This window comes from Aegilops tauschii, chromosome 3 (assembly GCF_002575655.3).
Source record: "Aegilops tauschii subsp. strangulata cultivar AL8/78 chromosome 3, Aet v6.0, whole genome shotgun sequence".
In the NCBI taxonomy this organism is placed as follows: domain Eukaryota; kingdom Viridiplantae; phylum Streptophyta; class Magnoliopsida; order Poales; family Poaceae; genus Aegilops; species Aegilops tauschii.
The window spans coordinates 288,040,353-288,184,531 of record NC_053037.3 but is presented as its reverse complement, the minus strand read 5'-3'; positions in this window follow the sequence as shown (position 1 = coordinate 288,184,531).

The following is a 144,179-nucleotide window of genomic DNA, read 5'->3' as shown; positions in this document are numbered from 1 at the left end:
CTCTCAACGATAATATCGTACTACTTATACACACAGGACACTTGTTTCACCATGCCAGAGTATTACATCAAAATCTCTCGAAGGATAGATTAGTTCGGCAGTTGCGTGCTGCTACTGAAGAATTTCAAAGTTGATTTGGACCAGCTCTCCTTGCCGAGAAAGTTCGATTTTGACATCATCCCCTACCGCAAGATATGATTTATATTTGAACCTTGACCATCCTTTAGCATCAATCATCATGCGACCATCCTTTGTACTTACGGTATATTGAGCAGGTTCATTCACACCAAGGCTGCACATGGTAAGAGAAACTTGGCCACGGTCGCCCGGATTGTTGAACGACTCCCTCATTGCTGTAGGAATTCTCTGTTTGCAAACAAGAAGACATACACAAACAGTTAGATCAACACAGTGAATCATGTCAAACAACATGGAAGAAAAAAGAATGAAGCAGTTGGGCGGCCAATGCTTACCAAGAAGGTGGACATGTCAGTTTTTGTAAGGACTTTGGTATATGAAGTGCGAACTATAGCCCAGTCTGTTGCCGGTGCAACTGCTGGTTCTGTTGCCGCTGCACAGGCCGGAGCAGATGCAAGTGCAAGTGTTGGTGCAGGTGCCGAAGCCGTTGCTGGTGCCCGTGTGACTGGTAGTGCCGCTGCTGCTGCCGGAGATGGTGCTCCTTGTAGAGCAGGTGCCGGTGTCGATGCCCGATCCTCCGGTAGATCAGCCTAATCCGCTGACGTGGTCGGTGCCCAATCCTTAGCTGGATCAGACTGAGTTGCTGCCGAAGTCAGTGCAAGAGCATCTGTCGGTGCTCGATCTGTTGCTGAAGGTGGTACCGATGTGTGAGACAACGGCGATCGTGTCTGGTCTGCTATGATCAGCTTTCTAACTTGACTAGGCTCCGTGACCATGATCCAGTCTTTTTCTTCATTTCTTTTAAATGCGAGAAGGACTAATTGTGGCGAGTTTGTTAAACCAAACTGCAGTTCATCATAGGGTTCAGCTTGTACTCAGACAACAGACCGATCAATTTCTTTCCAGTAATATAAGTGATGGACAGTGCCTTCGTTACTGACACGCCATAAGAAGTGAAACCTACAAAAGTATCCATCGTAGAGCAAACCAAACGGTTTATTATGTGATGAATGTCACATGGCAAAACTTGCATCGTAAAATTGCAGCAAAAGAAAGAAAACATGACATTAAATCAATAAGATTTAGACAGTAAATCAATAAGATTTACTTGATGTGACATGAGTGAATCCTTACAGGGAAATCACTATGTTGAAGTACTAAACAGAAGACTGGTCGTCCAACTACGCGTGGCATGTAGGGCCCCCGCCTACTCCCACAAGCAGGATAGTCCAAAGGTCGTGACAAATTGTATGGACCGAACATCCATGGGACTGGAAATCCTGGTGGGTGCGATAAACCCTGCAATGCATACATATATTGGAGTGTAACCATAATTAATAAACCGTCCTCACAAAAAAGATGATCTGGATACTTCAAAATATACAAACTAAATTGAGTGGAAATACATTAACATAGACCGTTCTCAGGACTCACCACACACCAAAAGCGGCAGTACTAAACAATACAGGGTTCACAAACACAAATCAAGTACTGAACAATAGTACTTACTACAGACAAGCAAAGTTGCACTAATTAAACTCTGCAGACTATTTCTTGCCACCGACCTACGGGATGAACCCCGCATAACTGACTAGGCCATGGACTTCGTGAGAGATGTCTACCAGCACCTTCACCATCTCCTCAACCTTGGAGAACCTAACAGAGTGGTCTTTCCACTCATAAACATGACGATGAAGACAGGCCGCATCAGATTTGTCGGGAAGCTTTACAAGAACCACACCCTTCGTAATCAAAGGCACAACTAGGAAATTGTTGTGGTCAAGTACAACCTCGAGAACACGCCTGACAACAATGCTACAGGAAAACACTAGTTCAGGACACGTGGCGACAAGGACACAACAGCTGGATAGTTTAGCAGTAGAACTCATCCTCAGGTCTTCCAGTTCACAGGGCATGACTTTGAGAACTTCATCTCCACCGCGGACCTGGTTCTAATTCAAACAGAAACCAAATATTTTATTACTACCTCCGTTCAGAAATATAAGATGATTTTCGATATTTTACTCCATATATGACTACATACACACAGAAATGAGTGAACAAAGACACCAGAACATGTCTTCAAAGGCATGAGAGCAGAGGGATTACTTGCAATATCCATAACACAAGTTACTGATGCAAATATACCCTCTTCAAAGGTAGCAGTGATGTTCATAAAGTAGTTGAAAGTAATCTATAAGAAATCAGTGTCAACCTCTCGCATATTTTGGTCAAAAGAGGAATTTAGAACCGCCATTTGGCACACAAAAATCACATGCAAGATCACCCAGAAAGTTGTACTACTAGTACTAGTACTGCTTGTTAGATGAAAAAACATGATCAAGATCGAGAAAAGATCGTCAAGAAGAGATATTACCTGGACTTGCTTAATGAGGGATCCCGGAGAGGGGGGCTTGGACAGGGTGATGGCTTTGAGCTTGTCTGCGGTAGTCTCGGCGGGGTGCTTGCACTTCTTCGTACCATGAGCCTTGACGGTTTTGGCTAGAGCCATAGACATCACTTCGGCTGGTGCTCCAACGTCCATCAAGAAACCGTCAAATAGAAATAAAAGAAAAGAAACCATAATCACAAACCCAAAAGAAGAACAGTGAGGGAGTTATAGGATCAGTCTCGGGGTTGCAAGACTGGGCCTTGGCCAGAATCAACACCATTGATGCGCTCACCTTTCCTTCTTTGGGAGAGAAGAACAATGGCAGAAGCAGGTCGGGGTTTTCTTGAAGAAATGAGGAACAAGATGAGGGAGAAGCGAGGGTTGGGTAGAGAGGAAGCTGAGAGAGAAGAGTGAAATGATGGTTACTTCGTCCGTCCAACTTACTGCTGGAAAGGAGGGGTTTTTGTGATTTGACGGCTCATTGGGCATTACTACGCCGCTTCAATCGGGGTAGTCTACCATGCAGTTGGGCACTCTACTACGGAGTAATTTAGTGCATGGCTGGTGGACCCCCATGCTGTCTATCCCTCACGTCAGCGAAAGTGAGTAGCAAGGTTCCCAACGACCGTCGAGGAGGATCCTCATGGTAGAGCGAGTCCACTGTTTTTCTGAAGAAAAAAAATGATTACAGCAAGCGTTTCCACTCTTATGACGGAGGAGTGTGAAACACGGTAGTCACTTGAACATACATAGTGCTCCTACTACTAGGCATGTGCAGTGGTTCATACGTCAGTACTACATAATCTTGTTGCTAGTGTGGTAAGATATGACGATAACAAATGATGTTGTGCGCATGTCAACTATGTGAACAATAATGTAACATTGTACCACTTTTTCGACTGTCCGGTCGAGAATGAACAGTGAGATCAATGTTAACAGAACTAGGTCTACAACGCACGGAGAGTATGGTGCTACAGTACTCCACGAAACATGAACCATATGAAGCACGACTCAGTGTTAGGCAGGGTGTATGAAGGGTGCACGGGATGGGAGCAAAAGTTCCCTTCTCGACCCACTTTTGGGTGTGTGGCAGAGTGCATGAAGGGTGCATGAGTCCACACTAGTAGGTTAACACAAATACACGAAGAGGGAACAACTATATTGAGATGAGAATGCAACCAAACACACCCACACGCTTTGTGCTACAGTGACTGATCTGCACCGTCTGAGTTTGGTCCAACGGTCATGTTGCACCGAGACATGGACATGCCCATGCAGAGGACACTTAAACACCACCGAAGTCCCTCTGCTTCTCGAGGCGCACGACGTTGGTGATGCAGGGTGCAACGGCCCGCAGAGCCCGCTCCTGGTCGACGGGAGCCAGCTCGTCAAAGAGGGCGTCCAATGGCACGAATGGATTCCGGTGACGGAGCCCTAAGAGGATTCGCCTGGCAACGACGACAGAAGCCCGCAACCCCTCCTTGTCCAGCTCCGCCCCCACCGTTGCGCGGAGATGACTCAGCTCCTCGGAGATAGGTCAGGAAGCCGCAGCTCGTTGAAGTCGACATGGTGGTCGAACGGGTTTAGCCCGACGGCCGGCATGGTCGCGCTAGCACGACGGTAGGCATCGCGCAGCCGCAACACGTGCGTGGCAACTTGGTCCACCAAGTGGCTGAGGCGATCCTGGACCTCGTCACGATCGGCCCGCTCGCGCTCTAGCCAGCTCCCCTGACAGCCTATCGTATCTCTCGCTTTCTGTAGCAATGCCGCCGACGCCTCGAGCATCTTTGTGGTGGACGCCTGCCACTTTTGAAGCTCCGTGAACTCCCGCACATAACGGAGGAGCATGGCACTCTCTCCTCCTTTAGCTCACGGAGCTCCACATCCTTGGCCCTGAGCTCCGCATCCTTGGCCTCGAGCTCCTGTGTCAGGCGCCTCACCTCAGACTCCGTGATCTGCTGCGCCACCATGGCACCAGGTAGAAGCAATGGGGAGAGGAAGCAAAGGGGGCGAAACGGCTGAAAGGCAATGCAATCTATGGGAAGGCGGAGGGAGCCATCCGAGGAGCGGGGAATATTTAGCTTTTCACCATGGGAAAACACTAGTCGACGACTTCTCACATCAGGGAGCAGTGGGTTTTACAGGCGGAGTCATCGTGACTAATTACTGCCGCGCCTGCTCCCGTCAATCAAAAAATTAAAAATCCTGCCGCACCTGCTCCCGTCAATCAAAAAATTAAAAATCCTGCCGCGCCTGCCGCACCCAAAGACTAGAGCAACGACGCGGTGGATATTTAAATTTACTGCCGACAAGGAGATAAAAGGGTGAAAAAACAAATGTGGAAGCGGCCTAGCTAATCGGTCGCACTAGCCCAACTAGCTAGCCACCGTGCTTCACTGATGTACTCGGCGGGAAAGGTGGTCTTTCGTGATTTGACGACTCATTTACTTGCTTCGGCGCCATGATCAAGGAGGACCCAGAAAACGCGTGGTAGGGCGTCCCACGTCTCGGCAAGGAACAATATATGCGTGCACCACCCGGGAGGACCCCGAAACCGTGCGGTAGGGTGTGCCACGTCTCCGCATGGAGGAAAAATGTGCGTGTAAAAATATACCATATCAGACGTACTATACCTATGGTTCGACCTCGGGACCCAGCCAGTCGGTCGAAAACACCCGACTAGCCACACAGGTTCATCATGCTAACGTGGCACGGAGGATAGGTGTCGTTAGCTCCGTATCGACCAGCCACAACGTCTCTTGTTCTAGGCGATTCTTATATTTTCCAAGCTTTTTTAGTTATAATAACACCACGGCAAGCTAGCGCCGCTCTTCGTGTGTGCCCGTGCGTCTAAAGGTTACACGATGGAGAGGAGAGAGATCGCAGACCTGGGACCCACCAGTAAGTGAGTCAATGGTCATGCACGTGTTGACGAGGCACTCCCTCTACTCTACTCAACATAATACTGTATAAAATCAAGTTATGGGACAAAGCCAACAACCATTGTTGTTTCAGGCTATCGACATATGCTTTGTAGTCCAGGTTGCCAGTTCGAATCTCGTCTTTCAGATTTGTTAGTTTTAGGTCCAAATTTGATGAATGACAAGTGGGACCCCCGTGTGTTGTTCCGATATTTCAGTGTAGGATGGTTTTTTCGAACAAACATTTTGCGCGGTTAGACAAGTAACGGCATGAGTTACACATATTTTGCAAGTTTACGAACAAAAATGACAGCGGCATAGAATATCACATCCACCCCGCAGCTTAGATGCAATGGTGATACGAGTTTTTACATCGTTGGAACTGAGATTCAATGGCTTGGGAGTAGTCTTTATAATTATGCGCAATTTCCAAACTCTGCAAGGTTTTTTTGCAAATAAAACATTCAAGCCTCGTGTGTGCCGCTGCATCTTGGATCCAAAGGCTTCCCGTTGCTCATATTAGGTGCTCCCCGTAGCTTAATTAGCCGATACGGTGATACGAGCATCTAGGTCATATGATCTGTGATCAGATGCCACGTGCGTAGTACTTGTACTTTCTGCGCAATTCCCAAACTCTCTCAGGCGTATATTCCAAAAACATTCGAACCTCCTACTGTGAGCCGTTAGATCTCCGTGAACTCGTATGACCATAGAATCTACAGTGTGGGGGCACCTCATATTCTCCCGTGCGAGAAAACCTCAGTTGCTCTCGCAGCTTGGACGCTACGGTGATACAAGCTTCGAGGTCGTTTGATCTGAGATCCAATGGCATCTGAGCAGTCTTTGTGCTTGTAAGAAGTGGCCGAACTCTTTGGGGGCTTTTCTGCAAAAAACCATTCGAACCACCGAGGAGTTGTTGGGTCACAAATCCAATGGCTCCGAAGAGCTTGTATCACCAAAGCATCTAAGGTGTGGTAGAACATGATATTCTTACATACAGGAGAATATGATGTCCTCCTTCATCTTAGATGCTACGGTGATACAAGCTTCGAGGTTGTTGGATATGGGATCCAAGGGCATCTGAGTAGTTTTTGTACAAATTGTGTGCAATTCTCAAACTCATCAAGGTTTCCTGTAAAAATATTAAGACATCCTGTGGGCTCCTATATCTCATATCTACAAGCTCCAAGGAACTCGTATCTGTATATAGCATCTAAGGTGTGGGGGCACATGATATTCTCCCAGGGAGGAGGGGGGTGCAGAACCAATCGGTGTTTGGGAGGGTGGGGACAAATATAATCTAAACAATCCTAAACACAGCTTCACAATTTTACCTAAGGTCGAGGGGTTAACCCCCAACAATCTACATAGCTCCGCCTAAACACAACATTTGCATGTGAAGGATCGTGGATGTCGCCTAGAGGGGGGGGGGGTGAATAGGCGCTTTAAAATAATTACGGTTTAGGCTTGAACAAATGTGGAATAAACCTAGCGGTTAATTTCACAAGCACAAAACCTACAACAACTAGGCTCACCTATGTGCACCAACAACTTATGCTAAGCAAGATAAACAACTAAGTGATAGCAAGATATATGACAAGAAACAATATGGCTATCACAAAGTAAAGTGCATAAGTAAAGGGCTCGGGTAAGAGATAACCGAGGCACGCGGAGACGACGATGTATCCCGAAGTTCACACCCTTGCGGATGCTAATCTCCGTTTGGAGTGGTGTGGAGGCACAATGCTCCCCAAGAAGCCACTAGGGCCACCGTAATCTCCTCACGCCCTCGCACAATGCAAGATGTCGTGATTCCACTAAGGGGCCCTTGAGGGCGGTCACCGAACCCGTACAAATGGCAACCCTTGGGGGCGGTCACCGAACCCGTACACTTTGGCAACCCTTGGGGGTGGTCACCAGTACCCGTCAAATTGCTCGGGGCGATCTCCACAACCTAATTGGAGACCCCGACGCTTGCCCGGAGCTTTGCACCACAATGATTGAGCTTCGAACACCACCAACCATCTAGGGCGCCCAAGCACCCAAGAGGAACAAGCTCAAGGGTACCAAGCACCCAAGAGTAATAAGCTTCTCAACTTGTAACTTCCACGTATCACCGTGGAGAACTCAAACCGATGCACCAAATGCAATGGCAAGGGCACACAGAGTGCCCAAGTCCTTCTCCCCCAAATCCCACCAAAGCAACTAATGCTAGGGAGGAAAATGAGAGGAAGAACAAGAAGGAGAACACCAAGAACTCCAAGATCTAGATCCAAGGGGTTCCCCTCACATAGAGGAGAAAGTGATTGGTGGAAATGAGGATCTAGATCTCCTCTCTCTTTTCCCTCAAAAACTAGCAAGAATCCATGGAGGGATTGAGAGTTAGCAAGCTCGAAGAAGGTCAACAATGGGGGAAGAACACGAGCTCAAAGGATAAGGTTGAATGGGAAGAAGACCCCCTTTTATAGGGGCTCCCGAATCCAACCGTTAAGTGCTCAGTCCGCGCACGAGCGGTACTACCGCTTAGGGGAGCGGTACTACCGCCCGGGCAGTAGAACATAGAGAGCGGAGCAAGACACAGGGCGAGGCAGAGCCATATGAGCGGTACTACCGCTGGAACCAGCGGTACTACCGTTGGCCGCAGCGGTACTGCCGCTTGGCCCAGCGGTACTACCGCTGGGACCGTGCACAGCGCCTACCACGAGCACAGGGAGAAGGAACAGGGAGGAGGGCCATTGAGCGGCACTAGGGGCGGTGGTAGCCGCAGTACTACCGCGCACGAGCGGTACTACCGCTCCTACTGCCGCTACTACTGCCGCTGAACCCGACACGAGAAAACCACGTCTCGAGTCGAGGCGGTACCAGCGCGGAACCGGAGCCGTACTACCGCTTATGGCCATGGGCGGTACTACCGCTGTGGGACAGTGGTACTACCACTTGTGGCGATACGCGGTACTGCCATTCCGGCCCAGCGGTACTACCGCTGGCGCCATCCTTATGCCACTTCCACGGGAACAAGTATACTCCAAGGAAAACAAGAACTGCCAAAACTTCCGCAAATGAGCTCCGAATTGAGCAAACTCAAGCTTGTTGGATACAAGACAACGAGTAGCATCAAAAGAGCGACAGAGAAGAACTCAAGCTTGTTGGTTATAGTAAGAAGAGGCAGGGGAGGTATGCCTAATGAATAGAGGAGTGAAACCTCCAACAGAGAAGAACCGGCATAACCTCCAACATCGAAAACATCATAGAAGATGCATGTGAACTCCGTTTTCGATGAACTCGAGCTTGTCATCAAGAAGACCAAAAGCTCTATGACTCACAAAGAAAACCAAACAAGAACCAAGAAAGATGATGCAAGGAAGCAATGGTTTGAGCTCTCTACGAATGATACAATCAAGCTACTCATCGAGAGCCCCCCTTGATAGTACGGCAATCAATCCTATAACCCGGTCTCCCAACTACCACCATGAGACCGGTAAAATAGAAAACCTATCAAGGGCAAACCTTTGTCTTGCACAAAGTCCACTTGAGCCAGATGTAGACGATATTGACTTCCTCAAGTTGGACCACCTTTCTTGATTGCGTTGGCTCAGTGAAGACTAGTAGGTTGCTCCCCCATACTCCACTATGGGTGAGCCACTCTTCGGCACATCTTCACAAATCCATTGTCACCACAATTGACGGCAAGATTCAAGCACTTGATGTCTTCGTGATGCATCACTTGAACTTGCACACCGCAACCTAACCCCACAAAGAACTCTCACGAAGACCATGGGTTAGTACACAAAGCGTAATTGACAATGCTTACCATACCATGGGATCGCTTGATCCCTCTCGGTACATCTTCTATGCTTTGTGTGTTGATCAAATTGATTCATTCTTTGACTTAGTCTTGATCAACCTCTCACAAGACCAATCTTAACGTAATTCCTTGAATAGCACCTTGGTCAACACAAACTCTTCTTGAAACCAACACATGTATTCCAAGAAAAGCCTATGGACAAAACCTTCAAATATAACTCAAGGCAAACATTAGTCCATAGAGATTGTCATCAATTACCAAAACCAAACATGGGGGCACCGCATGTTCTTTCAGCATGTACTGTAGCACTAGACTTAATATTCATGTTTCAGTTTCCTGTTCATTTTGAATATTGAATTGAGGACCATGCATGTCTTACATTTTACTCCCTTCGTTCCTAAATATTAGTCTTTCTAGAGATTTCAAATGGACTGCCACATACGGATGTATATAGATATATTTTAGAGTGTAGATTCACTCATTTTGCTCCGTATGTAGTCACTTGTTGAAATCTCTAAAAGACTAATATTTAGGAACAGAAGTAGTATTTTTGAATTCGTGTCATACATGCATGGTTTGGAAAATAGATGCACTATACTTATTGGATTGTTGTTGTGTTCGCGTGTGTGTGTGGTCATATGTTGGATACATAAAAAGTTTTCTCACCACCATACCCTTCATCTTTTAAATTTGAATTTGCAATGAAAAACTTACTAGGGATACCATGAAATGTGAAATCCACGTTGAGATCACTATATCACAAACTCACTCTAATTGAAGAACTCGTCATAAATCAATTACCACGTTGAGATTACTATTTGCAAGGAAAATACGGGCATTGTAATACACATAGATTCCTTCGGCAATTTAAAAGATTCATTTCGTATACTCGAATGGTAGGACCCAACGGTGTACCAGCCAGACCTTGGCTCGTGTTGATCCTAAAAAAACCGGGCTCGTGTTGATCCTCAAAAAAAAGGGCTCGTGTCCTTCTGGTGGCGTGCGTGGTACGCACATTAGCCAACCCCAACCAGTCGAGCCTCCGCGTTTCGAGTCGAAATATCTGACGGCCAGAATTCCACCCCTAGGAAATTCCCCTCATGTCCCTGGTCCATAGTGACTACCGATGAACAATGGAGGGATGCTTTAGTAACTAGACAACGTTACCTACCGTGCGGAGCACGGTTCAATTCCCTTGGCCGCCGCTACCCAAGGTCCCGTCAACCGCATTGCCTAGTACTAATAGGAGTACTACACCAGATGAGCAAAGAATTGAGCCCGTTTGTTCGTGCCTAGTACTTGACTTAATATATCAAGCAATGCATTGGTACAGAGGGATTATCCTTTTACTCTGCATATATAACTTGTCTGAAGTCTAACTAAGCAAAATGTTTGACCAAATCCTTTCCTAAGAAATACAACAGGAAAGATGTATCGCTTGAAAATTTATTGCTTGATGCAGGTTATGATATTGTTTTGAATCCTGGATTTTAAATTTTAGAAAATCCAAAAGTGACCAGAAATTCATGAAACTGAGCATGGTCACGTGACATGGCACAAATATTCCTACGTAATTTTTTCTTCAATTTGAGACAGGCTTCTTATGTGAAGTTGCACAAATGAAGAGTTAAGGTATTTTGGAACAAAGACGTGTCACGTTAAGGTGAATGCTTTCACTATTGAAACCGTGGGCGTTTACGTGCCGCCACGAGTCCCGCTTCTCATCGGCAGGTGCCGTCCGAGCAAGCGTGTGAGTCGATGGGAGGCGTGCAAGCAGACAGCTGCGTCGGCTGACAGGAGGCTTGCGAGCAGACCGCTGCTCAGGTTCACCGGGAGGCGAGCCCTTTGACCAGGCTCCGCCGCCCACCTTCGTCCCAACTGCTTCCACTTTTAATGTCGCCGGCTCCGCAGTTTAAAATCAACCCCGCACTACCCGGTATCGCTACAATCTTGTCTCTTCCTCTCCGATTCTCCTGTCGTCTACCTCCAACCAGCCTGACCTAACCATACGCCATGCCGCATCACGATGGTCTGCCCTTAGTCTTCCAGTTTCCCGAGGAAGACACCCAGCCGGAGTGTCAAGAACATAAGGCGCTTTGGGACGAGCTTGAACCGGCCTTGCGGGAAGACGCCGCGCCTGTCCCCGCTCCCGTTCCGGCTCCCGTCGCCCCGACTGCGCCAGCGCCCATCCCCGTTGCATTGATGGGCTGGGAGCCGCACATTGTCGCCGAGCTTGATGCCACGGGGTTCCACGAGGTCCCCGCCGACTTTCACGCGCACGTGCACCTGCCAGTGCATGCGCCTGCGCGTGCACTGACGTGCGCGCCGATGCCGGTGCCCATGCACACGAATGTCTCTGTCATGCCGTTGCCAGCGCCTGTCCTCGCGTGAGTGCCAGTGCCCCCCTCAGCGGCATGGATGGCCGCCGTCGACCGCTTCCTTGCACCAATGCCAGTCGCCTCCTCTGCCAGTTGACTCGCTCCTGGAGACCGAAGTCCAGAACATTGTGTCCTTCCTTGAAGCTAGGGCCAACGTCCAGGAGTACGCCAACAATAGCGCAAGACGCCGTCGTCGCCGTCGGTCAGTGGCCCGACGACACACAAAGCATGGCAGAGGAGCCACTTCCCACCACAAGACGCCCCCGCCGCCGCCGCGTAATCTAAATTTGCCATGAAAAACGTTCGGATTGCCATGCTTAAAATCCGAACGTTTATCATTTTCGTTTATTTTAGATCGATCGTCGTATGAATGTAAAGTCGGAGTCAGACTGAATGAAATCTATGGTTTGATCGATTGGATGTTCTGCTAGAGTTGTATCAAATTAAATATAAAACGTCATCAAGCCACATGTATTACATCTCATCCAACGGCCTAGACTGCTTCAATGTCGAGCGCTCAACACGTTTAGCATGCAGTTAATTTCATGCCAAACATAGTGCTAACCACATAATAACACGCAAATAATATCCGCATGCACTTAATATACTTCCAAATTAACGTGCATTGCACGTACACATTGACTAGTACTACTAGTACGTGAAACTGGTGCCGTAACTTGTGAACGCGTCCACATATGGTCAACAGAAACATCACCCGCGAGTTCTTTGTGTTTGCCCATGCGTCTAAACGCAGAAGGGGAGGAGAGAGAAAGAGCACACATGGAACCCACCAGTAAGTGAAGGCGAATAGTACTACGTGCTAACAAGCCGGTCCCACTAATGTACTAAAAATAATATTACATGTTATCCATTAAATAGGATGTGGTAATATAAAAACATTATATGAACAAAGGGGGTACACCAAATATTGTTGTTCTACGTATGTTGCCTATTGACGTGCGTCTTGAAGGCCCTGGTCGCATGTTCGATCCTCGTCCTTTATTTTTTAATTTGTATATGGGTCCAAATTTGTTTCATGACAGGTGGGCCCCTTGGTGTGTAGTTTGTAGCACTTTAATTTGTGGGTCGAAATTTGTTCCATTCCAGGTGGACTATCGGTTTGTAGTTTTGTAGCTTACTTGTAATAATTAAAGAGAACAACAGAGTTTTTTGCAATAATACCATGGTGCGACATTGAAGGCGAGAAAGGACGTGCGAGAGAGCGATGACCGAGCCAGAGGGAAATCAATCGGGGGAGGTGCGGGGGTTGCAACGGTGTTCGGAGTAGTTGTGGGCCGAATGCTATGAAAATATAATCTAAACCCACCGGAATAAATGCCTACACAAATTAATCCAAGGTTGGAGTCCCCCTCGCAATGTAAATAGCTCCGGCTTTGCGAGGGATAGAGAGGTAGCTTCAATGTGTGGAAGATATGGCGTGAGAAAGCGAGGTCAATCGAGAGACACATAGATAGAGAGACAAAGTGAGTGTGGTCCGACATTCATTGAAAAGATATATATGCTCTTGAGAGATATTGTTGGATTGAGCTTTTGGGAAGGGTGAGGGCTGTAAGATAGAGCTTGAGAGATGATCCAGCCACATACATGTAGATATATTTTGTGTGTTGGAGGAAGCAAGGTCAATTGATTACATATATAAAGGGAGAGAGATTGAGCAAGTGTGGGTCGTCGAGCGATCGAAAGAGTGAGATGGGTTGGAGAGTGTGACCTACATAGACAATGTGCATGAGAGAGTATACAATATGAATATGTCGATTTGGGCTCAAACATGGAGATATATTGTTTGTGTCCGAGAAAGAGCGAGGTCAATCGAGACATACAAAGAGAGAGAGAGAGAGAGGGAGAGAACGAGAGCGAGAGAGAGAGAGAGAGAGAGAGAGAGAGAGAGAGAGAGAGATTGAGCGAGCGTAGCCCGCCATGAGGTCGAAAGAGTGGGGGCGGCTTGGATGGACTGACCTAGATAGACAATCTGCGTGAGAGAGTATAGAGTGTGTCGATCGAGGCCCGAACAGGGAGATATATCATTTGTGTGTGTGTGAAAGAAAACGAGGTTAATCGAGACTCGGATAAAGAGAGCGAGATTGAGCGAGTGTGGCCCGCTATGCGAAAGAACGAGTGAGACAGTCTCGAGGTAGTGACCTAGATAGACAACGTGCGTGCGTGCGCACGAGAGGTTGGGGGCTAGATAGGCAATGCATGTATCTAGCGAGAGAGGGTGGGAGGGAAAGAGAGAGAGAGAGGGAGAGCTCGGCATGGGGTGCAACGGCGGGTGTGGGAGGGAAAGAGAGAGAGAGGGAGAGCTCGGCATGGGGTGCAACGGCGGGTGTGTGAGGTAAATACGTTTGGTAACAGAGTGGAAAAAAGGGGGTTGTGTAGTTGAGAGAGTTAGAGATCGAAACATGGAGAGAAAGAATGAGCGTGTGTTGGAAACTGATAGCTTCCTAAGGTGGTTAGGAGAGGAAGATTGACCGATACAGGAAGTATGTAGCGTGTGTGCCAAGGGGGGGGGGGTGGGTGGGGCTAAAAACAACTTTTGAATGTAGATAGTACGAGACTTAATATCGATGTTTCAATTCCGTGTACATTGTAAGATTTGAACTGAGGACCATGCATATGGGTAATTACTTCGAATTCGTGCCATATTAGGTTTGGAAAAGTTGACGTTGACTCTATTGTTGTGCTATTTTGTAGGTCATATGTTTGAATCCATCCAAAGTTTTCTCACTACCATGGTGTTCATCATATACATATGAATTTGTATTAAAAAAGTAGCATGGATACCGTGAAATGCGAAATCCACGTTAGAATTGGAGACTGCTATGTGACACACACTCTAATTCAAATAACTAATTATGTGACACACACTCTAATCCACGTTAGCGTGGAAAACGTGGATACCGTTTCAATTTTTTTCCAAATAACTCCTCATTAATTAATTTATAGTATCTCGTTTCGAATGACTAATTATTTGCAAGGAAAACACGTCCATGGTAATACATACAGATTTGTTTGCAAATGAAAGAAGATTCGTTTGCATTCTCAAATGTAGGCGCACCAGGCAGACCAGGGCCGTGCCATGGTGGTCGCATGTGTCGTACGGACGCTTAGCACCCAGCCACCCACCCCCTCCCTCCCTCCCCCTCCCCCCCAAAAGAACAACGTCAAAATAAGTTCGCGCTTCCACGTTTCGGATTGAAATATCTGGTGGCCCCATTCCCAGCCCTGCAAAATCTCCCTTCTCCACCGTCCCCTTTCGCGCCCAGATTGCTCAAATCCCTAATTCGCTGCCAACCCAAGCAAAGTTCGAATCGCCCCTCGTCTCGTCTCTTTCCCCACCTCTGTGCCGGATGACGATGACGAAGACGACGGTCGCGCTTCACCACCGCATCGGAGCTACCTCATCTACGCCCTCGTCCACCGCACCGGGTGGTCCACCGACAACGTCGGTCGCCGCAACCGACGTGCCTCACAGACACCGACTTCCACCGCATCAGGTGCGCTTCACCGACGCCGTCTCCCACCTCACCGGGGCTACTTCACCGAGCACATCGTCGCACCTCCGCCCCCGAGGCCGTTGGGGCTTCACCAACGGTCTCGTCCACCGCATCGTAGCGCTCTGCTGCCACTCTAGATCTGCATCCGTGCGCGGCCAGCCAACGCCAGCGCATCACCCTCAACGGCTCTGAAGTGACCCGCACTCTAGCTAGGCGAGCATGCCCAAACGCCGGCCCGAACTAGGTATCCGCACATCACTCCCTTGTGCACTGTTCTGACGATGTTTGGATATCCTTTCACTGCTCTCTTAGCTTACACGCCTATGCAACTCTGACTTTAACTCTTGTTTCTTATGGAGATATCATCTGAAACAAGCAAAACCATTTTTTAGCGAAGCATGACGGCGCTACAGGATCTGGTACACATCCTGCACACCCGTACAACCTTGTAAGTATCCATCCTCTGGTACAACAGCAAGGTTGATTCCTCTTATTTGATCAACCATTCGCCGTGTCAAAAATGCAGAGGGGGATGCAAGGAGCACAAGGCCTGCACATCCAAGCAAGTCGTAACATGGACTTGTACATGGAACATCCCAAGCGCAAGCAGAGCTACACTGAGCCTGTACAACGAGCTAGCGTAAGTCCCTGCATTCCATTTAATTCATACTGGCCTGCGTGTATGATTTGTGTGCAGTGGCGGATCGACGAATTCAAGTTACCAGGGGCGAACATTTAACTTAAAAAAATATGAAGGCACTTGCACTCCGGAAATCAACATAACTTGAGAAATGTGAAGCTACATGCACTTTGAAAACCAACTAATGATCCAAAGTAGTTCAGATTATAAAACACTAAATGATGCAAGCACCAAAAAACACAAAATGCAACATGGTGTACAAGGACTACTAACATGGTCTGTACCTGCTTGAATTATTCGTTCTCTGGCTGAAAATATCAAAGTGTAATTGCACCTATAACCAGTGCGCAAACTGCATATCAATATATCTATCATGCACAAGTATGCCAATAGTTTCAAACAACATATTAGAAAAGTATTTATGCTACGTTGTCATGATACGGGGACTTCCTGGTAGATGGCCTCGACGATTCCTGAAGCCATGAAAATGTACTATAATTTGCTTGTCATCAATGCGTGCAAATCTCTATGTCTCTCTCAACATAGCAGATCATCATTAGACACTAAATCCTTCAATGGGAGCTTGCGAAATGCTTGCATTAGATCCCTCATTAGACACTATATGTTCATCACCAGGAGCATGTAAAATGTTTGCATCAAATCCTTCATCAGCAGTCTATTCATTAGACACTTCAGGCTCAAGAACAACGTGAGCTTGTATGTTTGCACCGGAAACTTGATTAGATACATCAGATTCAGTCAGTTCAGTATTGATTGGGTGAGTTATAAAATAAGCAGAAATTGGTTTCATTTTCTCATAGATTCCCTACATACAAGCAGTTTCACAACACCGTTAGGTTTAACTATTGGCCAGAAATTGAACAGTTGAATTAGATATAATCAGGGATGTGATGTACCTGCTCGTTGCGCATGTTGCTCTTGCAAGCTGCGACTGTCCGTTTGCGCAAGCTCAATGCCATGCCCGTGCTGCCGCCGCTACCTCCAACGCAGGCTACACCCAGGGCTGGATCTTCATCTTCTTGTCCTTCCATTCGCTTGAAACCCGACGACCGCCCTCCAACGAGGGCGCGAGGAAGTGCTGTGTTGGTCTGTCCAGCGACGGCTAGGTTAGGAGAGAACCAGACTGGAGGCTGGAGGGAACAAATTGGGATTTTTCCTGCTGTCGATCGATATGGGAGGCGCTCGTTTGGGCCGCGAGCCTGCTATAGGGCCTGCCTTGCACTTACGTTATTGGCCCATCCAAATTGAAACGTTTTTCTTCATTTTTTACATTGCCTGCTCGTGCGTTGGGACGAACATAACTAGCCTGGGCCAACCTAGACGACTCAAACTAGGTGCACACTTTCCAGCCACCCGAGGCGGCCGCCCATACCAGCCCCTATGGTGGCGTCACCCCTTTTTGCGTGTATGATTGGGGTAGTGAAAAATATTCCAGTGGCGCTTTTGATTTACCCACAGAATGGTTGAATTGCTTGTTTCTATGAACTGAGTTCGCCAATAATGTGAAGGATGCCAGTCTTTCATCCTATTGTAGATTGCTTAGATCTCGATATGCCAAATGTAATCGCATGAAATATACAGTAAAAGCCAGTGTGATGTGTGTGGCTACAACTAGTCTGACTACATGTCCTCATATAACATATCAAGGACGCACCATCTTACGAGATTAACCATTCGACCTACCAATGTAGCGTGGAAAGAAAGAAGTATTGGGACTGCGTATCCAAGCAAGTGATGCCATGGAATCCTTCGTACAAAGAGCTAGCGTAAGTTCAGTTACATGCTTCTCGGAATTTTAGTTAGCCACTTATTGCAAAATTGTTCAATTTCGTTGCTTGGCATAATTTAGTTTGCTACTGATTACATAATGCCATAGCCTGTTAATCCTATTATAGACTGAGCCTATCTATGTGTTTCATACTTACTGTTAAGAATTACATGTTTGCCTGAACTTAAATAGCTACTTAAGCACGTAGATAGCTGGTCATATGTACTTCTAGGGTGCAACAGAATTCACGTGTAATTTACGTTCTGATACCCTGTTTGTTTAAATGGTTTGATGTTATCACTTGTAGCACTAGTAATGTTTGCATGTTCATAGATAGACAACTGTCAGGTTTATATGAGGGACACCGTCTTTTTAACTTAAATCTGTTTTGGAATCATTTTGCTTACATCAAAGAAATTTACAGATGTCTGTGTTGCTGGTAAACGGTACCGACTTGTTACTTTAATACGTTGCCAAGAACTTGTTAGTTTTACTAGTTCATGTGTAATTAAATACATTGCCAGAATTGGTTAGTTTTACTAGTTTATTGTTAGTTTCTTATGGCTCTTGCAAAACTTTATTTATTGATTGCTAACATTCAAGTTTGCAGGATCCAACTGAAACTCCGTTGGCACAACAGGTATGTTTTCAGAAACTTCCTTGTTTACCTGGTTTGCTGCTGTAACTTGTTGCTGTAATCATCTTACCAACTTCAAGTTTTCAGGATCCAATTGGAAGTCCAATTGCACAGCAGGTACATTTTCAAAAATATATTTGTATAACAGGTTTGCTGCTTTAACTTGTTGCTCTAATCAAGTTACTGACTACTCAACTTTTCAGGATCCAAGAGAAACTCCAATGCCACAACAGGTTCCTTTTGCAAAACTTGTTTGTTTAACTGCTTTGCTGCTGCAACCGGTTGCTCTAATCACGTTACTGGCTACTCAACTTTTTAGGATCCAAGAGAAACTCCAATGCCACAACAGGTAACTTTTGCAAAACTTGTTTGTTTAACTGCTTTGCTGCTGCAACAACCAGTTACAATGATGTTAATAACTACTTTTCAGCATCCAATTTAAACTCCTTATTTACTTGGTTGTTTAACTAGTTTGCTGTTATAACTCCTAGTTTAGATGTTTTGCTAACTTCAACTTTTTGGAATCCAATCGGAACTTTAATGGCAAAACAAGTTAGCCCAAGATCAAAGAGCGAGGTCCCCATGGACGTTGTATCATCCCACAGCAGTGGCACCGGCCCAATCGTGCATCATGAATTGCCAACTGCTCATGCTCTAGAGGCTAAACTAGTGGTAGAAAGAGATTCTGCTTCTGCACTTAGAGATGAAGTTGACATGTTGAGGAAGTAAACAGCACAATCACAAGCAGTACTCAAGACAACCATAAAATATTTGGTGGATTTCAAAACGAAGCAAGCTGAGACTGACCGCATTGTTAAGGTCCTGAAGGAAAAAAGGAAATTAAATTCCCACTTGGTAAATCGTAGGTGAAATGTTCTTTCCATCGTTGAATAACCTTTGTGTTGTTTGTTCATGTAATCGATCAAACCATTTGTTTTAGAGATCATGTAATAATTGTTTTTTGTTTTTTGGTTTGTAATTTTATTTGAGCACAAGTCTGTATTAATTGATAAGACTCGGAGACATTTCATTTTGATTGTTGTGCCAGACCTACAAATATGCCAATCGGGCTGAATGTGCATTCAGCAATAATAGTAGTATAGATGGACCATAAGTGGCACGCATCGGAAAGGGCCAAGATGTTGTACTAGCTTCGCTAAAAAAAGGATGCTCTTCTAGCAAAAAAAGTACAGCGGCTTGGCTTATGTATGTTAGTTGATATTATTGATCCATATACTCTATAAGTGTTTATATGTCTGTTAGTTTTGTACATTATTGGTTGATTGACTCGGTATTTGAATCTTGATACATCGCTTGTCTACATATCTAAATGGGAGTACACATTATGCTGCGTGTGACATTTGAGTTGGACATAAAGTGTTCCAAATATTCGAATTCACCTTAAACTGGATTCTAGCTTCTGAATTCGAGTATCGGCATTTGTAGATCATATTCATATATGACAGCGGAATACATCTTTGTCGTGCTTTTGAAGATATATAAAAACACATAGAATGATTTATAAAGATTTGTATAGGAATACAGAATGGATTCAATTTAGTTGCCAGGGTAAACGTGGATGCTTATTGTCCCAAAATTCGAAAGAAGCGGCAAAATGTCCACTCCCACATTGGCTGCCCGAAGCCAAGTGTTTGGGAGATGGAAATTACTGTCTACCCCTTACACGGAAAATCCATCGGCCTGATTTTTCACTGTTCTCAATAGGGGTAGGTTAGTAACTTCAATTAGACGTGACACGACCGCCTCTGAGCCCATTCCGACACGGTGGGTGCCAAACATGGGCGGCAAAACACATTTGATTCAAGCTCATCTGAAAGACCTATGTTTCTCCCTCCATTTCCCCATTCATACACGGTGGGTGGCAAAACAAACTCAACTCGGCCGAAATCGATGTAGTCAAATATTTTCAATAGGGGCAGGTTTGTAACTTCACTCAGACATGACACAACCGCCCTACCTGTCAGCCCCGTTCATACACCGTGGGCGCCAACCATGGGCGCCAAAAAACCCTTTCCTCACCCGAAATCACTCTGGGCAAATATTTGCGAGATGCGAGATTACCGTCCTATCCCCAACCGACGAGACGTCCAAATTTTAAACGGGGGCTAAGTTCGTAACTTCCCCATATTTCAGACAGGAGCGTCCCAAAAACATGGTTCCCCGTACCTCTCCCTCCATTTTCCCATTCATACACCATCCGCGCTAGAACACCATCCCCACACCAGCCTCCTCCGTCCGCCACCCCATCCATCGCCGCCGTCCTCCACCCCATCCATCGCCGCCATCCTCCACCCCATCCATCGCCACCGTCCTCCACCATGCCGGAGTGCCTACCAAGACCGCGACGTCCACTGCTAGAGATGGACGTTTCTCATCCACGGCGACGGACCAAGAGCCTTGCATCGCGTCCTCTCGCTTCATCGATGCCATCGTCCTCTTTGCCGGGGCCGCTCACACGACCTTCTCTTCCACCGCAAAGGGACTTATCCCCCAATGCACCCGTCTACCGTCGCAGATCTGCTTCAACGCCACCGACAGCCATCGCACCCCCGATGCCTACACGGCGCCGCAAGAGAGGTGGTACTTCATATATCCACAACTTTTTGATCTCAACCAAAAAATAGATCATAACTTGGTTAATGTACTTTCTTTTCAGCTCTTAGAATTTATTTCTTAGTTCGAAGCAAACAATGGATGCTAAATAGCATTTCCCCGGTTTGCAGCTTTAAATCTGCCATGGCACAGTCATAATAGGGTTTAATTGATCATGCTTAGGGTTTAATTGATCATGTTGGTTCCGTGGTGGTTTCTCTAATTGAAATCGGAGGGGAAACCCTCTTTTGCTAAAAAAATGCTTAGGGTTTCCCCCTTTTATGATCACTATACGATCAGCATACGTGCTTCGTGGCTTAATAGCACTGCTCCACCCATCAAGCTAATCAAGCTTAGTTGTTCAAATACGAATCTGATATTATTAAAACAGAGTCGTTTAATTGTTCAGCTAAATGTTCCTAATTTAGTTTCGAAAATGCATGTTCGCCGCTCGGGTGTGTATCTCTACAGGGTGCCCATGGTGGGCCGCGGCCCATCCTGGGATTTTGGGTCGGCCCAGGCCCCGATTCCCCTTCTATTTTGCCGCGCGCTTCCAATATCTACTCGCCCCCAGCCGCCTGCCTCGCCGGCGACTTGCCGTCCCCGGACGCCATGACTCTAGGAGGAGACGTCGGACTAACAGGAGGTCAGGAGCCGCTCGCCCAATAGCGTCACCGCTGCCCGGGCGCGCCATCGTGCCTACCTTCCCAGTCCGTTCAGGGCTCAGGCGTGTAGCACCCACTAAGCCAACCCGATTTATCCTGAGATACGTCCTCAACACTCAACAACCACTACTCATCACCGATTTTCTAATTGATTCATTACTCATTAGGCAGGACTGTCATTAGGGTTTGTTGTGTGCTGAGTGCTACCTACACTTAATGGTTAAGATGTATTTCAGTAATCTTTAGTACCTGTAAAGTTCACAGGGTTTCAAAATTCCGGCCCTAGGAACAGACACTAGTCATTTTGGATTGTTGGTCATAGTGACATTGACCCAGATTACTACTGCAGGCCAGGTTTGTTGACAATTTTACTTGTCTTTCTTACTCATTTGATATGATATCCAATTATTCATGTCGATTAGTTGCAAACAATAAGTGCTAGACAAACTTCTTGATTCAGATTTTGGACGGTCTCTTACTGCAGTTACAATTCTGCATACCTGTCATAGTAAGCTCACAAGTAAATGATTGATTCACTACATCTATGCTTGCCTTGTCATATTTGTTGTCAATATTCTTTTAGGGTGGACCACCCTATTTCAAAATACTGGAACCGTAGACATGAGTGAATAGTATTTCTCTGTGTGATCTCTTCCATCATGTGTTGGCAACGAGCACTGCATTGTATAGAAAGAAAGTGTCATTTCCAGCTTTTACATAGACTACGATCTTTTACATGGAATACAATCTGCCTACTTGCTTTGTGTCGCACTACCAGCACTCCACCCTTGAAGCTAAACATTATGCCACTGATAATTCCTTAGTTTATTTGTTCAAATACGAATTTGATATGATTCTAATGTTCCTACTTCAGTTTTGAAATGTGTGTCTGCCTGCTATAGAGACATAAGAGGTTTGTATTTCTATGTGTGGTCTGGTCAGCATAGTTGGGGTGTGGGGTGAACTTTGCATATGCAGGGGTTTATAGGGAGACACTCTTCGAGTTGAATCCGTAATGCATTCCATAGATAATCTAACTACTTTTTATGTTTTCATGAATCTCAGATTCTGAACAACTTCATAATGATTATGAGCTTGCGCGCATGAAAAGAATAAAGCAGAACAATGCCATGGCTGTCAAACTTGGCATTAAGGGACTGAAATCAAGTCTGGATGCAATGCAATCCAAATGCTCTCCACCTACAGATTCATGCTCAGAATATGATCCTAACAGTGATTTTGAGCTAGAGGGAGACCTAAGTCAATGTAGCTCCCTAGTGGAGGATTCAGAGGCAGATGCCCTATCTTATTCACCCATCAAGGTGCTTGCTCTAACTTTCCAAGGTTATATTGGTCGCACATATATTGCAACTGATGCTTTGCATTGTTTCTACTTTGTTTCACTACCATTAGCTTAGTTTACTCATCGTGTATGTGAATACGCCCTGCCTATCTATTTTTAGTACATATTCCATCTATCATCATACCATATTTATCCATTGAAATGTTGTTCTTGTGTATCAGACGTTCAAAAGGAAGAGGGCGATTGCTGATCACGGAGGAGCACGAGCAAAGTATTTGGAAAAGGTAGTGACACCTGATAAATCAAATAGCCCATTAGGTGTAGTAGCAATATCACCTGACCCACAAAACACCCCAACTCTAGCCCTACTACAATGGTCATTTCTAATGCCCCAACTCAGCAGACCCCAACTGCAGCAAACAGTATGATGATGCCAGTTGACATAGCACCCGCTCTACGATGCAAAACCCCCATTCCAGCAAAGAGTACACCAAATCCAGTTGCCAAATCCCTTTTCGAACCAGAGAGAGCCCCAATTGCAGCAAATAGGACCCTGTTCTATTTCTTCCCAGTTTAGAAGATGAAGCTTATATTGTTGTTAGGAACTTTGTGCGCATCTTTCCTTCATGGAAAGATTATACCGCAAACACAGAACAATTTCCAGTCTTCCTCCGGAACTTACGCGTAAGTAATGTACTAATGTTATTCATGGTAATTACTGCATATGTTTCTGCTGACAGAAGACACAGGATTTCATTCTTTTAAATAGGCGAGGACCAAACTGGATTGTCAATACGAGCAAGGGTTGGTTGCGCTTTTCAAGCACTCGTTGATGAAGTATCGTTCCTACCCGAGGCAAGCGCACTTCGATGGCAAGCCTCTAAACAAAATTTATGTAAAGTCTCTGGTGCTACATTTATCAGAAAGTGACTGGAATAATCTTATTACACATTGGTCTCGTCTGCAGTGTAAGGTACTGTCGATGATATCACATCACAACTTGAACTACATTTATGCATTTTCCTTAATGTCTCACTTGTACGAAAACTGTTAGCAGAAGAACATTTATTCTCAAGGGACCACAGAATCTCGCAACTATACTTACTTTCATAGCTGTTTGATTATGTAGCATCACTGCACATGTTAGCCTCATTATCGTCCATTTGTGGACATTATAAGATCCGTATGGACTCTTACATAAATTTAGAATCAACCCAATGCTTTTGAAGAGGTTTAGCTCTGCAGTCCTCTTGTAAGGACTGAACGTCGTCTATCACTGTACTTACATTAACAGCTACTCCCTCCGTCCCATAATATAAGAACGTTTTGTATAGTACAATGCCAGTGAAGGGATTGGTTCATTGTGTACCATTCTGCATCTTATCTCCCTCGCCCACCATTTACGAAAAAATAACAGATCTATATTTAATCTTACCAAAAAGTTGAATACACATACAATGCCAGTGCAGAAGTGTAGCCCATTGCTCTTGTCAGTACATTTTGTCCTGTAACGCTTGTACTTCCAGGGATTGGTAGTTGATTATGTAGCATCAATCTGCATCTTATCTTCATGATCCTCTATCCCTTCCAGTATTATCATATCTATAATTACTGTCTACAAAATGTAGAGTACACGCAATGCTTATGAAGAAGATTCTGTGCTGAAATTCTTGAGTTATCCTTCCCTTGACATGGAGAAGGGCATTATAAAGCCGATGTTAACTGTTATGTAAGTCAGTCCTTCTAAAGCCTTTATCCTCAACTGCTGTTTAATTTTCTCATACTCCCTATCGTTTACTGTTGTTTAGTTTTGCTGTTTATATCAAAATGCATGTTCGCAACAACCGTAAGTTCCAAGTTTTACTTGTAAAACCAAATTACTTATTCATACCATGCACATTACTCAATACTCCCTATATGTATGCTTGTTTTGTGGATCTATAATCCAGTGTGTGGTGAAGCAGCCCACGTTTGCACCTTGTCATCTCCTGTTTTATCTTACTGATGTGGGTGATGATATGAACGACATGCCATGCACATTAACCAAAATAGATAAAATGATTGTCTTTGCCCTTCATCTATGCTTGTTATGTTGACATGGTAATCCAGTAGTGTGGTGAAGCTCCCAGCATTATGAACAATGCAAAATTATGCTATTGATATTTTGAACTTACTCTTTATTTTGTAATTTGAAATTGGATGGAATTGACAACACAATTATCATCTTTGTTTATACACGTGCAAAACCTGTCATCTCTCTGCTTGTTTCAGGGTGATATGCCTGGTGGCATGCATAAGTCTGCTGAAGGCTGTGAGACAAACCCAACATATATTGCAGCAAAGAAGGCAAAACATCTTGAAGATAGCGAGACAACCCCAAAGTCTTGTCTTGATGCAGTGTTCAAGTTACTTGAGACTAGCAGTCAGACAAGCTCACAGAATTCGTTGTCTGAATCAGTTCGACTTCTTCAGTCCCAAGTTCTAGCAGAAAGGCATTCTGCAACTCAACTTCGACTTGAAGTCCTATCTCTAAGAAAGATTGCGGAGAACACCAATGAGAACCTCATTGCTAAACAACTACACCTGGAAGTTATGACCGACATGCTAGGCCGGTCTCACAGCCTTGCTCAGCAGTACCCGCGCAAGGCTAACCTTTCTTGAACTGTCTTGGAAGTGGTCTTAGTTCAGTATTATTTTGTTACGCTGCAATGGTGCCCGGTTTTTGTAATCTGCTTCTTCGTTGCGCTTTATGATCACTGGTGGCGAACTTCGATGCCCAGTGGATGTAATATACCATAAATCCTTTATTGTATAGTGTAGGTTTATTCTAAGTTACTATGCCGTAATTTCTTTATTGTATAGAGTAGGTTTGTCCATAATTCATACTAGTTACTGCCATCTTTCGCTATCTGAAAAAAAATCTCATGTAGTCGACCGGGTCGAAACATTCTCCTCTAACGGGCCTGGTTTTTAGCGGGCCACAATTGGGCCGGCCTGCATCTTTCTTGGGCCCGAATGGCCATTGGGGCCTTCACACTTTGCGCCAGGCCCACAACTTACTCCGGCCTATATTCGACCCAAATTTTAGTTGGGCCTTTTGTGGACCTGGCGCATAGTTTGGCCCATGTAGCGTTGGGCCATTAACAGGCTGAATATTCTGGTGGCCTGTTACGGCCCAGAAGAAACCATGGGCCTTTAGAAGGCCGAAATTCATGTTGGGCCTCAATTTTCACTAATCGTCGACGAGCCTTCAGTGGGCTGAAAGGTAGACCGGGCTTTTTTTGGCCCAGTTATATGACGAGTTGTTACCAGGACGAAACATATCTCGGGCCTCCCACTGATATCATGGGCCTTTAAGAGGCCGAAAGCTTAGTACAGGCATCAACGGGCCGAATTATACGACACACCTTTAACAGGCCAAAGTCACGTTGGGCTGAACTGTTGCCACCTTTATCACGGGCCGTTAGTGGGCCGGATGTAGCGTCGTACCATATATGGCCCATGGGCAGCACAGGCCATTCCCAGGCCGAAAGACACACCGGACTGAAATGGGTCCATGTCTACATCGGGCCTCTAACAGGCCGAAATTCACTGGGTCGTAATTGGGCCCAAATATTCAGAAAACAATTAACGGGCCAGATCTGGCTTCGGGCCGTAGATGGGCCTTATTAAACAGGCCGTTATTGGGCTGGCCCACTAGTACCTGAGTAAGTACTACGGGCCTTTGACTGGGCCGATCTTTTTAACCTATATGGGCCTTTGTTGGGCCCTGCCACGTGTCGACGTATCATAGGCACCTCCTGTCCAATGAATGGATGACATCTGTCCCATCGGTGAGCCAACACGTGTTTCCTTCGGCCAATGCCAATTTTACACGTGGAAAATCCTCATTGGTCTGGGCTGTTAACGGGTTATCGGATCCAAAACCAGACCCGATAGCTTAACGGCGACCCATTACGGTGGATGCCACGTGTCGGTCACCCTTGACGAAAGCACTTCTATGACGCGCGATTTATCATCATGGCAGTGGACACTTCCGTGATGATAATTTTGGTAATGTCATGGAACACTTCTACGACAGCACATGTATGACTATCTTGATTCTGTCATAAAATCGTCATGGATGTACATGCATGACGGAAAACGTGTCCTACTGTGACAAACACGTATCATCACGGAAGTGTCTTTTTTTGTAGTGCAAGCCCCTGTTTAATGGCGTGGCTATGTCTCACTCGACTGACATTTAAGAGAGAAAAATGAAAATCTGAAAAGAAAGTTTTGCACGGATCTTGATGTAACATTCGACGAACCTATATAGCATCGACTGAAACTTATAGCAAGACTGATGAATATAAGGACGATGATAGTGGATAGTAATTTTCTTACATATTTAGGAAGATAATTAAAAAATCCACATGGAGCAACGCCCGAAATACACAATGGCAAAAGAAGAAGGAAGACACAAACAACGATCTGGCTTACTGATCTCTACTATCTCGATGCGCTGTGGGCTGCTGATACGTCCATTTTGCATCATGCTTTTATATTGATATTTAATGCATTATAGGCTGTTATTACACATTATATCACCATACTTATGCCTATTCTCTCTTATTTTATAAGGTTTGCATGAAGAGGGAGAATGCCGGCAGCTGGAAGTCTGGACTGGAAAAGGAGCAAATATTAGAGACCTATTCTGCACAACTCCAAAAGTCCTGAAACTTCAGGGAGCATGTTTTTGGAATATATAAAAAATATTGGGCGAAGAAAGTACCAGAGGGGGGCCACCAGAATATTAATTACACCCATTGCTCAAGTACGATCATAGTGCCCCCTAGTTGGTGCTTTTATAAGAGAAGATGGAGACTCAAATTCAAAAATAAAAATTGCATAAAGTAAAAGAAAGGCCCTTCGCGGAGGGAAGTAGGGATTTGTAGAGGTGCCAAAGCTCAAAGCGAAAATTGAGAGATAAAAACATTTTGAGAGGCATACTTTTCCCAACAACGAAAACGACTTAGAGTTCCCAACACTTTCCATGCTAGATATATCATAGGCGGTTCCCAAACATAAATTAAAGTTTATTCCTTATTCAACCATACTTTCACTTTCCATGGCTAGCCGTATCCATGGTTGCCTTCCATACCAACACTTTCCAAGGAATTTATTATTTGACAACATAAAGTGAATTTATTTTCATTTCGGGACTGGGCATCCCTAATACCTTTGCCTTACTCTTGTGCAATGACAAGTGAATAAACACTCACCGTGAGAATAACACATCTAGCATGGAAAATATTAGCCACCCCTCACCGCCTTGCGAGCGGTACGAGCACACAAAAGAGAAATTTATTTTGAATACTAGAGATGGCACACACAAATTTCCTTAGGACGGCAAGAGAATATCGCATATAGGTTGGTATAGCGGACTCATGTGGCAAAACTGGTTTAAAGGATTTTGGATGCACAAGTAGTGATCATATTTAGTGCAAAATGAAGGCTAGCAAAAGATTGAGAAGCGACCAACCAAGAAACGAATAATCTCATAAGCGGGCATTAAGCATAATTAACACCGAATAATGCACCACAAGTAGGATATAATTTCATTGCATAATTATTGAGTTTCGTGCTTGCATAGGGAATCACAAACCTTAACACCAATATTCTTACTAAAGCATAATTACTCATCAAGATGACTCACATATCACATCATCATATCTCAAAACTATTACTAAGAATCAAGTTTATTTTGTCCAATGATCTTCATGAAAGTTTTTATTATATCCTTCTTGGATATCTGTCACTTTGGAACTAATTTTCATGTGTTGCTTTTGACCAGCTCATACAAATATAAGTGAAGATCATGAGCATAATTATTGTTTCTCTCAAATTAAGTTAAGTGAAGCAAGAGATAATTTCTTGAAAATTTTACTAACTCTCAAACAAATATAAGTGAAGTAAGAGAGCATTTCTTCAAAAATACTAAGGCACACCATGCTCAAAAAGATATAAGTGAAGCACTAGAGCAAATCCATGGCTCATAAAAAAATTAAGTAAATCATAGAGAGAAATTCTAACAAGTCATGACATAATTTTGGCTCTCTCAAATAGGTGTGTACAGCAAGGAATCAAGACTAAAAACACAAAACAAAACAATCAAAGACTCATATCATACAAGATGCTCCAAGCAAAACACATAGTATGTGACGAATTAAAATATAGCTTCGAGTAAAATACTGATGGTTGTTAGAAGAAAGAGGGGATGCCACTCGGGGCATCCCAAAGCTTAGTTGCTTGCTCTCTTTTGGATAATAGCTTGCGATGGTGGGGCATCCCCAAGCTTAGGCTCTTCTTACTCCTTATTCCTTCATCCATTGTAAGATAACCCAAAACTTGAAAACTTCAATCACACAAAACTCCAACAAAGCCTTCGTGAGATCCGTTAGTATAAGAAAGCAAATCACTACTATAAGTACTGTAGAAAACCAATTCATATTTTGTTGTTGCATTATATCTACTGTATTCCAACTTTTCTATGGCAAAAACTCATCAAAGAAAACCATAGAATCATCAAAACAAGCACACAACGCAAAGAAAACAGACTCTGTCAAAAACAGAACAGTCTGTAGCAATCTGGAAATTTCTAATACTTCTGAAACTCCAAAAATCTTGCGAAATTAGGAAGACCTGAGAAATTTGTGTATTAATCTTCTACAAAAAGAATTGGCATTTTATCACGCTCTGGTTAAAAATTATAATTGCTTTCGTGAGCGCAAAAGTTTCTATTTTTCAGCAAGATCAAACAACTATCACCCAAGAAGATCCTAAAGGCTTTACTTGGCACAAACACTAATTAAAACACAAAAACACAATCATAACAGTAGCATAATTTTTCAAACACTCAAGAACAGAAAGCAAAAAGCAAAAATAAATTTTATTCATCGGGTTGCCTCCCAACAAGCGCTATAGTTTTACGCCCTTAGCTAGGCATAAAGCAAGGATCTAAGTTTTGTCATCTTTGTTCAACTCTTCAATCATACACTTAGAATTCTTCAAAGATTTAGCATGAAGATTTTCAATGACAATACTCCTAGGAACAAAATTAAAGAATTCATTTTTACCAAAGGGGTCTCTTATAACTTCAACAAAATCCGGGCGGATACTAATCATCTTAAGATCCTCTTTACTGTTATGACTAGAAGTTGCACCTTTGTTCTTAGTAACTTGAGTAGTCTTACCAATCTTTACGGGAGTTTTTTCAATAGCCTTAGCAGAAGCAAAAGCCGTGCTCAAATTACTAAAGATTTCTTCCAGTTTATCAATCCGAGCCGGACTTTCTCCAATTCTTTCATGAATTACGGTTCCCTTTTCTTTTAACAACTTAAAAACTTCTCCCGCTTTTGACCCAATTTTGGTAGCAAAATTGTGCATCTTTTTTATCTAAGTTTTCAATATGCTCTTCAGTAAGCAGTTTCTTTGCAATAGCATCTAATCTTTCCATAACATGCTCAAGTCAAAGTTGTTTCATTAATCATAAGAGGTGGCAAGCCCACTAAATTTCCCATAGCGTTAAAAGCATCAAGAGAGGGTCACATCAAAAAAATTCCACCGGTAACCATGTCAAGGACGAATCTATACCAAGTGGTGATGCCCACATAAAAACAACAAAGAAGAACAACGGTAGATTGCTTACGGATAGATCTATTATGAGCATTGCAAATTCTATACCAATCATCTTTTAAATTTTCTCCTCCCCTTTGTTTAAAGTTTAGAACCTCGTTCTCAGGAGTGCACGTAGTAGAGGAAGAACTATCCATGATGATAATAATGGCAAACAAGATTGCACACAAAAACAGATCCGACAAAAAAACGGCAAACGTAAAAGAGGGCGAATAAAAATGGCAAATTTTTGTGAAGTGGGGGAGAGGAAAACGTGAGGCAAATGGCAAATAGTGTAAATTGCGAGGAGATGAGTTTTGTGATTAGGAACCTGGTATATGTTGAAGATCCTCCTTGAAATGACGCCAGAAATTCCTTTTGATGCGGCTTGAAGCTACGTCGGTATTTCCCCAAAGAGGAAGGGATGATGCAACACAACGAGGGTAGGTATTTTCCTTAGTGATGAGACCAAGGTTATTGAACCAGTAGGAGAACCAAGCAATAACACGTAAACGGCGCCTACACACAAATAATAAATACTCGCAACCCGGCATATTAAAGGGGTTGTTAATCCCTTTCGGGTAACGGCGCCAGAAATTGGTAAAACGGATGTGAATAAATTGTAGTAGATTGATAGATCGAACGCCAAATAAAATAAATAAGAATAAATTGCATCAAAGTATTTTTGTATTTTTGGTTTAATAAATCTGAAAATAAAAGCAAAGGAAAATAGACCGCAAAGGCAAATAATATGAGAAAGAGACCCGGGGGCCGTAGGTTTCACTAGTGGCTTCTCTCGAGAAAAATAGCAAACGGTGGGTAAACAAATTACTGTTGGGCAATTGATAGAACTTCAAATAATCATGACGATATCCACACAATGATCATTACATAGGCGTCACGTCCAAGATTAGTAGACCGACTCCTGCCTGCATCTACTACTATTACTCCACACATCGACCGCTATCCAGCATGCATCTAGTGTATTAAATTCATGGGGAAACAGAGTAATGCAATAAGAATGATGACATGATGTAGACAAGATCTATTTATGTAGAAATAGACCCCATCGTTTTATCCTTAGTAGAAACGATACATACGTGTCGGTTCCCCTTCTGTCACTGGGATCAAGCACCGTAAGATCGAACGCACTACAGAGCACCTCTTCCCATTGCAAGATAAATAGATCAAGTTGGCCAAACAAAACCCAAATATCGGAAAATAAATACGAGGCTATAAGCAATCATGCATATAAGAGATCAAAGAAACTCAAATAACTTTCATGGATATAGAAAGATAGATCTGATCATAACTCAAAGTTCATCCGATCCAACAAACACAGCGTAAAAAGAGTTACATCATATGGATCTCCAAGAGACCATTGTATTGAGAATCAAACGAGAGAGAGAGAGAGAGGAAGCCATCTAGCTACTAACTATGGACCCGAAGGTCTACAAAGAACTACTCACGCATCATCCGGGAGGCGCCAATGGAAGTGGTGAACCCTTCCGTGATGGTGTCTAGATTGGATCTGGTGGTTCTGGACTGCGGCGGCTGGAATTGATTTTCGTCGACTGCCCTAGGGTTTCTGGAATATTAAGGTATTTATAGAGCAAATAGGCAGTTCAGGGGCACTCGAGGTGGGCACAACCGACCTGGGCGTGCCTGGGCCCCCAGGCGCGCCCTGGTAGGTTGTGCTCCCCTTGGAGCACCCCCAAGGTGCTTCTTCGGCCCACTGGATGTCTTCTGGTCCAAAAAAAATCTCCAAAAATTTTCGCTGCATTTGGACTTTGTTTGGTATTGATTTCCTGGGATGTTAAAAACATGCAAAAGACAGCAACTGGCACTTGGCACTTTATCAATAGGTTAGTACCAAAACTGATACAAAATGACAATAAAATGATTATAAAACATCCAAGATTGATAATATAACACCATGGAACAATCAAAAATTATAGATACGTTGGAGACGTATTAGCCTCCGGTGCCCATCTTTGGCTATATCGTGTGTTTTTACCTGGAAAAATAAGAAGGAAGCTTTCGGGACGAAGCGCCGCCGTCTCAAGGCGGAACCTGGGCAGAACCAATCTAGGGCTCTGGCAGAGTTGTTTTGCCGAGGAAACATCCATCCGAGAGGGGGAAATCATCGCCATTGTCATCACCAACGATCCTCTCATCGAGAGGAGGTCAATCTCCATCAACATCTTCACCAGCACCATCTCCTCTCAAACCATAGCTCATCTCTTGTATTCGATCTTGGTCCCAAAACCTCAGATTGGTACCTGTGGGTTGCTAGTAGTGTTGATTACTCCTTGTAGTTGACGCTAGTTGGTTTATCCGGTGGAAGATTGTAATTTCAGATCATTAATGATAATTAATAATCCTCTAATCTTGACTATGAATATGCTTTGTGATTAGTTACGTTTGTTCCTGAGGACATGGGAGAAGTTTTGTTATAAGTAATCATGTGAATTTGGTATTCATTTGATATTTTGATGAGATGTATGTTGTCTCTCCTCTAGTGGTGTTATGTGAACGTCGACTACATGACACTTCACCATTATTTGGGCCTAGGGTAAGGCATTGGGAAGTAATAAGTAGATGATGGGTTGCTAGAGTGACAGAAGCTTAAACCCTAGTTTATGCGTTGCTTCGTAAGGGGCTGATTTGGATCCATATGTTTCATGCTATGGTTAGGTTTACCTTAATTCTTCTTTCGTAGTTGCGGATGCTTGCGAGAGGGGTTACTCGTAAGTGGGAGGCTTGTCCAAGGAAGGGGAGCACTCAAGCACCGGTCCACCCACATATCAAATTATCAAAGTAATTAACGCGAATCATATGAGCATGATGAAAACTAACTTGACAGTAATTCCCATGTGTCCTCGGGAGCGCTTTGCTTTATATAAGAGTCCGTCCAGGCTTGTCCTTCGCTACAAAAAGGATTGGGCCACCTTGCTGCTCCTTGTTTACTTTTATTACTTGTTACCCATTACGATTTATCTTATCACAAAACTATCTGTTACCGATAATTTCAGTGCTTGCAGAGAATACCTTGCTGAAAACCACTTGTCATTTCCTTCTGCTCCTCGTTGGGTTCGACACTCTTACTTATCGAAAGGACTACTATAGATCCCCTATACTTGTGGGTCATCAGCCACGAAGACTAGTTCTCGCGGCGAGCGGCGATGATCTCTTTCATGTCCTCAACATGCTACTTGGCAGCATCCACGGATTCCTCCACCAGCCTTTTGCGCTCGATGCGGAGCATGGCATTCTTGTCCATAAGTTTCTTGAGGATGATGCCCATTCTCTTCAACAAGGTAGTGGTCTCCTCGTGCTCGTTCGCCCTTCCGGCGATCTTTGCCCTCAGCAGGTCGCGCTCGGTGCGGAGCTTCGCCTTGTCCTCCCCTAATCCCTGGATAACGCCGGTAGCATTTTCAAACAAGGCATTCATCTCGTCCTTCAGCTTCATCGAGCCGGAGATCTGACCCATCAGGCCACTGAGCATAGCGTGCATGCGCCTGTGAGAGTCCTCGCCTTCCCGCGAGACATTTTCCCAGGCCGCCACAGGGCGGGAGGACATCTCCGCTGCATTCGCGGCGCGATGGGACATCTCTGCTGCTTCCGCGGCGCGGCCGGACCAGTCTACTACATCGATGGCGCGGCGGGACCTCTGGGCTGCTTCGGCGGCGTGGCAAGACCTCTGTGCTACTACGACGGCGCGACAGGACATGTCGGCTGCTTTTGCGGCGAGGCGGGACATCTCTCGTACTTCCGCTTCCATGCTCGCCTATCCTTGGTAGTAATCTCTCGACCCAGAACTCATGCGGGCCATGGCAGATGCAAGGGAACAACGATGAAAGACTTGTTTGTTTGTGGATGAGGAGTTGAGGAGGAATGTGCAATCATCTTGGAGTAGGTAGTATTTATAACCAAGTAGTAATATGCTCCTAAGTGGGAAATCGTTTAGGATTTGATTAGTGTGAATAGGTTTGCAATTAAATATAGCGTGGTAGTAATTTGGAATGTGATGGGACGCCAGCTCAAAATTTATAGACGGTTCTAATTTCTAAGTGCGGCACTATTCTCGGATGGCGTAACGTGGGCAAGCGTTCACGGCCGCGTACATGGCGTTTGCACCATAGGGTGCACCGCAATAGGCGATGTCAGCACACGTCTTGTTCCATCAACCGTGCGCGCTCGTTATTACCATCACTCTCTCTTCTTTTAGTTAGAATGTGTGCCCGTCTAGCGCACACATGTTGATCTGTCTAACTGTTTCTGTTCGTTGTGGCTAATCGCAAACAGTTCACCCGTGTGAAGTGTATGTTGTCAATCGCATACACTTTGATCTAGCTGACCATTTCTGTCGTGTTGCCTAATCGCAATCAGTTCATTCGTGCGAAGTATATGCCGTCAACCGCATACACCGTGATCTGGCTGACCGTTTCTGTTGTGTTGCCTAATCACAAACAGTTAATCCGAGTGAACTGTATGCCGTATATCGCACACACCTTCATCTGGCTGCCCGTTTCTGTTCTTCTGCCTCATCGCAAATAGTTCATTGAACTAAACCGCATGCCCCGCATCGCACACACAACTAAAATCTGAACCGTGTTTAATGTATCTGCCATCGCAAAAGTTTTGCATATTTTTTGACGGTTTTTTTACATCATCGTTTGCGATTAATGCATCGCACATAGTTTCGTCGAAGGGTCTCTGATTGTAGTGTCACGTTAGCAACATCCCGCAGTAGTGCTTGGAGCATTGGCAGGGGAGGTGGAGCGTGCCCAGCCCCCTTGTCGGCTAGTGTGCCTCCCTCCTTGGCCCATGAGGCCCACCAATGTAGGTATAACCTACCGGTGGCCTCCCGGAACCCCTTCCGGCACTCCGATAATTATCCGGTGCACTCCAAAACTCTTTCGGAACCAAAATACCTTCATGCTATATATTAATCTTTACCTTCGGACCATTCCAGAGCTACCCGTCATGTCTATGATCTTATCCAGGGCTCCGATCAACATTCGATCACCAACATACATAACTCATATAGTATTATATCGTCAAACGGACATTAAGCATGCGGACCCTACAGGTTCGAGAATGATGTAGACATGACCGAGACGCTCTCCGGGAATAACCAATAGCAGGACCTGGATGCCCATATTGGTTCGTACATATTCTACGAAGATCTTTATCGGTCGAACCTTTATGACAACATACGCAGTTCTCTTTGTCAGTCGGTATGTTACTTGCCCGAGATTCGATCGTCGGTATCTCCATACCTAGTTCAATCTCGTTACCAGTAAGTCTCTTTAATCATTTTGTAATAAATCATCTTGTAACTAACTCCTTAGTCACTTTGGTTGCAAGCTTCTTACGATGCTATATTACAGAGAGGGCCCAGAGATACCTCTCCGTCATCCGGAGTGACCAATCCCAATCTCGATCCACGCCAACTCAACGGACACCTTTGGAGATACCTATAGAGCACCTTTATGATCACCCAGTTACGAAGTGACGTTTGATAGCACACAAGGTATTCCTCCGGTATCTAGGAGTTGCATGATCCAACGGTCTCCCACTTGCACTAAAGTCAATAATGTATATTACATAGTAATGAATCTAACATCCATGGAGTCTTGGTGCTGATCATGTTTTGCCCGCCGAAGAGGTTTAGTCAACGGGTCTGCCAGATTCAGATCGGTATGTATTTTACAAATTTCTATGTCTCCATCCTTGACCTTTTCAGAGTTGAAGCATCACCTTGATGTGTTTGGTTCTCTTGTGAAACCTAGACTCCTTGGCTAAGGAAATTTCTCCAGTGTTGTCACAAAAGTTTGTCATTGGACTCAATGCACTGGGTATTACACCCACATCGGATATGAACTCCTTCATCCAGACTCCTTCATGTGCTGCTTCGGAAGAAGCTATGTACTCCGCTTGACATGTAGATCCCGCCACGACGCTCTGCTAAGAACTGCACCAACTGACAGCTCCACCATTCAATATAAATATGTATATGGTTTGCGACTTAGAGTCATCCGAATTTGTGTCGAAGCTAGCATTGACGTAACCCTTTACGACATATCCTTGGTCCTTTTCAGGTACTTCAGGATATTGTCGACCGCTATCCGGTGATCCACTCCTGGATTACGTTGGTACCTCACTGCCAAACTTATGGCAAGGCACACATCAGGTCTGGTGCACATCATTGCATACATTATAGAACCTATGGCTGAGGCATAGGGAATGACTTTCATCCTCTCTCTATCTTCTGCCGTGGTCGGACTTTGAGTCTGACTCAATTTCACACCTTGCAACATAGGCAAGAACCCTTTCATTGATTGATCCATTTTGAACTTCTTCCGAACTTTGTCAAGGTATTTGCTTTGTGAAATTCCTATTAAGCGTCTCGATATATCCCTATAGATCTTGATGCCCAATATGTAGGCAGCTTCACCGAGGTCTTTCATTGAAAAATTCTTATTCAAATATCCTTTTATGCTATCCAAAAATTCTATATCACTTCCAGTCAGCAATATGTCATCACATATAATATAAGAAATGCTACAGAGCTAGCACTCACTTTCTTGTAAATACAGGCTTCACCGTAAGTCTGTATAAAACCAAATGCTTTGATCACCTCATCAAAGCATATATTCTAATTCCGAGATGCTTGCACCAATCCATAGATGGATCGCTGGAGCTTGCACCCTTTGTTAGCACCTTTAAGATTTACAAAACCTTTAAGAAACCCGTTAAGGAATGCAGTTTTGACGTCCATTTGCCAGATTTCATAATCATAAAATGCGGCAATTGCTAACATGATTCTGACAGACTTGAGCATCGCTACATGTGAGATAGTCTCATCGTAGTCAACTCCTTGAACTTGTCGAAAACCTTTTGCGACAAGTCAAGCTTTGTAGACAATAATATTACCATCAACGTCCGTCTTCCTCTTGAATATCCATTTATTCTCAATGGCTTGCCGATCATCGGGCAAGTCCACCAAAGTCCACACTTTGTTCACGTCATGGATCCTATCTCAGATTTCATAGCCTCAAGCCATTTGTCAGAATCTCGGCCCATCATAGCTTCTTCATACTTCGCATGTTCGCCATTGTCTAAGAACATGACTTCCAGGACAGGATTACCATACCACTCTAGTGTGATATGTGTTCTAGTCGACCTACAAGGTTCAGTAGTAACTTGATCTGAAATTTCATGATCATCATCATTAGCTTCTTCTCTAGTTGGTGTAGGCATAACGGGAATGGTTTTCTCTGATGCGCTATTTTCCAATTGGAGAGAAGGTACAATTACCTCATCAAGTTCTACATTCCTCCCACTCACTTCTTTCGAGAGAAACTCCTTCTCTAGAAATGACCTATTCTTAGCAACAAAGATCTTGCCTTCGGATCTGTAGTAGAAGGTATACCCAATAGTTTTTTAGGGTATCCTATGAAGACACACTTCTCCGCCTTGTGTTCGAACTTATCAGGCTGAAGCCTTTTGACATAAGCGTCGCATCCCCAAACTTTAAGAAACGACATCTTAGGTTTCTTGCCAAACCATAGTTCATACGGTGTCGTCTCAACGGATTTATATGGTGCTCTATTTAACGTGAATGCGGCTGTCTCTAATGCATAACCCCAAAATGATAGCGGCAAATCGGTAAGAGACATCATAGAATGCACCATATCTAATAAAGTACGGTTACGACGTTCGGACATACCATTACGATGTGGTGTTCTAGGTGGCGTGAGTTGTGAAACAATTCCACATTGTCTTAAATGAAGTCCAAACTCGTAATTCAAATATTCACCTCCACCATCAGATCATAGAAACTTTATTTTCTTGTTAAGATGATTCTCCACTTCACTATGAAATTCTTTGAACTTTTCAAATGTTTCAGACTTGTGTTTAATCAACTAGATATACCCATACCTACTCAAATCATCTGTGAAGGTTAGAAAATAACGATACCCGCCGCGTGCTTCAACACTCATTGGACCGCATACATCGGTATGTATTATTTCCAATAAGTCATTAGCTCGCTCCATTTTTCCGGAGAATTGACTATAACAATATCACTCGTTTATTCCATCTTGCTTGCAAAGCTGAACTTGAAGTGCAGGATTGACAGGACATGGCACAAACTAAATTTTGTGCAGGTCGATCTTCATCATGGACACCGCATGCATCTTCTAATTCCACACATCCTGCTACACCACTTCCCGATTCAGCCGCCGACTCCAACCGTGATATAAGAAAATACGCACCACCATCGCCATCTTGCAAGAGCACACCTTTTGGTCCCACATAGAGCTCTTCTTCGTGCATGGCATCAACATGGCAAACACATGATATTATATGTCGTTGTTGCAAGGGTGGTGGTCACTATGCGAGAGAATGTCCATCCAAGCTAGTGACTATGATGAGGAGATTTTGGCCCTTATTGCCAATGAAGATCAGGGTGGAGATGACTCTAAACAAGACATGCAATACATGGCTACTGAAGACGCTGACAGGTTGAAATTTTAGTTGCTCAACGTGGTCTGAGTGTGCAGATAACACAGTCTGAGCAAAATCAGAGGCACAATTTGTTCCATACAAAGGGAGTTGTGAAGGAACATTCTATTTGCATCGTCATTGTTGGAGGGAGCTACAACAACTTGGCTAGCATGGTGATGGTGGAGAAGTTGTCTCTCGCCACTAGACCACATCCTCATCCTTACTACATACAAATAGTTTAACTACAGCGGCAAGGTTAAGGTAACACATACTGTTCGTATGCATTTTAGTATCGCTACATATGCTGATTATGTTGATTGTGATGTACTACCCATGAAAGTATGGTCCCTATTACTTGGTAGACCATGAAAATTCGATAAAAAATATGTCCACCATGGTAGGAAAAATCAGTATACTCTTGTTCATAAGGATAAACATATTACTTTACTTACTATGTTTCCTGAACACATTTTGAAAGATGATATTAATAGAGCTAGTAATGCAAACGAGGAGCAACACAAGAGTGAAAATCATATTGTAGTTGTCGGTACAAGAAACCCTGGTGTATGTTGCTCGGACTGTACACATGCTCAAGGGCAAGGTTACAGTATCCAAGACAAGCCGAAGGAACAAGATATCACTAAGGGAAAAATCTCCCTTGCCGGGCACGCGAGCCTGGTCAGGTCGAGGAGGCTCCAAGGACAAGTCACAAGACCTCCCCGGCAAGGGTTGCCGGGACGCTGGTGTCCTTCTTCCCCGCCATGGCTCCACTGCTCCACCTCACATCAACGCAAGTCACTTATCGATGCGGTGTCGAGCCCCCAAGTGATTAAGTGGCTGTCATTTGGCACGTGGCAGCCATATCAGAGGAAGATCACGCCTAAATGGCACCCGTCCATGGGCGTGTCACACAGGCAGACAAGAAGGTGGTTGAATGGCGTGGCAAGGCTTGCCGGGGTGCATCCACGACGTGACACTAAGCGGTGCATTTAATGCGCCTTGTCCTCTCTGCAGAGTTAGGTATGATAGCACAGTGGCTATCTAATCACTGGATAATGACTGTTTTGCCATTGTGGTAGCCCCTTGACCTATAAAAGGAGGGCCGAGGCAACCTTAGAAATGATTCAGACCCTTGTACACTCATACGCGCGTAGCTGCTCTTTCCGAGGCCACCTTGCCGGGCTTGAGCGTCGCGTGTTCGTTACGGTCCTCCATACACTCCACCAAAGCAGGAGTAGGGTTTTACGGCTCGCGGCGGCCCGAACCTAGGTAAAAACCACCCGTGTCACTGCTGCCGTGCTACTCTAAGGTCTCCGCTCTTTGTGCAACGCACCCTTCCCCCTTGCCAAACCACAAGGGGCCGATGGCCCCATAGGTGATCGTGTCCAACCGCGACATCTTTGTGGCGCCAGGTAGGGGCCGGGGGGAGTGTCGGTGTCAAAACCGGCGGATCTCGGGTAGGGGGTCCCGAACTGTGCGTCTAGGATCGATGGTAACAGGAGACGGGGGACACAATGTTTACCTAGGTTCGGGCCCTCTCTATGGAGGTAATACCCTACTTCCTGCTTGATTGATCTTGATGAATATGAGTGTTACAAGAGTTGATCTACCACGAGATCGTAATGGCTAAACCCTAGAAGTCTAGCCTATGAGTATATGGTAATGAATCTGTCCTATCCGGACTATGCTCTCCGGTTTATATAGACACCGGAGAGATCTAGGGTTACATGAGGTCGGTTACATAGGAGGGAATCTTCATAATAGGTCGCCTAGCTTGCCTTCCACGCAAAGTAGAGTCCAATCCGGGCACGGGTATTGTCTTCGGCCTTCGTATCTTCATAGCCCATCAGTCCGGCCCATGGATAACAGTCCGGATGCCCGAGGACCCCCTAGTCCAGGACTCCCTCATTAGCCCCTGAACTTGGCTTCAATGACGAGGAGTCCGGCGCGCAGATTGTCTTCGGCATTGCAAGGCGGGTTCCCCTTCTTCCGAACTCCAAGATAGTCTTCGGATGTAGTAAATATATCCGGACCTGTGTATGTAATTGCAGAAAATATAATACTTCACGGGTCCAATCTGCTGACAACTGTTTATGACACTGTATCACGCCTGCCCGGTTATTATTTCCAATCATTGGCTAGCCCGTCGCCCCACGTCTCGGGGAGCGGTTTTATTGGCACGTCTTGTCAAAGCAGAGATCGTGCCCCCTTATTCACGGGATTTTCAATAATGTAGGTATGGGTAACCCAACAGTCCCCTGGGCACAACTCTTTGAGGATAGGTAAGTTTCAAGACCCAGGAGGGGACGTTCAATATTCAGGGCCTTTATATAGGGACCCAGACTTATCTTTCTCTTCTGCGCTTGCTTCTCTCTCAACCCCAGCCTCCTCGAGTTCCAACCCCCGAGTTCCAATCACCACCAGCTCCAATCATGCCCGGGTCCAGCCGTTCAGGCTGGTGGGTGGCCTCTTCCGTCACGGAGGAGGATATTACGAAGCTCCGGGTAGCGAGGTACCTGACCCCAGAAATCCTTCATCGGCTTCCCACTGAGGGGCAGATTATTCCCACCCCCAAGTCCAGCGAGAGGGTAGTATTTGTGTCTCACTTCCTCCATGGGTTAGGGTTCGTGCTTAACCCCTTCGTCCGGGGGATCATGTTCTACTATGGGCTAGATTTTCACGATCTGGCCCCGGACTCTTTTCTTCTTATCTCGGCATTCATCGTCATGTGTGAGGCCTTCCTCCGGACTCCTCCGCACTTTGGTTTGTGGCTCAAGACCTTTGATGTGAGACCGCGGGTGATGGAGGAGGAGCAGGTGGAGTGTGGCAGCGTTGTAATAAGCAAGCTCGCCAGCGCGGCTTGGTTTGAAGGATCCTTCGCCGAGTCTTCCGAATTATGGCAGCGGGGGTGGTTTTATGTCAACGAGCCGCGGAGCTCCAAGTGGGTGGCTACGCCTGTGTTCCGACCCGGCCCTCCAACTCAGCTTGCTTCATGGATCAACAAGGGATCGAACAGGGGATCCGTTAATGAGGTGCAGACTCTGCAAGGCCGCATCCGAAGCCTTACCGAGAAGGGCATCGATCTTGTGAACGTTGTTCAAGTAATGCTGGTCCGCCGGATCCTGCCGTGTCAACGGCGGCCTCTCCGTATGTGGGAGTTCAATCCAGAAGGGCGGCAGACTCTTCAGCACTTCTTCGGCGCTACGCGTGAAGGAATGTGGAAATTATATTTCGGGGAGCGAGAGCAATGGCCGGACACCACCGAAGATGTCGGCCTCGACTGCAATCATCTGGACACTCCGGTAAGTATTCAATCATCGTACACCTTTCATCCAAGCATCCATTGACAAGACACTGAGCAACTCGTCCTTATACAGGTCTGGATAAACAAAGCGATGCTAATCTGGTGTTCGACACCCCTTCCCGAAGACCCTGCGTCCGCCCTACTGACGCGGATGTTGACTCCGACACCGTACTTAGTGTCTGCAGAGGGGGGTGAGAGCAGGGAGCCCAGAGGCGATGCCCATCATGAGGGTGATTTAGGCTCTGTGTTTGGGGAAACCGAAACCCTTTTGCCCAGGGGCAAAGGTGTGGAGGGAGCACTTCATGGCAAGAAGAGGGCTGCTTCCGGAGGTCAAGAGGGGAAACCCTCCAAGAAAGGGAAGTTGCCATCGTCGGGCGGCTTGGGCCGGGCGAGCGATGCCGTCGTAGAGCTTGATGATGAGGACGAACCTCCGGCTAGACCGTAAGTGAAGCAGGGCACTTTAACCGTACCTCATTCTTTTCCTTATTACTGAAATAATCCTCCGACATGCGTGCATCCTCACAGGTTAACACCGGGTGTTTCTCAATCCTCCTCCTCCTCGGGAGACCTTCTTCCAGAGATGATGGAGAGTGACATGCCCTCTCCGGCCTCTTCGCCCAACAGGGCGGATAATCTCGAGGTGTCGTCCCAGAGGGCTCCGCCCAACCAGCAGGTAGCGCAGGAATGAGGAAGGAGGTACCTGAAGGTGGTGCCTCTGTCACTCAGGGTTCGGGGATCAAGAATGATGGCCCCGAACTGTCCGGTTTACAGCGAGAGACAATGCTGGAGGCGGGTAAGCGAATTCCTTCAAAGGGATGTCGTGCTCCGGCAGCGGTGTCCGAAGACCCAGGAATGCCGGAGACGCTGACGGACATGCTGCGACGAGCGTCCGTTTCAGAGGAGCACCATGCCTTAATGAGTACGGTGGTCGAAAAGGTTTTATCCGCGAAGAACGGGTTGAACGAGGTCTTTACGAGCCTTCTAAGGGGTTTTGAGGTTTGTGACGTAATGTTGTCAATTGGATAATATTGACATAATGCACCTATTGTGTATGCAGTAGCCCCTGAGACTCGGATCGCCTTCCAAAGGAGGCGATCAGAGGATCAAAAAGATATTTTCAGGTGCTAACCTAGGTTTAATTTGGAATGTAGGCTGTCTCCCCTCCCGCCACTGCCCGAAATTCGGAGGTGGCCGAACTGCAGTGAAAGCTGGATGTTGCGGAGGATGACATTGCTTTGATCAACAGGCGTCTTGATGACTCGCAAGGTATATATTTCGAGTATTTCTTACACCAATGTGCTTGTAATTTAAGCCTGACTCTGAAAAGAGTTTGGTATGAAATGTGCATGAATGCTGATGGTGCTGCCACCGTGGAAGTCCTTCGGGCGGAGCTAGCCCAGGCCAAGGAGCAGGCCCGGTTTAGTAATGCGGCTGCCGAAAAGGCATCGGCTGAATTGAAGGTCGAACAAGCCGCGCGGCGTCAAGACAAGGAGACGATGTCCACCATGGCGCGCGAGTTAGAAAATGCGGCTAGCCGCTATAAACTTCTTGAGAAGGAAAATGAAGCCAAAACAGCTGAACTTGACAAGGCCTTACGAGAGGCGAGAGAAAGCGTGGTCTGAATCCAGAGCAGCCCGTGAGGAGATCCGGCAAGCTGGGGAGATTGTGGCTGGCAAGCCCTTTTTGCTACAGGCTAGGTTCGGCAATCCGAACTATGCTCAGCTTAACCAAGTATGGAGTGCTCTGGACAATTTTTTAGATTTGTCGAAGAGTCGATGCGGCGCAGTTTTATCAGGCGCAAGAGGGGTATGCAATGGAGAAGCTTTTTTGGTCACAATTTGCCGCGTCGAAGCGCCCTCTGTTGCTTAATGAACAGATGTCCCAGTGGGCCGAGCTGCATAGGATATCCGGCGCGGCCATGAAAGACTTCATGGTCCGGTTGTGGCCGACTGAACCTGTTCCGAGTAGTTACTTCGGCCTGGTGCAGCGGCTTGCTGTCGCGTGCCGCATATCGACGCTGTGAAGCGGTCGGCGTGCATTGAAGGTGCACGGATGGCCTTCGCCCGTGTCAAGACGTTCTGGGGGAAGATGAAGCCCACCGACGTTGCGACGAAGAGTCCACCCAAAGGTAAGGACCATTCGGAACCGGAGCGTTATTTTGAAGACGTTCTGGAGGCCGCCCGCTTGATAGAGGGTCAGTGCTCGAAAAACATAATATTCGAGTGATGTGTACAAGGGTTGTAACAGACAACTTTATAGTTCATCTAGTTTTATGTTTTGCTCGAGAGCTTGTATTCCTCCTGTGCGGTCGTTTTAATATAAATTGAAAGTTTTCCAGTCGTCGGCTTCAGCCCCCTCGTAGGAAATATGGGGGTGTTCGAAAAGGCATTAAATCACTCTTTATCCAACGTCTTGGTCCAGGAAGGAGGTGATAATGCGGCGAACCAGGCAATCGGACTATAGGGCGTTAACACTTTCACTTAGCCATAGGAGTTTTATGGTGGGGCTACGACATAGCCCCTGGTATGTATGCGGCGTATCTTAATATTATGCCTTACATAATTTGATCTGAAAAAGATCCTTCGTATAACACGGAGAATTGCTAGGGATTATAATAAGTCGTCAAGTGGTTGACCAGCTCTCGCCGCATCATGACAGTCAGTTTTCGACTTTCTCTACTAAGGCGCTCATCCGGTCAAAGCCAGGGCACAATCGCAGTAGTTCTCCCTTTACTACCCTAGCTGATAGAGCGGAACGTAGGGTAGCAAGCACAGGAGCCGGGCAACCCAACTATTGACCAAAGACAATGATTTGGAGCCGATGCATATAAGGCCAAACTTGCGACGCCGAAGTGCGCTATAGAGTTGTTCGGACTTTTACTGGCGACTCATTTGTTCCCGTACCGAGCCCCTGGCAAGTTATGCCGAGGTGCGTCTTGTAACACAGCCGATGCGGCCGTACTCATTGTATGAAGAGTATTTAAGATTAGCTCGGAGAAAGTTTACTGGGAGTGGAGCAATATGCCAGTGATAAATTCATATATATATAAAAAGAAGAACCACAACCCGGCTATTTGACATGCTCGGGGTCGGGAACGGAGGAAAAGGGCATAGTACAGGCTCAAAATAACGAGTGCGGTCTACAAAAAGCTGTTTTGGACCTCCTGTCGCATGTCTGCGCCGCCCGTCCTCTGGGAGGGGAGTTCTTAACGAAAGTAACCCCTGAGGTGAGTGCACGGGTCCGAACTCCGATAGAGTCCGACTAGGTGCTGTCCTGATGGTCACCTGTTTTTAAGAGATAATAAAGAAAATATGTAAAACAGATAAAAAACGTTACGAGAATGTTTGCAGGGTTGCCCGTATTGTGCTTCCACCAGTGCCCATGGTATCTTGAGCGCATAGTGATGTATGCGTGGTGTGAATCTTGCCAGTATAGCGGGTGGGTGGCGGAAGCCGAACTGCTACTTCCGTTCCAGGAGTGGTCGAACTTCGGAGGGAAACTGTTTCTGGCCCGTGGTGTTCGGCTGGCGAGCCGCTCCGTCGTCTTTATCGCCTGGTGGCCTCCTCCCATTGTGTTCGGCGTTAAGCTTGCCTGCCTGCTTAAAGACCCAACAGTTTCTATTGGTGTGATTAGCTGGCTTATCAGGGTGGCCGTGAATTTGACAAGCTCGGTCCAATATCCTGTCGAGGGTGGATGGTCCATCCTGGTTTGCCTTAAATGGCTTCTTCCGTTGACCGGTTTTCAGATTGTGAAATCCGGTGTTGACCGATGTGTCGCGTGATCTTTCATTATTGCTACGACTGTTGTGTTCTTTCAATCGTGGCTTCCCGTTGCCGTCTCGGATTTCGGAAGTGCCCGGGTCGCTGGCGTTGTTGCTTTTACGAGCGAGCCAGTTGTCTTCTCCCGCACAAAAGCGAGTCATTAGAGCGGTAAGGGTTGTCATGGATTTAGGTCCTTCCTAGCCGAGGTGACGTGCTAGCCATTCATCCCGGACGCTGTACTTGAAGGCCGCAAGGGCTTCCGCGTCCGGACAATCGACAATATGGTTCTTTTTGACTAAGAACCTAGTCCATAGTTCCCTGGCTGACTCGCCGAGCTGTTGGACAATATGACTTAAGTCATCGGCATCTGGTGGCCGGATATGTGTTCCTTGGAAGTTGTCACGAAAGGCATCTTCCAGATCTTCCCAGCTGCCAATAGGATTTTCTGGCAAACTGTTTAGCCAGTACCGTGCTGGCCCCTTAAGCTTGAGAGGCAGGTATTTAATGGCATGAAGGTCATCTCCGCGAGCCAAGTGGATATGGAGGAGGAAGTCCTCAATCCATACTGCGGGATCTGTTGTTCCATCATATGATTCGATGTTGATGGGCTTAAACCCGTCTGGGAATTCATGCTCCATTACCTCGTTGGTGAAGCAAAGAGGGTGTGCGGCTCCTCTATGTTGGGCCACACTGTGAAGCACCTCCGGCGGACTCCGCTTACGGTTTTCGGACCGAGCGTGCTCGGATTTGTTGTGTCCTGTTCTGCCCTCCGGGTCTTGTTGGATGTCGCGAGTGTTCCCCTGAGCTTCTTTATTCTTGCTTGGACAGCTGGATGGGTTGGTATGGTGCTCTGCTAGGGCTGCTGCTTTGCCCGGACCGAACTGTGGTCGGCCTATTGGCTTATTTGATGGTGGTGCGGGCTCCAAAGCCTTGCCATCGTGTTGAGGGAGCCGCCTACTGTTGTGGTGGCTTTTGTCTGGGCCGCTAAGGCCGTATTCTTCGGCGACCAGGACCTCGGTCCATCTATCGTTGAGCAAATCTTGGCTCACTTGGAGCTGCAGTTGCTTCCTCCTTAGGCTCCTTGCGGTGGCTATGAGCCGGCATTTAAAGCGCTCCTGTTCTAGAGGTTCCTCAGGCGCGATGAATTCCTCATTGCTGAGGCTCTCTTCTTCCTCGGAGAGTGGAAGATAGTTATTATCCTCCGAGTCCCCGTATGCGGCCTGTTCATCAGGGCTATCCTGCCCGCTTTCCTTGTCCTCCTATTTGGATCCTATCTCGACAGGGTCTTCATTGTCCGGAGTATTATAACCTCCGGTGCTAGTATTGTTTTCTCTTGAGTGACGTGACTGAGAGTGGCGCCGGGGGTGCCGGTGTTCGGACTGTGTACTAGGAGGTTTATCCTCGATTGGATCCTCCTTGTCATCATCAAGATCGTCGTTGGGTGTGTCTACCATACACACGTCATACCAGGAAGTGGTCGCCTGATACGTCCATTTGCATCATGCTTTTATATCGATATTTATTGCATTATGGGCTGTTATTACACGTTATGTCACAATACTTATGCCTATTCTCTCTCATTTTACAAGGTTTACATAAGGAAGGAGAATGCCGGCAGCTGGAATTCTGGGCTGGAAAAGGAGCAAATATTGGAGACCTATTCTGCACAACTCCAAAAGTCATGAAACTCCACGAAAGTTATTTTTGGAAATAATAAAAAATACTAAGCGGAAGAAATACGTCAGGGGGGCCACCACCTATCCACGAGGGTGGGGGCGCGCCCTACCCCCCAGGGCGCCCCCCTGCATCGTGGGCCCCCTGTTGGTCCTCCGGTGGCCTTCTTCTGCTATATGAAGTCTTTCGTCCAGGAAAAAATCATAAGCAACCTTTCGGGACGAGACTCCGCCGCCACGAGGCGGAACCTTGGCGGAACCAATCTAGGGCTCCGGCAGAGCTGTTCTGCCGGGGACACTTCCCTCCAGGAGGGGGAAATCATCGCCATCGTCATCACCGACGCTCCTCTCATCGGGAGAGGGCAATCTCCATCAACATCTTCACCAGCACCATCTTCTCTCAAAACCCTAGTTCATCTCTTGTATCCAATTCTTGTCTCCAAGTGCGGGATTGGTACCTGTAGGTTGCTAGTAGTGTTGATTACTCCTTGTAGTTGATGCTAGTTGGTTTATTTGGTGGAAGATCATATGTTCAGATCCTTTATGCATATTAATACCCCTCTGATTATGATCATGAATATGCTTTGTGAGTAGTTACGTTTGTTCCTGAGGACATGGGAGAAGTCTTGCTATTAGTAGTCATGTGAATTTGGTATTCGTTCGATATTTTGATGAGATGTATGTTGTCTATCCTCTAGTGGTGTTACGTGAACGCCGACTACATAACACTTCACCATTATTTGGGCCTAGAGGAAGGCATTGGGAAGTAATAAGTAGATGATGGGTTGCTAGAGTGACAGAAGCTTAAACCCTAGTTTATGCGTTGCTTCGTAAGGGGCTGATTTGGATCCATATGTTTCATGCTGTTTCATGCTATGGTTAGGTTTACCTTAATACTTTTGTTGTAGTTGCGGATGCTTGCAATAGAGGTTAATCATAAGTGGGATGCTTTTCCAAGTAAGGGCAGCACCCAAGCACCGGTCCACCCACATATCAAATTATCAAAGTACCGAACGCGAATCATATGAACGTGATGAAAACTAGCTTGACGATAATTCCCATGTGTCCTCGGGAGCGCTTTTCTCTCTAAAAGAGTTTGTCCAGGCTTGTCCTTTGCTACAAAAAGGATTGGGCCACCTTGCTGCACTTTATTTACTTTTGTTACTTGTTGCTCGTTACAAATTATCTTATCACAAAACCATTTGTTACCTATTATTTCAGTGCTTGCAGAGAATACCTTGCTGAAAAACCGCTTATCATTTCCTTCTGCTCCTCGTTGGGTTTGACACTCTTACTTATCGAAAGAACTACGATAGATCCCCTATACTTGTGGGTCATCAAGACTCTTTTCTGGCACCGTTGCCGGGGAGTGAAGCGCCTTTGGTAGGTGGAATTTGGTAAGGAAAAATTTATATAGTGTGCTGAAATTTACTGTCACTTGTTACTATGGAAAGTAATCTTCTGAGGGGCTTGTTCGGGGTATCTTCACCCCGACCAGTAGAGCAAAGAGTTTCTCCTCAACCTACTGAAAATGAAAATGAAAATGAAAATATTCACTTTGAGATTCCTTCGGGTATGTTAGAAAAACTGCTAGCTAATCCTTTTGCAGGAGATGGAACAAAGCATCCTGATGAGCACCTAATATATGTGGATGAAGTTTGTGGATTATTTAAGCTTGCAGGTATACCTGGCGATGTTATTAAGAGGAAGGTCTTCCCTTTATCTTTGAAGGGAGATGCATCGACATGGTATAGGCTATGTGATGATACGGGATCATGGAACTACAAACGATTGAAATTGGAATTTCATCAGAAATTTTATCCTATGCATCTTGTTCATCGTGATCGCAATTATATATATAATTTTTGGCCTCGCGAAGGAGAAAGCATCGCTCAAGCTTGGGGGAGGCTTAAATCAATGTTATATTCATGCCCCAATCATGAGCTCTCAAGAGAAATAATTATTCAAAGTTTTTATGCTCGGCTTTCTGATAATAATCGCACCATGGTCGATACTTCTTGTGCTGGCTCTTTTATGATGAAGACTGTTGAATTCAAACGGGATTTATTGGATAGAATTAAACGCAACTCTGAAGATTGGGATCTCGACGAAGGTAAGGAGTCAGGTATGACACCTAAGTTTGATTGTGTTAAATCTTTTATGGACACCGATGTTTTCCGTAAGTTTAGCACTAAATATGGACTTGACTCTGAGATAGTAGCCTCTTTCTGTGAATCTTTTGCTACTTATGTTGATCTCCCCAAGGAGAAGTGGTTTAAATATCATCCTCCCATAGAAGTAAAAGTATCTGCACCTACTAAAGTTGAAGAAAAGACTGTCACTTATAATGATCCTATTGTTCCTACTTCTTATGTTGAGAAACCACCTTTCCCAGTTAGGATAAAGGATCATGCTAAAGCTTCAACTGTGGTTCATAAAAGCAATATTAGAACTTATACACCTCCTGAGCAAATTAAAGTTGAACCTAATATTGCTATTGTTAAAGATCTCTTGTTTGATAATATCGATGGGCATGTTATTTATTTCTGTGAGGAAACTGCTAGAATTGCTAAACCCTGTGCTAAAGATAAACATAGACCTGTGGTAGGCATGTCTGTTATTTCTGTTAATAGGAGATCATTGTTATCATGGCTTATGTGATATGGGTGCTAGTGCTAGTGCCATACCTATTGACTTATACAAAGAAATTAAGCATGATATTGCACCTGCTGATTTAGAAGATATTGATGTCTCAATTAAGTTTGCCAATAGAGATACTATTTCACCAATTGGAATTGTTAGAGATGTTGAAGTCTTGTGTGGGAAAACTAAATATCCTGCTGATTTTCTTGTTCTTGGTTCCCCACAAGATAGCTTTTGTCCCACTATATTTGGTAGACCCTTCTTGAACATCGTTAATGCTAGGATAGACTGCGAAAAGGATGTTGTTACTATTGGTCTAGGTGATATGTCTCATGAGTTTAATTTCTCTAAATTTCGTAGACAACACCGTGAAGAGGAATTATCTAGTAAGGATGAAATAATTGGTCTTGCTTCTATTGCCGTACCTCCTAGCGATCCTTTAGAACAATATTTGCTAGACCATGAAAATGATATGTTTATGAATGAAAGAAGGGAAATAGATGAAGTATTCTTTAAACAGGAACCCATCCTGAAACACAGTTTGCCTGTTGAAATCCTAGGGGATCCTCCTCCACCCAAGGGTGATCCCGTGTTTGAGCTTAAACCATTGCCTGATACTCTTAAATATGCTTATCTTGATGAAAAGAAGATATATCCTAGTCGTCCCGTCCATTCACATTACGGCAGTTCCACTAATCCTAACCCTCCTCCCAAATCCATGGCGTCCCAAATCTCCACGATCGGCGGTGAGTACAAGGTTAGAACCATCACCGGTGATGAGTTCGACGTCATCTACACCCGTTCTTCCACGACGGTGAAAGGATGCCTTTCTCGCTTCAGACGCATGTTCAAAGACTCAGATGATGAGTGGGTCGCTGGGCTAGATGTTGAGTACACCACAGTCCTGGGATGAGAGAAGGATCTAAAGGACGAAGAGAGGAAGAAGCCCACCGTGATCCAGGTTTGCGTGCATGACTTATGCTTGGTCTACCACATATGCCATGCCGACGTTGAGTGCCAAGATTTGAAGGACTTCCTTGAGAGCAACCTAGTCAAATTCGTTACTGTAGACTTTGGTAACGACAAAGAAGTCCTGCGTCGGATAGGCCTCGTTGTAGGCAACACCTTCGACCTCCAGAAGAATCGGCTGGTGTCCTCTCGTCAGCCTTCAATGCTGACCTTGGCAGGAGCCATGGTTCATTCTTCGTACGGTGAACTAGAGAAACCTCCATACACGCTTCATCGTCATGCATGGCAGCGAAATGTACTAGATATAGACCACATCCACTACGCTGCAATGGATGGCTACCTTTGCTTCAATATCTACAAGGGTTGGATGAAGAGCAACAGCCAAGTGCGCGGTTCAAGCAAAGAAGTATCGGCCAAGAGGAAGAGGGACAAGGACGAAGTCGAGGACGTGGACGAGGACTCCGAGTAAGGTGGCGGTGTCGTTGCTCATGGTGGTTCTAATGCAGTGTCTACCGGAATAGTTGCAAAGTTTAATTTCAGGTGTGCTTAATTTAATTTGAGGGGTGTGTTGTGCTGAGCCCCCAGCAGAACTATGTTATGTTTCTTCTCGTTACTTTAACTCTTCAGTACGTACATACTAGTATTTCTTACATTTCATCTTTTAGTTGGTATAGTACTACCACTCGTTTCTTCACATTATATACGTACAATATATATGGCCAACATCATATAGCCAGCAGTTTAGTTGTCAAAGAATTTCAGGGTGCTTAGTTTTGTCAAAGAATTCCAGGATGCTTAGAGGGTGCTTGGATCCAAGGGACTTATTTTAGTCTGACTAAAAATAGTCTCTTTAAGAGGCTAAAGTTCCAAGCACCCCTGACTAAAGAGGGGCTAAAACTAATCTTGAGACTAATTTTTTTAGTCAGGGGTACCCCTACTAAAATGTGGATTAGTCCTCTCTCTACTCATTTAACTCCTCTCCTTTAACACAGGCGAGTTCTGGATTGGAGGGTTTGGAGGATAATAAATGCTCATTAACTTGATTTTAGTCTTTTTAGTATTTGGATCCAAGCATGTGTGAGGCTAGCATGTTTTAGTCCCACTACTTTTAGTCATGGGACTAAAATGTATCCAAGCACCCCCTTAGTTTTATTTGAGGGGTGGGTTTTGCTGGACACCATTATTGTGACTAGCCTTTTTAATAGCACTATATGCATAATTTGGCGACGAGCGCTCTCTATATGTACCACCTTTTTTTTTATTTCAAGTTTTGCTCCATGGCGCAATCCATCGATACTACTGTTGTACAAAAGTATACATTTTTTAAAAGGCTAGAGGGCGGGGCAGTCTAGCTTGGTCGGTTTCACGAGAGGCGAGGGCCTTTGTGATTTGACGGCTCATTACTGCTGGAAGGCGGGGCCTTGTGATTTGACTGCTCGTATAAATGCGCCGACGACCTGATCGAGGAGGAGCAAAGAACCGTGTGGTATACTCAAGTTTTCCACTGGAGTAGTACTGCGACGGAGGAGCATGAAACACGGCAGCCCAGTGCCACATGGCGATAAAAAATGATCTAATTTGCTAGTCATCTCATTGTTACCATTGTTCTATTCATTCCCTCAAAAAAAACCATTGTTCTATTCATGCCTCGCAGAGAACGTGACACGTGTGGCGGAACACCCGAAGCAAAAGATGAAACACAGGAGCAAAAGAAGAAGGAAGATTATCACCCCAAATGATCTAATTCGCCGCGGAGTCGTAACTGCTTCTTCATCGCGTCCACGACCTCCATCTCCTTGTGCGTCTCCTCCGCCATCTTCTTCATTCTGTCCATGACGCGGGATTTCTCGACGCGAGCCTTCATCATTTGTTCCACGGCCGCATTACGTACCTTGACAGCAGCCGGGTGCTCGATGCGGAGCTTCGCCAACTCCTCCTTATGTTCCATGACGAGGGCCTGCAGCATCTTCATCGAGGAACTACTATTCTCATGCAGCTTCTTCCAGCCGGCGTTCTTCTCCTTCAACAGGTCGATCTCGTGGCAGAGCTTCGCCTTGTCCTCCTGAAGTCGCAGAATTTCGCCGGTCGCCTTCTTCTCCAAGGCAATGCTCTTCTCCAGCAGCATCACCAAGCCGGCGGTCAACTCCCCCTGCTGATTGAGCTCAGCGGGCATGTCGTCGAGGCTCTCCTTCAGCAACTCCATCAAGCCTTGGATGAACTCCTTCTGCTTATTGAGCTGATCGGGCATGCCGTCGAGGGATAACGACTCCAGCTCCGCCGGCTCGGCATGTTCGCCTCCGCGGCTAGGGCGCTCCTGGGAGCCATCGCCTGCCCGTGAGAGATCTTTCGAGGTCTCTGCGTGGCGGCGAGCCCTCTTTTTTTTCCGCAGCCTTGGTTGCCGCTCCCTTGTTACGAGTAGTTCTTGACCTAGAGCTCTGCTCACCGGCCATAGCAACGACGGACGAAGAAGAAGCACTTATGAGGAGGAAAGGTAGAGTAATTTTCTGTTAGGTAGTTCCCCTTTTTATAACCTAAGTACTAGCACTAGTACTAATACCTGCATAGTGGGAACACGTTCAGGTTTGGTACGTACTAGTAGGTGTGAGTAGGCTTTCAAATGTGATGGGAACAAGGTAAAAGATTAATTGATGGTTTTGGTTTCGAGGCCCGAAACGGCTCCCGATGAGTTTAGCGGAACATAAATTTCAAGTACTACACTGCTCAAATGCGTAAATATTATGTTACTGTCAAAAATTGGCACAAAATATGAAGGGGACCAATGGAAGTACTACTAGCAACCCACGATTTAACTACTCGCATGCGCGCAGTGGAGTAATAATGTCTTTCTTCCGCCCTCACGTCCACTCAATTTGCATGCGCTGTATTAATTGACCATCAATGAAGTGAACGACTTTACACGTGTCAAGTTATCACATGGGGTGGATCTTGGTACAAAATTGCGTCCGCTCGTATACCCACGTGTGCGTGCGAGGGAATGAGTGCGTGCGTGGCGTGCGTGCACATCTTCGCTTCGTGCATGTACCGCCAGTATGGCTCAGGGAGGACGAGTACATTCTTCTGGAACCAGCAACACGTCACTGTGATCAATCCACGCAAGGAGGTCGCGACAACGCCTCCACATGTGCCATGTGGCTTCATGAACTGTAAGAGAGACACTGCGTAGCGTGCCATTGGTATTCTAATTTACGTGTTTTGCACATACTCGAAGTACTAGTAAGGTAGACGTGCATTGCACGCATCAGATTTTGCAACCAAATTATGAATAAATACCACACTATAGCATGTAAGCTCTGAGTCATATATGCCTGATGTAGCCCTTCGTTTAATTCTTATAGTTCATCTCATTCAAAATCAATTAGTTTTTATAAAAAAGCTAAGAACGCGGGAATAGGAAAAACATGGGATTATAGTGGAATGTCGTCTTGAATCCTACAGGATTGTATGAGTGTTTGATTGTGCATAGAAAAAACGCAGAATTCTTTCAAAGAGGTTTGAGTGGATGGGATGTTTCCTATGAAATCTAGTGCAAATGAATCATATGGAAAAATTCCTATGGTTTACAATCCTACGAATCAAACAACCAAGATAGGAAAAATTCCTAATGATTAGAATGCTCCAAAATTCCTTTGAGAATCCTTTGAATCAAAGAAGCCCTTAATCTATTTTATGATTCATGGAATTGTGCATTGTAAAGCATAAAGTAAAAACAAATAATGGCAATTCAACTAGAAAAAAAGTTTGGGCAGTTGTGATACGGAAGATTCTAGAACAAAAGAGAACCACTATTGTTTTGAGGTTTGTGCATTATGCTTAAGTTCAACCATGGAGTCTGCTAGATTGTACATGTGGCAAAATCCGGTGGGGGCTAGAAGATGGTGCAAGGGGCCGAGTGGAGGGAGACTATGAAGGAATGCACAAGTGCGAGATCGATATTTAGAGAGAGGGGGCGAACACGTGCGCTGTTGCGCGCAGTGGCAGAGCCATGAAAAATAAATGAGCTAGGGGGCCAATCATTGCTAATCCTTTACGAGGAGGGTCAATTCATGAACTTAAACCATTTTTAGCAGCAATTGTCTAATGATCACATCCATATTAGCCTCGATATATAGTGATGTTAGGGGGGAGGGGGCAGGGCCCTTACTGCCCCTGTCTTCGCCATTGTGCACGCGTCTGAGAGATGAAGCGGAAGGCATGGATGATGAGAGGGGGGCGTTGGATATATAATTAATGTGGGTGTATTAGCTATATATGTTAATCCTATATAGATAGGTATAGATTGATCGACGTGGACGTGGGAAAGAGGGTGAGACCTCACTAGATATATCGATTGATCGGTTTGTGTGGAAAACTATGAAAGACCTAGCTATATACACACATACATAGAGGAACATCGATCGTTGCGCATGCACGCGTGGGAGATAAAGAATGCCCGATATGATGGAGAGGAGGATGTGTGTGGGTGTGTTCCTTCATGGGAGACCGACCTGAAGAAAAAGATTGCATGCGTGCGATGGATAATGCCGACTGGTAGTGTGTGTGCATGCATGCACGAGAGAAAGTTAGTGGTACAATTATAAAGAGAAGACTACTGTGTGGGTATAAAAGAATAGGTGAGGTCATAATCAATGTAAAGTTGTATTCAAATATTTGAATAAGAGATCCTGATGTTTGAAACCCATGCATGCATGAATATAACGGAGATCTGCGCGGTGTGGTTTGGAAACGAGCATGTTGTAATGTATACACATTGAACAAGGTCGGACTGATTTGAATTTGAGATACCGATGGCAGACATCATTTGGCCACGTCGCATCCGTGCATGGACACACTATTCTAATTAGAGATGATGGGCGGCTTTCGCATCACATATCTATATCTATACCCCTATATATATTATATTTTATATTTTTTATATTGTGTGCGGGTAACTTTAACTTTGAAAGATGGTCGTTGGATGAGGCGAATCCGATGGTCCAAAGATGGCAAATTTGAGCACTACTGGCCGTTGGATATCATCTAGATTCCACCAGATTTCGCCACATGTATAATTTAGAAGACTCCATGGTTGAACTTAAGCATAATGCACAAACATCAAAACACAAGCACTTCTTATTTGTTCTAGAATCTTCCGTATCAGGATTGCCCAAATGTTTTTCTACATGATTTGCCATTATTTGTTTTTACTTTATGTCTTACGACGCACAATTCCATGAATCTTAAAATAGATTAGCTTTCTTATAAAAACTAGATGATTTTGAATGAAATGAACTATAAGAATTAAACGAACATCTACATCATACATATATGACTCAAATCTTGCATGCTATAATGCGGTATTTATTCATAATTTGGTTGCCAAATCTCATGCGTGCAATGCACGTGTACCTTACTCTAGTCTAAATGGTGTTTGTGTGTGTGTTGTGCGTGTTGAGGTGCAAATTGTCTTTTTTGCGTACACGTTAAGCTTGTTCTTCCGAAATTTCAAGCCGCACCTTGTTATGTCGAAACTTCAAGCTAGCGTCTCTGTCTATCGTGCTGCGAAACTCCTGCCTCTTTATCCCGCGCCTTGTTAGCCCGAAATATTTAAGATATATCTTTGTCTCGTTGTGCTCCGACAACTCCCTCCATCTCAACCCGCGCTTTGCTATTCCGAAATTACAACGCGCGCGAAAACTCCCACCTCCTGTGAAATCCCGACACGCGAAATGCCCGTGGTACCCCTGAACCGAAAGAACCGCCTCAAATCGGTGGGGGTACTTTCGTAACTTACCCCACATTTCGGACAAGCGCGTCTCTAAGCCATGGTTCCCCACTGCCGTCCCATCCGCCCACCCATTCGTACACCGAGGCCGTGAAAACACGCGACGAAACCCCACACCTTGCTCCGTCCGCCACCCAGACGGAGCCTCTTCCCCGACGACGTCGTCCACAGCAACACCTCGACGTCCCTCATCCACCATACTGGATGAGGATCCGTCGTCGATCTCATCGTCCCGCCGGTTTGGCCACCCCATCCTCCACCTCCAAGGAGCTGCCCCGACGTTCCCCTCGTCTTTCTCGCCACCTCCATTCCCACACCGCCGTCTTCACCTGCACCATCGGAAGAGCATCATCATCACCGTTTCCTCGGATGAAGCTGTGGCCTAATCGCCGCCACCAAAGAGGTTGTACACTAATCGCCGCATTTTCTTCTTGATTCGATCTCACGGTGCTGCCGGCGCTCGGTCCCGAGCCGACACGGCGCGGCTCCATCCATGGCGGCGTCGCCGGCAAGTTCCTCCACGGCGTCGCTCCCTCGGCGGCGACGTCCACATCAGTAGGAGCTGCTGCTACTTTAGCTCTCGCTCGCACTGCTGCTCTGCTCTTGCTCTCGGTCCCCTGCCTGGTCTGCTCTTGCTATTGCTCTTGCTCGTGCTGCTGCTCTCGCTCTTGCTCTTGCTTGCGATGCTGCTCCAATTTAGCTACACTTCAGCCGACTGAATCGACTTTTGGGTCAGTCGATTTTTAGGGGGTGGGGGGGCTCGCCGGGGTGAAGGAAGAACCAGCCGCAGCAGGGAGGGGGGCTCGCCGGAGAGGTACCCCACTATCTATCTTAGGGTTCAGGATGGGGGCGGTGGTCGGTGGCGGTGGTAGGGCGTTGGCGGGGCGGTGGCGTGGGGATCGCCGAAGAAAAAGCTCGGCACGGGGGGGCCTAGAGGGATGGCGGGGTGGTGGCGTGGGGATCGCCGAAGAAAAAGCGGCGGACCGGCGGTTGGGAGTGTTTTTGGTGCTGGCGGGGCGGCGCACCGCCGGTGGTGGCTGGCGGCTCAGGGGGGTGGAGGTTGAAGATGAACCGCAGGCCCTTGATTTCGTATCCAACGGCTGCAAAATTGACTGACCAGAGATGAAAAAGTCAGTCGACCGACATGTAGCCTCACCTTGCTAGTGCGTTCAGTTTCGACAGCAAAATTTAGTTTCGACAGCAAAATTCAGTTTCGATAGTTAAGTTCAGTTTCGATAGTTAAGTTCAGTTTCGACAGTTAAATTCAGTTTCGACAGTTAAGTTCAGAGATGAGAGGCTGATGTATTTTACATCTAGCACTTTGTGGTTATGTATTTTACGTCATGTATTGGAGATGCTATTAGAATTCCACTCAGGTTAACGTTGTTCGTTGTCTCTCTTGTCCTACTTCAGCCTCAGCGTCGTACAACTCACCGGAGCTGCTCCAACGACGAAACCCTCCATCACAGCGGAGCAGTACCTCGGGCTCCATCTCCAGACGCCTAAGATCTTCTTCCCCTCCTCCGACAGCCAAGTCAGCCGGAGCATCCTCACCGGCCAACCCAATCACGCTGAGATCGACATGGCTTCGCCAAAGAGGTTGTACACTTGTTGCATCTCTTTTTTACTCTACATGTTATATATATTGTCCACTGAGCACTCGTAGTAACGGGAAATACGATTATTTTATCCTACTATATGACAAGCAGTGAGGTACCAGGCAACTTAGCTATCCGTGATGGACTCTCTTGAACGATATCATTATTTATCTCTGTGCCTTTGAGCTGTGCATTTGTCGATGGGCCTGGGAGTTGAGCTAGGATGGCAGTGGCCTGGGTCCAAAGTAATAGAAGTAGCACAAAAACATTTTTTTAGTTTAGGATTTTCCTTGCTCAAGCCTGCCTACTAGAATCGCCAGTGCTTGAAAGGAAAAGTGAATGAAAAACATCGGAATTGGAAAGTTTCCTATGGTACTACTTTTCATGAATTTGGTGCAAAGGAATGGAGCAAAGGAAAACCGTAGGATTTGTTCCTTTAGTGTCTCCTTGAAAGAAAAACCGTAGGAATTCTAATTTCCACTTCTCCTCCTTTTCATATTCCTATTCATCAAGCACAAGACTAAGAGATAGTAGCATAATAGCATTATAACAGTACATTTTCTTGTGGTTTGACTTAATCTCACCATGCTTTTTTGCATCCTGTGATCTTCCAATTGTTGTGAATCAAACACCCATATTGGCAGAAATCCTATGTTTTTAAATTCTCTGTTTTGCACGTGCATTCCTATCCTATTCCTGTCTATTTCCTATCCCTGCATTGCTAGAATCCTCAAATTCAAACAAGCCCTTACTCAATTACTTCTGTTACAGATATGTGTCAAAGAAAACCTTGTGTGGTTTGTCCTGCTCCTGCGGCGTTGTGTTCCACCCCAGCTCAGCTGCTCCAACGACGGAAGGGTTCACCATAGCAGGGATCCGCTCTCCAGACTGTCTTTCGCTGCCTCAGATCTTCTTCCCCGCCGCCGGCAGCCACGGCAACTGCATTACCATCATCAACTGAGCAGATGACCTTGAGGACTACACGGGTCCGCAAGAGAGGTCGCACTCTTCCGTGTCTGCTTACGTTATGCGTCGCTTAATATGATGACATGCTACATTATCATCGTGTTCACCTATTAGACTCCGAGTCAGGTCCAAACTAATGCTGAAACTTGAGTTTTTAAATGGTTGTGGGGTACATATTGGGGCAGCAATCAGTACTATCTGTCTACTATCTGGTTAATCTCCGGTGTCTACTATGAGTTTCATGTTGGGTGCAAACAAACATTAAAGGAGCCATTATCTGTATTTTTTAACTAAAGCTATTATCTGCGTGCTATCATTGGTTTTGGGTCTATCCATAGTTTGCTACCATCACTCTGGATTTGTGCATGCACTCCTTACATAATCTCACTATGTTTTATTCCTATGCATGCCAGTTTTTTTACACAATGGAACTGATCATGTAGAGCAAAAGAGACGAGCCTTGCGTGGCAATAAAATTTCATGCAGACGTCGTTCCATGGTGGGCGCAAAGGCAGCCCACCTCCACCCATTTCGGATCGTAATCAAGAGGAAGATAACTGTTCTGAGGGGGATTCAGAAGGAGAAGACCACTCCTATTTACCCCATGAGGTCTTCGCTCTAACTTGGCATGCTGATGTTGGTAATATCATGCATATGGTGCCTTGCATTGCTTATTGTATACATTAAAGATGTCATCTGCTTAGCTTAGACATACTTTGTGTCAATGCAATCTGTTTAGTTTCTTTATCGTATATGTGAATCATGCAATGCCATCTTGTCTAGCCAGGCATCATATATGTGAATTTTGCAATGCCACCCTGGTTAGCCAGTCATCTTATATGTGAATTATATCATGTCATCATTTTTTTATTACGTGTTAAATTTGTCAACAATTTTAGTACATTCAATTACTCTTCCTGTGCATCAGCCATTCGGCACGGTCATGGAAAAATCTGGAATGGAAACAAGGTCTTCAGATCAGACAATGCTATCTGACGAAGCGCATGTCTTGCTGGTTACCGATAGCTCCTCAGAGGAGGATTCAGAGACATATGACCAGTCATATCCCCCCCGAGGTGCATGCCCTAACTTGGCAGGGTTATGTTGCTCATATCGTGCGTATGGTATCTTGCATTGCTATGTCATTTGCTTAGTTTAGACATGCTTTGTGTGAATGCCACCTGTTTAGTGTCTAATTACCATATATGTGAATTATGCAATGCCATCTTGTTGCAAGACATTATATATGTGAATTATGCAATGTTATCTTGTTGCAAGGCATTATGTATGTGAATTATGCAATGCCATGCTGTTTAGGCAAGCGTCATATATGTGAATTATATCATACCGTCCTTTTTTTGTATTTCTCATTGCTTTTGTCGACAATGTTTGTATATTCAACTGCTCTTCCTGTGCATCAGCCATTTGAATTGGTGATGGAGAAATCTGGAGTGAAAACAAGGTTTTCAGAGCAGACAATGCTACCTGCTAAAGCAGATATCTTGCTGGTTACAGATAGCTCTTCAGAGGAGGATTCAGAGGCAGATGACCAGTCCTATTATCCCCCTGAGGTGTATGCTCAAACTTGGCAGGGTTATATTACTCATATAATGCATATGTTGTATTGCAATGCTTAGTTTTTACATCATATACACAATATTGAATGCCATCTCCTTAGTTGACACATCATATATGCGATTGCCCTCTGCTCAGTTCCTTAGTATATAAATCATATATTTGAATTATGTCATGCCATGATGTTTACATAGACAGCATGTATCTGAATTATGGCATGCCAACCCATTTTCTAAAGACATAATATGGTTATATCATCTCATCATGTTTATATAGTCATCATTTTAAATTATGACATTCTATCCGTGAATTATATCATGCCATCATGTTTCCATTGACGGCATGTTTGTGATTAATGCATGCCAACGACTTTAATAGACACATCGTATGGTTATATCATGTCATCCTGTTTACATAGTCATCATATTTTGAAGTATGTCATTCTATCCTGTTTAGTTAGCCATCATACATGTGAGATTGTGTCATGCTATCCTGTTTAATTAGCCATCATATATGTGAAATTATGTCCTGCTATTCTGTTTGCTTAGACAACATAAATGTGAATTATTTCATGCCCTGTTTTCTTCCCTACTATCCATTGCACCTGTCTATCTTACAATGTCTGTACATTCAATTACTTTTCTTGTTTATCAGCCATTTCAATTGGAGGGAGTGATGGCAGTATCTGTGGGAGTAAAAACACGGTCTTCAGAAAAGATCGTGCTACCTGTCGATGCAGATAGAACCACGGTTGTACTTGCCCAAGAACCAGCCCACCACACATAACCCACACTCATGCAGATTGTACCCCTACCCAGTTGGACAGAGAACCAGCTACACCCCTTCTAACCCCAACCCCAGCAGATAGACACCCAGTTCCCGTTGACACAGCACCGTCTCCACCACAGAGCACCCAAACACGAGCAGTTAGTAAGGCAACTGCAGTGCCCAAATCACGAGGACCACCACTCTGAACCCGAAGTCAACGCTTAAAGTAGAAGAAGAATTGTTCTCAGGTCAGGTTCCGTAGCTATGGTTCATACTACTTTGCTCTTGCATCACTGTATTTACTGATACCAACTAATTTAAAATTTGAAGGATGCAATTGAAACTCCAATGGCGCAACAGGTATGTTTTAAACCTGTTTCTTCAACGTGTTTGGCTGTTTGCTGTTGTAACTTGCTCTATGTTGATTTCAGTTTCAATTGAATAAACAGTTATGTCTCATGCCATGCACATTACAAGTGTTGTTATTGCTGTGTAGTTTCCCACACTTATATTCTGTCTATGCTGCTTTGTCTTAAATAGATATAATTCGAACTGTATCTATCTTGATTTGGCAACATAAACTAGAATGATATAGACCATACAGTGACCATACTACATAGATATATGTTTGTTTCATGTTGTTATCATGTCCACCTTACTACTGAACTGGTTTACCAAAATGAGTTTCATATACTACATTGTAAACCTGAGATGTGTTTGTTTGTTTCTCTTTTAGAATGCGGATAAAATATTGGAGAAGAGTACCCTGTTATGCAATGGTAAAGGAAGTAATGCAGATAAGGTTCAAGATAGTGAGACATCCCTGTTGGTCTCCAAGAAAGCTGATAAAAACTATATTGAAGACAATGAGACAACCCCAAAGTCCTGTCTTGATGTAGTGTTCGAGTTACTGGCTACCACTGCTGGCACCAGCTCTTCGAACTCGTTGCCTGAATCAGTTCGGCTTCTTGAGTCTCAACTTCAAGTTGAAAGACATCGATCAGATGTTATGCGACAGGAAGCCGAAGGACTGAGGAAGTCCCTGCAGAATTCAGATGCATACCTTCTGGTGCAACAGCAAGCGCTGGAGGACTTAAGCGCCAAACAAGAGAAAGTTAATAAGCTTGCTAAGCATCTTGCCAGCATTATGGGTACCCAGGATATTGTTTCTTGAGCTCTTCTGAAGTGGTTTCAGTTCTGGACTTGTTTTGCTGCGGCGTTTATATGCTGCTGTGTTCCCTATATTTGCACTGGTGGCGAACTTTGATGCCCAGTGGATGTAATATGTGTAATAGCCGTGATAGCCTAGTGTAAGTTGCTTGCTTATTTATTTCCTTGTTGTCTTGTTTATTTGTTTGCTTGTAGTTAGTGCAGTTCTTTTTCTGCGGTTTGCTAGTGGCTGCAATAACCTATTTTTTAAAACTAGGCCACAATAACCATGGGCTAATATTTACTGTAGTGACACTGGGCCTCCTACGGGCCGTAGAAACAGTGGGCCTTCTACGGGCCGTATAAACAGTGGGCCTTCTATGGGCCGTAGAAACAGTGGGCCTTCTTCGGGCCGTACAAACAATGGGCCTTCTACGGGCCATAGAAACAATGGGCCTTCTACGGGTCGTATCATCAATGGGCCTTATACAGGCCGTATGATCGATTGGCCAAACATGGGCCAAACAGACCGCATTCTGGCCGTAAACGGGCTAGAGTTGGAATCGTCCGTTCATGGGCCGACCATAAAGGGCCATCGTTAATAGGCCGTATTTGATGACGCTATGAAAACGGCCCAACGTATTAACGGACCAGAAACGGGCCGACTGTAACCATGGGCTGAATTTGGCCCACAAGCAGAAAATGACAGTAATGGGCCGTAAGTAAACGAATGCTGGAAAATAGCCCAAGAATAAATGGGCTCTGAGAAGGCCGAAATATAACATGGGCTGGAAACGGCCCAACGGAATAACGGGCCGTTAATGGGTATAAAGTGATACACTGTTCTTTACGGGCCAGTTTCACCACGGGCCATTAATGGGTGTAAAGTGATACACTGTTCATTACGGGACAGTTTCACCACGGGCCGTTAATAGGCCAAGAGTTACATAGGGCCTCATATGGGCCGAAAGACGTCATGGGCCATACATGGGCCAGAAGTGAAAACGGGCTAGAATTATATTGGATGGCCCGGATGACACTACTGGGCCTAATTCGAATAGGGCATAACGGGCCTTGGGTTAGCGGGCTGTAAATGGGCTACATGCGAACAGGCCGTTAACAGGCTTTCCATGGGCCGGCCCACCACCTTTTGACCAAGTCAAACGGGCCGGCCTTTCACAGGAATGGGCCCCTGTTGGGCCATGCCACGTGTCGACGTATCATAGGCGCCTTCTGTCCAATGAGTGGATGACAACTGTCCCAACGATGAGCCGACACGTGTTTCCTCCAGCCAATGATGATTTTACACGTGGAAAATCCCCATTGGTCGGTGCTGTTAACGGGTTATCGGATCCAAAACCCGACCCGATAGCTTAACGGCGTTCCGTTACAGTGGATGCCACGTGTCAGTCACCCTTGACGAAAGCACTTCTGTGACGCGCGATTTATCGTCATGGAAGTGGACACTTCCGTGATGATAATTTTGGTAATGTCATGGAACACTTCTACGACAGCACAGGTATGACTATCTTGATTCTGTCATAAATTTGTCATGGATGTACATGCATGACAGAAAACGTGACCTACTGTGACAAACACGTATCATCACGGAAGTGTCTTTTTTGTAGTGTGTCCACGAGGGCGGGGGGCGCGCCCTACCCCCTAGGGCGCGTCCCCTGCCTCGTGGGCCCCCTGTTGGTCCTCCGGTGGCCATCTTCTGCTATATGAAGACTTTCGTCCAGGAAAAAATCATAAGCAACCTTTCGGGACGAGACTCCGCCGCCACGAGGCGGAACCTTGGCGGAACCAATCTAGGGCTCCGGCAGAGCTGTTCTGCCGGGAACACTTCCCTCCGGGAGGGGGAAATCATCGCCATCGTCATCACCAACGCTCCTCTCATCGGGAGAGGGCAATCTCCATCAACATCTTCACCAGCACCATCTCCTCTCAAAACCCTAGTTCATCTCTTGTATCCAATTCTTGTCCCCAAGTCCGGGATTGGTACCTGTAGGTTGCCAGTAGTGTTGATTACTCCTTGTAGTTGATGCTAGTTGGTTTATTTGCTGGAAGATCATATGTTCAGATCCTTTATGCATATTAATACCCCTCTAATTATGAACATGAATATGCTTTATGAGTAGTTACGCTTGTTCCTGAGGACATGGGAGAAGTCTTGCTATTAGTAGTCATGTGAATTTGGTATTCGTTCGATATTTTGATGAGATGTATGTTGTCTATCCTCTAGTGGTGTTATGTGAACGGCGAGCCGCTCCGTCGTCTTTATCGCCTGGTGGCCTCCTCCCATTGTGTTCGGCGTTAAGCTTGCCTGCCTGCTTAAAGACCCAACAGTTTCTATTGGTGTGATTAGCTGGCTTATCAGGGTGGCCGTGAATTTGACAAGCTCGGTCCAATATCCTGTCGAGGGTGGATGGTCCATCCTGGTTTGCCTTAAATGGCTTCTTCCGTTGACCGGTTTTCAGATTGTGAAATCCGGTGTTGACCGATGTGTCGCGTGATCTTTCATTATTGCTACGACTGTTGTGTTCTTTCAATCGTGGCTTCCCGTTGCCGTCTCGGATTTCGGAAGTGCCCGGGTCGCTGGCGTTGTTGCTTTTACGAGCGAGCCAGTTGTCTTCTCCCGCACAAAAGCGAGTCATTAGAGCGGTAAGGGTTGTCATGGATTTAGGTCCTTCCTAGCCGAGGTGACGTGCTAGCCATTCATCCCGGACGCTGTACTTGAAGGCCGCAAGGGCTTCCGCGTCCGGACAATCGACAATATGGTTCTTTTTGACTAAGAACCTAGTCCATAGTTCCCTGGCTGACTCGCCGAGCTGTTGGACAATATGACTTAAGTCATCGGCATCTGGTGGCCGGATATGTGTTCCTTGGAAGTTGTCACGAAAGGCATCTTCCAGATCTTCCCAGCTGCCAATAGGATTTTCTGGCAAACTGTTTAGCCAGTACCGTGCTGGCCCCTTAAGCTTGAGAGGCAGGTATTTAATGGCATGAAGGTCATCTCCGCGAGCCAAGTGGATATGGAGGAGGAAGTCCTCAATCCATACTGCGGGATCTGTTGTTCCATCATATGATTCGATGTTGATGGGCTTAAACCCGTCTGGGAATTCATGCTCCATTACCTCGTTGGTGAAGCAAAGAGGGTGTGCGGCTCCTCTATGTTGGGCCACACTGTGAAGCACCTCCGGCGGACTCCGCTTACGGTTTTCGGACCGAGCGTGCTCGGATTTGTTGTGTCCTGTTCTGCCCTCCGGGTCTTGTTGGATGTCGCGAGTGTTCCCCTGAGCTTCTTTATTCTTGCTTGGACAGCTGGATGGGTTGGTATGGTGCTCTTCTAGGGCTGCTGCTTTGCCCGGACCGAACTGTGGTCGGCCTATTGGCTTATTTGATGGTGGTGCGGGCTCCAAAGCCTTGCCATCGTGTTGAGGGAGCCGCCTACTGTTGTGGTGGCTTTTGTCTGGGCCGCTAAGGCCGTATTCTTCGGCGACCAGGACCTCGGTCCATCTATCGTTGAGCAAATCTTGGCTCACTTGGAGCTGCAGTTGCTTCCTCCTTAGGCTCCTTGCGGTGGCTATGAGCCGGCATTTAAAGCGCTCCTGTTCTAGAGGTTCCTCAGGCGCGATGAATTCCTCATTGCTGAGGCTCTCTTCTTCCTCGGAGAGTGGAAGATAGTTATTATCCTCCGAGTCCCCGTATGCGGCCTGTTCATCAGGGCTATCCTGCCCGCTTTCCTTGTCCTCCTATTTGGATCCTATCTCGACAGGGTCTTCATTGTCCGGAGTATTATAACCTCCGGTGCTAGTATTGTTTTCTCTTGAGTGACGTGACTGAGAGTGGCGCCGGGGGTGCCGGTGTTCGGACTGTGTACTAGGAGGTTTATCCTCGATTGGATCCTCCTTGTCATCATCAAGATCGTCGTTGGGTGTGTCTACCATACACACGTCATACCAGGAAGTGGTCGCCTGATACGTCCATTTGCATCATGCTTTTATATCGATATTTATTGCATTATGGGCTGTTATTACACGTTATGTCACAATACTTATGCCTATTCTCTCTCATTTTACAAGGTTTACATAAGGAAGGAGAATGCCGGCAGCTGGAATTCTGGGCTGGAAAAGGAGCAAATATTGGAGACCTATTCTGCACAACTCCAAAAGTCATGAAACTCCACGAAAGTTATTTTTGGAAATAATAAAAAATACTGAGCGGAAGAAATACGTCAGGGGGGCCACCACCTATCCACGAGGGTGGGGGCGCGCCCTACCCCCCAGGGCGCCCCCTGCATCGTGGGCCCCCTGTTGGTCCTCCGGTGGCCTTCTTCTGCTATATGAAGTCTTTCGTCCAGGAAAAAATCATAAGCAACCTTTCGGGACGAGACTCCGCCGCCACGAGGCGGAACCTTGGCGGAACCAATCTAGGGCTCCGGTAGAGCTGTTCTGCCGGGGACACTTCCCTCCAGGAGGGGGAAATCATCGCCATCGTCATCACCGACGCTCCTCTCATCGGGAGAGGGCAATCTCCATCAACATCTTCACCAGCACCATCTTCTCTCAAAACCCTAGTTCATCTCTTGTATCCAATTCTTGTCTCCAAGTGCGGGATTGGTACCTGTAGGTTGCTAGTAGTGTTGATTACTCCTTGTAGTTGATGCTAGTTGGTTTATTTGGTGGAAGATCATATGTTCAGATCCTTTATGCATATTAATACCCCTCTGATTATGATCATGAATATGCTTTGTGAGTAGTTACGTTTGTTCCTGAGGACATGGGAGAAGTCTTGCTATTAGTAGTCATGTGAATTTGGTATTCGTTCGATATTTTGATGAGATGTATGTTGTCTATCCTCTAGTGGTGTTACGTGAACGCCGACTACATAACACTTCACCATTATTTGGGCCTAGAGGAAGGCATTGGGAAGTAATAAGTAGATGATGGGTTGCTAGAGTGACAGAAGCTTAAACCCTAGTTTATGCGTTGCTTCGTAAGGGGCTGATTTGGATCCATATGTTTCATGCTGTTTCATGCTATGGTTAGGTTTACCTTAATACTTTTGTTGTAGTTGCGGATGCTTGCAATAGAGGTTAATCATAAGTGGGATGCTTTTCCAAGTAAGGGCAGCACCCAAGCACCGGTCCACCCACATATCAAATTATCAAAGTACCGAACGCGAATCATATGAACGTGATGAAAACTAGCTTGACGATAATTCCCATGTGTCCTCGGGAGCGCTTTTCTCTCTAAAAGAGTTTGTCCAGGCTTGTCCTTTGCTACAAAAAGGATTGGGCCACCTTGCTGCACTTTATTTACTTTTGTTACTTGTTGCTCGTTACAAATTATCTTATCACAAAACCATTTGTTACCTATTATTTCAGTGCTTGCTGAAAAACCGCTTATCATTTCCTTCTGCTCCTCGTTGGGTTCGACACACTTACTTATCGAAAGGACTACGATAGAACCCCTATACTTGTGGGTCATCATCGCCCCACGTCTAGCGGATAGTAAGTTCTGGCTTTGCCCCACATCGTCGTCCAGACCGTTGATGTTTTCGGAGCAGGGGTCAGGCGTTATGGTTGGGTCTTCGACGGTGGCTATTAAGTGGGTGGCGGGTGGGAAGCAAAATTCTCCATCATCCACTGTAAGGTCGAACCGAACACAGTTCGGCGACGAGCCGTCTGCCAGGGATAGGCTTTTTAGAGAGTTTAGGAGGTCGTCCATGGGCGAGCGTTGGAAGATATCCGCGGCGCTGAACTTTAAGATCGATAGCTGATCGAGTTCTGTATCCGCGGGCTCACAGGGTTCGGAACTCGATACCGGAGACAAGTTCGGGGTTCCGCTGATGCAAGTATTGTACAAAGTGGGATCTGCATGCGGCTCCAACGTCGCTGAATCGGTAGCCCCTATGATGGGGTTGAGTTTCCCGTCTTCGGATGACTTGATCTGCTCCGGGTCTAAGGCCAGAGTTGTTACAGGAGTTATCTCCTGGTACGGCCCGATGACAGGTTTAAGCCATGTTCATCGGGGCGAAGGGGAGCGGTTGCCGTGGTCTCAAATCCGTCGAAGATCAAGTCTCTACGGATGTCCGCGACGTAGTTCAGGCTTCCGAATCTGACCTGATGGCCAGGGGCGTAACTATCGATCTGCTCTAGATGGCCAAGCGAGTTGGCCCGTAGTGCGAAGCCGTCGAATACGAAGATGTGTCCCGGGAGGAAGGTTTCTCCCTGGACCACATCATTACTGACGATCGAAGGGGCCATCGAGTCCTTTGTCGACGGCACAGTGGAACTCTCAATGAAAGCACCAATGTCGGTGTCAAAACCGGCGGATCTCGGGTAGGGGGTCCCGAACTGTGCGTCTAGGATCGATGGTAACAGGAGACGGGGGACACAATGTTTACCCAGGTTCGGGCCCTCTCTATGGAGGTAATACCCTACTTCCTGCTTGATTGATCTTGATGAATATGAGTGTTACAAGAGTTGATCTACCACGAGATCGTAATGGCTAAACCCTAGAAGTCTAGCCTATGAGTATATGGTAATGAATCTGTCCTATCCGGACTATGCTCTCCAGTTTATATAGACACTGGAGAGATCTAGGGTTACATGAGGTCGGTTACATAGGAGGGAATTTTCATAATAGGTCGCCTAGCTTGCCTTCCACGCCAAGTAGAGTCCAATCCGGACACGGGTATTGTCTTCGGCCTTCGTATCTTCACAGCCCATCAGTCCGGCCCATGGATAACAGGCCGGACGCCCGAGGACCCCTAGTCCAAGACTCCCTCAGGGAGCGCTTGTGCGAATCCGAGGTCATAATCAGCGCGTCAATCTTCATCATCATCTTCTACGTCAACCGCTTCACCCTCCATGGCACCCGAGAAAAAGTGCAGCACAACAGTTTGAGAAGAAAGCGACATCGCTCCTTCATCCATCCCACCCGGTTCCCGTCACCCATCTCCACCGCGGCTGCAACACCGGTGGAAGCAGTGGATGACGGTGGCACGGCGGCCCTAGACAGCTCAAACAGAATGACCACCATGCGACCCCCGTTCGCGAAAAAAGGCGAGGTGATAAGGTACATGGTTTCTTCCTCCACCACTTTCACTTGCCAACGATCGAGCCACACCGGGTTTTAGCATCGTCAACATCGATGAGCCCGCGTGAAACTCGGTCCAGCATTTGCCCTACTAAGGGAAATGCTGAGTAGAGCGTCGGTGCGAATCCGTTGGTTGACGCCCCAGCAAGTATACTCTGGCAAGGCCGTCTGCGTGAGCGTGACTCTCGTGCCAGCTGACGTAAGATCGTTAAAAGTGTAAGGAGAAGGGGAGAGAAATTGGTCTTACCTTGCACCATATTTTGTCGCCCACGAGAGATCTGTGATCCCTTCCGGCCCTTGCTGGGGATCTGAAAGTGACAAGCGAAGCGCCATCCTCCCAAGGCACGCGGACATGACGAACAACTGCAACCGGAGAAGGAGAGAAGTGTAGACGAAAGCTAAGTCAATGTATACATTAATTTTCTCTCCAGAGTTTGCATTTTCTTATCCCTTGGACAATCAATGTTTCTTCATATGGTTTAAGCCTTTCCGTGTAATGGCACCTTGCTGTGTTTGTCTACACCCTTGCTTTGCTTTGAGCCTGCTCACAAAGTGGGTGGCTGCATCAAAAACTCCTAAGGAAAAACCTGCCAGTACATGTCCTCGCCAGCTAAATGCTGAGGACCCGCTCCTCACAACAATCGCGGCAGCATGCAATTGGCGGGCAACCAAAATGCACGAAAGAGACAGCCATACGAACTTCTATAGATACGATGCGAGGGGGATAACATGCACTTGAAATTAATTAAACACCAGTTCAGTACGAGCAAAAGTAGTACGGGATCTAAACATAAGACATGCATAATGTTTTGTTACAGGGTAGCATGGCGACGCAAATGATTCAGGGCCATGCTTGACGGCCTTATGAAGCCCTGGGGACGGAGAGTACCTTGTCCGCGAAGGGGGCAGCCTTCTCCTCGGCAGCAGAAACATCCGCGCCTGCCGGCAGCCTCCTGAAGCAATCAGCGAGGTTGAGGTCTAGATGCCGGTAGGCGATGTTACTCAGGACCATGAAGAGGGCGTTATGGGCAACCTTCCGGGATTTGCTTGCGAAACGAGGAGCTCTTCCTTCCTCGTGTGACTTCAGCCCTTCAATGAACTCGTTGAAGAAGAGCCCTAGCTTGATGCTTGGGACCTCATACCTGCCAACTGGTACGTCTCCAACGTATCTATAATTTTTTATTGTTCCATGCTATTATATTATCTGTTTTGGATGTTTTACATGCATTAATATGCTATTTTATATTATTTTGGGACTAACCTATTAATCTAGAGCCCAGTGCCAGTTTCTGTTTTCCATTGTCTTTGAGTTTCGCAGAAAAGAATACCAAACGGAGTCCAAACGGAATAAAACCTTCACGATGATTTATCTTGGACCAGAAGACACCCCAGAGACTTGGAGATCAAGTGGGAGGAGTCACGAGGCGACCACAAGGGGGGAGGGCGCGCCCCCTGCCTTGTGGGACCCTAGTGACTCCCCTGACCTAATTCTTGGGTATATATATTCAAATATATTACCAAACCACCAGAAGTATCTACGAAAACACTTTTCCACCGCCGCAACCTTCTGTACCCATGAGATCACATCTAGGGGACTTTTCCGGCATCCTGCCAAAGGGGGATTCGATCACGGAGGGCTTCTACATCAACTCTATTGCCCTTCCAATGAAGTGTGAGTAGTTTACCACAGACCTACGGGTCCATAGCTAGTAGCTAGATGGCTTCTACTCTCTCTTTGATTCTCAATACCATGTTCTTAGAGATCTATCCGATGTAATCTTCTTTTGCGGTGTGCTTGTCAAGATCCTATGAATTGTGGATTTATGATCAGCTTATCTATGAATATTATTTGAATCCTCTATGAATTCTTTTATGCATGATTTGGTATCTTTGTAATTCTCTTCGAACTATCGGTTTGGTTTGGCCAACTAGATTTGTTTTTCTTGCAATGGGAGAAGTGCTTAGCTTTGGGTTCAATCTTGCGGTGTCCTTTCCCAGTGACAGTAGGGGCAGCAAGGCACGTATTGTATTGTTTCCATCGAGGATAAAAAGATGGGGTTTACATCATATTTCTTGAGTTTATTTATCCACATCATGTCATCTGACTTAATGCGTTACTCTGTTCTTCATGAACTTAATACTCTAGATGCAGACAGGAGTCGGTCGATGTGTGGAGTAGTAGTAGTAGATGCAGAATCGTTTCAGTCTACTTGACACGGACATGATGCCTATATTTCATAATCATTGCCTTAGATATCGTCATAACTTTGCGCTTTTCTATCAATTGCTCGACAGTAATTTGTTCACCCACCGTATTATTTGCTATCTTGAGAGAAGCCTCTAGTGAAACCTATGGCCCCCGTGTCTATTTTCCATCATAGAAGTTTCCGATCTACTATTTTGCAATCTTATACTTTCCGATCTATAAACCAAAAAAATTTACTGTATCGCTTTTTCATTTTCATCTATCTCTATCAGATCTCACTTTTGCAAGTAACCGTGAAAGGATTGACAACCCCTTTATCGCGTTGGGTGCAAGTTGTTTGATTGTTTGTGCAGGTATTGGTGAATTGTGCGTTGTCTCCTACTGGATTGATACCTGGGTTCTCTAACTGAGGGAAATACTTATTTCTACTTTGCTGCATCACCCTTTCCTCTTCAAGGAAAAAACCAACGCAAGCTCAAGAAGTAGCAGGAAGAATTTCTGGCGCTGTTGCCGGGGAGATCTATGCCAAGTCAAGACATACCAAGTACCCGTCATAAACTCTCATCTTTTGCATTACATTATTTGCCATTCGCCTCTCATTTTCCTCTCCCCCACTTCTAAAACGATTTTCGAAAAGATTTGCCTTTTCTTCGCCCCTCTTCTGTTCGTCTTCTTCGTTTGCGTTTTGTGTGCTCGTGTGTTGGATTGCTTGCTTTGTCATGATGGCTTGATGTCGCTTGAAGCTACGTCGGTATTTCCCCAAAGAGGAAGGGATGAGGCAGCACAACGGCGGTAGGTATTTCCCTCAGATACGAAACCAAGGTTATCGAACCAGTAGGAGAACCCTGCACACAGATAACAACACCTTGCAACCTGACGTGTTAAAGGGGTTGTCAATCCCTTTCGGGTAACGGCGCCAGAAACGGTGTGCAGACAAGAATAAGTTGTAATAATTTGATAGGTCGAATGCCAAATAAAATAAATAGAAATAAAATGCAGCAAGGTATTTTGTATTTTTGGTTTAATAGATATGAAAATAAATGCAAGGAAAAAGTAGATCACAAAGGCAAATATATGAGAAAGAAGACCCGGGGGCCGTAGGTTTCACTAGTGGCTTCTCTCGAGAAAATTAGCAAACGGTGGGTAAACAAATTACTGTTGGGCAATTGATAGAACTTCAAATAATAATGACGATATCCAGGCAATGACCATTATATAGGCATCACGTCCAAGATTAGTAGGCCGACTCCTGCCTGCATCTACTACTATTACTCCACACATCGACCGCTATCCAGCATGCATCTAGTGTATTAAGTTCATGGAGAAACGGAGTAATGCAATAAGAACGATGACATGATGTAGACAAGATCTATCTATGTAGAGATAGACCCCATCGTTTTATCCTTAGTAGCAACGATACATACGTGTCGTTTCCCTTTTTGTCACTGGGATCAAGCACCGTAAGATCGAACCCACTACAAAGCACCTCTTCCCATTGCAAGATAAATAGATCAAGTTGGCCAAACAAAACCCAACTATCAGAGAAGAACTACGAGGCTATAAGCAATCATGCATATAAGAGATCAAAGAAACTCAAATAACTTTCATGGATATAAAAAGATATAACTGATCATAAACGCGAAGTTCATCAGATCCCAACAAACACACCGCAAAAGAGTTACATCGTATGGATCTCCAAGAGACCATTGTATTGAGAATTCAGCGAGAGAGAGAGAAATCCATCTAGCTACTAACTACGGACCCGAAGATCTACAAATAACTACTCACGCATCATCGGAGAGGCACCAATGGAGGTGGTGAACCCCATCCGAGATGGTGTCTAGATTAGATCTGGTGGTTCTGGACTCTGCGGTGGCTGGATGAATATTTCGTCGATTCCCCTAGGGTTTTGGGAATATTGGGGTATTTATAGAGCAAAGAGGCGGTCCGGGGGCACCCAAGGTGGGCACCCAAAGTGATATTATTACATTCGTCCTTAAATCTTACCAAGCTTTTGTACACAATCACTAGGATTTTCGTCCCAAAACAATCCAGGATTTTATTTGTTAAAAAATTATTTTTATAAGTTAATAAGATGTGGGATATTGTTTTCTTACATATGTAAGTATCTCTTAAATATATGATGACAATAAAAATAATATATAATAACATATAAAATAATTTAAATATATATAATATAGTTAGAAGGGAAACATAAGTTGGACCTGGCGTTCCTATTCTTATATAGAAAAATAGAACAGACCTCTGCGTTTTCTTCAAAAAAATACATAAATTGGGCTGCCAAAAATAAAACCTCGGATGGGAGGTCCATAGGCCGGTCGATACATGACGGCCCTAAGAAAATACAAACAGGCCTATGGACCTCCCACCCGAGGTCGTGGGCTGCGCATGTTAAAAATGAAAGCCTAGACGGGGCAGCCCAAAACCACGTCCAACACTTGCCAAAACTTCGTCCCTCGTTTTCTCTGTGTTTCACACACTCGACATTGTGTGGGCATTTTGACTGTGCATCATATGAAGATGTGCTATGCATGAATGTTGATCAGCATGATGTTAACTGGCTGGTAGTTCCATTTTCGACCATGAATAAAACTTCCAACATGATGTTAACCCTGTTTGAAAAGGCCGTGTTAATATAAATGCTCTGCCTCTGAAAGTTGCAGTTTCTTATCTGAAACTGAACTTAAAGTTTCTTATCTGAAACTGAAACTTGCAGTTTCTTCTCTGAGAATCACATTGTCTGCACTTTTATACTCCTACGAAACTACATTTTTTAAGTGCTAAAAATAGATCTCTAGAATTCATAAAATATTTCATATGCTCAATACTGCAAATCTGAAATTCAAAAGACATTCATATCTGAAAGTACTCTCAAAATACACAACAGAAAACACAATTCACAACCTGCAAATACTGACAACCCTAAGCTCCTCCAGACAATTCACAACCTGCCCAACTATTGGGCTGGGGGGGGGGGGGCAGCCCCCTCCTATTCCTCGGCGGCAGACAGCCGCCCCGTGAGACGATGTGAACGGCGAGGGAGACGATGGCGGGGAAGCGTCGTCGGGCCAACTGCTTTTCTCCTCTTACAGTTGGGTTCAGTCGACGAAGACTCCACCAGCTCGCTCTGGCAGGACACCCTCACAAACGGCACCCTGTAGATGCTCGATCCTTCAATCTCTGGTGGATGCTCCATCTGGGATCGATACTCCCACCACCGCTCCCTCACGATCGGATTCGGTGAATCTGTTTGCTCCATGGCCTAGAGGAGCAGCTCTATGTACTCCAGCGCGACTCCCTCCGGGAGTATTGCCGCCTTTTCGATCTGTTGCAGATATTTGGCCATGGATGTCGCCGTCGCCGCTAGTTGATCCTTGTTGTCAAACCAAGACTGTATCTCCAACATCCTAGCTAGCTTCACAGGGTCGCCGTCTGCGATCCTCACGTATCGGTTGCACTCCTCCATCGATCTACTTCTCCACAGCACCTTCACTCGCCGGCGGTGGTTTTTGAATGGAAGAGGAGCAGCGCTGGTTTTGGATTAGAACGGGAGAGGAGCGACGCTGCTTTTGGACTGGAACAGGAGAGGAGGGGCGGTGGTTTTGAAATGGAAGAGGAGAGGAGCGGCGGAATAGGAGAGGAGCGGCGGTGGTTTAAGAGGAGAAGAGCGGAAGAGCGGCGCTGGTCTTGGAAGTATTTTTTTGTTGTTTTGCGTATTTTGGGTCAAAGTTTGACCACGTACTGTATTTGACAAGCAAAATGTGAATGCATGTCACCAAAAATTGTATCGTTTGGTTCGTATCTGAATGTACTTTCAAATTATATTATTTTTGCAACGTATAACATATATTTTATGTGCGAAAATCATGGTCAATTATGACCCAGAATAAAAGGGAGACTAGTTAATGTGGGGTCGCTTCTTAATTGAAGGGTAAATTGATTTTGATTTTGATCCAGTCACAGCGCACCGGCCCTCTCGTCCAATCCTAAATCGCTGCCGCACGCTCCTCTCCCTCTTCTCCATTGCAAAACCACGTCCTCTCCTCTCCATCATCTCCATTCCAAAACCACTGTCTCGCCTCTCCCTCTTCTGATCTTCTCCATTGCAAAACCACCTCCTCTCCTCTCCATCATCTCCATTCCAAAACCACCTTCTCGCCTCTCCCTCTTCTGATCTTCTCCATTGCAAAACCACCTCCTCTCCTCTCCATCATGTCCATTCCAAAACCACTGTCTCGCCTCTCCCTCTTCTCTATTGCAAGACCACCGTCTTTCCTACCATCTTCCAAAGCTAGCACCGGACCACTCAGAAGGACATCTATGGAGATGATGCAGCAGCGAATCAAGCAGATCGCCGGCGGCGACCAGGCAAAGTTAGCCAGGTTGAAGGAGATCCTTAGTTGGTTTGACAATGAGTGGGAGATTTCGAGGACGGTGCGGGCCATGTGGCAATGTATGCGAAAGAGCGAGACGGCGGCGATGAGGGCGGCGCTGTACATGTACTCCTCGGCGGCAGTCACACCGCAGTCCTCCGAGTTCATCGAGTATCTCCTCTGGGCGATGGAGCAGACAGATTCGCCCGAGGCGACAGTCAGGCGGAGTTGGTGGGCGTACAGGTCAAAGGTCGAGCACCCAGAGGATAACGAATCGATCGAGTATGGTGTGCCGTTCGTGAGGGTGCAGAGCCAGCCGGAGCCACAAGAGTATTCGTTCTCCCACCGCAAGAGGAGGCCGGATGGCGCGACGTCGCTTCCCCGCCGTTCTCCACGGTTCCCTCGACGCTCGCCTCGTTTCAACGGCGGCGGTAGGGTTTAAGGTAAGCTTCGCACTAACCTAATCTTCCACCTGCTCATGCTCACAATCAGTGTGACAACTAATGAAAATCATGCTTACAATCAGTCTCCGAGTACTACGCCAATCACCCTAAAATAGCTCTGGACCTTTGGGTCAAAGTTGTGACACAGTATAAAAATAAAGAAAAATAGATTGGTGCTTCTTTCAGAAAAGAGTACTCCCTAGAAAACTGCCAATATAAGCTACTAGTATTTGGTTAGATGATTTGCTACCAAGAAAGATCCGTCCACAGAGAGCGCCACACTTCCCACTGGTGGTGGTGGATGCCAATGCATGCATGCAGCATGGTTGGTGTCGGTAATTTTTACTTGGCACACCTTGCACTCTGCATATATGCCGGTTCCATACGCACATTTGTGCAGTTGCACCAAAATGCAGCTGAATAACCCTGTTTGCACAGATAATGAAAAAGCGTGATTACATTATAGTGGCACTAGTTGATGAAACACACAAAATAAATAGAAGAAAATATTGCGATAGTATCATAGTATGCCATGCTGCGAGGGCGAGATGGGCTCTGCGACGCCTCATACAGTACACCTCATATTGGACATCGTCCCAAGTGTCCCAGATACACCTTCTGCCAGTGATGAACATCAGTGTACAGCGGTAGTACAAGGAGGCACCTTGAGACATTCAAATCTCTATTTTTGTACATATCAACTAAAATTAAGCACCGCAGTTTGCAGAAACGCTTAAACATTAACAATGGGACTAGTTGATGAAACATACATTAACAAAGAGAAGCACTTTCTTTATCTACATTGGAAATGAAATGATAGAGATGACACTCGCTCTATTTTAACTGTATTATTACTTCATTTTATCAGTGACACTAGGGTCGAGCAGGTGGCAAACGAGGTGTACCGTGCGTCGCAAGGATGGAGGCCGGGGGTGCTTAGACTGGGATGCTGAAGCTGGCTCTTTCAATCACCAACATGGATGATTCAATTCATGGGACCTTTTGGTGCAGTTCACCTAAAATGAAGCAATATCCCGTGAGCTAGCAGCTTCTTCTTCAATTTTTTTAAGAAAAGGGCTCCAGCCCCGGTTCCATTTCCATCAGAAAATGAAACCCACCGAGCTTCTTCTTCATTAGTTGCAATAAAATTGAGCAACATCAAGGTTGGTTGTGAAGCTCCTGGAATGCTCAACTATAATTTGGATATCATTTGTGCAGTTCAACTAAGATCGAGCGTGAAATGTATATCTCTGTTTGCACAAAAAAGGTGGAAAGGAGGGTGACTAACAAGTGATGAAACATGCATCAAATGAAAAGAAGCATGTTCCTTGTCTGAATGGAAATCCTACAAGGACAGTAGCAATTTCTAAAGCACTGGCATTGCTAGATATTAGTGTTGGCATTAGGATTAACTATGACAACTTTAAATACGACATTACTTTGGGCACGGGAGAGTAGGCGGACCAGGACAGTTGCATTTCTAACGAAAAGAACCAACTTATCTTTATGGGAAATTTTAGCAGGACATGTAAAGAAGTGCCATTGATTCATATTACTAGAGGCATTACATTGAAAACAACATTGGTTTAACGTGTCCTTACTTTTAACAGTGCGACTGCTACATTTTACCAGTGGCATTATATAAGAGTGGCTCGGGGCAACAAACATCAGAACAGGATATCTGGGTTGGTCCCATTTTTGTTCGGTATAGCCACCTTATACTGTGTGAGGCTAGCAAATCTAGTGCCGGACTTACTCTGTTGACTTGTCCCCCAGTCCCCACTTTCTTTCGTTTTTCAACCAATAGATCGGGTTTATATTGAGTTTGTACTGCGTTTCCCTTTATTTCCATATTAGACCTAGAGACCAGTTGGATAGCCAGTCTCTGCTACTTTTCGCCCCCATTATTTCCTCTTTCGACCAAGTCCTATATTCAGGTAACAAATCCTCCCCCACCCCACCCCCTTTCTTCCTTGTTTGAACCAAGTAGTACTAGATTCGAGTGCATGAACTAGTTTTACCTCTTAAACGTAAAAAATTAGGTGGTTTTCGAACAGCCGATCGATCCTATCTACGAGGGGGCCCGAGAAATAGTAAAAGATACAAATGCAGCGACATCAGGAGCTCGGGAAGTAGAGCAAGGCCGGTTTCGAAGGAAGTTATACCTGATGGTCGCCGGGATGTCGCTAGGTGGGCGGCGGGAGGCCGGATCTACCCACACTACGGCAGTGAGGAAGAAGGGGTCAGAGGCCCTCCCTCGCCAGCGGTGCTTGGGAGAGAACGGCAAGGCAGGCTGATCGGGACGTGCCCAGCAGTGGGTAAGAGCCGTCGCCGAGGACGACCGCGTGAAGGTTGCACCTTCTCACCTTCCCCGGCGGAGAGGATCCGGCTGGATATGTGACCAGCGGTGAGCAGAGAGAGAGAGAGTGTGTGTGTGGCCACCGATGTCGTGTTTAGATCTGGAGAGGCCGAGACAGTGTGAAGAGAGCAACACTAGCAAGCAAGCGTGGAGGCTCCTGCCTATATAGTGGAGTAGTACTAGTTTTCTTTTGTCTACTGGAGCCGGCTTGACCTCGTCAATGACTGTCGAGAAGTCTTCATGCACGTGGCCCGGAGGCGCAGTTGTCGTCATTTTGATCTGAAGCGCCGGATTATAACATATAACACGAAAAAATGCCACATGACAAGAAATCATAACCTCACTGCCCAAAGGAGACAACATGAATCCCGAGGGACAAACTAGACGAGGAACAAAGCTCAAATTAAAGATAAACTCGTAGAAAAGGGGTCCGTCGATAGATGTCCTAATTAACATAGCCGGCTTGACCTAGATGGCAGCCGAGTAGTCACTATTCGTGCATGTGCCCCCAATGACTAGCCCAACTCAATTGTCACTGTTTAACCCTCGCAGTGATCCAAAGCACATGACACCTAATTTTGCGAGATGACAAGAAACCTTTTTTTAGATTTCTCACCACAACTACAGCCATGTACAACACAGCCTGCACGATTAGACGATAGCCAATCCAGGCGTGTCTGCTGGAGTTTGGTCACATGCATGGACAAACTGATCTTCCCTGTCTTGCAGGGATCGTCCAGGCACCAACGTACTACAACACTTCTCTAGTACTACCGCTCGTCTCCCTCTTCTATTAAGTCACCCGACTTGCGGGGCCGGGGAGTGTGCCTATGGTCGGTTCTCAATTGCCGTCCCACATGTGTGTGCAAACGCAATATGACGCGCGTTCCATTTGGAGAGCAGCGTGCCAGACCGAGCGACCGTCTGGGGTGCGACACGAACGCGATGTGTTTGCTGTATACTCCGTACATGTGTACCGCCGTTTTCTAGACGCTTTGCTCCATGGCGCGGGCGCAATCCATGGATACAAAATTAGTATACTGTATACTATTTAAAAGTCGAGGGTGGGGCTTTTCCTACGCAGTAGGCGGCGGGGCAGTTCCGCCTAGTCGGTTTGACAGAGACGCGAGAAGACGAGGGAGTAGGCTGCTGCAAACGTAGGGCCGTGTGATTTGACAGCGAGTTACTGCTGGACAGGTGGGGCCCCGTGATTTGACTTGCCATTATCATTTTAACTGCGGCACTACGACCGGCGTGAGTCTCCCGATTCCTGACCACCTCCATACAGGTGCCTCTCCCAATGCTCCACCATGTAGTAGAGGCTGGCTCTTGCATGAGAGCCCACTTCTCCACTTTTTCCTTGCCTCTCTTTCCTCCACATATGCAAAAATGCCATGTAAAGCGCACTATTGTACTTACTTTTACTTGCTCCTACAGGTGCTTAAGCTTGCCACATAGGCATAAAGTCTGATGTGGCAAGTTAATCAAGAAGAGAGAGACTAGTTTGGTGACCCAAGGAAGAAACATTGCTAAGCGCGTGTACCTAGGTGAAAAGACAATTTTGAGTCTATAGCTAGTTAAATGATGCAAACTTAGCAACACCATTTCATTGGAAGAGGCCACTCCTTGGCAAATGCAATAAATACTAGTACTCCCTGTGTCCCAGAATATAAGAACGTTTTTGGCACTACACTAGTGTCAAAAACATTCTTATATTGTGGGATGGAGGGAGTACGAAGATAGAGATAGAGAGGAGTAAAAAATACACTTATAGCGAACCTTATAGCCAACCTTGTTGTAGTATGAGTGACTAAGTGATGACTATGTATGACATGCCAACATCAGATAGCCTAACGCACCGTGTTAAATCTCCAAGGGCGGGACCGCGCAAGCGACGCGACGGTCGTGGTAGGCGCGACCATGATACGGGCTGCTAGCAGCCCTTGGATCTGAGATCAAACGGTCGCATGCTAAGTTGCTGAAAATTTGCAGAATAACCCTCCAGGATAGGATATTCACCCATAGGTCTAGAATCACGCCATGCAACCGTTCGATCTCAGATCCAAGGGCTCTCGGAAGCCCGTATCATGGGAGAATGGAAAGACACTACCCTGCCGTTCGCACGCTGGCAGTTCGCTCCTACTCGTCCCCGCACGTCCTTCAATACTACGGCGGTTCGCTCCTAGTCGTCCCGTCCATTCACATTACGGCAGTTCCACTAATCCTACCCCTCCTCCCAAATCCATGGCGTCCCAAATCTCCATGATCGGCGGTGAGTACAAGGTTAGAACCATCACCGGCGATGAGTTCGACGTCATCTACACCCGTTCTTCCGCGACGGTGAAAGGATGCCTTTCTCGCTTCAGACGCATGTCCGAAGACTCAGATGATGAGTGGGTCGCTGGGCTAGATGTTGAGTACACCACAGTCCTGGGACGAGAGAAGGATCTAAAGGACGAAGAGAGGAAGAAGCCCGCCGTGATCCAGGTTTGCGTGCATGACTTATGCTTGGTCTACCACATATGCCATGCCGACATTGAGTGCCAGGATTTTAAGGACTTCCTCGAGAGCAACCTAGTCAAATTCGTTACTATAGACTTTGGTAACGACAAAGAAGTCCTATGTCGGATAGGCCTCGTTGTAGGCAACACCTTCGACCTCTAGAAGAATCGGCTGGTGTCCTCTCGTCAGCCTTCAATGCTGACCCTGGCAGGAGCCATGGTTCATCCTTCGTACGGTAAACTGGAGAAACCTCCATACACATTTCATCGTCATGCATGGCAGCGAAATGTACTAGATATAGACCACATCCACTATGCTGCAATGGATGGCTACCTTTGCTTCAATATCTACAAGGGTTGGATGAAGAGCAACAGCCAAGTGTGCAGTTCAAGCAAAGAAGTATCGGCCAAGAGGAAGAGGGACAAGGACGAAGTCGAGGACGTGGACGAGGACTCCGAGTAAGGTGGCAGTGTCATTGCTCATGGTGGTTCTAATGCAGTGTCTACCAGAATAGTTGCAAAGTTTAATTTCAGGTGTGCTTAATTTAATTTGAGGGGTGTGTTGTGCTGAGCCCCCAGCAGAACTATGTTATGTTTCTTCTCGTTACTTTAACTCTTCAGTACGTACATACTAGTATTTCTTACATTTGATATTTTAGTTGGTATAGTACTACCACTCGTTTCTTCACATTATATACGTACAATATATATGGCCAACATCATATAGCCAGCAGTTTAGTTGTCAAAGAATTTCAGGGTGCTTAGTTTTGTCAAAGAATTCCAGGATGCTTAGAGGGTGCTTGGATCCAAGGGACTTATTTTAGTCTGACTAAAAATAGTCTCTTTAAGAGGCTAAAGTTCCAAGCACCCCTGACTAAAGAGGGCTAAAACTAATCTTGAGACTAAAAATTTTTAGTCAGGGGTACCCCTACTAAATTGTGGATTAGTCCTCTCTCTACTCATTTAACTCCTCTCCTTTAACACATGCGAGTTCTGGATTGGACGGTTTGGAGGATAATAAATGCTCATTAACTAGATTTTAGCCTTTTTAGTATTTGGATCCAAGCATGGGTGAGGCTAGCATGTTTTAGTCCCACTACTTTTAGTCATGGGACTAAAACGTATCCTAGCACCCCCTTAGTTTTATTTGAGGGGTGGGTTGTGCTGGACACCATTATTGTGACTAGCCTTTTTAATAGCACTATATGCATAATTTGGCGACGAGCGCTCTCTATATGTACCACCTTTTTTTTAATTTCAAGTTTTTCTCCATGGCGCAATCCATCGATACTACCGCTGTAGAAAAGTATACATTTTTCAAAAGGCTAGAGGGCGGGGCAGTCTAGCTTGGTCGGTTTCACGAGAGGCGAGGGCCTTTGTGATTTGACGGCTCATTACTGCTGGAAGGCGAGGCCTTGTGATTTGACTGCTCGTATAAATGCGCCGACGACCTGATCGAGGAGGAGCAAAGAACCGTGCGGTATACTCAAGTTTTCCACTGGAGTAGTACTGCGACGGAGGAGCACGAAACACGGCAGCCCAGTGCCATATGGCGATAAAAAATGATCTAATTTGCTAGTCATCTCATTGTTAGCATTGTTCTATTCATTCCCTCAAAAAAAAACCATTGTTCTATTCATGCCTCGCAGAGAACGTGACACGTGCGGCGAAAAACCCAAAGCAAAAGATGAAACACGGGAGCAAAAGAAGAAGGAAGATCATCACCCCAAATGATCTAATTCGCCGCGGAGTCGTAACTACTTCTTCATCGCCTCCACGACCTCCATCTCCTTGCACGTCTCCTCCGCCATCTTCTTCATTCTGTCCATGACGTGGGATTTCTCGACGCGAGCCTTCATCATCTGTTCCACGGCCGCATTACGTACCTTGATAGCAGCCGGGTGCTCGATGCGGAGCTTCGCCAACTCCTCCTTCTGTTCCATGACGAGGGCCTGCAGCATCTTCATCGAGGAACTACTATTCTCATGCAGCTTCTTCCAGCCGGCGTTCTTCTCCTTCAACAGGTCGATCTCGTGGCAGAGCTTCGCCTTGTCCTCCTGAAGTCGCAGGATTTCGCTGGTCGCCTTCTTCTCCGAGGCAATGCTCTTCTTCAGCAGCATCACCAAGCCGGCGGTCAACTCCCCCTGCTGATTGAGCTCAGCGGGCATGTCGTCGAGGCTCTCCTTCAGCAACTCCATCAAGCCTTGGATGAACTCCTTCTGCTTATTGAGCTGACTGGGCATGCCGTCAAGGGATAACGACTCCAGCTCCGCCGGCTCGGCATGTTCGCCTCCGCGGCTAGGGCGCTCCTGGGAGCCATCGCCTGCCCGTGAGAGATCTTTCGAGGTCTCTGCATGGCGGCAAGCCCTCTTTTTTTTTCCGCAGCCTTGGTTGCCGCTCCCTTGTTACGAGTAGTTCTTGACCTAGAGCTCTGCTCACCGGCCATGGCGACGACGGACGAAGAAGAAGCACTTATGAGGAGGAAAGGTAGAGTAATTTTCGGTTAGGTAGTTCCCCTTTTTATAACCTAAGTACTAGCACTAGTACTAATACCTGCATAGTGGGAACATGTTCAGGTTTGGTACGTACTAGTAGGTGTGAGCAGGCTTTCGAATGTGATGGGAACAAGGTAAAGATTAATTGATGGTTTTGGTTTCGAGGCCCGAAACGGCTCCCGATGAGTTTAGCGGAACATAAATTTCAAGTACTACACTGCTCAAATGTGTAAATATTATGTTACTGTCAAAAATTGGCACAAAATATGAAGGGGACCAATGGAAGTACTACTAGCAACGCACGATTTAACTACTCGCATGCGCGCAGTGGAGTAATAATGTCTTTCTTCCGCCCTCATGTCCACTCAATTTGCATGCGCTGTATTAATTGACCATCAATGAAGTGAACGACTTTACACACGTCAAATTATCACATGGGGTGGATCTTGGTACAAAATTGCGTTCGCCCGTGTACCCGTGTGTGCGTGCGAGGGAATGAGTGCGTGCGTGGCGTGCGTGCACATCTCCGCTTCGTGCATGTACCGCCAGTATGGCTCAGGGAGGACGAGTACATTCTTCTGGAACCAGCAACACATCACTGTGATCAATCCACGCAAGGAGGTCGCGACAACGCCTCCACATGTGCCACGTGGCATCATGAACTATAAGAGAGACACTGTGTAGCGTGCCATTGGTATTCAAATTTACGTGTTTTGCACATACTCAAAGTACTAGTAAGGTACACGTGCATTGCACGCATCAGATTTTGCAACCAAATTATGAATAAATACCACACTATAGCATGTAAGCTCTGAGTCATATATGCCTGATGTAGCCCTTCGTTTAATTCTTATAGTTCATCTCATTCAAAATCAATTAGTTTTTATAAAAAAGCTAAGAACGCGGGAATAGGAAAAACATGGGATTATAGTGGAATGTCGTCTTGAATCCTACAGGATTGTACGAGTGCTTGATTGTGCATAGAAAAAACGCAGAATTCTTTCAAAGAGGTTTGAGTGGATGGGATGTTTCCTATGAAATCTAGTGCAAATGAATCATATGGAAAAATTCCTATGGTTTACAATCCTACGAATCAAACAACCAAGATAGGAAAAATTCCTAATGATTAGAATCCTCCAAAATTCCTTTGAGAATCCTTTGAATCAAAGAAGCCCTTAATCTATTTTATGATTCATGGAATTGTGCGTTGTAAAGCATAAAGTAAAAACAAATAATGGCAATTCAACTAGAAAAAAAGTTTGGGCAGTTATGATACGGAAGATTCTAGAACAAAAGAGAACCATTGTTGTTTTGAGGTTTGTCCATTATGCTTAAGTTCAACCATGGAGTCTGCTAGATTGTACATGTGGCAAAATCCGGTGGGGGGCTAGAAGATGGTGCGAGGGGCCGAGTGGAGGGAGACTATGAAGGAATGCACAAGTGCGAGATCGATATTTAGAGAGAGGGGGCGAACATGTGCACTGTTGCGCGCAGTGGCGGAGCCATGAAAAATAAATGAGCTAGGGGGCCAAGCATTGCTAATCCTTTACGAGGAGGGTCAATTCATGAACTTAAACCATTTTTAGCAGCAATTGTCTAATGATCACATTCATATTAGCCTCGATATATAGTGATGTTAGGGGGGGAGGGGGCAGGGCCCTTACTGCCCCTGTCTTCGCCATTGTGCACGCGTTTGAGAGATGAAGCGGAAGGCATGGATGATGAGAGGGGGGAGTTGGATATATAATTAATGTGGGTGTATTAGCTATATATGTTAATCCTATATAGAGAGGTATAGATTGATCGATGTGGACGTGGGAAAGAGGGTGAGACCTCACTGGATATATCGATTGATCAGTTTGTGTGGAAAACTATGAAAGACCTAGCTATATACACACATACATAGAGGAACATCGATCGTTGCGCATGCACACGTGAGAGATAAAGAATGCCCGATATGATGGAGAGGGGGATGTGTGTGGGTGTGTGCCTTCATGGGAGACTGACCTGAAGAAAAAGATTGCATGCGTGCGATGGATAATGCCGACTGCTAGTGTGTGTGCATGCATGCACGAGAGAAAGTTAGTGGTACAATTATAAAGAGAAGACTACTGTGTGGGTATAAAAGAATAGGTGAGGTCATAATCAATGTAAAGTTGTATTCAAATATTTGAATAAGAGATCCTGATGTTTGAAACCCATGCATGCATGAATATAACGGAGATCTGCGCGGTGTGGTTTGGAAACGAGCATGTTGTAATGTATACACATTGAACAAGGTCGGACTGATTTGAATTTGAGATACCGATGGCAGACATCATTTGGCCACGTCGCATCCGTGCATGGACACACTATTCTAATTAGAGATGATGGGCGGCTTTCGCATCACATATCTATATCTATACCCCTATATATATTATATTTTATATTTTTTATATTGTGTGCGGGTAACTTTAACTTTGAAAGATGGTCGTTGGATGAGGCGAATCCGATGGTCCAAAGATGGCAAATTTGAGCACTACTGGCCGTTGGATATCATCTAGATTCCACCAGATTTTGCCACATGTATAATCTAGAAGACTCCATGGTTGAACTTAAGCATAATGCACAAACATCAAAACACAAGCAGTTCTTATTTGTTCTAGAATCTTCCGTATCAGAATTGCCCAAATGTTTTTCTACATGATTTGCCATTATTTGTTTTTACTTTATGTCTTACGACGCACAATTCCATGAATCTTAAAATAGATTAGCTTTCTTATAAAAACTAGATGATTTTGAATGAAATGAACTATAAGAATTAAACGAACATCTACATCATGCATATATGAATCAAAGCTTGCATGCTATAATGTGGTCTTTATTCATAATTTGGTTGCCAAATCTCATGCGTGCAATGCACGTGTACCTTACTCTAGTCTAAATGGTGTTTGTGTGTGTGTTGTGAGTGTTGGAAAGGAAAAGTGAATGAAAAACATTGGAATTGGAAAGTTTCCTATGGTACTACTTTTCATGAATTTGGTGCAAAGGAATGGAGCAAAGGAAAACTGTAGGATTTGTTCCTTTAGTGTCTCCTTGAAAGAAAAACCGTAGGAATTCTAATTTCCACTTCTCCTCCTTTTCATATTCCTATTCATCAAGCACAAGACTAAGAGATAGTAGCATAATAGCATTATAACCGTACATTTTCTTGTGGTTTGACTTAATCTCACCATGCTTTTTTGCATCCTGTGATCTTCCAATTGTTGTGAATCAAACACCCAGATTGGCAGAAATCCTATGTTTTTAAATTCTCTGTTTTGCACGTGCATTCCTATCCTATTCCTGTCTATTCCCTATCCCTGCATTGTTAGAATCCTCAAATTCAAACAAGCCCTTACTCAATTACTTCTGTTACAGATATGTGTCAAAGAAAACCTTGTGTGGTTTGTCCTGCTCCTGCGGCGCTGTGTTCCACCCCAGCTTAGCTGCTCCAACGACGGAAGGGTTCAGCACAGCAGGGATCCGCTCTCCAGACTGTCTTTTGCCGCCTCAGATCTTCTTCCCCGCCGCCGGCAGCCACGACAACTGTATTACCATCATCAACTGAGCAGATGACCTTGAGGACTACCCGGGTCCGCAAGAGAGGTCGCACTCTTCCGTGTCTGCTTACGTTATGCGTCGCTTAATATGATGACATGCTACATTATCGTCGTGTTCACCTATTAGACTCCGAGTCAGGTCCAAACTAATGATGAAACTTGAGTTTTTAAATGGTTGTGGGGTACATATTGGGGCAGCAATCAGTACTATCTGTCTACTATCTGGTTAATCTCCGGTGTCTACTATGAGTTTCATGTTGGGTGCAAACAAACATTAAAGGAGCCATTATCTGTATTTTTTAACTAAAGCTATTATCTGCCTGCTATCATTGGTTTTGGGTCTATCCACAGTTTGCTACCATCACTCTAGATTTGTGCATGCACTCCTTACATAATATCACTATGTTTTATTCCTATGCATGCCAATTATTATACACAATGGAACTGATCATGTAGAGCAAAAGAGACGAGCCTTGCATGGCAATCAAATTTCATGCAGACGTTGTTCCATGGTGGGCGCAAAGGCAGCCCCCCCTCCACCCATTTCGGATCGTAATCAAGAGGAAGATAACTGTTCTGATGGGGATTCAGAAGGAGAAGACCACTCCTATTTACCCCATGAGGTCTTCGCTCTAACTTGGCATGCTGATGTTGGTAATATCATGCATATGGTGCCTTGCATTGCTTACTGTATACATTAAAGATGTCATCTGCTTAGTTTAGACATGCTTTGTGTCAATGCCATATGTTTAGTTTCTTTATCGTATATGTGAATCATGCAATGCCATCTTGTCTAGCCAGGCATCATATATGTGAATTTTGCAATGCCACCCTGGTTAGCCAGTCATCTTATATGTGAATTATGTCATGCCATCATTTTTTTATTACGTGTTAAATTTGTCAACAATTTTAGTACATTCAATTACTCTTCCTGTGCATCAGCCATTCGGCATGGTCATGGAAAAATCTGGAGTGGAAAGAAGGTCTTCAAAGCAGACAATGCTATCTGACGAAGCGCATGTCTTGCTGGTTACCGATAGCTCCTCGGAGGAGGATTCAGAGACAGATGACCAGTCATATTCCACCCCCCCGAGGTGCATGCCCTAACTTGGCAGGGTTATGTTGCTCATATCGTGCGTATGGTATCTTGCATTGCTATGTCATTTGCTTAGTTTAGACATGCTTTGTGTGAATGCCACCTGTTTAGTGTCTAATTACCATATATATGAATTATGCAATGCCATCTTGTTGCAAGACATTATATATGTGAATTATGCAATGTTATCTTGTTGCAAGGCATTATGTATGTGAATTATGCAATGCCATGTTGTTTAGGCAAGCGTCATATATGTGAATTATATCATGTCGTCCTTTTTTTGTATTTCTCATTGCTTTTGTCAACAATGTTTGTATATTCAACTGCTCTTCCTGTGCATCAGCCATTTGAATTGGTGATGGAGAAATCTGGAGTGAAAACAAGGTCTTCAGAGCAGACAATGCTACCTGCTGAAGAAGATATCTTGCTGGTTACAGATAGCTCTTCAGAGGAGGATTCAGAGGCGGATGACCAGTCCTATTATCCCCCTGAGGTGTATGCTCAAACTTAGCAGTGTTATATTACTCATATAATGCATATGTTGTATTGCAATGCTTAGTTTTTACATCATATACACAGTATTGAATGCCATCTCCTTAGTTGACACATCATATATGCGATTGCCCTCTGCTCACTTCCTTAGTATATAAATCATATATTTGAATTATGTCATGCCATGATGTTTACATAGACAACATGTATCTGAATTATGGCATGCCAACCCATTTTCTAAAGACATAATATAGTTATATTATCTCATCCTGTTTACATAGTCATCATATTTTAAATTATGCCATTCTATCCGTGAATTATATCATGCCATCATGTTTCCAACGACGGCATGTTTGTGATTTATGGCATGCCAACCACTTTAATAGACACATCGTATGGTTATATCATGTCATCCTGTTTACATAGTCATCATATTTTGAAGTATGTCATTCTATCCAGTTTAGTTAGCCATCATACATGTGAGATTGTGTCATGCTATCCTGTTTAATTAGCCATCATATATGTGAAATTATGTCCTGCTATTCTGTTTGCTTAGACAACATAAATGTGAATTATTTCATTCCCTGTTTTCTTCCCTACTATCCATTGCACCTGTCTATCTTACAATGTCTGTACATTCAATTACTTTTCTTGTTTATCAGCCATTTCAATTGGAGGGAGTGATGGCAGTATCTGTGGGAGTAAAAACATGGTCTTCAGAAAAGATCGTGCTACCTGTCGATGCAGATAGAACCACGGTTGTACTTGCCCAAGAACCAGCCCCACCACACATAACCCACACTCATGCGGATTGTACCCCTACCCAGTTGGACAGAGAACCAGCTACACCCCTTCTAACCCCAACCCCAGCAGATACACCCAGTTCCCGTTGACACAGCACCATCTCCACCACAGAGCACCCAAACACGAGCAGTTAGTAAGGCAACTGCAGTGCCCAAATCACGAGGACCGCCACTCCGAACCCGAATTCAACGCTTAAAGCAGAAGAAGAATTGTTCTCAGGTCAGGTTCCGTAGCCATGGTTCATACCACTTTGCTCTTGCATCAATGTATTTACTGATACCAACTAATTTCAAATTTGAAGGATGCAATTGAAACTCCAATGGCGTAACAGGTATGTTTTAAACCTGTTTCTTCAATGTGTTTGGCTATTTGCTGTTGTAACTTGCTCTATGTTGATTTCAGTTTCAATTGAATAAACAGTTATGTTCTCATGCCATGCACATTACAAGTGTTGTTATTGCTGTGTAGTTTCCCACACTTATATTCTGTCTATGCTGCTTTGTCTTAAATAGATATAATTCGAACTGTATCTATCATGATTTGGCAACATAAACTAGAATGATATAGACCATACAGTGACCATACTACATAGATATATGTTTGTTTCATGCTGTTATCCTGTCCACCTTACTACTGAACTGGTTTACCAAAATGAGTTTCATCTACATTGTAAACCTGAGATGTGTTTGTTTGTTTCTCTTTTAGAATGCGGATAAAATATTGGAGAAGAGTACCCTGTTATGCAATGGTAAAGGAAGTAATGCAGATAAGGTTCAAGATAGTGAGACATCCCTGTTCGCCAACTGTCGTGGAATTGTCACGGCAGATGTCCTCGGGTTAGGACTTAGTCGTGGAGCCATCGCAATTGGGAAGCTTGAAGGGGTTAAGTGGGACAAGGAACACGAGGGTTTATACTGGTTCGGCCCCTTACGGTGAAGGTAAAAGCCTACGTCCAGTTGAGGTGGTATTAATCAGGGTTTCGATAACCAGGGAGCTAAACAGCTATGCCCGGCTCTCGATCAGATTGTTGTCGCCCCTAAACCGCTGCCGGGTCGTCCCTTTCTATAGGGAGGTTGGCACCCAGCGACCCTTAGAGTCCCGGCCGGCTCATAAGAGTGTCCGGCTCGGACTCTAAACAATACTTGCCTTACACTACAAGTCTACTATAACAATGATGATAACTATGGGCAATAAGCCATCGCCGGGTCTCAGCCCATCTCTGGCCCATTATCTTGAAACTTAGCTCCGGGCTTCTGGCAATGACCCTTAGTGTAACCCGGCCCTCCTGGCGGGTAACTCCCAGGTCTATATCCTCAACATTAGGCCCCAGATTGACTTGAGCCGGCTCGTGTCAATCTTCAACTCTGCCGACAGAAAAATCTCCGGCTTACCGTTCGTGTGAAGGCCATAACCCGGAGTGACGTCATTCTCCGGACTCCGGATAATCCGCCGTGACGTCATCCTCCATTAAGTCCATTTTTTACTCCGCCAGATCCGCAACGGATCTCTGCTTTTACTGTCTTTGCGAAAATCGAGGCACCGTGAGGGGGAGATAACCACGCCGTGGTCTCCTTGAATCTCGCGCCCACTTATGACTTACCTTATAAATAGGCCGGCCCGGCACTCTCTTCTCACACTCTCCTTCTTCTTCCTCGCGCTGTCGTTCCTCTGCCCGAGCTTCTGCCGCCGCCGCCGCCGTCGCGCCCCTGATCTTCATCGACCCGGCCGCTGCATCACCCTGACCCGGACCAGATAACGGCGGCGACCTTCGCTCTTCCTCAACTCCGGTGAGTCTTCTCTGCCTTGCTAGAACAGATCTGTGGTAGGGTTCCTCCCGTTCTTCGTGTTCGTCACCTTTGCCCCGAAACTCGGCAGTCCTCGTCACCACTGTAGTCGGTTGATCTTTATCCTTGCGTAAAACCACTGCGGTAGACGTTCGGAACTCATTTCATCTGCAAGAAATCCTCTTTTTACTGCACAAGAACTGTGTTCAACCTCAAGAACTTCTCCTGCCTCTGTTTTTTAGGTCTAGAAATTTTTCTCTGCTCCGACTATTTTGATCCAAAAAAAGTTACGGTAGTATGTGAAACCTGTTTACCACACTTAGTAAAAATGCAACCATTGAATCTCGGCGGCTTACATGTCCGGTTTAAAGAGAACCATGCTCTGTAAAATCCTCCGACTTAACTGCAGTAAGCCGTAGATGACCAACTTAACCTGAAAGCCCCGACAGCTTAGATAACCCACCATATCAATATATATCATTAGTCCCCTTTATAAGCCGTCACTGTAGTTTGAATGATAATCCCCGGCTTATAATTAACCCGGACACTTTTCTCTTCCTCATAGACCACCAACCGTCACCATGCCTCCCAAGGCTCCCATCACTTGCAACTGGATGAAATCCAACGTCACCGAAGAGACCCTGGACAACTTTGTTAAGTCCGGATATCTTCCCAAGAAGGAAGTGATGTCCTACCGTGCCCCTGACCCGTCCGAAGAAAGACCTCAGCCGAGGGACGGGGAGGTAGTGATCTTTGCAGACCATATGAGCCGAGGCTTCGCACCGCCCGGCTCAAAATTCTTCCGGGACGTGCTCAACTTCTTTGACCTTCGGCCTCAGGATATAGGACCCAATTCCATATCCAACATCTGCAACTTCCAAGTTTTTTGTGAAGTATATCTTGGAGAAGAGCCGAGTCTGCTGCTCTTCAGAGAGCTGTTTTATTTGAACCGCCAAACCGAGTGCGCAAACGGTCCAAGTCTAGAGTTAGGCGGCATCTCCATCCAACGGCGCAGGGACTGTCTATTTCCTTACGCAGAACCGCCAAGTCACCCCAAGGACTGGAACATGACTTGGTTCTACTGCCAAGACACGTCCCCGGCTGATGAGAGCCCGCTGCCCGGCTTTCGCCCAACGCGCCTGGAGCCGACTCATCCGCTATCCGACAAGCTGACTGCCGCAGAACGCCAGCCTCTGCTTCCAAAGATCAATAAGATCAAGGCCCTGCTAGGCAACGGTCTGAACGGAATAGACCTGGTCCGGGTCTGGATCTCATGGCGGGTGATCCCATTGAGCCGCCGCCCCGGCTTAATGTGTGAGTACACCGGGCGAAAGGATGACCCGCAGAGGCACAGTCGCAACGACCTTCCAGAAGACGTTGCCGAAGAAGAGACCAAGGCTCTATTAAACGAGAGCCTGGCAGACTGTGGAAAAACCGGGCTAGCCCCGTTCTGCAAGACCAATCCAGCCCCAGCGGTAAGCCGCTGACTTTAACCTTTCCATTTTTTTTACCTGTCATCTTACTAAGAACTCATTACTGTATTTCTCAGGCTGATGATAAATTCTGGCGGGTCAAGTATGACCATGAGGCGGCCAAGAAGGCTAGGAAGGCGAAGAAAGCCGCCAAGAGAGCCGCCCCTCGCAAAAAGGGAAACAGACCCACTGCTTCAGAGCTGCTGCAATTAAGCGATAGCTCCGAGTCAGAGGTAACCCTTAAACCTTTAAAATCTTGCCGTATTTATTGTTTGCTGCTGTCCACTTTACCATCATTTTGCTTATTGACAGGATGACACCGGCGCCAGTAACCCGGTGAATGAAGAGGTAACATTACTCCCCTCCGACTAGGAGCCTTTGCCACAGCTGAAAGTCCGAAGGGTAACCCGGAAAGTAAGCTTTTCTCATCCATTAGCTCATCAAGACCCTCAATTTCTTTTGAAGCAGCAGGTTCACGAAAGCCGGCGTCTCACCCGAGCCCGCAAGGACACCGACCTCTCCGCCGGGTTACCCGACGCGACAAGGAAACGTCGCACCGAGGTCTTTTCTCACTTGTACCCTTTTCATCCGTTGGCGGGTGTTATCCGTCAACCGCTTAATTCTTCTGACTCCAATTACCAGGAGACCTCCCCTTCTTCTGGTGACTCCATGCAGTCAAGTCTGTCGGCCTTCAAAACTGCACCCGGGTAATAACAATCACCTTACATTACCTGTCTGTATTTACTCTTTGTATGCCTAACACTTCTGTCTTTTCAGTGCCCAGGCAAAGCTCACCAAACGAGCAAAGAAGACCAGGTCAGCCGGAGTGCCGGACTTGCCTGAGCCGGAGACGACGGCTCAAGATCCGCCAGCCGCCTCCGAGGCCACCATTCCCATGGATACGGCGCCTGAAGCCCCTGCCCCGACCACCAAGACAACGACCGAAGCGTCAGCTAATCCGGAGGCCTCCGGCTCAACCCCACCGGCTAACGACCCGGACGTGGTAATTACCCGGACGGAGTATGTTGAGCCGGGGAGGCCGACCGCACTGGCCCAATGCTCCGCGAAGGGGGAGCTGCTGCGACCCCACCGGGCGAATCTGGATCTCTCGGGCTACCCCGATTTGAGCATTGGAGAGCTCGTTTCTGGCTACATTAGCCAGGTTCACAAGAGCTGGGACGCGGAGATCGCCATGGTCAATCAGATCCAACAAAAGTCTGAGGTAACCTTCTGATGTCTTCTTACTTTCCGCATAGTGATCCTTGTCATGCTAGCCCCCAAGTCTATAACTTATACTTGGCATATGTTGTAGACTTAGAGTCCTGCTTACTTAATTGAACCAGCAGTACGTAGATAGATACGTTCAATATGCATTAGCCCCCAAGTGCCAAGTGTCTTTGCTTGGAAAGTGCTTGGGACTTATATAATGACTGTTTAATAACCCGGAAATATATACAGGCTACTGGCAAGAAATTTGAGTCGGACCTTGCGGGTCTCAAGAGCCGGTTAAAAACTCAAGAGATGGAGACCCGGAAGGCGAATGCCAAGTTTGTCTCCAGCATCGCCGCTCAGGAGAAATTGAAGACTGAATTCGACGCTGAGCGGAAGGCCTGGGCTGAGGAGAAAGCCGCACTGGTGACCCGGGCAGAACAGACGGAGAAGGCCCTCACTGAGAAGACCGCTGAGCTCTCCGGTCTAAAGCACCAGGTTTCCCAAATGGTGGCTGCTATCTTCGGTAAGTCGCCTCACCGGCTTTCATCAAGTCTGCACATGTTACGATTCACCCTTGTCACCGGCTTACCCGACCTTTATTAAACAGGTCCCAGGAGTGCCAACCTCAACCAGAGCGTGGTCACCAAGCTAAAGGCCGTGTACACCCTGGTGGAACAACTCTACACCGGGTCACAGCGCGCCTTAGCTGTGGTGGCCCTATCCAATGAGGTGCCAACCCATCTGGCTGAAGTCCTGCGCCGGCTCGCAGTTTTGCCACAGCGAATCCAAGAGCTACGTCGAGCCTCCGCAAGATCCGGAGCAATTGCCGCGCTGAGCCGGGCCAAAGCCTTCCTGCCGGAGCTAGACCCGGCAGACATCGCCCTGGGTTACCCCAGCCTGAAGGAAGACGGCTCCACTTTCGACCAGAAGGATTTCGCGGCATGCGTGAAGGCTGTACGCCCGGTGGCCATCATCATCGGGAACGACACCGACTTAACCAAGTATCAGCCGGGGTACAACGCGGAGAATCAGAGGATTCCAACCCCTCGCTATGAAGCTCTTAGTCTGATTCCTCCGGCTCGCCAACACACCTACGCCCCCGAGATTGACCCGGCCGGGTTAATTGACGAAGAAGCTCCGTTCGAAGCTCTCAGCGGCATTAACTGGAAATCGTCGACCTTTGAAGCCTTGGGATCAGCCGGAGCAGAAGATGAGCCGGGGACTTCGACTTAGCAGGCGTCATAAACCGGCTAGTGGCTCACCAAACAATGCTCCACCCTTAAAACTTTGAAAGATTTTTGTAATAGAATAAGTGCAACAATTTATCTCTGCCGTACCATCGTGCACGTAATGAATGCTGAAATCCTTTGAAGTCATTCTTTTGATGCCCCTCCGGGTCATAATTATCCTTCGTGCTTCTCAACCTTTAAAAAAGTACCTTCAAGCATCTGCATAGAAAGGTAAATCACAAGTCTCAAGACGGCTTACCACCCTCCGGATTAAATGACCTGGGTAGCATGGCTGGTATCTTAACTCTAATGGACTTGTCTTGATGACATCCAGGATGTTCAATTAACAAGATAACTCCAAAATTAAGCCGGTCAAGTGAAACCCGGCCATGCACACGTTGTCATAATCAGAGTAGACTTTGCGATAAATCGGAACTTAGGGGCTTCCAGTTCGAATACGACCAGAGACCCGGCCCGAAAGGGGTTTAAGCCAAGATTCGGATACGATCATATAGCCCCCAATGGGTGTGGCGATGCCAATCAAGAGGGTACCGACAGCTATGTTCTCTTGGGTTCGAATACGACCCATGTTTGAACAGGAAGCCCCCAAGTGATTCTGAAAATTGTTTAACGACGCTGATTCGAATACGATCCACATCGGTTCTCAGAGGGGTTACACTATGATTCAAATATGACCAAAGGCAACCTCCCAATGAGCTCGGCACTTTGCCAATCAAATGGGTATCGACAGCTATGTTCTCTTTGGTTCGAATACGACCCATGTTTGAACAGGAAGCCCCCAAGTGATCTTACTGCTTACGGCTAGACTCAAATGCGATCATAAGCCGGATCCTCCTTTCAAATTAGTATGACACGTATATTTGGAGGAGAAAAAAGGACAGAGGTCCTGCTTTATTGCTTATCATAATATATATATGTCTGAGATAAATATGTACACCACAAGAGCCGGTAGCTCAAGTGTAATAAGGCCGAAGCTGAGCGATATTCCACGGCCGACGGGTCTCCTCCTCAGATTTACGCGAATCTTTACGCTCCCGAACATCAATGAGGTAGTATGACCCGTTGTGCAAGTTCTTACTGACCACAAAGGGCCCTTCCCAAGGTGGGGATAATTTGGGTGCATCTGTTTGATCCTGGATGAGCCGGAGCACAAGGTCGCCTTCCTGGAAGACCCGGGTTTTGACCCAGCGGCTATGATAACGGCGCAGGTCTTGTTGGTAAATCGCTGAACGGGCTGCTGCCACATCACGCTGTTCATCCAACAAGTCCAGAGCAACTTGGCGCGCCTGTTCATTGTCCGTCTCAACATAAGCCGCCACACGAGGTGAATCATGACGGATGTCGCTAGGGAGGACCGCTTCTGCCCCATAAACCATGAAGAAAGGTGTGAAGCCAGTAGACCTGTTAGGAGTAGTGTTGATGCTCCATAAGACGGAGGGCAACTCCTCAACCCAACAACCCGGCGTCCGTTGCAAAGGGACCAAAAGCCGGGGTTTGATGCCCTTCAGAATCTCCTGGTTAGCTCTCTCAGCTTGACCATTGGACTGGGGATGAGCCACTGAAGAAACATCAAGCCGGATATGCTCTCGTTGACAAAACTCCTCCATAGCGCCTTTGGACAGATTAGTGCCATTGTCTGTTATGATGCTGTGCGGAAAGCCGAAGCGGAAGATCACCTTTTTCATAAATTGAACCGCCGTGGCTGCATCACACTTGCTAACTGGCTCAGCTTCCACCCACTTCGTGAATTTGTCCACTGCCACCAAGAGGTGGGTCTTCTTATCCTTGGACCGTTTAAAAGGCCCGACCATATCAAGCCCCCAGACCGCAAAGGGCCAAGTGATCGGGATCATCCTCAATTCCTGAGCCGGCACATGAGCCCGTCGGGAGAACCTCTGACAACCATCACACTTACTGACCAAGTCCTTCGCATCAGCGTGAGCCGTCAACCAATAAAAACCATGACGGAATGCCTTGGCCACAAGGGATTTTGAGCCGGCATGATGGCCGCAATCCCCTTCATGGATCTCGCGCAAGATCTCTTGACCTTCCTCAGGGGAAATACAACGTTGAAATACCCCTGAAACACTGCGATGATGCAACTCGCCGTTGATAACAATCATTGACTTGGCAAGCCGGATTATTTGCCTGGCCAAAGTTTCATCCTCAGGCAACTCTCCCCGGGTTATATAAACCAAGTACGACATTGTCCAGTCTGGTATGACATGAAGAGCCGCCACCAGTCGTGCCTCCGGGTCAGGGATAGCCAAGTCCTCCTCTGTAGGCAACTTAACCGAAGGGTTATATAGGACATCCAGGAAAGTGTTAGGCGGCACCAGCTTTCGCTGAGAGCCGAGCCGGCTTAAAGCATCAGCCGCCTCATTCTTCCTGCGGTCAATGTGCTCCACTTGATATCCCTGAAAGTGCCCAGCAATGGCATCAACCTCGCGGCGATAAGCCGCCATGAGGGGATCCTTAGAATCCCAAGTGCCTGATACTTGTTGAACCACCAAATCTGAGTCCCCAAAGCACCGTACCCGGCTTAAGCTCATCTCCTTAGCCACCCGAAGACCGTGGAGTAAGGTCTCGTATTCAGCCGCATTGTTAGTGCAAGGAAACATCAATTGTAGCACATACTGGAACTTGTCACCCCTAGGGGAAGCCAATACAACACCAGCCCCCGAGCCCTCCAACTGCCTGGACCCATCAAAGTGAATAGTCCAATAGGTGTTATCCGGCTTCTGCTCAGGCACTTGCGACTCTGTCCAATCATTAATAAAATCCACCAAAGCCTGAGACTTAACAGCAGTGCGTGGCACATATTTGAGGCCATGAGGCCCAAGCTCAATAGCCCACTTAGCAATTCTCCCTGTAGCCTCTCGGTTCTGGATAATATCCCCAAGAGGGGCAGAACTGACCACAGTGATGGGATGACCCTGAAAATAATGCTTGAGTTTCCGGCTCGCCATGAACACACCATATACAAGCTTCTGCCAGTGCGGGTATCGCTGCTTGGACTCAATAAGCACCTCACTGACATAATAAACCGGCCGCTGAACCGGATGCTCCTTACCCGTCTCCTTACGCTCCACCACCATAGCCACACTGACGGCTCGTGTGTTTGCCGCCACATACAGTAGCAAGGGTTCCTTATCAACCGGAGCAGCAAGGACGGGGGGCTCTGCCAGTTGCTTTTTCAAATCCTCGAAGGCGGTATTAGCTGCATCATTCCAGACAAAGTTATCCGTTTTCTTCATCAACTGATATAAGGGCATAGCCTTCTCACCCAAGCAGCTTATGAACCGGCTTAAAGCAGCGATGCGACCTGCCAAACGCTGAACATCATTTATACATGCCGGCTTAGCTAGAGAAGTGATAGCTTTGATCTTCTCCGGGTTAGCTTCAATTCCTCTGTCAGAAACCAAGAAGCCCAATAGCTTGCCCGCAGGAACACCAAAAACACATTTGGCCGGGTTAAGCATCATCTTGTAGACCCGGAGATTATCGAAGGTTTCCCTTAAGTCATCTATCAGGGTTTCCTCCTTGATGGACTTAACCACAATATCGTCCACGTAAGCGTGAACATTGCGCCCGATCTGTTTATGGAGACAATTCTGTACACAACGCTGGTAAGTCGCCTGCGCACACTTGAGCCCAAAGGGCATAGAGACATAGCAGAAGGCTCCAAAGGGAGTGATGAACGCCGTCTTCTCCTGGTCCTTAACTGCCATCTTAATCTGATGATACCCGGAATAGGCATCCAAGAAACTTAAGCGTGCACAACCTGCCGTAGCATCAATGATCTGATCAATACGGGGGAGAGCAAAAGGATCAGCCGGACACGCCTTGTTCAAGTCCGTGTAGTCCACACACATCCGCCAGGTGCCGTGGGTTAGCCAACCACTCTGGGTGAAAAACCTCAACAATGAACCCGGCCGCCAAAAGCCGGGCCACTTCTTCACCAATAGCCTTCCGCCTCTCTTCGTTAAACCGTCGAAGGAACTGTCTGACCGGCTTAAAATTTTTGGATCAACATTGAGAGTGTGCTCAGCGAGTTCTCTAGGTACACCTGGCATGTCAGAAGGTTTCCATGCGAAGATGTCCCTATTCTCATGGATGAACTCGATGAGCGCGCCTTCCTATTTCGGGTCCAGATTTGCACTGATGCTGAACTGCTGAGACGAGTCACCTGGAACAAAATCAACAAGTTTAGTCTCATCAGCTGATTTAAACTTCATTGCTGGTTCATTCTCCGTGGTTGGCTTTTTCAGAGAGGTCATATCTGTTGGGTCAACATTGTCTTTATAAAATTTCAACTCTTCTGTGGCACAAACAGACTCTGCATAAGCCGCGTCACCTTCCTCACACTCCAGAGCCACTTTCCGGCTGCCGTGAACCGTAATGGTCCCGTTGTGACCCGGCATCTTGAGTTGTAAGTACACATAACACGGCCGTGCCATGAAGTTGGCGTAAGCCGGCCGTCCAAATATGGCGTGGTAAGGACTTCTTATCTTGACCACCTCAAAGGTCAACTTCTCCACCCTGTAGTTGTTCTCATCACCGAAGGCCACTTCCAGTTCGATCTTGCCGACTGGATAAGCCGATTTACCGGGTACCACACCATGGAAGATAGTATTTGACTGGCTGAGGTTCTTATCAACTAGCCCCATACGACGGAAAGTCTCATAATAGAGGATGTTGATGCTGCTGCCTCCATCCATGAGTACCTTTGTGAACTTATAGCCTCCCACTTGAGGAGCCACCACTAAGGCCAGGTGGCCCGGGTTATCCACCCGGGGAGGGTGATCCTCCCTACTCCACACTATGGGCTGCTCCGACCACCGTAAGTAGCGTGGAACCGCCGGCTCAACAGCATTAACAACCCTCTTGTGAAGCTTCTCGTCTCGTTTGCACAAACTAGTGGTGAACACGTGATACTGTCCACCGCTAAGCTGCTTTGGGTTGGTCTGATAGCCCCCCTGTTGCTGTTGATGACCCTGACCAGACTGTTGATTAAAGCCCCCTTGACCGTTCTGAGGACCGGAATTTGACCCGCCGCCCGGGCCATGAAAGCCGCCGGCGCCTGAGCCGCCACCCGGACCATTGTAGTTTTTAAAGGCCTTCATGATAGCACAATCCTTCCACAGATGAGTCGCCGGCTTCTCTCTAGAACCGTGTCTCGGACAAGGTTCATTCAATAGCTGTTCCAGAGAAGGTCCTGACCCGCCGCCTCGGGGAGGGGGCCTCCCCTTGCGTCGCTGGTTATTACCTTGAGAGTTGGTGTTGGCTACAAACTCTAGGCTGCCATCGGCCTTGCGCTTGCCTCCTCCTTGGTTCCCCGGGCTAAACTGAGGACCCTTGCCGTTGCCGTTCTTCTTTCCCTTCCCTGCCCTTTCATCATCTGAAGGGGGATCCTTGGTACCATCGGAATCGGCGTACTTGACAAGAGCTGCCATCAGTGTACCCATATCAGTACAGTCATGCTTAAGCCGCCCGAGTTTCATCTTTAGGGGCACAAAGCGACAGTTTTGTTCCAACATTAAGACTGCAGAGCCGGCATCCATCTTATCCGATGAATGTATGATCTCCTTGACCCGGCGAACCCAATGGGTCGTGGATTCACCCTCCTGCTGCTTACAGTTAGTCAGATCCACGATTGACATAGATTGCCTGCAGGTATCTTTGAAGTTTTGAATGAACCGGGCTTTCAGCTCAGCCCAAGACCCGATGGAGTTCGGTGGTAACCCTTTCAACCACGTGCGGGCAGTTCCATCTAACATCATGGTGAAATATTTGGCCATGGCCGCCTCGCTGACTTCCAGCAATTCCGTAGCCATCTCATAACTCTCGATCCAGGCTGCCGGCTGTAAGTCTGCTGTATAGTTAGGCACCTTCCTAGGTCCTTTGAAGTCCTTGGGTAGACGTTCATTACGGATAGCTGGCATCAAACACGGGACACCCCCGGTTCTAGTAGGGATACCCGCATCAACGGACATCGTCGGATAAGCTGGGGGGGTCTGGTAAGCCATCACTTGAGGCGCCTGCTCCGCCTCCTGGCGTGCTTGGTCTGCTACGCAGAAGGCTCCATTATGAGCCGGGCCATGACCAGGGGGCGGGTCATGGCGTCGGACATTACTTGAGCCGGTCGCCGAGACCATGTGCCGGCTGTAACTCGGGCTCTGCCCTGGACGAGGGGTTGAATGGATCCTATCCCGGCTGTAGGAGTACGCCTCTTGCTGCGCCAGCGCTGTCTGGAGGAGTTCTCTGACCCGGCGGGTCTCAATAGCCGTCGGAGAGTCGCCATCAACGGGCAGAGCCGCCAGCCGTGCCGCTGCGGCGACCATGTTCTCCAGCGGGTTATTATAATGGCCCGGGGGTATTGGCACATACTGAGGCGGGGCGGGGGCCCCCTGGGGAGGCCCCATCACTCGTGGTTGAATAAGGGGTCCAGATCCGGGTGCTACGACCCCCGGCGGGTGACTAGACCCTGCACCCGGTGTGTTGAAGAGGTTGCGCGGATCGTAAACCGGCAGGAGTCGAGATTGAGCCTTTTGATGCCTCCTTCTCATGACCTCATTGGCCGCGTTCTGATCCATCGTGAGTTGGAAGGACTGCGCCTGAATCAGCTGAGTCCGGGCATCGAGAGCCGCCCGCTCCACAGCCAGTCTGATCCCTTCCGCTGCAAGGTCCTCTTTAGCTTTTATCAGATCCAATTTTAGCTGTGCCACCGCCGCATCATGCTGAACTTGATCCGCCGGGTCGACCGTTGCGGTTAACAGGGCCGTCATCTTATCCGTGAGATCCATCAGCACCTGAGCCGGGGAAGGCACCGGGTTTTCCGATCCGGAAGCGGGGTTCTGAACAGGCTGCGCACCAGCCATAAAAACTCCAACCTGACTTGGCGGCTCAAAAAGGTCCGGAATACTGCTGCCATCGGAATAACTCATGAGCCTGCCATCTTGAAGTTGGTACAACGAGTTTGACTCATCAGCAGCCGACTCGCCGTCAGAGCCGGCGGCCGCCTCATCCCCAGACCCAGATGGATCAGAGGGCCCTCCGTGGATGCATCCCACAAAAGCGCGCTTTAAGGCAGGCCGGGCCCGGGCGGGTCATGCGCGCTGAGCCGTTTCGATGAGACCGGCGCGGAGATCCGGCTCGGGGCCCGGCTCTCCAATCTTGCCGATGAAGACATGAATTCCACCGAAGGGGACCCGGTACCCGTACTCCACTGAGCCGGCGTCGGGGCCCCAGTCCGCATCGTCGATGTAGAGCTTGCCGCGATGACTTTTGGTCATCCGGCCCACAGCGTATCCCTTGAGCCCTTCGAAGCTGCCCTTCAAGAACTCAAATCCACCGTGCGCCGGCCCCACGGTGGGCGCCAACTGTCGTGGAATTGTCACGGTAGATGTCCTCGGGTTAGGACTTAGTCGTGGAGCCATCGCAATTGGGAAGCTTGAAGGGGTTAAGTGGGACAAGGAACACGAGGTTTTATACTGGTTCGGCCCCTTACGGTGAAGGTAAAAGCCTACGTCCAGTTGAGGTGGTATTAATCAGGGTTTCGATAACCAGGGAGCTAAACAGCTATGCCCGGCTCTCGATCAGATTGTTGTCGCCCCTAAACCGCTGCCGGGTCGTCCCTTTCTATAGGGAGGTTGGCACCCAGCGGCCCTTAGAGTCCCGGCCGGCTCATAAGAGTGTCCGGCTCGGACTCTAAACAATACTTGCCTTACACTACAAGTTTACTATAACAATGATGATAACTATGGGCAATAAGCCATCGCCGGGTCTCAGCCCATCTCTGGCCCATTATCTTGAAACTTAGCTCCGGGCTTCTGGCAATGACCCTTAGTGTAACCCGGCCCTCCTGGCGGGTGACTCCCAGGTCTATATCCTCAACAGTCTCCAAGAATGCTGATAAAAACTATATTAAAGCCACTGAGACAACCCCAAAGTCCTGTCTTGATGTAGTGTTCGAGTTACTGGCTACCACTGCTGGCACAAGCTCTTCGAACTTGTTGCCTGAATCAGTTCGGCTTCTTGAGTCTCAACTTCAATTTGAAAGACATCGATCAGATGTTATGCGACAGGAAGCCGAAGGACTGAGGAAGTCCCTGCAGAATTCAGATGCATACTTTCTGGTGCAACAGCAAGCGCTGGAAGACTTAAGCGCCAAACAAGAGAAAGTTAATAAGCTTGCTAAGCATCTTGCCAGCATTATGGGTACCCAGGATATTGTTTCTTGAGCTCTTCTGAAGTGGTTTCAGTTCTGGACTTGTTTTGCTGCGACGTTTATATGCTGTTGTGTTCCCTATATTTGCAGTGGTGGCGAACTTTGATGCCCAGTGGATGTAATATGTGTAATAGCTGTGATATCCTAGTGTAAGTTGCTTGCTTATTTATTTCCTTGTTGTCTTGTTTATTTGTTTGCTTGTAGTCAGTGCAGTTCTTTTTCTGCGGCTTGCTAGTGGCTGCAATAACCTATTTTTTAAAACTAGGCCACAATAACCATGGGCTAATATTTACTGTAGTGACACTGGGCCTCCTACGGGCCGTAGAAACAGTGGGCCTTCTACGGGCCGTATAAACAGTGGGCCTTATACGGGCCGTAGAAACAGTGGGCCTTCTTCGGGCCGTAGAAACAACGGGCCTTCTACGGGCCGTAGAAACAATGGGCCTTCTACGGGCCATATCATCAATGGGCCTTATACGGGCCGTATGATCGATTGGCCAAACATGGGCCAAACAGACCGCATTCTGGCCGTAAACGGGCTAGAGTTGGAATCGTCCGTTCATGGGCCGACCATAACGGGCCATCATTAATAGGCCGTATTTGATGACGCTATGCAAACCGCCCAACGTATTAACGGACCACAAACGGGCCGACTGTAACCACGGGCTGAATTTGGCCGACAAGCAGAAAATGACAGTAACGGGCCGTAAGTAAACGAATGCTGGAAAATAGCCCAAGAATAAATGGGCTCTGAGAAGGCCGAAAGATAACATGGGCTGGAAAAGGCCCAACGGAATAACTGGCCGTTAATGGGTATAAAGTGATACACTGTTCTTTACGGGCCAGTTTCACCACGGGCCGTTAATGGGTGTAAAGTGATACACTGTTCATTACGGGCCAGTTTCACCACTGGCTGTTAATAGGCCAAGAATTACATAGGGCCTCATATGGGCCGAAAGACGTCATGGGCCATACATGGGCCAGAAGTGAAAACGGGCTGGAATCATATTGGATGGCCCAGATGACGCTACCGGGCCTAATTCGAATAGGGCATAACGGGCCTTGGGTTAGCGGGCTGTAAATGGGCTATATGCGAACAGGCCGTTAACAGGCTTTCCATGGGTCGGCCCGCCACCTTTTGACCAAGTCAAACGGGCTGGCCTTTTCACAGGAATGGCCCTCTGTTGGGCCATGCCACATGTCGACGTATCATAGGCGCCTTCTGTCCAATGAGTGGATGACAACTGTCCCAGCGATGAGCCCACACGTGTTTCCTCCAGCCAATGATGATTTTACACGTGGAAAATCCCCATTGGTCGGGGCTCTTAACGGGTTATCGGATCCAAAACCCGACCCGATAGCTTAACGGCGTTCCGTTACGGTGGATGCCACGTGTCGGTCACCCTTGACGAAAGCACCTATGTGACGCGCGATTTATCGTCATGGTAGTGGACACTTACGTGATGATAATTTTGGTAATGTCATGGAACACTTCTACGACAGCACAGGTATGACTATTGGTTCTGTCATAAATTTGTCATGGATGTACATGCATGACAGAAAACGTGACCTACTGTGACAAACACGTATCATCACGGAAGTGTCTTTTTTGTAGTGTGTCCACGAGGGTGGGGGGCGTGCCCTACCCCACAGGGCGCGCCCCCTGCCTCGTGGGCTACCTGTTGGTCCTCCGGTGGCCATCTTCTGCTATATGAAGACTTTCGTCCAGGAAAAAATCATAAGCAACCTTTCGGGACGAGACTCCGCCGCCACGAGGCGGAACCTTGGCGGAAGCAATCTAGGGCTCCGCCAGAGCTGTTCTGCCGGGAACACTTCCCTCCGGGAGGGGGAAATCATCGCCATCGTCATCACCAACGCTCCTCTCATCGGGAGAGGGCAATCTCCATCAACATCTTCACCAGCACCATCTCCTCTCAAAACCCTAGTTCATCTCTTGTATCCAATTCTTGTCTCCAAGTCCGAGATTGGTACCTGTAGGTTGCTAGTAGTGTTGATTACTCCTTGTAGTTGATGCTAGTTGGTTTATTTGGTGGAAGATCATATGTTCAGATCCTTTATGCATATTAATACCCCTCTGATTATGAACATGAATATGCTTTGTGAGTAGTTACGCTTGTTCCTGAGGACATGGGAGAAGTCTTGCTATTAGTAGTCATGTGAATTTGGTATTCGTTCGATATTTTGATGAGATGTATGTTTTCTATCCTCTAGTGGTGTTATGTGAACGTCGACTACATAACACTTCACCATTATTTGGGCCTAGAGGAAGGCATTGTGAAGTAATAAGTAGATGATGGGTTGCTAGAGTGACAGAAGCTTAAACCCTAGTTTATGCGTTGCTTCGTAAGGGGCTGATTTGGATCCATATGTTTCATGCTATGGTTAGGTTTACCTTAATACTTTTGTTGTAGTTGCGGATGCTTGCAATAGAGGTTAATCATAATTGGGATGCTTGTCCAAGTAAGGGCAGCACCCAAGCACCGGTCCACCCACATATCAAATTATCAAAGTACCGAACGCGAAGCATATGAACGTGATGAAAACTAGCTAGACAATAATTCCCATGTGTCCTCGGGAGCGCTTTTCTCTATATAAGAGTTTGTCCAGGCTTGACCTTTGCTACAAAAAGGATTGGGCCACCTTTCTGCACTTTATTTACTTTTGTTACTTGTTGCTCGTTACAAATTATCTTATCACAAAACTATCTGTTACCTATTATTTTAGTGCTTGTAGAGAATACCTTGCTGAAAACTGCTTATCATTTCCTTCTGCCCCTCGTTGGGTTCGACACTCTTACTTATCGAAAGGACTACGATAGATCCCCTATACTTGTGGGTCATCATCGCTCCACGTCTAGCGGATAGTAAGTTCTGGCTTTGCCCCTCATCGTCGTCCAGACCGTCGATGTTTTCGGAGCAGGGGTCAGGCAAGTTGGTTGGGTCTTCGACGGTGGCTATGAAGTGGGTGGCGGGTGGGAAGCAAAATTCTCCATCATCCGCTGTAAGGTCGAATCGAACATAGTTCGGCGACGAGCCGTCTGCCAGGGATAGGCTTTTTAGTGAGTTTAGGAGGTCGTCCATGGGCGAGCGTTGGAAGATATCCGTGGCGCTGAACTTTAAGATCGATAGCTGATCGAGTTCGGTATCCGCGGGCTCGCAGGGTTCGGAACTCGATACCGGAGACAAGTCCGGGGTTCCGCTGATGCAAGTATCGTACGAAGTGGGATCTGCATGCGGCTCCAACGCCGCTGAATCGGTAGCCCCCGTGATGGGGTTGAGTTTCCCGTCTTCGGATGACTTGATCAGCTCCGGGTCTAAGGCCAGAGTTGTTACAGGAGTTATCTCCTGGATACGGCCCGATGACAGGTTTAAGCCATGTTCATCGGGGCGAAGGGGAGCGGTTGCTGTGGTCTCGAATCCATCGAAGATCAAGTCTCCACGGATGTCCGCGACGTAGTTCAGGCTTCCAAATCTGACCTGATGGCCAGGGGCGTAACTATCGATCTGCTCCAGATGGCCATGCGAGTTGGCCCGCAGTGCGAAGCCGCCGAATACGAAGATGTGTCCGGGGAGGAAGGTTTCTCCCTGGACCACGTCATTACTGACGATTGAAGGGGCCATCGAGTCCGTTGTCGACGGCACAGTGGAACTCTCAATGAAAGCACCAATGTCGGTGTCAAAACCGGCGGATCTCGGGTAGGGGGTCCCGAACTGTGCGTCTAGGATCGATGGTAACAGGAGACGGGGGACACAATGTTTACCCAGGTTCGGGCCCTCTCTATGGAGGTAATACCCTACTTCCTGCTTGATTGATCTTGATGAATATGAGTGTTACAAGAGTTGATCTACCACGAGATCGTAATGGCTAAACCCTAGAAGTCTAGCCTATGAGTATATGGTAATGAATCTGTCCTATCCGGACTATGCTCTCCAGTTTATATAGACACTGGAGAGATATAGGGTTACATGAGGTCGGTTACATAGGAGGGAATTTTCATAATAGGTCACCGAGCTTGCCTTCCACGCCAAGTAGAGTCCAATCCGGACACGGGTATTATCTTCGGCCTTCGTATCTTCACAGCTCATCACTCCGGCCCATGGATAACAGGCCGGATCCCCGAGGACCCCCTAGTCCAGGACTCCCTCAGGGAGCGCTTGTGCGAATCCGAGGTCATAATCAGCGCGTCAATCTTCATCATCATCTTCTTCATCAACCACTTCACCCTCCAAGGCACCCGAGAAAAAGTGCAGCACAACAGTTTGAGAAGAAAGCGACATCGCTCCTTCATCCATCCCACCCGGTTCCCGTCACCCATCTCCACCACGGCTGCAACACCGGTGGAAGCAGTGGATGATAGCGGCACGACGGCCATAGACAGCTCAAACAGAATGACCACCATGCGACCCCCATTCGGGAAAAAAGGCGAGGTGATAAGGTACATGGTTTCTTCCTCCACCACTTTCACTTGCCAACGATCGAGCCACACCGGGTTTTAGCATCGTCAACATCGATGAGCCCGCGTGAAACTCGGTCCAGCATTTGCCCCACTAAGGGAAATGCTGAGTAGAGCGTCGGTGCGAATCCGTTGGTTGACGCCCCGGCAAGCATACTCCGGCAAGGCCGTCTGCGTCAGCGTGACTCTCGTGCGAGCTGACGTAAGATCGTTAAAAGTGTAAGGAGAAGGGGAGAGAAATTGGTCTTACCTTGCACCATATTTTGTCGCCCACGAGAGATCTGTGATCCCTTCCGGCCCTTGCTGGGGATCTGAAAGTGACAAGCGAAGCGCCATCCTCCCAAGGCACGCGGACATGACGAACAACCGCGACCGGAGAAGGAGAGAAGCGTAGATGAAAGCTAAGTCAATGTATACATTAATTTTCTCTCCAGAGTTTGCATTTTCTTATCCCTTGGACAATCAATGTTTCTTCATATGGTTTAAGCCTTTCCGTGTCATGGCACATTGCTGTGTTTGTCTACGCCCTTGCTTTGTTTCGAGCCTGCTCACAAAGCGGGTGGCTGCGTCAAAAACTCCTAAGGAAAAACCTGCCAGTACATGTCCTCGCCAGCTGAATGCAAGGACCCGCTCCTCACAGCAATCGCGGCAGCATGCTATTGGCGGGCAACCAAAATGTACGAAAGAGACAACCATACAAACTTCTATAGATACGATGCGAGGGGGATAACATGCACTTGAAATTAATTAAACACCAGTTCAGTACGAGCAAAAGTAGTACATGATCTATACATAAGACATGCATAATGTTTTGTTACAGGGTAGCATGGCGACGCAAATGATTCAGGGCCATGCTTGACGGCCTTATGAAGCCCTGGGGACGGAGAGGACCTTGTCAGCAAAGGAGGCAACCTTCTCCTCGACAGCGGAAACATCCGCGCCTGCCGGCAGCCTCCTGAAGCCATCAGCGAGGTTGAGGTCTAGATGCCGGTAGGTGATGTTACTCAGGACCATGAAGAGGGCGTTACGGGCAACCTTCCGGGATTCGCTTGCGAAACGAGCAGCTCTTCCTTCCTCGTGTGACTTCAGCCCTTCAATCAACTCATTAAAGAAGAGCCCTAGCTTGATGCTTGGGACCTCATACCTGCCAACCGGTACGTCTCCAACGTATCTATAATTTTTGATTGTTCCATGCTATTATATTATTGGTTTTGGATGTTTTATATGCATTAATATGCTATTTTATATTATTTTGGGACTAACCTATTAATCTAGAGCCCAGTGTCAGTTTCTGTTTTTTCCTTGTTTTTGAGTTTCGCAGAAAACGAATACCAAACAGAGTCCAAATGGAATAAAACCTTCACGATGATTTATCTTGGACCAGAAGACACCCCAGAGACTTGGAGATCAAGTCGGAGGAGTCACGAGGCGACCACAAGGGGGGGGGGCGCGCCCCCTGCCTTGTGGGACCCTGGTGACTCCCCTGACCTAATTCTTGGGTCTATATATTCAAAAATATTACCAAACCACCAGAAGTATCGACGAAAACACTTTTCCACCGCCGCAACCTTCTGTACCCATGAGATCACATCTAGGGGACTTTTCCGGCATCCTGCCAAAGGGGGATTCAATCACGGAGGCCTTCTACATCAACTCTATTGCCCTTCCAATGAAGTGTGAGTAGTTTACCACAGACCTACGGGTCCATAGCTAGTAGCTAGATGGCTTCTACTCTCTCTTTGATTCTCAATACCACGTTCTTGGAGATCTATCCGATGTAATCTTCTTTTGCGGTGTGCTTGTCGAGATCCTATGAATTGTGGGTTTTTCATCAGCTTATCTATGAATATTATTTGAATCCTCTATGAATTCTTTTATGCATGATTTGGTATCTTTGTAATTCTCTTCGAACTATCGGTTTGGTTTGGCCAACTAGATTTGTTTTTCTTGCAATGGGAGAAGTGCTTAGCTTTGGGTTCAATCTTGCGGTGTCCTTTCCCAGTGACAGTAGGGGCAGCAAGGCACGTATTGTATTGTTGACATCGAGGATAAAAAGATGGGGTTTACATCATATTGCTTGAGTTTATTTATCCACATCATGTCATCTTACTTAATGCGTTACTCTGTTCTTCATGAACTTAATACTCTAGATGCAGACAGGAGTCGGTCGATGTGTGGAGTAGTAGTAGTAGATGCAGAATCGTTTTGGTCTACTTGACACGGACATGATGCCTATATTTCATAATCATTGCCTTAGATATCGTCATAACTTTGTGCTTTTTTATCAATTGCTCGACAGTAATTCATTCACCCATCGTATTATTTGCTATCTTGAGAGAAGCCTCTAGTGAAACCTATGGCCCCCGGGTCTATTTTCCATCATATAAGTTTCCGATCTACTATTTTGCAATCTTATACTTTCCGATCTATAAACCAAAAATACCAAAAAAATTTACTATATCGCTTTTCTATTTTCATCTATCTCTATCAGACACACTTTTGCAAGTAACCATGAAGGGATTGACAACCCCTTTATCGCGTTGGGTGCAAGTTGTTTGATTGTTTGTGTAGGTATTGGTGAATTGTGTGTTGTCTCCTACTGGATTGATACCTTGGTTCTCTAACTGAGGGAAATACTTATTTCTACTTTGCTGCATCACCCTTTCCTCTTCAAGGAAAAAGCCAACGCAAGCTCAAGAAGTAGCAGGAAGAATTTCTGGCGCCGTTGCCGGGGAGATCTATGCCAAGTCAAGACATACCAAGTACCCGTCATAAACTCTCATCTTTTGCATTACATTATTTGCCATTCGCCTCTCGTTTTCCTCTCCCCACTTCTAAAACGATTTTCGAAAAGATTTGCCTTTTCTTCGCCCTCTTCTGTTCGTCTTCTTCGTTTGCCTTTTGTGTGCTCGTGTGTTGGATTGCTTGCTTTGTCATGATGGCTTGATGTCGCTTGAAGCTACGTCGGTATTTTCCCAAAGAGGAAGGGGTGAGGCAGCACAGCAGCGGTAGGTATTTCCCTCAGATACGAAACCAAGGTTATCGAACCAGTAGGAGAACCCTGCACACAGATAACAACACCTTGCAACCTGACGTGTTAAAGGGGTTGTCAATCCCTTTCGGGTAACGGCGCCAGAAACGGCGTGCAGACAAGAATAAGTTGTAATAATTTGATAGGTCGAATGCCAAATAAAATAAATAGAAATAAAATGCAGCAAGGTATTTTGTATTTTTGGTTTAATAGATATGAAAATAAATGCAAGGAAAAAGTAGATCGCAAAGGCAAATATATGAGAAAGAAGACCCGGGGGCCGTAGGCTTCACTAGTGGCTTCTCTCGAGAAAAATAGCAAACGGTGGGTAAACAAATTACTGTTGGGCAATTGATAGAACTTCAAATAATAATGACGATATCCAGGCAATGATCATTATATAGGCATCACGTCCAAGATTAGTAGACCGACTCCTGCCTGCATCTACTACTATTACTCCACACATCGACTGCTATCAAGCATGCATCTAGTGCATTAAGTTCATGGAGAAACGGAGTAATGCAATAAGAACGATGACATGATGTAGACAAGATCTATCTATGTAGAGATAGACCACATCGTTTTATCCTTAGTAGCAATGATACATACGTGTCGTTTCCCTTTCTGTCACTGGGATCAAGCACCATAAGATCGAACCCACTACAAAGCACCTCTTCCCATTGCAAGATAAATAGATCAAGTTGGCCAAACAAAACCCAACTATCGGAGAAGAACTATGAGGCTATAAGCAATCATGCATATAAGAGATCAAAGAAACTCAAATAACTTTCATGTATATAAAAAGATATAACTGATCATAAACTCGAAGTTCATCAGATCCCAACAAACACACCGCAAAAGAGTTACATCGTATGGATCTCCAAGAGACCATTGTATTGAGAATTCAGCGAGAGAGAGAGAGAGAAAGCCATCTAGCTACTAACTACGGACCCGAAGATCTACAAATAACTACTCATCCATCATCGGAGAGGCATCAATGGAGGTGGTGAACCCCATCCGAGATGGTGTCTAGATTGGATCTGGTGGTTCTGGACTCTGCGGTGGCTGGATGAATATTTCGTCGATTCCCCTAGGGTTTTGGGAATATTGGGGTATTTATAGAGCAAAGAGGCGGTCCGGGGCACCCAAGGTGGGCACCCAAAGTGATATTAGTACATTCGTCCTTAAATCTTACCAAGCTTTTGTACACAATCACTAGGATTTTCGTGCAAAACAATCCAGGATTTTATTTGTTCAGAAATTATTTTTATAAGTTAATAAGATGTGGGATATTGTTTTCTTACATATGTAAGTATCTGTTAAATATATGATGACAATAAAAATAATATATAATAACATATAAAATAATTTAAATATATATAATATAGTTAGAAGGGAAACATAAGTTGGACCTGGCGTTCCTATTCTTATATAGAAAAATAGAACAGACCTCTGCGTTTTCTTCAAAAAAATACATAAATTGGGCTGCCAAAAATAAAATCTCGGATGGGAGGTCCATAGGCCGGTCGATACATGACGGCCCTAAGAAAATACAAACAGGCCTATGGACCTCCCATCCGAGGTCGTGGGCTGCGCATGTTAAAAACGAAAGCCTAGAAGGGGCAGCCCAAAACCACGTCCAACACTTGCCAAAACTTTGTCCCTCGTTTTCTCTGTGTTTCGCACACTCGACATTGTGTGGGCATTTTGACTGTGCATCATATGAAGATGTGCTATGCATGAATGTTGATCAGCATCATGTTAACTGGCTGGTAGTTCCATTTTCGACCATGAATAAAACTTCCAACATGATGTTAACCCTGTTTGAAAAGGCCGTATTAATATAAATGCTCTGCCTCTGAAAGTTGCAGTTTCTTATCTGAAACTGAACTTGTAGTTTCTTATCTGAAACTGAACTTGCAGTTTCTTATCTGAAAATGAAACTTGCAGTTTCTTCTCTGAGAGTCACATTGTCTGCACTTTTATACTCCTATGAAACTACATTTTTTAAGTGCTAAAAATAGATCTCTAGAATTCATAAAATACTTCATATGCTCAATACTGCAAATCTGAAATTCAAAAGACATTCATATCTGAAAGTACTCTCAAAATACACAACAGAAAACACAATTCACAACCTGCAAATACTGACAACCCTAAGCTCCTCCTGACAATTCACAACCTGCCCGACTATTGGGCTGGGGGGGGGCAGCCCCCTCCTATTCCTCGGCGGCACACAGCCGCCCCGTGAGACGATGTGAACGGCGAGGGAGACGATGGCGGGGAAGCGTCGTCGGGCCAACTGCTTTTCTCCTCTTACAGTTGGGTTCGGTCGACGAAGACTCCACCGGCTCGCTCTGGCAGGACACCCTCACAAACGGCACCCTGTAGATGCTTGATCCTTCAATCTCTGGTGGATGCTCCATCTGGGATCGATACTCCCACCACCGCTCCCTCACGATCGGATTCGGTGAATCTGTTTGCTCCATGGCCCAGAGGAGCAGCTCTATGTACTCCGGCGCGACTCCCTCCGGGAGTATCACCGCCTTTTCGCTCTGTTGCAGATATTTGGCCATGGATGTCGCCGTCGCCGCTAGTTGGTCCTTGTTGTCAAACCAAGACTGTATCTCCAACATCCTAGCTAGCTTCACAGGGTCGCCGTCTGCGATCCTCACGTATCGGTTGAACTCCTCCATCGATCTACTTCTCCACAGCACCTTCACTCGCCGGCGGTGGTTTTTGAATGGAAGAGGAGCAGCGCTGGTTTTGGATTAGAACGCGACAGGAGCGACACTGGTTTTGGACTGGAACAGGAGAGGAGGGGCGGTGGTTTTGAAATGGAAGAGGAGAGGAGCGGCGCTGCATTTAGATTGGAACAGGAGAGGAGCGGCGGTGTTTTAAGAGGAGAAGAGCGGAAGAGCGGCGCTGGTCTTGGAAGTATTTTTTTGTTGTTTTGCGTATTTTGGGTCAAAGTTTGACCACGTACTGTATTTGACAAGCAAAATGTGAATGCATGTCACCAAAAATTGTATCGTTTGGTTCGTATCTGAATGTACTTTCAAATTATATTATTTTTGCAACGTATAACATATATTTTATGTGCGAAAATCATGGTCAATTATGACCCAGAATAAAAGGGAGACTAGTTAATGTGGGGCCGCTTTCTTAATTGAAGGGTAAATTGATTTTGATTTTGATCCAGTCACAGCGCACCGGCCCTCTCGTCCAATCATAAATCGCTGTCGCACGCTCCTCTCCCTCTTCTCCATTGCAAAACCACCTCCTCTCCTCTCCATCATCTCCATTCCAAAACCACCGTCTCGCCTCTCCCTCTTCTGATCTTCTCCATTGCAAAACCACCTCCTCTCCTCTCCATCATCTCCATTCCAAAACCACCGTCTTGCCTCTCCCTCTTCTGATCTTCTCCATTGCAAAACCACCTCCTCTCCTCTCCATCATCTCCATTCCAAAACCACCGTCTCTCCTCTCCCTCTTCTCTATTGCAAGACCATCGTCTCTCCTCCCATCTTCCAAAGCTAGCACCGGACCACTCACAAGGACATCTCTGGAGAGGATGCAGCAGCGAATCAGGCAGATCGCCGGCGGCGACCAGGCAAAGTTAGCCAGGTTGAAGGAGATCCTTAGTTGGTTTGACAAAGAGTGGGAGATTTCAAGGACGGTGCGGGCCATGTGGCAATGTATGCGAAAGAGCGAGACGGCGGCGATGAGGGCGGCGATGTACATTTACTCCTCGGCGGCAGTCACGCCGTAGTCCTCCGAGTTCATCGAGTATCTCCTCTGGGCGATGCAGCAGACAGATTCGCCCGAGGCGACAGTCAGGCGGAGATGGTGGGCGTACAAGTCGAAGGTCGAGCACCCAGAGGATAACGAATCGATCGAGTATGGTGTGCCGTTCGTGAGGGTGCAGAGCCAGCCGGAGCCACAGGAGTATTCGTTCTCCCACCGCAAGAGGAGGCAAGATGGTGCGACGTCGCTTCCCCGCCGTTCTCCATGGTTCCCTCGACGCTCGCCTCGTTTCAACGGCGGCGGTAGGGTTTAAGGTAAGCTTCGCACTAACCTAATCTTCCACCTGCTCATGCTTACAATCAGTGTGACAGCTAATGAAAATCATGCTTACAATCAGTCTCCGAGTACTACGCCAATCACCCTAAAATAGCTCTGGACCTTTGGGTCAAAGTTGTGACACAGTGTACAAATAAATAAAAATAGATTGGTGCTTCTTTCAGAAAAGAGTACTCCCTAGAAAACTGCCAATATAAGCTACTAGTATTTGGTTAGATGATTTGCTGCCGAGAAAGATCCGTCCAAAGAGAGCGCCACACATCCCACTGGTGGTGGTGGATGCCAATGCGTGCATGCAGCATGGTTGGTGTCGGTAATGTTTACTTGGCACACCTTGCACTCTGCATATATGCCAGTTCCATACGTACATTTGTGCAGTTCCACCAAAATGCAGCTGAATAACCCTGTTTGCACAGATAATGAAAAAGCGTGATTACATTATAGTGGCACTAGTTGATGAAACACACAAAATAAATAGAAGAAAATATTGCGATAGTATCATAGTATGCCATGCTGCGAGGGCGAGATGGGCCCTGCGACGCCTCATACGGTACGCCTCATACTGGACATCGTCCCAAGTCTCCCAGATACACCTTCTGCCAGTGATGAACATCAGTGTACAGCGGTAGTACAAGGAGGCGCCTTGAGACATTCAAATCTCTATTTTTGTACATATCAACTAAAATTAAGCACCCCAGTTTGCAGAAACGCTTAACCATTAACAATGGGACTAGTTGATGAAACATACATTAACAAAGAGAAGCACTTTCTTTATCTACATTGGAAATGAAATGATAGAGATGACACTCGCTCTATTTTAACTGTATTATTACTTCATTTTATCAGTGGCACTAGGGTCGAGCAGGTGGCAACCGAGGTGTACCGTGCGTCGCAAGGATGGAGGCCGGGGGTGCTTAGACTGGGATGCTGAAGCTGGCTCTTTCAGTCACCAACATGGATGATTCAATTCATGGGACCTTTTGGTGCAGTTCACCTAAAATGAAGCAATGTCCCATGAGCTAGCAGCTTCTTCTTCAAATTTTTTAAGAAAAGGGCTCCAGCCCCGGTTCCATTTCCATCAGAAAGCGAAACCCACAGAGCTTCTTCTTCATTAGTTGCAATAAAATTGAGCAACATCAAGGTTGGTTGTGAAGCTCCTGCAATGCTCAACTATAATATGGATATCATTTGTGCAGTTCAACTAAGATCGAGCGTGAAATGTATATCTCTGTTTGCACAAAAAAGGTGGAAAGGAGGGTGACTAACAAGTGATGAAATATGTATCAAATGAAAAGAAGCATGTTCCTTATCTGAATGGCAATCCTACAAGGACAGTAGCAATTTCTAAAGCACTGGCATTGCTAGATATTAGTGTGGGCATTAGGATTAACTATGACAACCGTTAAATACGACATTACTTTGGGCACGGGAGAGTAGGCGGACCAGGACAGTTGCATTTCTAACGAAAAGAACCAACTTAGCTTAATGGGAAATTTTAGCAGGACATGTAAAGAAGTGCCATTGATTCATATTACTGGAGGCATTACATTGAAAACAATATTGGTTTAACGTGTCCTTACTTTTAACAGTGCGACTGCTACATTTTACCAGTGGCATTACATAAGAGTGGCTCGGGGCAACAAACATCAGAACAGGATATCTGGGTTGGTCCCATTTTTGTTCAGTATAGCCACCTTATACTGTGTGAGGCTAGCAAATCTAGTGCTGGACTTACTCTGTTGACTTGTCCCCCAGTCCCCACTTTCTTTCCTTTTTCAACCAATAGATCGGGTTTATATTGAGTTTGTACTACGTTTCCCTTTATTTCCCTATTAGACCTAGAGACCAGTTGGATAGCCAGTCTCTGCTACTTTTCGCCCCCATTATTTCCTCTTTCGACCAAGTCCTAGATTCAGGTAACAAATCCTCCCCCACCCCCACCCCCTTTCTTCCTTGTTTGAACCAAGTAGTACTAGATTCGAGTGCATGAACTAGTTTTACCTCTTAAACATAAAAAAATTAGGTAGTTTTCGAACAGCCGATTGATCCTATCTACGAGGGGGCCTGAGAAACAGTAAAAGATACAAATGCAGCGACATCAGGAGCTCAGGAAGTAGAGCAAGGCCGGTTTCGAAGGAAGTTATACCTGATGGTCGCCGGGATGTCGCTAGGTGGGCGGCGGGAGGCCGGATCTGCCCACACTACGGCAGCGAGGAAGAAGGGGTCAGAGGCCCTCCCTTGCCAGCGGTGCTTGGGAGAGAACGGCAAGGCAGGCTGATCGGGACGCGCCCAGCAGTGGGTAAGAGCCGTCGCCGAGGACGACCGCGTGAACGTTGCACCTTCTCACCTTCCCTGGTGGAGAGGATCCGACTGGATCTGTGACCAGCGGTGAGCAGAGAGAGAGAGTGTGTGGCCACCGCTGTCGTGTTTAGATCTGGAGAGGCTCAGACAGTGTGAAGAGAGCAACACTAGCAAGCAAGCGCGGAGGCTCCTGCCTATATAGTGGAGTAGTACTAGTTTTCTTTTGTCTACCGGAGCCGGCTTGACCTCGTCAATGACTGTCGAGAAGTCTTAATGCACGTGGCCCGGAGGCGCAGTTGTCGTCATTTTGATCTGAAGCGCCGGATTATAACATATAACACGAAGAAATGCCACATGACAAGAAATCATAACCTCACTGCCCAAAGGAGACAACATGAATCCCGAGGGACAAACTAGACGAGGAACAAAGCTCAAATTAAAGATAAACTCGTAGAAAAGGGGTCCGTCGATAGATGTCCTAATTAACATAGCCGGCTTGACCTAGATGGCAGCCGAGTAGTCACTGTTCGTGCATGTGCCCCCAATGACTAGCCCAACTCAGTTGTCGCTGTTTAACCCTCGCAGTGATCCGAAGCACATGGCACCTAATTTTGCGAGATGACAAGAAACCTTTTTTTAGATTTCTCACCACAACTACAACCATGTACAACACAGCCTGCACGATATGTAGACGATAGCCAATCCAGGCGTGTCTGCTGGAGTCTGGTCACACGCATGGACGAACTGATCTTCCGTATCTTGCAGGGATCGTCCAGGCACCAACGTACTACAACACTTCTCTAGTACTATCGCTCGTCTCCCTCTTCTATTAAGTCACCCGACTTGCGGGGCCGGGGAGTGTGCCTATGGTCGGTTCTCAATTGCCGTCCCACATGTGTGTGCAAACGCAATATGACGCGCGTTCCATTCAGAGAGCAGCGTGCCAGACCGACCGACCGTCTGGGGTGCGACGCGAACGCGACGGGTGTGCTGTATAGTCCGTACATGTGTACCGCCGTTTTCTAGACGCTTTGCTCCATGGCGCGGGCGCAATCCATGGATACAAAATTAGTATACTGTATACTATTTAAAAGTCGAGGGCGGGGCTTTTCCTGCGCGTTAGGCGGCGAGGCAGTTCCGCCTAGTCGGTTCGACAGAGACGCGAGAAGACGAGGGAGTAGGCTGCTGCAAACGTAGGGCTGTGTGATTTGACAGCGAGTTACTGCTGGACAGGTGGGGCCCCGTGATTTGACTTGCCATTATCATTTTAACTGCGGCGCTACGACCGGCATGAGTCTCCCGATTCCTGACCACCTCCATACAGGTGCCTCTCCCAATGCTCCACCATGTAGTAGAGGCTGGCTCTTGCATGAGAGCCCACTTCTCCACTTTTTCCTTGCCTCTCTTTCCTCCACATATGCAAAAATGCCATGTAAAGCGCACTGTTGTACTTACTTTTACTTGCTCCTACAGGTGCTTAAGCTTGCCACATAGGCATAAAGTCTGATGTGGCAAGTTAATCAAGAAGAGAGAGACTAGTTTGGTGACCCAAGGAAGAAACGTTGCTAAGCGCGTGTACCTAGGTGAAAAGACAATTTTGAGTCTATAGCTAATTAAATGAAGCAAACTTAGCAACACCATTTCATTGGAAGCGGCCACTCCTTGGCAAATGCAATAAATACTAGTACTCCTTGTGTCCCATAATATAAGAACGTTTTTGGCACTACACTAGTGTCAAAAACATTCTTATATTATGGGACGGAGGGAGTACGAAGAAAGAGATAGAGAGGAGTAAAAAAATACACTTATAGCCAACCTTATAGCCAACCTTGTTGTAGTATGAGTGACTAAGTGATGACTATGTATGACATGACAACATCAGATAGCCTAACACACCGTGTTAAATCTCTAAGGGCTCGACCGCGCGAGCGACGCGACGGTCGTGGTAGGCGCGACCATGATACGGGCTGCTGGCAGCCCTTGGATCTGAGATCAAACGGTCGCATGGTAAGTTGCTGAAAATTTGCAGAATAACCCTCCAGGATAGGATATTCACCCATAGGTCTAGAATCACGCCATGCAACCGTTCGATCTCAGATCCAAGGGCTCTCGGAAGCCCGTATCATGGGAGAATGGAAAGCCACTACCCTACCGTTCGCACGCTAGCAGTTCGCTCCTACTCGTCCCCGCACGTCCTTCAATACTACGGCGGTTCGCTCCTAGTCGTCCCGTCCATTCACATTACGACAGTTCCACTAATCCTAACCCTCCTCCCAAATCCATGGCGTCCCAAATCTCCACGATCGGCGGTGAGTACAAGGTTAGAACCATCACCGGCGATGAGTTCGACGTCATCTACACCCGTTCTTCCGCGACGGTGAAAGGATGCCTTTCTCGCTTCAGACGCATGTTCGAAGACTCAGATGATGAGTGGGTTGCTGGGCTAGATGTTGAGTACACCACAGTCCTGGGACGAGAGAAGGATCTAAAGGACGAAGAGAGGAAGAAGCCCGCCGTGATCCAGGTTTGCGTGCATGACTTATGCTTGGTCTACCACATATGCCATGCCGACGTTGAGTGCCAGGATTTTAAGGACTTCCTCGAGAGCAACCTAGTAATTTTCATTAGTGTAGACTTTGGTAACGACAAAGAAGTCCTGCGTCGGATAGGCCTCGTTGTAGGCAACACGTTCGACCTCCAGAAGAATCGGCTGGTGTCCTCTCGTCAGCCTTCAATGCTGACCCTGGCAGGAGCCATGGTTCATCCTTCGTATGGTAAACTGGAGAAACCTCCATACACGTTTCATCGTCATGCATGGCAGCGGAATGTACTAGATATAGACCACATCCACTACGCTGCAATGGATGGCTTCCTTTGCTTCAATATCTACAAGGGTTGGATGAAGAGCAACAACCAAGTGTGCGGTTCAAGCAAAGAAGTATTGGCCAAGAGGAAGAGGGACAAGGATGAAGTCGAGGACGTGGACGAGGACTCCGAGTAAGGTGGCAGTGTCGTTGCTCATGGTGGTTCTAATGCAGTGTCTACCGGAATAGTTGCAAAGTTTAATTTCAGGTGTGCTTAATTTAATTTGAGGGGTGTGTTGTGCTGAGCCCCCAGCAGAACTATGTTATGTTTCTTCTCGTTACTTTAACTCTTCAGTACATATATACTAGTATTTCTTACATTTCATCTTTTAGTTGGTATAGTACTACCACTCGTTTCTTCACATTATATACATACAATATATATGGCCAACATCATATAGCCAGCAGTTTAGTTGTCAAAGAATTTCAGGGTGCTTAGTTTTGTCAAAGAATTCCAGGATGCTTAGAGGGTGCTTGGATCCAAGGGACTTATTTTAGTCTGACTAAAAATAGTCTCTTTAAGAGGCTAAAGTTCCAAGCACCCCTGACTAAAGAGGGGCTAAAACTAGTCTTGAGACTAATTTTTTTAGTCAGGGGTACCCCTACTAAAATGTGGATTAGTCCACTCTCTACTCATTTAACTCCTCTCCTTTAACACAGGCGAGTTCTGGATTGGAGGGTTTGGAGGATAATAAATGCTCATTAACTTGATTTTAGCCTTTTTAGTATTTGGATCCAAGCATGTGTGAGGCTAGCATGTTTTAGTCCCACTACTTTTAGTCATGGGACTAAAATGTATCCAAGCACCCCCTTAGTTTTATTTGAGGGGTGGGTTTTGCTGGACACCATTATTGTGACTAGCCTTTTTAATAGCACTATATGCATAATTTGGCGACGAGCGCTCTCTATATGTACCACCTTTTTTTTAATTTCAAGTTTTGCTCCATGGCGCAATCCATCGATACTACTGTTGTACAAAAGTATACATTTTTTAAAAGGCTAGAGGGCGGGGCAGTCTAGCTTGGTCGGTTTCACGAGAGGCGAGGGCCTTTGTGATTTGACGGCTCATTACTGCTGGAAGGCGGGGCCTTGTGATTTGACTGCTCGTATAAATGCGCCGACGACCTGATCGAGGAGGAGGAAAGAACCGTGTGGTATACTCAAGTTTTCCACTTGAGTAGTACTGCGACGGAGGAGCATGAAACACGGCAGCCCAGTGCCATATGGCGATAAAAATGATCTAATTTGCTAGTCATCTCATTGTTAGCATTGTTCTATTCATTCCCTCAAAAAAAACCATTGTTCTATTCATGCCTCGCAGAGAACGTGACACGTGTGGCGGAACACCCGAAGCAAAAGATGAAACACAGGAGCAAAAGAAGAAGGAAGATTATCACCCCAAATGATCTAATTCGCCGCGGAGTCGTAAATGCTTCTTCATCGCCTCCACGACCTCCATCTCCTTGCGCGTCTCCTCCGCCATCTTCTTAATTCTGTCCATGATGCGGGATTTCTCGATGCGAGCCTTCATCATCTGTTCCACGGCCGCATTACGTACCTTGACAGCAGTCGGGTGCTCGATGCGGAGCTTCGCCAACTCCTCCTTCTGTTCCATGACGAGGGAATGCAGCATCTTCATCGAGGAACTACTATTCTCATGAAGCTTCTTCCAGCCGGCGTTCTTCTCCTTCAACAGGTCGATCTCGTGGCAGAGCTTCGCCTTGTCCTCCTGAAGTCGCAGGATTTTGCCGGTCGCCTTCTTCTCCGAGGCAATGCTCTTCTTCAGCAGCATCACCAAGCCGGCGGTCAACTCCCCCTGCTGACTGAGCTCAGCAGGCATGTCGTCGAGGCTCTCCTTCAGCAACTCCATCAAGCCTTGGATGAACTCCTTCTGCTTATTGAGCTGATCGGGCATGCCGTCGAGGGATAACGACTCCAGCTCCGCCGGCTCGGCATGTTCACCTCCGCGGCTAGGGCGCTCCTGGGAGCCATCGCCTGCCCGTGAGAGATCTTTCGAGGTCTCTGCGTGGCGGCGAGCCCTCTCATTTTTTTCCGCAGCCTTGGTTGCCGCTCCCTTGTTACGAGTAGTTCTTGACCTAGAGCTCTGCTCACCGGCCATGGCAACGACGGACGAAGAAGAAGCACTTATGAGGAGGAAAGGTAGAGTAACTTTCGGTTAGGTAGTTCCCCTTTTTATAACCTAAGTACTAGCACTAGTACAAATACCCGCACAGTGGGAACACGTTCAGGTTTGGTACGTACTAGTAGGTGTGAGCAGGCTTTCGAATGTGATGGGAACAAGTTAAAGATTAATTGATGGTTTTGGTTTCGAGGCCCGAAACGGCTCCCGATGAGTTTAGCGGAACATAAATTTCAAGTACTACACTGCTCAAATGCGTAAATATTATGTTACTGTCAAAAATTGGCACAAAATATGAAGGAGACCAATGGAAGTACTACTAGATACACACGATTTAACTACTCGCATGCGCGCAGTGGAGTAATAATGTCTTTCTTCCGCCCTCACGTCCACTCAATTTGCATGCGCTGTATTAATTGACCATCAATGAAGTAAACGACTTTACACGCGTCAAATTATCACATGGGGTGGATCTTCGTACAAAATTGCGTCCGCCCATGTACCCGCGTGTGCGTGCGAGGGAATGAGTGCGTACGTGGCGTGCGTGCACATCTTCGCTTTGTGCATGTACTGCCAGTATGGCTCAGGGAGGACGAGTACATTCTTCTGGAACCAACAACACGTCACTGTGATCAATCCACGCAAGGAGGTCGCGACAACGCCTCCACATGTGCCACGTGGCTTCATGAACTGTAAGAGAGACACTGTGTTGCGTGCCATTGGTATTCTAATTTACGTGTTTTGCACAAACTCGAAGTACTAGTAAGGTACACGTGCATTGCACGCATCAGATTTTGCAACCAAATTATGAATAAATACCACACAATAGCATGTAAGCTCTGAGTCATATATGCCTGATGTAGCCCTTCGTCTAATTCTTATAGTTCATCTCATTCAAAATCAATTAGTTTTTATAAAAAAGCTAAGAATGCGGGAATAGGAAAAACATGGGATTATAGTGGAATGTCGTCTTGAATCCTACAGGATTGTACGAGTGTTTGATTGTGCATAGAAAAAACGCAGAATTCTTTCAAAGAGGTTTGAGTGGATGGGATGTTTCCTATGAAATCTAGTGCAAATGAATCATATGGAAAAATTCCTATGGTTTACAATCCTACGAATCAAATAACCAAGATAGGAAAAATTCCTAATGATTAGAATCCTCCAAAATTCCTTTGAGAATCCTTTGAATCAAAGAAGCCCTTAATCTATTTTATGATTCATGGAATTGTGCGTTGTAAAGCATAAAGTAAAAACAAACAATGGCAATTCAACTAGAAAAAAAGTTTGGGCAGTTATGATACGGAAGATTCTAGAACAAAAGAGAACCATTGTTGTTTTGAGGTTTGTGCATTATGCTTAAGTTCAACCATGGAGTCTGCTAGATTGTACATGTGGCAAAATCCGGTGGGGGCTAGAAGATGGTGCGAGGGGCCGAGTGGAGGGAGACTATGAAGGAATGCACAAGTGCGAGATCGATATTTAGAGAGAGGGGGCGAACACGTGCGCTGTTGCGCGCAGTGGCGGAGCCATGAAAAATAAATGAGCTAGGGGGCCAAGCATTGCTAATCCTTTACGAGGAGGGTCAATTCATGAACTTACACCATTTTTAGCAGCAATTGTCTAATGATCACATTCATATTAGCCTCGATATATAGTGATGTTAGGGGGGAGGGGGCAGGGCCCTTACTGCCCCTGTCTTCGCCATTGTGCACGCGTCTGAGAGATGAAGCGGAAGGCATGGATGATGAGAGGGGGACGTTGGATATATAATTAATGTGGGTGTATTAGCTATATATGTTAATCCTATATAGAGAGGTATAGATTGATCGATGTGGACGTGGGAAAGAGGGTGAGACCTCACTGGATATATCGATTGATCGGTTTGTGTGGAAAACTATGAAAGACCTAGCTATATACACACATACATAGAGGAACATCGATCGTTGCGCATGCACACGTGAGAGATAAAGAATGCCCGATATGATGGAGAGGCGGATGTGTGTGGGTGTGTGCCTTCATTGGAGACCGACCTAAAGAAAAAGATTGCATGCGTGCGATGGATAATGCCGACTGGTAGTGTGTGTGCATGCATGCACGAGAGAAAGTTAGTGGTACAATTATAAAGAGAAGACTACTGTGTGGGTCTAAAAGAATAGGTGAGGTCATAATCAATGTAAAGTTCAATTCAAATATTTGAATAAGAGATCCTGATGTTTGAAACCCATGCATGCATGAATATAACGGAGATCTGCGCGGTGTGGTTTGGAAACGAGCATGTTGTAATGTATACACATTGAACAAGGTCGGACTGATTTGAATTTGAGATACCGATGGCAGACATCATTTGGCCACGTCGCATCCATGCATGGACACACTAATCTAATTAGAGATGATGGGCGGCTTTCGCATCACATATCTATATCTATACCCCTATATATATAAATTATATTTTATTTTTCTTATATTGTGTGCGGGTAACTTTAACTTTGAAAGATGGTCGTTGGATGAGGCGAATCCGATGGTCCAAAGATGGCAATTTGAGCACTACTTGCCGTTGGATATCATCTAGATTCCACCAAATTTCGCCACATGTATAATCTAGAAGACTCCATGGTTGAACTTAAGCATAATGCACAAACATCAAAACACAAGCACTTCTTATTTGTTCTAGAATCTTCCGTATCAGAATTGCCCAAATGTTTTTCTACATGATTTGCCATTATTTGTTTTTACTTTATGTCTTACGACGCACAATTCCATGAATCTTAAAATAGATTAGCTTTCTTATAAAAACTAGATGATTTTGAATGAAATGAACTATAAGAATTAAACGAACATCTACATCATGCATATATGACTCAAAGCTTGCATGACTCAAAGCTTGCATGCTATAATGTGGCATTTATTCATAATTTGGTTGCCAAATCTCATGCGTGTAATGCACGTGTACCTTACTCTAGTCTAAATGGTGTTTGTGTGTCTGTTGTGCGTGTTGAGGTGCAAATTGTCTTTTTTTTGGGTACACATTAAGCTTGTTCTTCCAAAATTTCAAGCCGCGCCTTGTTATGCCGAAAATTCAAGCTAGCGTCTCTGTCTATCGTGCTGCGAAACTCCCGCCTCTTCAACCCGTGCCTTGTTAGCCCGGAATATTTAAGATATATCTTTGTCTCGTTGTGCTCCGACAACTCCCTCCATCTCAACCCGCGCCTTGCTATTCCGAAATTACAACGCGAGCGAAAACTCCCACCTCCTGTGAAATCCCGACACGCGAAATGCCGGTGGTACCCCTGAACCAAAAGAACCGCCTCAAATCAGTGGGGGTACTTTCGTAACTTACCCCACATTTCGGACAAGCGCATCTCTAAGCCATGGTTCCCCACTGCCATCCCATCCGCCCACCCATTCGTACACCGAGGCCGCGAAAACCCGCGACGAAACCCCACACCCTGCTCCGTCCGCCACCCAGACGGAGCCTCTTCCCCGACGATGTCGTCCACAACAACACCTCGACGTCCCTCATCCACCGTACCGGATGAGGATCCGTCGTCGATCTCATCGTCCCGCCGGTTCAGCCACCCCATCCTCCACCTCCAAGGAGCTGCCCCGACGTTCCCCTCGTCTTTCGTGCCACCTCCATTCCCACACCGCCGTCTTCACCTGCACCACCGGAAGAGCATCATCATCACCGTTTCCTCGGATGAAGCCGCGGCCTAATCGGCGCCACCAAAGAGGTTGTACACTAATCGCCGCATTTTCTTCTTGATTCGATCTCACGGTGCTGCCGGCGCTCGGTCCCGAGCCGACACGGCACGGCTCCATCCACGGCGGCGTCGCCGGCCACTTCCTCCACGGCGTCGCTCCCTCGGCGGTGACGTCCACATCAGTAGGAGCTGCTGCTGCTTTAGCTCTCGCTCGCGCTGCTGCTCTGCTCTTGCTCTCGGTCCCCTGCCTGGTCTGCTCTTGCTATTGCTCTTGCTCGCGCTGCTGCTCTCGCTCTTGCTCTTGCTTGCGATGCTGCTCCAATTTAGCTACACTTCAGTCGACTGAATCGACTTTTGGGTCAGTTGATTTTCAGGGGGTGGGGGGGGGCTCGCCGGGGTGAAGGAAGAACCAGCCGCAGCGAGGAGAGGGGCTCGCCGGAGAGGTACCCCACTATCTATCTTAGGGTTCAGGATGGGGGCGGTGGTCGTCGGCGGTGGCGGGGCGTTGGCGTGGGGATCGTCGGAGAAAAAGCTCGGCACAGGGGGGCCTAGAGGGATGGCCGGGGCGGCGGCGGACCGGCGGTGGGGAGTGTTTTCGGGGCGGGCGGGGCAGCGCACCGCCGGCCGCGGGCGGCGGGGGGCTGCTGTTTGGCCGGTGGTGGCTGGCGGCTCAGGGGGGTGGAGGTTGAAGATGAACCGCAGTCCCTTGATTTTGTATCCAACGGCTGCAAAATCGACTGACCAGAGATGAAAAAGTCAGTCGACCGACGTGTAGCCTCACCTTGCTAGTGCGTTCAGTTTCGACAGCAAAATTCAGTTTCGACAGCAAAATTCAGTTTCGACAGTTAAGTTCAGTTTCGACAGTTAAGTTCAGTTTCGAGAGTTAAATTCACAGTTAAGTTCAGAGATGAGCGGCTGATGTATTTTACATCTAGCACTTTGTGGTTATGTATTTTACGTCATGTATTGGAGATGCTATTAGAATTCCACTCAGGTTAACGTTGGTCGTTGTCTCTCTTGTCCTGCATCAGCCTCGGCGTCGTACAACTCACCGGAGCTGCTCCAACGATGAAACCCTCCATCACAGCGGAGCAGTACCTCGGGCTCCATCTCTAGACGCCTAAGATCTTCTTCCCCTCCTCCGACAGCCAAGTCAGCCAGAGCATCCTCACCGGCCAACCCAATCACGCTGAGATCGACATGGCTTCACCAAAGAGGTTGTACACTTGTTGCATCTCTTTTTTACTCTACATGTTATATATATTGTCCACTGAGCACTCATAGTAACGAGAAATACGATTATTTTATCCTACTATATGACAAGCAGTGAGGTACCAGGCAACTTAGCTATCCGTGATGGACTCTCTTGAACGCCATCATTATTTATCTCTGCGCGTTTGAGTTGTGCATTTGTCGATGGGCCTGGGAGTTGAGCTTGTATGGCAGTGGCCTGGTCCAAAGTAATAGAAGTAGCACAAAAACATTTTCTTAGTGTAGGATTTTCCTTGCTCAAGCCTGCCTACTAGAATCGCCAGTGCTTGAAAGGAAAAGTGAATGAAAAACATCGGAATTGGAAAGTTTCCTATGGTACTACTTTTCATGAATTTGGTGCAAAGGAATGGAGCAAAGGAAAACAGTAGGATTTGTTCCTTTAGTGTCTCCTTGAAAGAAAAACCGTAGGAATTCTAATTTCCACTTCTCCTTCTTTTCATATTCCTATTCATCAAGCACACGACTAAGAGATAGTAGCATAATAGCATTATAACCGTACATTTTCTTGTGGTTTGACTTAATCTCACCATGCTTTTTTGCATCCTTTGATCTTCCAATTGTTGTGAATCAAACACCCAGATTGGCAGAAATCCCGTGTTTTTAAATTCTCTGTTTTGCACGTGCATTCCTATCATATTCCTGTCTATTTCCTATCCCTGCATTGTTAGAATCCTCAAATTCAAACAAGCCCTTACTCAATTACTTCTGTTACAGATATGTGTCAAAGAAAACCTTCTGTGGTTTGTCCTGCTCCTGCGGCGCTGTGTTCCACCCCAGCTCAGCTGCTCCAACGACGGAAGGGTTCACCACAGCAGGGATCCGCTCTCCAGACTGTCTTTCGCCGCCTCAGATCTTCTTCCCCGCCGCCGGCAGCCACGGCAACTGCATTACCATCATCAACTGAGCAGATGACCTTGAGGACTACACGGGTCCGCAAGAGAGGTCGCACTCTTCCGTGTCTGCTTACGTTATGCGTCGCTTAATATGATGACATGCTACATTATTGTCGTGTTCACCTATTAGACTCTGATTCAGGTCCAAACTAATGCTGAAACTTGAGTTTTTAAATGGTTGTGGGGTACTTATTGGGGGCAGCAATTAGTACTATCTATCTACTATCTGGTTAATCTCCGGTGTCTACTATGAGTTTCATGTTGGGTGCAAACAAACATTAAAGGAGCCATTATCTGTATTTTTTAACTAAAGCTATTATCTGCCTGCTATCATTGGTTTTGGGTCTATCCACAGTTTGCTACCATCACTCTGGATTTGTGCATGCACTCCTTACATAATCTCACTATGTTTTATTCCTATGCATGCCAGTTATTGTACACAATGGAACTGATCATGTAGAGCAAAAGAGACGAGCCTTGCATGGCAATAAAATTTCATGCAGACGTCGTTCCATGGTGGGCGCAAAGGCAGCCCCCCCTCCACCCATTTCGGATCATAATCAAGAGGAAGATAACTGTTCTGAGGGAGATTCAGAAGGAGAAGACCACTCCTATTTACCCCATGAGGTCTTCGCTCTAACTTGGCATGCTGATGTTGGTAATATCATGCATATGGTGCCTTGCATTGCTTACTGTATACATTAAAGATGTCATCTGCTTAGTTTAGACATGCTTTGTGTCAATGCCATCTGTTTAGTTTCTTTATCGTATATGTGAATCATGCAATGCCATCTTGTCTAGCCAGGCATCATATCTGTGAATTTTGCAATGCCACCTTGGTTAGCCAGTCATCTTATATGTGAATTATATCATGCCATCATTTTTTTATTACGTGTTAAATTTGTCAAAAAATTTAGTACATTCAATTACTCTTCCTGTGCATCAGCCATTCGGCACGGTCATGGAAAAATCTGGAGTGGAAACAAGGTCTTCAGAGCAGACAATGCTATCTGACGAAGCGGATGTCTTGCTGGTTACCGATAGCTCCTCAGAGGAGGATTCAGAGACAGATGACCAGTCATATTCCACCCCCCCGAGGTGCATGCCCTAACTTGGCAGGGTTATGTTGCTCATATCGTGCGTATGGTATCTTGCATTGCTATGTCATTTGCTTAGTTTAGACATTCTTTGTTCGAATGCCACCTGTTTAGTGTCTAATTACCATATATATGAATTATGCAGTGCCATCTTGTTGCAAGACATTATATATGTGAATTATGCAATGTTATCTTGTTGCAAGGCATTATGTATGTGAATTATGCAATGCCATGCTGTTTAGGCAAGCGTCATATATGTGAATTATATCATGCCGTCCTTTTTTTGTATTTCTCATTGCTTTTGTCGACAATGTTTGTATATTCAACTGCTCTTCCTGTGCATCAGCCATTTGAATTGGTGATGGAGAAATCTGGAGTGAAAACAAGGGCTTCAGAGCAGACAATGCTACCTGCTGAAGCAGATATCTTGCTGGTTACAGATAGCTCTTCAGAGGAGGGTTCAGAGGCAGATGACCAGTCCTATTATCCCCCTGAGGTGTATGCTCAAACTTGGCCGGGTTATATTACTCATATAATGCATATGTTGTATTGCAATGCTTAGTTTTTACATCATATACACAATATTGAATGCCATCTCCTTAGTTGACACATCATATATGCGATTGCCCTATGCTCACTTCCTTAGTATATAAATCATATATTTGAATTATGTCATGCCATGATGTTTACATAGATAGCATGTATCTAAATTATGGCATGCCAACCCATTTTCTAAAGACATAATATAGTTATATCATCTCATCCTGTTTACATACTCATCATATTTTAAATTATGTCATTCTATCCGTGAATTATATCATGCCATCATGTTTCCATCGACGGCATGTTTGTGATTTATGGCATGCCAGCCACTTTAATAGACACATCGTATAGTTATATCATGTCATCCTATTTACATAGTCATCATATTTTGAAGTATGTCATTCTATCCTGTTTAGTTAGCCATCATACATGTGAAATTGTGTCATGCTATCCTGTTTAATTAGCCATCATATATGTGAAATTATGTCCTGCTATTCTGTTTGCTTAGACAACATAAGTGTGAATTATTTCATGCCCTGTTTTCTTCCCTACTATCCATTGCACCTGTCTATCTTACAATGACTGTACATTCAATTACTTTTCTTGTTTATCAGCCATTTCAATTGGAGGGAGTGATGGCAGTATCTATGGGAGTAAAAACACGGTCTTCAGAAAAGATCGTGCTACCTGTCGATGTAGATAGAACCACGGTTGTACTTGCCCAAGAACCAGCCCCACCACACATAACCCACACTCATACAGATTGTACCCCTACCCAGTTGGACAGAGAACCAACTACACCCCTTCTAACCCCAACCCCAGCAGATAGACACCCAGTTCCCGTTGACACAACACCGTCTCCACCACAGAGCACCCAAACACGAGCAGTTAGTAAGGCAACTGCAGTGCCCAAATCACGAGGACCACCACTCCGAACCCGAAGTCAACGCTTAAAGCAGAAGAAGAATTGTTCTCAGGTCAGGTTCCGTAGCTATGGTTCATACTACTTTGCTCTTGCATCACTGTATTTACTGATACCAACTAATTTCAAATTTGAAGGATGCAATTGAAACTCCAGTGGCGCAACAGGTATGTTTTAAACCTGTTTCTTCAACGTGTTTGGCTGTTTGCTGTTGTAACTTGCTCTATGTTGATTTCAGTTTCAATTGAATAAACAGTTATGTTCTCATGCCATGCACATTACAAGTGTTGTTATTGCTGTGTAGTTTCCCACACTTATATTCTGTCTATGCTGCTTTGTCTTAAATAGATATGATTCGAACTGTATCTATCTTGATTTGGCAACATAAACTAGAATGATATAGACCATACGGTGACCATACTACATAGATATATGTTTGTTTCATGCTGTTATCTTGTCCACCTTACACTGAACTGGTTTACCAAAATGAGTTTCATATACTACATTGTAAACCCGAGATGTGTTTGTTTATTTCTCTTTTAGAACGCGGATAAAATATTGGAGAAGAGTACCCTGTTATGCAATGGTAAAGGAAGTAATGCAGATAAGGTTCAAGATAGTGAGACATCCCTGTTGGTCTCCAAGAAAGCTGATAAAAACTATATTGAAGACACTGAGACAACCCCAAAGTCCTGTCTTGATGTAGTGTTCGAGTTACTGGCTACCACTGCTGGCACCAGCTCTTCGAACTCGTTGCCTGAATCAGTTCGGCTTCTTGAGTCTCAACTTCAAGTTGAAAGACATCGATCAGATGTTATGCTACAGGAAGCCGAAGGACTGAGGAAGTCCCTGCAGAATTTAGATGCATACATTCTGGTGCAACAGCAAGCGCTGGAGGACTTAAGCGCCAAACAAGAGAAAGTTAATAAGCTTGCTAAGCATCTTGCCAGCAATATGGGTACCCAGGATATTGTTTCTTGAGCTCTTCTGAAGTGGTTTCAGTTCTGGACTTGTTTTGCTGCGGCGTTTATATGCTGTTGTGTTCCCTATATTTGCACTGGTTGCGAACTTTGATGCCCAGTGGATGTAATATGTGTAATAGCCGTGATAGCCTAGTGTAAGTTGCTTGCTTATTTATTTCCTTGGTGTCTTGTTTATTTGTTTGCTTGTAGTCAGTGCAGTTCTTTTTCTGCGATTTGCTAGTGGCTGCAATAACCTATTTTTTAAAACTAGGCCACAATAACCATGGGCTAATATTTACTGTAGTGACACTGGGCCTCCTACGGGCCGTAGAAACAGTGGGCCTTCTACGGGCCGTATAAACAGTGGGCTTTCTACGGGCCGTAGAAACAGTGGGCGTTCTTCGGGCCGTAGAAACAATGGGCCTTCTACAGGCCGTAGAAACAATGGACCTTCTACGGGCCGTATCATCAATGGGCCTTATACGGGCCGTATGATCGATTGGCCAAACATGGGCCAAACAGACCGCATTCTGGCCGTAAACGGGCTAGAGTTGGAATCGTCCGTTCATGGGCCGACCATAACGGGCCATCGTTAATAGGCCGTATTTGTTGATGCTATGAAAACGGCCCAACGTATTAATGGACCACAAACAGGCTGACTATAACCATGGGCTGAATTTGGCCCACAAGCAGAAAATGACAGTAACGGGCCGTAAGTAAACGAATGCTGGAAAATAGCCCAAGAATAAATGGGCTCTGAGAAGGCCGAAAGATAACATGGGCTGGAAACGGCCCAACGGAATAACGGGTCGTTAATGGGTATAAAGTGATACACTGTTCTTTACGGGCCAGTTTCACCACGGGCCGTTAATGGGTGTAAAGTGATACACTGTTCATTACGGGCCAGTTTCACCACAGGCCGTTAATAGGCCAAGAGTTACATAGGGCCTCATATGGGCCGAAAGACGTCATGGGCCATACATGGGCCAGAAGTGAAAACGGGCTGGAATCATATTGGATGGCCCAGATGACGCTACTGGGCCTAATTCAAATAGGGCGTAACGGGCCTTGGGTTAGCGGGCTGTAAATGGGCTATATGCGAACAGGCCATTAACAGGCTTTCCATGGGCCGGCCCACCACCTTTTGACCAAGTCAAACGGGCAGGCCTTTTCACAGGAATGCGTCTCTGTTGGGTCGTGCCACGTGTCGACGTATCATAGGCGCCTTCTGTCCAATGAGTGGATGACAACTATCCCAGCGATGAGCCCACACGTGTTTCCTCCAGCCAATGATGATTTTACATGTGGAAAATCCCCATTGGTCGGAGCTGTTAACGGGTTATCGGATCCAAAACCCGACCCGATAGCTTAACGGCGTTCCGTTACGGTGGATGCCACGTGTCGGTCACCCTTGACGAAAGCACTTCTGTGACGCGCGATTTATCGTCATGGTAGTGGACACTTACGTGATGATAATTTTGGTAATGTCATGGAACACTTCTACGACAGCACAGGTATGACTATTGGTTCTGTCATAAATTTGTCATGGATGTACATGCATGACAGAAAACGTGACCTACTGAGACAAACACGTATCATCACGGAAGTGTCTTTTTTTGTAGTGTGTCCACGAGGGTGGGGGGCGCGCCCTACCCCCCAGGGCGCGCCCCCTGCCTCATGGGCCCCATGTTGGTCCTCCGGTGGCCATCTTCTGCTATATGAAGACTTTCGTCCAGGAAAAAATCATAAGCAACCTTTCGGGACGAGACTCCGCCGCCACGAGGCGGAACCAATCTAGGGCTCCGCCAGAGCTGTTCTGCCAGGGACACTTCCCTCCGGGAGGGGGAAATCATCGCCATCGTCATCACCAACGCTCCTCTCATCGGGAGAGGGCAATCTCCATCAACATCTTCACCAGCACCATCTCCTCTCAAAACCCTAGTTCATCTCTTGTATCCAATTCATGTCTACAAGTCCAGGATTGGTACCTGTAGGTTGCTAGTAGTGTTGATTACTCCTTGTAGTTGATGCTAGTTGGTTTATTTGGTGGAAGATCATATGTTCAGATCCTTTATGCACATTAATACCCCTCTGATTATGAACATGAATATGCTTTCTGAGTAGTTGCGTTTGTTCCTGAGGACATGGGAGAAGTCTTGCTATTAGTAGTCATGTGAATTTGGTATTCGTTCGATATTTTGATGAGATGTATGTTGTCAATCCTCTAGTGGTGTTATGTGAACGTCGACTACATAACACTTCACCATTATTTGGGCCTAGAGGAAGGCATTGGGAAGTAATAAGTAGATGATGGGTTGCTAGAGTGACAGAAGCTTAAACCCTAGTTTATGCGTTGCTTCGTAAGGGGCTGATTTGGATCCATATGTTTCATGTTGTTTCATGCTATGGTTAGGTTTACCTTAATACTTTTGTTGTAGTTGCAGATGCTTGCAATAGAGGTTAATCATAAGTGGGATGCTTGTCCAAGTAAGGGTAGCACCCAAGCACCGGTCCACCCACATATCAAATTATCAAAGTACCGAACGTGAATCATATGAACGTGATGAAAACTAGCTTGACGATAATTCCCATGTGTCCTCGGGAGCGCTTTTCTCTATATAAGAGTTTGTCCAGGCTTGTCCTTTGCTACAAAAAGGATTGGGCCACCTTGCTTCACTTTATTTACTTTTGTTACTTGTTGCTCGTTACAAATTATCTTATCACAAAACTATTTGTTACCTATTATTTCAGTGCTTGCAGAGAATACCTTGCTGAAAACCGCTCCTCGTTGGGTTCGACACTCTTACTTATCGAAAGGACTACGATAGATCCCCTATACTTCTGGGTCATCATCGCCCCACGTCTAGCGGATAGTAAGTTCTGGCTTTGCCCCTCATCGTCGTCCAGACCGTCGATGTTTTCGGAGCAGGGGTCAGGCGTGTTGGTTGGGTCTTCGACGGTGGCTATGAAGTGGATTGTGGGTGGGAAGCAAAATTCTCCATCATCCGCCGTAAGGCCGAACCAAACATAGTTCGGCGATGAGCCGTCTGCCAGGGATAGGCTTTTTAGTGAGTTTAGGAGGTCGCCCATGGGCGAGCGTTGGAAGATATCCGCGGCACTGAACTTTAAGATTGATAGCTGATCGAGTTCGGTATCCGCGGGCTCGCAGGGTTCGGAACTCGATACCGGAGAAAAGTCTGGGTTTCCGCTGATGCAAGTATCGTACAAAGTGGGATCTGCATGCGGCTCCAACGCTGCTGAATCGGTAGCCCCCGTGATGGGGTTGAGTATCCCGTCTTTGGATGACTTGATCTGCTCTCGGTCTAAGGCCAGAGTTGTTACAGGAGTTATCTCCTGGATACAGCCCGATGACAGGTTTAAGCCATGTTCATCGGGGCGAAGCGGAGCGGTTGCCGTGGTCTCGAATCCGTCGAAGATCAAGTCTCCACGGATGTCCGCGACGTAGTTCAGGCTTTCGAATCTGACCTGATGGCTAGGGCGTAACTATCGATCTGGTCCAGATGGCCAAGCGAGTTGGCCCGTAGTGCGAAGCCGCCGAATACGAAGATGTGTCCGGGGAGGAAGGTTTCTCCCTGGACCACGTCATTACTGACAATCGAAGGGGCCATCGAGTCCTTTGTCGACGGCACAGTGGAACTCTCAATGAAAGTACCAATGTCGGTGTCAAAACCGGCGGATCTCGGGTAGGGGGTCCCGAACTGTGCGTCTAGGATCGATGGTAACTGGAGACGGGGGACACAATGTTTACCCAGGTTCGGGCCCTCTCTATGCAGGTAATACCCTACTTCCTGCTTGATTGATCTTGATGAATATGAGTGTTACAAGAGTTGATCTACCACGAGATCGTAATGGCTAAACCCTAGAAGTCTAGCCTATGAGTATATGGTAATGAATCTGTCCTATCCGGACTATGCTCTCCAGTTTATATAGACACTGGAGAGATCTAGGGTTACATGAGGTCGGTTACATAGGAGGGAATCTTCATAATAGGTCGCCTAGCTTGCCTTCCACGCCAAGTAGAGTCCAATCCGGAATGGGTATTGTCTTCGACCTTCGTATCTAGACAGCCCATCAGTCTGGCCCATGGATAACAGGCCGGACGCCCGAGGACCCCCTAGTCCAGGACTCCCTCAGGGAGCGCTTGTGCGAATCCGAGGTCATAATCAGCGCGTCAATCTTCATCATCATCTTCTTCATCAACCGCTTCACCCTCCATGGCACCCGAGAAAAAGTGCAGCACAACAGTTTGAGAAGAAAGCGACATCGCTCCTTCATCCATCCCACCCGGTTCCCGTCACCCATCTCCACCGCGGCTGCAACACCGGTGGAAGCAGTGGATGACGGCGGCACGGCGGCCCTAGACAGCTCAAACAGAATGACCACCATGTGACCTCGTTCAGGAAAAAAGGCGAGGTGATAAGGTACATGGTTTCCTCCTCCACCACTTTCACTTGCCAACGATCGAGCCACACCGGGTTTTAGCATCGTCAACATCGATGAGCCCGCGTGAAACTCGGTTCAGCATTTGCCCTACTAAGGGAAATGCTGAGTAGAGTGTCGGTGCGAATCCGTTGGTTGACGCCCCGGCAAGCATACTCCGGCAAGGCCGTCTGCGTCAGCGTGACTCTCGTGCCAGCTGACGTAAGATCGTTAAAAGTTTAAGGAGAAGGGGAGAGAAATTGGTCTTACCTTGCAACATATTTTGTCGCCCACGAGAGATCTGTGATCCCTTTCGGCCCTTGCTGGGGATCTGAAAGTGACAAGCGAAGCGCCATCCTCCCAAGGCACGCGGACATGATGAACAACCGCGACCGGAGAAGGAGAGAAGCATAGACGAAAGCTAAGTCAATGTATACATTAATTTTCTCTCTAGAGTTCGCATTTTCTTATCCCTTGGACAATCAATGTTTCTTCATATGGTTTAAGCCTTTCCGTGTAATGGCACCTTGCTGTGTTTGTCTGCGCCCTTGCTTTGTTTCGAGCCCGCTCACAAAGCGGGTGGCTGCGTCAAAAACTCCTAAGGAAAAACCTGCTAGTACATGTCCTCGCCAGCTGAATGCTAAGGACCCGCTCCTCACAGCAATTGCGGCAGCATGCTATTGGCGGGCAACCAAAATGCACGAAAGAGACAACCATATGAAATTCTATAGATACGATGCGAGGGGGATAACATGACTTGAAATTAATTAAACACCAGTTCAGTACGAGCAAAAGTAGTACAGGATCTATACATAAGACATGCATAATGTTTTGTTACAGGGTAGCATGGCGACGCAAATGATTCAGGGCCATGCTTGACGGCCTTATGAAGCCCTGGGGACGGAGAGGACCTTGTCAGCGAAGGGGGCAGCCTTCTCCTCGACAGCGGAAACATCCCCGCCTGCCGGCAGCCTCCTGAAGCCATCAGCGAGGTTGAGGTCTAGATGCCGGTAGGCGATGTTACTCAGGACCATGAAGAGGGCGTTACGGGAAACCTTCCGGGATTCGCTTGCGAAACGAGCAGCTCTTCCTTCCTCATGTGACTTCAGCCCTTCAATCAACTCGTTGAAGAAGAGCCCTAGCTTGATGCTTGGGACCTCATACCTGCCAACTGGTATGTCTCCAACGTATCTATAATTTTTGATTGTTCCATGCTATTATATTATTGGTTTTGGATGTTTTATATGCATTAATATGCTATTTCATATTATTTTGGGACTAACCTATTAATCTAGAGCCCAGTGTCAGTTTCTGTTTTTTCCTTGTTTTTGAGTTTCGCAGAAAATGAATACCAAACGGAGTCCAAATGGAATAAAACCTTCACGATGATTTATCTTGGACCAGAAGACACCCCAGAGACTCGGAGATCAAGTCAGAGGAGTCACGAGGCGACCACAAGGGGGGAGGGCGCGCCCCCTGCCTTGTGGGACCCTGGTGACTCCCCTGACCTAATTCTTGGGTCTATATATTCAAAAATATTACCAAACCACCAGAAGTATCTACGAAAACACTTTTCCACCACCGCAACCTTCTGTACCCATGAGATCACATCTAGGGGACTTTTCCGGCATCCTGCCAAAGGGGGATTCGATCACGGAGGGCTTCTACATCAACTCTATTGCCCTTCCAATGAAGTGTGAGTAGTTTACCACAGACCTATGGGTCCATAGCTAGTAGCTAGATGGCTTCTACTCTCTCTTTGATTCTCAATACCATGTTCTTGGAGATCTATCCGATGTAATCTTCTTTTGCGGTGTGCTTGTCGAGATCCTATGAATTGTGGATTTATGATCAGCTTATCTATGAATATTATTTGAATCTTCTATGAATTCTTTTATGCATGATTTGGTATCTTTGTAATTCTCTTCGAACTATCGGTTTGTTTGGCCAACTAGATTTGTTTTTCTTGCAATGGGAGAAGTGCTTAGCTTTGGGTTCAATCTTGTGGTGTCCTTTCCCAGTGACAGTAGTGGCAGCAAGGCACGTATTGTATTGTTGCCATCGAGGATAAAAAGATGGGTTTTACATCATATTGCTTGAATTTATTTATCCACATCATGTCATCTTACTTAATGCGTTACTCTATTCTTCATGAACTTAATACTCTAGATGCAGACAGGAGTCGATCGATGTGTGGAGTAGTAGTAGTAGATGCAGAATCGTTTCGGTCTACTTGACACGGACATGATGCCTATATTTCATAATCATTGCCTTAGATATCGTCATAACTTTGCGCTTTTCTATCAATTGCTAGACAGTAATTTGTTCACCCACCGTATTATTTGCTATCTTGAGAGAAGCCTCTAGTGAAACCTATGGCCCCCGGGTCTATTTTCCATCACATAAGTTTCCGATCTACTATTTTGCAATCTTATACTTTCCGATCTATAAACCAAAAATACCAAAAATATTTACTATATCGCTTTTCTATTTTCATCTATCTCTATCGGATCTCACTTTTGCATGTAACTGTGAAGGGATTGACAACCCCTTTATCGCGTTGGGTGCAAGTTGTTTGATTGTTTGTGTAGGTATTGGTGAATTGTGCGTTGTCTCCTACTGGATTGATACCTTGGTTCTCTAACTAAGGCAAATACTTATTTCTACTTTGCTGCATCACCCTTTCCTCTTCAAGGAAAAAACCAACGCAAGCTCAAGAAGTAGCAGGAAGAATTTCTGGCGCCGTTGCCGGGGAGATCTATGCCAAGTCAAGACATACCAAGTACCCGTCATAAAATCCCATCTTTTGCATTACATTATTTGCCATTCGCCTCTCGTTTTCCTCTCCCCCACTTCTAAAACGATTTTCGAAAAGATTTGCCTTTTCTTCGCCCCTCTTCTATTCCTCTTCTTCATTTGCCTTTTGTGTGCTCGTGTGTTGGATTGCTTGCTTTGTCATGATGGCTTGATGTCGCTTGAAGCTACGTCGGTATATCCCCAAAGAGGAAGGGAAGAGGCAGCACAGCGGCGGTAGGTATTTCCCTCAGATACGAAACCAAGGTTATCGAACCAGTAGGAGAACCCTGCACACAGATAGCAACACCTTGCAACCTGACGTGTTAAAGGGGTTGCCAATCCCTTTTGGGTAATGGCGCCAGAAACGGCGTGCAGACAAGAATAAGTTGTAATAATTTGATAGGTCGAATGCCAAATAAAATAAATAGAAATAAAATGCAACAAGGTATTTTGTATTTTTGGTTTAATAGATATGAAAATAAATGCAAGGAAAAAGTATATCGCAAAGGCAAATATATGAGAAAGAAGACCCGGGGGCCGTAGGTTTCACTAGTGGCTTCTCTCGAGAAAAATAGCAAACGGTGGGTAACAAATTACTGTTGGGCAATTGATAGAACTTCAAATAATAATGACGATATCCAGGCAATGATCATTATATAGGCATCACGTCCAAGATTAGTAGACCGACTCCTGCCTGCATCTACTACTATTACTCCACACATCGACCGCTATCCAGCATGCATCTAGTGTATTAAGTTCATGGAGAAACGGAGTAATGCAATAAGACTGATGACATGATGTAGACAAGATCTATCTATGTAGAGATAGACCCCATCGTTTTATCCTTAGTAGCAACGATACATACGTGTCGTTTCCCTATCTGTCACTGGGATCAAGCACCGTAAGATCGAACCCACTACAAAGCACCTCTTCCCATTGCAAGATAAATAGATCAAGTTGGCCAAACAAAACCCAACTATCGAAGAAGAACTACGAGGCTATAAGCAATCATGCATATAAGAGATCAAAGAAACTCAAATAACTTTCATCGATATAAAAAGATATAACTGATCATAAACTCGAAGTTCATCAGATCCCAACAAACACACCGCAAAAGAGTTACATCGTATGGATCTCCAAGAGACCATTGTATTGAGAATTCAGCGAGAGAGAGAGAGAAAGCCATCTAGCTACTAACGACGGACCCGAAGATCTACAAATAACTACTCACGCATCATCGGAGAGGCACCAATGGAGGTGGTGAACCCCATCTGAGATGGTGTCTCGATTGGATCTGGTGGTTCTGGACTCTGCGGTGGCTGGATGAATATTTCGTCGATTCCCCTAGGGTTTTGGGAATATTGGGGTATTTATAGAGCAAAGAGGCGGTCCGGGGGCACCCAAGGTAGGCACAACCCACCAGGGCGCGCCTCGGCCTCTTGGCGTGCCCTGGTGGGTAGGCCCCTCCTCGAGGCACCCCCAGGCGCAGCCACGGCCCGTTGTGTTGCTTCTGGCCCATGAAAATTCATCATGGAGTTTTGTGGCCTTTGGACTTCGTCTGGTATTGATTTTCTGCGATGTAAAAAACAGCAACTCGCACTTGGCACTATGTTAATAGGTTAGTACCAAAAAATGATATAAAATGACTATAAAACATCCAAGATTGATAATATAACAGCATGGAACAATCAAAAATTATAGATACATCGGAGACGTATCATGGCTCAAGAGAATACCAAATTGTGTGACTTTTCCAAAACTAATAACAATGGTTTTATTAGTACTTCGATTGCTCCCGCCACTAGTGCGGAATCTTATGAAATTAATGCCGCTTTGCTGAATCTTGTTATGAAAGATCAATTTCCCGACCTTCCTAGTAAAGATGTCGTATCCCATCGGAATAATTTCATTGAGTTGTGTGATATGCAAAAGAAAAAAGATGTGGATAATGATATTGTTAAATCGAAGCTATTTCCGTTCTCACTTCGAGATCGTGCTAAAACTTGCTTTTCATCTTTGCCTAAAAATAGTATTGATTCATGGAATAAGTGTAAATATGCTTTTATTTCCGAGTATTTTCCTCCCGCTAAGATCATCTCCCTTAGGAACGATATTATGAATTTTAAGAAACTTGATCATGGACATGTTGCACAATCTTAGGATAGGATTAAATTGATGATACGAAATTGCCCTACTCATGGTTTGATTTGTGGATGATTATACAAAATTTTTATGCCGGATTGAATTTTTCTTCTAGAAATATTTTAGATTCGGCCGCGGGTGCTAATTTATGGAAATTACTTTAGGAGAAGCTACTAAACTCCAAGATAATATTATGGTTAACTATTCTCAATGGCATACCGAAAGATCTTCCACTAGTAAAAAAGTGCATGCGATTGAAGAGATTAATGTTTTGAGTGAAAAGATGGATGAACTTATGAAATTATTTGCTAGCAAGAGTGCTTCTATTGATCCTAATGATATGCCTTTGCCTACTTTGATTGAAAATAATAATGAATCTATGGATGTGAATTTCGTTGGTAGGAACAATTTTGGTAATAACGCGTATAGAGGTAATTTTAATCCTAGGCCGTTTCCTAGTAATTCCTCTAATAATTATGGTAATTCCTACAACAACTCTTTTGGAAATTATAATAAGATGCCCTCTGACTTTGAAAATAGTGTTAAATAATTTATGACTTCGCAAAAGAATTTCAATGCTTTGGTTGAAGAAAAATTGCTAGGAATGTGGATAGAATTTCTCTTGATGTTGATTCTTTGAAAATTAGATCTATTCCACCCATGCATGATATCAATGAATCTATAAAGGCTATGAGAATCTCCATTGATGAGTGCAACGAAATAACCGCTAAGATGCGTGCTAAACGAGATTGGTTTGTAAAAAACGTGTTCTTCTAGTTTCCGTGAAAATAATGATGAAGATCTTAAAGTGATTGATGTGACTCCTATTGAATCTTTGTTTTCCAATATAAATCTTGATAAATTTGGGACTAGAGATGAGTCAACTTTAGTTAAAAGGTGTCCCAACGATTCAGAGTTTTTAGATCTTGATGCAAAAATTGATAAAAGTGGGATTGGAGAGGTCAAAACTTTAAGTAGCAATGAACCCACTCTTTTGGATTTCAAGGAATATAATTATGATAATTGTTCTTCAATAGACTATATTTCCTTGTTGCAATCCATGTTGAATTCTCCTCATGCTTATAATCAAAACAAAGCTTTTACTAAACATATCGTTGATGCTATGATGCAATCTTTTGAAGAAAAGTTTGAATTGGATGTTTCTATCCCTAGAAAACTTTATGATGAGTGTGAACATAATATTAAGATTAAGATTAAAGTTTATGAGTGCCAGGCTTTGTGTGATTTTGGTGCTAGCATTTCCACGATTCCAAAAACTTTATGTGATGTGTTAGGTTTTCGTGAATTTGATGATTGGTCTTTAAATTTGCATCTTGCGAATTCCACTATTAAGAAACCTATGGGACGGATTAATGATGTTCTTATTGTTGCAAATAGGAATTATGTGCCCGTCTATTACATTGTTCTTGATATATATAGCAATCCTACATGTCCTATTATTCTTGGTAGACCTTTCCTTAGAACGATTGGTGCAATTATTGATATGAAAGGAGAAAACATTAGATTTCAATTTCCCTTAAGGAAGGGCATGGAACACTTTCCTAGAAAGAAAATTAAATTGCCATATGAATCTATTATGAGAGCTACTTATGGATTGCATACCGAAGACGATAATACCTAGATCTATTTGTGTTTTTATGCCTAGCTAAGGGCGTTAAACAATAGCGCTTGTTCGGAGGCAACCCAATTTTATTTTTGTTCTTTGCTTTTTGCTTCTGTTTTTCCTACTAGATTGATCTTTCTTGCAATAGGAGAAGTGCTTAGCTTTGGGTTCAATCATGCAGTGCTCGATCCCAGTGACAGTAGGGGAAACGACACGTATTGTATTGTTGCCATCGAGGATAAAAAGATGGGGTTTATATCATATTGCTTGAGTTTATCCCTCTACATCATGTCATCTTGCCTAATGCGT